Source organism: Cavia porcellus, unplaced genomic scaffold (assembly GCF_034190915.1).
Source record: "Cavia porcellus strain 051 isolate PalLab524CR breed Dunkin Hartley unplaced genomic scaffold, mCavPor4.1 scaffold_33, whole genome shotgun sequence".
In the NCBI taxonomy this organism is placed as follows: domain Eukaryota; kingdom Metazoa; phylum Chordata; class Mammalia; order Rodentia; family Caviidae; genus Cavia; species Cavia porcellus.
Genome location: NW_026947516.1, coordinates 24,701,908 through 24,846,086, shown reverse-complemented (window position 1 = coordinate 24,846,086; position 144,179 = coordinate 24,701,908).

The following is a 144,179-nucleotide window of genomic DNA, read 5'->3' as shown; positions in this document are numbered from 1 at the left end:
GTTGTGATGAGGAGCTCAAACCTAGCAGGAAACATTTTTGTAGATAAAAATGTTCATAATTCAATGTGTTAAATACAACTACCATGGCTTCTACACTTAAAAAAGCAAAATAAGCAAAAGCTGTATTTAAAGCTTCTATTTTACTTTAAGCCCTACTTTAGACTGGCTTTCCAGATCCTTCTTCTGTACTTACCTCCTCTGAGTTTCTCTTCCAGCACTCCACCTTTTCTCCAGTGGTCTCCTTGTTTCTGTTCCCTCCTGTTTAACATGCATTGCTTTAGTCATAGTAATCCTCTCTTCATTCCCTGTGAACTTCATGTTCTTTCACACAGATGGGGCATTCACATGCCTTTTCTCTCCACCCAACCCCCATATTTGTCTCCAGAAAATGCTTGTAGTACTTTTTGGACTTAGCTCAAACCACTACCCATATCTTTCATCTCTGTTATAGCAGTGAATTGCTTGAATTACAACTTTTTTCTTTGCATGTCTTCTTCTGTCACTAGGTTTTAAATCCAAGAGGGTAGAAATCATATCAATTTTCTATTTCTTCTTACTCAACCCAGTGTTTGGTATTTAGTTGGTTGACTGAATTCTTGCTGAATGAAAGAACAAGTGGAAAAACAGAGTGCACAGTGAGGTTGGGATGAATTCTATTGAGCTTCATGCCTAAGAGCATGCAGATGTACCTGTATTCCCTGTAAGTTTTTTTCAGAGCATCCCTCTGTAGAGCCGGAAGTCAAGAACTCTGAAGGATCTGAGATTTTTTTCTTGCTTGCAAGCCATAAAAGGAAGCATCCATGGTTTCATGGATTCTCCAAGAAGATATGAGACTGTTCAGTTAGAGACAAAGAACTTATTGGCTGTAAGCATAAGCTTCATGTTTTCATCAGTTCCCACAAGTCCCATAGTGGTGACAGTAAAGTGGGTCTGGGTGGATGCTGCAACACTCTGGGTTTACACCCAAGGCGAATAGCCTTGGAAATCTAGAAGGGCACTGTGAGTAAACCTGCACAGTCTTTGTCCTGGAGGAAGAGATTGCCATTGTCATCTCAACAGCAAACACATTTGCCTCTCGGGGCATACGATATCTGTTAAAGCTAGCTGTTTGCCACAAGGACCCAAGACTAGAGTGAGGCAAATGTGAAGTGCATATAGTTCAGCACTGAAAGAGACACTCACTCACTGGTGCTATCACCATTTTCATAACTCTTTAAACTTGAAATCCTCCATACCTTGCTGTGCTTGCCTTAGTCCAATTCTGGCTTTGTGATGTACAAATATCTCCGAAAAGATGTCTGGAACCAAAATCATCAATGCCTTTGCTCAGAACACTTGCTAGATTGTGACATACAAAAAACTGTTTCCTTAGCAGAGGCAATTCTTTGATTATAAACACATGGTGTTTAAATATGTCTCATCCCTGCACTTAACAGGGTTTTGATGTTAGTAATTTTTGAAAGACAGAGAAATATTTTTCTTAAAATTATTTTGCGCTTTCAAAGATATTAGACACTTTTGCATGACACAGCCATTCTGCTCCTGGATATTTGCTCAAGAAAAATTACAGCATATGTCCACATAAAGACTTTAATTAAATATTTAAGGCAACTTTCTTTTTAAATTTTATTTTAAATTGATAAATAATGCATACCTTTTGGGGTGCTGTGTGATTATTTGTTACACAGATATATTGTGGCATGATCTAATTAGGCCAATTTACATATCTATCATCACAATATTCATCACTTATTTGTGATAAGGACATTCAAAAGGACATTCCTGTTTAAGCTACTTTGAAATATGGAATGTGTATAATTTCCATGTTGTGTATAATTTCCATGTTGTGCAATACATGACTGTAACTTATTTTTCTCTTCTCACTTAAACTGTATATGCCTGAGCTATCTCTCCCATTTCCTTGTCCACACCCCCATTCTACTCTCCTATGAGTTTGTCTTTTATTTTTGGGTACCACATACAAGTGAGATCATATAGCATCTATCTGTGCCTAGTTTATTTCACTTATCTATTGCTTCATTTGTGTTAACACAACTGACGGAATTTTCTACTGTTTATTTATTTATTTGGTACAGAGATCGAACTCATGACCTTGTGTTTGTCAGGCAGGCACTTATGCTACTGAGCTAAATCCTCAGTCTTCCTCCTGTTTAAAGGTGGAATAGTATTCTGTTGTGTGTATATGCCATATTTTGTTTCTCTAGTCCTCTGTGAATGAGTACTTTTGCTGTTTCTGTATCTTTGTTTTTTATTTTGAAGATAGTAAAATACAACAGAACAAGAGAGAACAAAGCCAATCGAGACAATGCAGTGAAATTGGTAAGGAACTTTAGAGCAGGATACTGGGATAACAGTAATAGGTATCATAGTATATCATCTTATCTTCACAATAGTTGTCTATGCGATCAGGTATAGAAAAATCAAACCAAAAACAGAACATTATAAAATTTATCAAATTTTATATCACAGAATATTGAGTAGAGCGAGACAACAGAACAAAACAAAACAGTGAAAACAATATTTGCCTTCAAAGAGAAGATAGAAGGAAATCCCCCATATTTGCTGTATTGCATATGGTCATCCTCCCCAGACATGCTCAAATCTTTGGCTCCCTGTTGCTAACGGGGGCGGTGTGTGGGGGGGGCGAGATGGGATGTTTGATTCTCAGCCTGCACATGGGTAGGCTTACAGGAGATGCTGATCAGTGCTCTTTCTGGTTCGCCTGCTGTTCACTCGCGCCACAGCCGCTTTCCAGAAAGGCGGGTAGGTTGCGTTCTTCCTCAGTGCCCTATGTTCTGATATGACTCGATCTTGGGAGATGCTGACTGGTCCTCTTCCTGGCTTGCCTGTTTCTGTATCTTGACTATTGAAAATAATGCTAAATTGAGGAGGGGAGTATAAATATGTGTGACATACTGATGTCGTGTGGAGTCATGTAGTAGCTCCATTTTAAGTTTTCTGAGGACCCTTCATACTGTTTTCCAAAATGGTTGTATTAAATTTCAGTAAGACCAAGAGTGTACAAGGGTTCCCTTTCTTCTACATACTTGCAAAAATTTGTTCTTTTTTTCTTTTTTTGAAAATATTTTAACAACTATGAGGTAATAGCTCACTGTATTCTTGATTTGTATATTTTTATTAGAGATACAGAGCATTTTATCAAGTACTTGTCCATTTCTATTTTCAGAAATGTCTATGCAAGGCCTTTGTACATTTTAACAGGGATGTTTGTTTCCTTATTATTTAGGAGTTTGAGTTCTGTATGTGTTTTGTGTATTAGCTTCTTTTTTGTGGGGAGTACCAGGGATCGAACTCACCACCTCACGCTTGCCAGGCAAGTATGTATGTCACTGAGCTAAATCCTCAGCGTATATTAGCCTTTTATCTGATGTATAATTTGTAAATATTTTCTCCCAGTCTGTTGATTGTCTCTTCACTCTATAATTGTTTACCATTATTGTGCAGAAGCTTTTTTAGTTTGACACAATCACATTTGTCAATTTTTGCTTTTGTTGTTTGAACTTTTGGAGTCATAGCCAAGAAACCATACCTAGACAAAGGTCAAAGAGCTTGTTCTTATATTTCCTTCCAGTAGCTTTAATCTATCTGAAACTTTAAGTCTTTACTCCATCTTGAGTCGGTTCTTGTATAAGAAGTGAGATAAGGGTCCATTTTCATTCTTATGCATGTGAATATCTAGCTTGCCAGCATTATTGATGAACGAGACTGCTTTTTCCATTGTATGTTCTTGGAAAGTTTACTGAAAACCAGTTAACCATAAATATGTAGGTTTGATTTTGGGATATCTATCCTATTTCATTGGTTAATGTGTCTGATTTTATGACAGTTCTTTCTTTCTGTCTGTATTTCTTTCTTCTTTTTTCTTTGAACTTTTGAGACAAGTATTCACTATATAGTTTAGGTTGGCCTCAAACTCATTCTGTAACCTAGGCTGTCCTCAAACTCACAACAATCCTCCTGCCTCTGCCTCCCAAGTGCTGGGGTTATAGGTGTGCACTTTCTGCTCAGTACTGTGCTATTTTTTCTACTGTAGCTTTCTAAAAGCTTGAAATGTGGTAATGTGATACCTGTAGCTTTTTTTTCTTTTTGGAGGGGTTCAAGATTTTCTTTTTGGGGGGATACAAAATGAGTATCTGGAGTCTTTTGTGGCTATATACATTTTAGGATTTATTTTTATATTTTTGTGTGGAATGACACTGGCATTTTGGTACAGGTTGTGTTAAATTTGTTAGATTGATTTGCAAATTATAGACATTTTAACAGTGTTCTTCCAATCATTGAACACATGACCTCATAACATTTATTTGTGTCATAGTCACTTTCTTTTCTACTTTACTTATAATAGGTCCAAGCTGGTAAAAACCAAAGGATGTGTGAACAAGTGAATAAATAAGACAAATTATGGTATAGGTATCTGCATATACAATACTAATTGGGGAAAAGGAATGAACTATTGCTTCACTCAAAACATAGTGAGTAAATATAAAAATTATTATGGTGATTAAAAGAAGCCAAAGACTGTATCCATTCATTCTTCCATCTATCTATATTGTATGAATTCATTTATATAAAAAACTAGGAAATCCAGGCTAATCTTTGTTTACAGAAAGCAAATCAGTGGATTACAAAGTGGTACAAGGAAACTTTTATAGATGATAGAAATGTTTATTTTATCTCAATACTTTCACGAATATGTATATATATAATATAAAAATTATCAATTTGTATTCTTCAAATATATGTAGACTATTGTATGTCAATTATACATCGACAAAGTTGTTTGAAAGAGGAATTTTTAGGTGCAGAAGTAGAAGAAAGGGTGCTTAACTAGCTTCTGGGTTTAAAGGAGAAATAAATTACCTGAAGACTTCTTCCACATTGTAAGATTTTTCAATTTATATTTGGAGTGAAATTTTACAAAGTTGTAAGACTAGTTTGCACAAACAACAATAACAACAAATAATATTACAAGCATATGATATCCATATGGGGTGCTCAGTGATTAAGGTATTGTGTGAATTAGCATGATCATATTGTTCTTCATATGATTTATATCACTTGAAAAACCAGGCTTTATGATGGTATGTGGTGTGTGTTGTGTTATGTGAGGTATGTAGATCATTATGGTAGAATGGAAAATTTCAAGGAAAAGAGCAAGCTGGATTTTAGGAAGGCAGAATCATGCTGGTGTCCTGTAGTCGAGAAAAGAGAAATTTTCTTTTCTTTTTAAGACAGAGTCTCACTGTGCTATTCCAGGATGATCTCAAACTCACCCTGTAGTCTAGGCTAGCCTTGAACTCAGACTGCTCCTGCTGCCTCAGCCTTTTGAGTGCTGGGATTATAGGCACCATGCCTGCCGGGTGACAGAGATTTGTTAATTGCACATCATCAAAATGAATGCTCCATGACATACATATGAGATGCATAGTTCCTTGTTGGATGAGTGAACAAATGGATGAATATTTCCTGTGGCTGACCAAGGACAAAGGGGGAAATAAATAGATTTCCTTCTTTTCACATCTCCAGAAAACTGGATTATTTGGATCTTCTGTGGAAGATATATTCTAACTTTCAAACAACTGACTAACCAAAAATTGCTTGGACACTTACCTATTTGTAAGCTAGAGAATCATTTAAAACAATAAAAAATATTTCTTATAGTATAATAAGATCTATACCACTCAGAACAATGGAGCATCCATTAGAATATTTCTTAAGGGTTTAGAGATAGCAAATTTTAAAGCAACTTTGAAAACACAAATGATAAAGCTAGGTTCCTTTTAGGTCAACCTTTAACTGGGTTTCACAAAAGGGAAGAGTTTCTCTGCATGTTGATGTGCATGGGAAAGTTGGATATAAAATGGGTGTTTAGAGATGAATTAAACCTAGATTATCAAATTGGAAGAAAGGGCATTCCAGGAGCAAAGACATACAAAGAGAGCAGTATGATTGAACTTGAAAGTGCACATTTGTGAAGGTTGGGTAGCCAGATGGGAACCAATTTAATAAGAATGTGACATATCAGGAAGAAAATTTAGAGTTTTACCCAACAGAAAAAAAAAAGGTTTTAGGGTACATTCATCTTAGGTAATACAAAAGTTTTAATAAATTTGGTTTTACTTTGTTGACATGTTATATTGCCCAGGGAGGCTTACCATGAAACCAATCTAGAGAATGTTGGCTTTCTGTACTCATACTTGTTACTTTATAGTAAGAAAATGGTTGCTACAGCACCAGGCACGACTCGATGTTTATTTTTGGAAGATAAGGAAAATGATGATGTCAACCGGCCGTCCTCTCACACCAGAACATTTTTGAACAGAACAAAGACCTTTTCAAAAGCCTCTGTGAAATTTCTGATTTTGTTTCATTGATCTATACTGAGGTACACATGCCCATCTCTAGGCTGGGTGCAAAGGAGACTGGAAAAGTGATTATTGGGCTTTCCAGTCTGTATAATTGATATTTCAAAGAAAAGGAGGTTTTATTAATGGCTGCTGGATTGGTTAATAAACATGTGCAATAGAACTATTGTGTGGTTTTTGAACAGGAATATGGCGTGTTGAGAGCATGCAACCTACCCAAGATACTTCTTAGAAAAACCTTAGCTGGAGAAAAGGAGACTTGAGATGACTGAGTTTATTACGCAGAAAACATTTACTCCCTTCTTCTTGCCACTGTGGGCATATATTTCTCTACCTCACTGATATTAGGTTTGGCCAGTTTTCTTTGACCAATAGATGGAAATGACCTTGTACTAGATATGAACCTAGACCCTAAGAAACCTCTTGTGTTTCTGTCTTTGCTCTGTGTTTTGGCACTGCTTTGATAGAAGCAACGTTCTTCCCTCGAAGCTTGTTGGTTTCCATAGAGTAAGCGAGGCAAGGAGCAGAGTTAACTCAGTAGACTTGCAGCCCTGCAGCTTGAAGTAGAGCTACCCTAGATGACCTTCAAATCTACACATGGTTATTGTGTGTTCTACTTTTGGCTTCTTATTGCATGGCAATAATGATGAATACAATGTTTCTTACATTAAAATGATGTTACTCTGGTGATATTCTGTTATTATTGAAATCCAGAAATAATACCAGTGTGATACATTTGTACTGTGCTTCCACATAAATGATGATTGATGCAGGTTTTTGTTGATAAAAAGATAAAATACATATCATTATCTGTATTTTACAGATGAAAGAATTAGTTTTAGTAGAGTAAAATCCTGTCAAGCTCACTTGGTTGGTATTTGGATGACCACTGCTATTTCTGGCTAAAGATCCATTTTTTTTTCTACCATACCAATTATCATGGTAATACACCTATAAAAGTGTCTATTTTGATGGATAATATGTTTTTAGAACCTAGTATTGTTCCTGGATCATTGTAAGCATTCCTGGATCATTGTAATTAATATGTTGAATGAATGAACTCATGAATGAATAAGTACTCAAGAAATCTATGTGTAGTTATAGAGTTAAAACTTTCCCAATATTTTCAGCTCTAAAATGGGTAGACACTTCCTTGTTATGTCTTTCTCCATTTCACTCTGAGTCAAAATCCATTTTATGAAGGATAAACCTTTGCAAGCTGGCTCTCATGACAAGCTGGCTCTCATCCATGCCCTTATGACAGTTTCAGGAAAGGGAAGATGTTATACTCATCATAATAGGAAAAAGTACAGTCCCATCAGAAGAGAGAGAGGGAGGGAGTAAGGGAAGCAAGAGAGGAGAGACACACAGAGAGATCATATGTACATAGTGTCTAGTCCTTTATAATTCATATCATGTATATTATTATAGCTTATAAGTGGATAAGAACAATGGAATCAATGGAATTAAATGTCTGGTAGTCGGGGGCTGGAAGTTTTCTGAATAGTATACTTGGGCTTGCTCTATAACAGTCAGTAGTAAAACAAGAAAGGGAATAAAGATAAGTAACATCGGGTCAAAAAGAAACAGGTAATAAAAGAAAAAGTAAAAGCCTTCTTCTTCACAAGTACCTGCCTTGCAAGCGTGAGATCATGAGTTTGATACCCAGTACAAAAAAAAAAAAAAGTCTTCTTTGAAGTAGAACCTTGGGAAACAGGGAAGACATTGTTTGAAATATCATTTCCCCCAACATTTTAAAATCAGTAAACTTTATTGTGTAAGTACTAACTTTCCATTATGGTTGTTATCTAAATATTCCCCCAAACCTTATGTGCTTAAAGATAGAGATTCTCAGAGTTGGCTGGATGTAGGATGTGTAAGTATAGATTATGGGTATGATAACTGAACTAGCCCACTAGTTGGATTAGCATAGTTCTGGGTGTGGCTGAATGGATTTCCTGAAGACAAAAGATTCATCCTGAATGTGTCACCAACCAATAGGCTTGTCACCTTAATGGAATAAAGAGAGAAAGGGAGGCTTGCTGATGCTGCTTCCTGCCTGCCATGCCATGAACTGTTTCTTTTCCATCACCCCTTCTGCCACTCCACTCTGTTTTGGAGCCAACTGACTATAGACTCAAATCTGTATCAATTGTGAGTCAAAATAAACCTATTCACCTTTGACTGGTGGGTCTTGAGTATTTTGTCCCAGCTATGAGAAAGTAGCAAAGATAATGGTGAAAGCCCTATTAGGCATAGGTAAGGAGAGTAAAACAAATTAGGCTGGCATGTACCCTAATTTGCAACGCTGTAGGAAAAAAAGGGGGGGATGGTATTGGGGGTCTTTGAATAAAAAATTATTCCGTAGTTCCTCATTGGGTATATTCAAGTCCAGGCTATACTTCTTGACATGGCTGTCATGATCTTTCATATTCCTACTTTTATTAACCTAATTTTTAGGTATTCTGTTACACTCCACACCAACATACTAACAAACTTTGAAATATTGTGAATTATTTTTAAAATCATGATTTTGGTTTAATGTGACTTTGAGCTAAGACAAATATCCCAAATTATAGATGGAATTAATTTGTATAACTCTTCAATATCTCCTTGCACTAAAATTATACATTCATGTACTTACTAGAAGAGACAGTTTATTTCCCCTTTCCATTGAAATAAAATGTGGCCTTGTACTTTGCTTTGGACAATAGCTGTTGGTTGATAGATGAGTAGAAGGTTTAAATTTGCTGACATGGTATGATTGGATCTCTTGGAGTTCTGCCATCCATCAAGACAAAAATATTTCTCAAGTAGCTTATCAGCTCAGAAGGTTAAAGACATGTATCACACACATGGACCTAAAGCCTGGGGTCTTGTCTGGCTCAGTCAAGCTTAGTCAAATTCAGCTGAACTGCAGCACACCCACAAATCCATTAACAAGAAAAAATTATGGTATGTTACTGAAATAAAGAGTTTTCCTCTCATCATTATTAGCAAAAATTTGTCTAACGTATACTGGTTAGTTTCACTTCCATTTAGTCCTGGCATTTTAAACTATAGGAATTTTGCCTACTAGTAAAGTTAGTACAGATCAAAGTTTGCCTAGCTGTAATGAAATTCATATGCAGGTCTTTTTTAAAATAGTAGGAACTCTCAATGGATACATTTACTGGGTACTTACTACATAGTATTTTATTTGACCTAATAATACACAAGTAGAGCACTATATTCTGAGATGCAGTGAAATATTTTCACCACTTCATTATCAACCCTTGATACTTTATTTTGAACTGTGATTCTGTAATAGGCTTTGACAGAGATTTATCTTTTAGAAATCAACTTGAATTCTAATTTAATGCCAAATTCTTTTGGGCATAAACTGACCTTAGTTCATGGGTAATTTGTCTTATGAGATTTGTGATTTTCATTTTTCTCATCTATTTTTGCAATATTTGCTTCCTTTTGTCTCAAAGCAGGAAGGCAAAGCAGTGTGTTTGTGGTAGTAAGTACAGACCTAAGATTAGACACTTTGTTATTGAGTGTCATGACAACCATGGCTTATGTGCTTCAGTAATGTTATGGTTTAAATCTAAAAGGTACCCCGAGAAGGCTAACATGTTCAAAGGCTGGGCTTTTGGGTGATGATTGAATCATAGAAGTGCTGTACTGATTTGTAGATTAACCCCAGATGGTGCCAGGCTGGAAAATATATGTTCTGGAAACATGACCTGAAAGGGTTTATTTTTGTTCTCAACTTTTCCCTTCTCTCTTTGCTTTCTGGCTGTCAGCGGTTGAGTCGCTTACTTCCACTATGCCTTTCCAGCCTTGGGGCCAGCCAACCATGAAACAAAGGCACTGAAAATTTTGAGCCAAGTAAACCTCTCCTTTAATTTGTGGGTGTGGGGTATTTTGCTTTGGAGATGGGAAAGGGATTAATACAAGAAAGTTGCTCAGCCACTCTGAAGTCAGTCTCCCCATGAATCAAATGGGAACATTAGTAAATTCTACCACCTAGAGTATTTGTGAAGACCAAATGCAGTAATGTACATGAAAATACACTATAAAGTACTTTAAAATTATAAAAGTATTGCATTTCTGGCCTAAGCATCTTTTTCCAAGAGAAAGAGGGGAAAAAAGGAGAGAAATAAAGCACCCAAATGTAACTGGTACTTTATCTTAAAAGGCCATACATATCATATCTGTAATTAAGCTCGTTCCAATTGTACAAAAACTAGCTTTTGTTTTGTTTTTGCACTTTGGTTTAATACTGTTTTTTCTTGCCCATGTACTTGATTGAAAGGAGATGCTGAGTTTGTTCTATTTTTTTTTTTTTATCTTCCCATGATTAACGGTGTCTCCTGCTAGAAACAATAATGATGTTACCTTTTCTTGTTAGTTTAGTCGCGGAGTTCAGTTACCTTTGAGTTCCATCAAAGGTAAAGTACAGAATGTACTATTTCAACAGAATGTAGTATTTTAATAGTCAAGTCAAACATAAAATGGTTTAATCAGTGGTACTGTATTGTTGACAAAGAATAGTTTTGAAACCAGCAGTCTTATAGTTCAGTGTTGGCTATTTCACTTAAAACCTTTCCCTAAACCTGTGTAAGCTCTGGTTTCTTCACTTAGAAAATAGTGATGATTCCTGTTTTATGGGAAGTTATTCAAAGTTTTAATTGAAATCCATAAATTTACTATTCATTTTAAACTTTGAGGCACAGAAATCCTATGAACACTATAAATTACCATCTATAGGCTGCAAAAACATGGATTTGTTGATTTACATTTGCTTATGGTCAAAAGTAAGTTTTAGAAGTGTTTGAAAATGTTGCATTGGCTTCTTTTCAAAAGTCACCTTGAAATTTACTTTCTATCAGGCGTTAATGGCAAAATGCACTTTCTTGGCTTTCACATTCAACCCACAAATTGAAGGAACACACTTGAGAAAATATGTAGCATTTGTGTCCACTCATTAGCCAGTAGTAAGTTTCCTTGACCTTTCTTCTCAAGAACAAAAAAGAAATGAAATATATTCACACTGAAGAACAAAATACTTTGGGTTAAAAGTATGTCTGTTTAGATGCCTTGGTATAATATAAGATCCTTGAAGTGACAATATCCATGGGAAAAACACATCTTGTTTTGTTTTATCAACATATTTTTTTTCAAATTAAACTATTATCTTATTTTTGGAGAGCAAAACTGAAATCTAAAGTACACTTCATTGTTCTAGTTAGATACAGAAAGACTGCTAAATCTATCATTATAAATCTCAGATTTCACATGAATTAAAGAACTATAACCAAGGTTTTGCACCCCTTTTAAACAAATAAGACACCATGCTCAGCATAAATGTTCCACAATATTTCAATATAATGATGACTCATGCTAAAACTTTTGGACATTCATATTCACGTAACCACAGTTCTACAAAATTTGAGATTTTAGAGCTAATTAGTGGAGGTCCAAGGACAATCTGGGGATTGGTGATTAGACATCTGAGACAAGCAAGACCCACTTACTGTATCTTTGTGATGTGAACTTTTCATTATTTTGCTCATGTTTGTGGACTCTTTAATAAGTGATTTGCCCCCTTCTGCATCATGAATCCTCCCGATGTCCACTTAAGTGGATTTGGTTGCTCCTACCCTAACAAGTCTACACACTGCCCACTGTGACACCACCACCGTGCTGTATTGTAAGGATTTTCATGCCTCTCATTAGAATAGCGCTCCCTGTAGGGAGTTTGTGGAGGAGCTTTACTCATCAGTGTTTCCACACCCACACAACAGGCACATAGTAAGCACCAAGTGTTTGAATTGACATTTTCTAGTGGTGGATGGATGGACAAATGAACAGTTTGAAGCTTCTTTACTTTTCATTGGACTTTTTCATTGATTTTCTCACCTCTGAACTATCTGTCTGGCATCTGGATACCACTATAAACGGGGGAAGAAATAAAAGACTCAACAAACCAGAATGGGCTATGTTTCTGCCCCTCAAAATTAAGAAAGTTCTTGAAAATCCAATGTTATCCTCTCTTTCGTCTACCATCCATTTAAGAGAGGTGTGAGAAAGAGTGGGGTTCCCCCCACAAAAAGACTGGGATTCCAACTTCTGAAGAGAGGTGGCAGTGATGTTTGTCATGCTGTGGGAATCGCATATGAATTGGATAAGGATCAGAACACAAAACAAAAATTGTTCAGAGTCTCCCGAGGTGTTTTTTTTTTTTTTTTTTTAATCTTTCTTTCCAGTTACTGTCAATCAAAAGATGCTTTCCAGGTCATAACAAAATGATTCAAAGATTGTTCATGCCACTGTTCCCTAACTACTGCAGTCAATCAAGAATCCATTTTACATTATTTCAACATGATGCTACTCACTTGGCTCAGCATATACCTTACAGGGTCTTTTATTAAGCACATTATTTGAGATCCATAGGATACTGTCTCTTTCACTTAGTAAACAGATATCCTCTTGCAAATGGCCCCCTAAATATCCCCCTCAAACAAGTCTCATTTGAAAGGGAATGTAAGTCTGCTTTGTAAGAAAAGAAATATTTCTATCCTAATTGCCTGTATTGTCTTCTTTCCAGTAATGTTTTTCTTTCTACAGTACAGTTTACAGAAGGCAAGTGCAGTGTTCATCCACATACATCTTCAAGATATTTTTTTTTGTTCAAATGACAATTCATTTGTTATTTTTATGGTAAGCTAGGGAATGTGCTGTTGATAGCGGCTGTTACCCTCCATTCTTATTGTTGGCAGCATATATCCATCAGGGATCACCTACCCCATTTACCCTCAAACTTGCATTGGAGAAAACTGTTTTTATTGTTAAAGCTGTTCAGCTGCAATTAAGAGAGCACCTGAGAATTTGCAAACTCTTTGGTCCAATAGTTGATGCAATGTTAGTGAATATGGATAAAGGTTGCTTGTGTCCTTTTAATTACTTAAATTCAACTTGTTCTAAAACAAGATTGGCTGGATTTCCTCCAAATTTTCTGTCGTGCAATTTTAATGAGCTTATTTTGGAGAATATCTTGGGTTTACTTTGGTAATTAACATAATCTAATATGTTCAAATGTTTGCATATATAGCATCTATTTTTGAATCATCCTTTATTCTATGGACTTTGGATACTTATTTATAAGATTATATGGTAGAAAGTGTTAATATAGTGGAGTATAAAGAACATTCTTAACAGGTTATGCATCTGTATTGGTTATCTATGGCCCCAGTAAAGCTGTGTAATACATTTTCTTAGTGATGTACAGCAGTATACATTTATTTAGTGAATCCAAGGAGGGCTCACTCCTGTGTCTGTGGTCAACTTCTACTTGACCAGGAAGCTTCTTTGATACTGGTTTGATATTTGCTCAGACAACTTTGGGTGTGCAATCTGCTGCTCTAAGATGGTTTTGGCCTGCCTCAACTTAGCTCCATGTATCTTTCATTTTTTCAAGGAGCCTAGCTTAGAAATGTTGTCATAACTGTGAGGAAGGGCAGGAGAAAACAAAACTACTTTCACAAGCACTTGTCAAGCCTCTCCCACCTACCTTATGTTTGGTAGCATTGCCTAAAGTAAGTCACATGATCGAGTCCAAATTTCTGAATGGAAGGGCACTGCAGAGTTACAGGGCAAAGAGCGTAGAAATAGAGAAGCGTGAACTAGAGCCAGTTCCTGCAAGTGCTTGACTACAAAATATTCTAAGCCTGTATGAAACCTTTTCCTACTATGCACATACCTCCCCCCTTGCTTGCTTCCTCAAAGATTTAAATAGCTTCCTCTCTTTTTTGATCTTGGGCTCATTTTCCTTATTTTCTTCACACGTTTTCCTTTTCTACTTCCTTTCTCTTTAGTTCTTTTCTTAGTATTCCTTCTCCAACACCCTCTCCTTTCTTTTTACAGAGAAACTGAAAACAAACCTAAAATTCTCGTGCACATAGATAATTGTTTGAAAGGAGTATGGGGAGGGTCTCTGGAGCGCTCATTACTGATTAACTCTTAGAAAATGAAATCTGAAACCTCTATTTCTTCAGAAATTTAGCAGTGTGGGTGGTTCTGAGTCAGATTTAAGTTGTCCTGAAAGAAAAGAAAAGAAAAGAAAGAAAGAAAGAAAGCCGAAAACCACTATGAATCTAACACAGAAGCAAAACCTAAATAGATTTCCCAGCATTTTAAAAAGTTTTCTCCCAAATTTACCAACTGGATATTTGAACTGGGCTTTTCTTTTTAATTAAGGGTTTAGAATAGATGTGGGTGCAGGTGGTATTTTTGTTGGTAGTATGTTGTGATAATCATTGTTGCCATAGCTACTTGCAAAGTATTCAACAGAATATCACTTTATGTTGGAACTTCAAATAAAAGCTGTAAAAGTTGAATGTTCTGCATACTGACAGAATTAAAGGGAAAAAGGGCTTCTTTATTCCAGTTGAATTGTGTTTCTTAATCTACCACTGAAAATATAATACAGTGTTCAAAGCAGGTCAGTTCAGGGTTAAATTTCTTTAAATGGTTTATACTGAGTTCAGCTAGCTTCTTGCACAGACATAGCTTACATTATGCCAGTTGGATGACAACTTAGCAAAGTGAGATATATTAGAGTGATTTATTATGGTAAACATATAATGAGATTTCAGGCTTTGGACTGCTTTCAGAAAAAGGAATCCTGGCACCATATAAAGCTGATACAATGTGCCAATCTTTGATTCAGAAAACATAGATCTGTAAAGACCTCACGTACAATAACACGTACTTTAAGAAGACATATTTCAAGATATTTTCTCAAATTCCACTTCCAATAATATGCCTTGGGACAGCCTGGGTTGGGTTCTGTGCGGTTAATTCAACGTGAAATAGCAATTCTGCGTCTCAGAGTATATTATGTATTATGTTTAAGACAATGGCAAGTTTGATACGATTCTGCAGCTCCCTGACTCAAACCTCCTTCTCTGCAAATTCAATTTAGATTTCCTTTCTGTTTGTCTTTCTGTTTCAGCAGATCTTTCCCTATCAATTAGACCCTCTCAGCTGAAATGTTCTCATCTATAAAACTTAGGCCATAATGTTCACTTTGCAGTGCTGTGATGTTAGAAGGTCAGTGTAAATTAAAGTGATTCAATAAGCTTTTAAAGGACATGCAAACATAGATTTCTTTTTAAACATAGATATTACACATTGTGAAAATCCAGATTTTCTACCAGGAAACTTTGGTCAATGTTATTAATCCTTGATAGGAATAGAATTGTTGGACAAAAATTAAATATAGAAAGTAAGATTTGATATACTTTCCATTTTATTTCATGGCATAGATTTTTGGTTTCTAACAAGAGTTAATTTTCACATTTTCTCAACCAGCTTAAAACTTTAGGATTAGAAGGATTTGAAGATGCTTGACTAAGAATTGGAGGCTGCACTATTTGAAGGATTTTTTAAATGAGGGGCTGTGCAATAATTCCATGGTTCTGTTGATATTATGACACTCTCTCATTTCACTTAATCTTCATACTAACTTTGAGAAGGGCTGCATGACATGTATTTATTTACCTTGAAATTAGACTGAGTTCAAAGCAACTCTGGTTTGAGATGTTTTTAGAATTTCTGAGATCCCTTGAGAACTCAAGTTGCCACTATAAACAGGTGTTGAGATAATTTGTGCTGGAGACTGCAACGAGACTTGCTTCTTGCTTAGTGACCAGTAGGATGCAGAGTGATTGGCTGTGTCTACTAATGAATGACTGGATTGTTCGTGCTTCTGCTTCCCAGGGCCTGTTCAAATGGAGCAAACATACCTGATTCAACTGATATACACAAATGGTTATGTTAGCCCTGGAGAGAAGCTTTTCAGGTCCTAGGTGTCTGGTAGAAAAAAAATCTCTTCATTGTTTGACCTGACTTTATTTACAGTTTTGTTATTTGTGTGTAAAAAAGCATAACACCTTGAGCAGTTGTGATGTCAGATATGTGAAAGAGGAAAATAGAGACATTTTCCTTTTGATGACAAGGTGATCTAGCATAGGTGGAGAGATTTAAAAATGTATTTGTTTCTTGTATATCTACTTTATATAATGTTCAAGGTAGATAATACAGAGCTTCATTAGTCATTATTGTAGCTACTAGTTATAAATAGCTATTTAAATTTAAAATCACTTAAAATAATTTCACTTTCACAGTCACACTAGCTATGTTTTAAGTGCTAGAGAATGGCCAGTAGCTAATGAGTCAAACAATGCAGAATCAAAATATTTCTGCCTTTACCAAAAGTTCTATTTCATAGTGCTGGTATACAGAAGCATGGGAAAATTTTCCTCCATTAGCCAAGATATGAGTCGTCCTAGGAAAAATATCAAGAGGCTTTAGTATTTTATATCCTTAGGGAAAAATTATAAAATATTCCATTTACCTGCTTCAAAATTAAGCATATGAGTCATAAAACTTAATTGGATTGTTACAACAAATTGCAAAACGCAAATATAGTTTTCTATTATAATAGCATGCAGAGGGAAAGAAATTGGGGACAACAAGTGAAATAGATGCGGTGATCTAAATGCCCACACATATGCAACACACAGACAAATAGGAGAAGAAAAAAGATGCATTAACATTGAGACTGTGGGATGGAAAGGGATAAAGAAAGGTGGGTCCAGTAAGAGGGGAAGGAGAAACATGAATCCCAGAAATACAAAGAGGATTTCCCCAGTTCCGAGGTGAATGTTCATTGAAGGTCAAAGCTCAAAGCTCAGTGTTTTAGCACCTTTTTATCTTCTATATTACTACTTATTGATGGGCTCTGTTCCTAGTATTTGGAATGCTCTGGAGTGGGCTCCTTGGAGCAGACATTTTTCACCTGGTTCATAGTCCTGGATGATGGTTTTTAGGGAGGAGTTACCAGATCTACCAGAATCAGCATGACTTAGAACCTGTTAGAGATGCAAATCCTAATGTCCCAACATCTAGAATAATGGAGTCAGAAACCTTGGGGCCCTGTTTTATAATTTTCATGTGTTCCAAAGTGTGAAAACAACTGTTCAGAGTTACAGGTGGAATGAGATGGCTTATACACTGTTTGAAATGTTATGCGAGTTTTATGTGTTTTTTCCTATACAGAGAATACCTAGCTTTCATCAAGCTCTCAAAAATATGTGACTCTGTCATTGCCTATAAATTTAAAAACTTTCCCCTATATTTCCTATGATGAACAAAGTCCTGTGACAGTAAAATGTTTTGTGTTTTATGCTTTGAACTTAGTGATCAGTGTTACCAGGACTGACCTTCTACTCTCTTGTTTTACAATTTGACCTATTTCCATTCTATAAAATTGACCTTACAGTCTAGTAATAAAGAGGTTCTAGTACATAATCAAAGTGTGCAAGTGTCCAACTTAGGAGTTAGAATAAGGCAGGCTTCAAAAAAGCAAAAAGCATCTATATTTTCTGTACCCTTCTTCAAGGAGACACAGAGGCATTCTGAAGGATCTAAATAAGCAATTCCATTTTCCCTACCTGATATATTGCAAAACTTGCCTTGGATTGATGGCAGTTATCTAGGTGTAGTTAGTTAACACTCATTAAGTAAGGCCACTTATAAAGTACTGCACTCTGTGAGACCTTAATACAATGTAATCAATGATAACGGGGGAGGTAGCATCCTTTCCAGTCAGTGCAGTCCCCAGGTAGGCTGCTGTACTCTTGGCCCCATGGTGGTGTGAAGTATATGGGAGTTTTGTATAATGCCTAATATGTTCCTCAGGGTTTTCAATTTGGAGAGCTACTGGGTACACTTGGGTAGTTCAGGCAGCTGTTATAATCTGGCTTAACCAGCTCAACATTAATCCCAGCCTAGTGGGATTCCAGATCTTCAAAGAAGTACTTAATCAGAATATAAAGTATTAGTACTGTCCAAATGTAATGCCTGGGTTCAGGCCAAGTGTAGGGTGATATTACTAAGCAACAACCTATTTTCTGACAATTTATCAAATATTTTAAGTGTTCAAACACATCTAGAACCATTTTAGTAAGCAATATTTATTGATTGCTTTTGTGTACCAAGCATTGTGCTCAGTAATTTACATTTTCTTATTAAATCTCGTGCCACCGTTCTCATTAGATACACTGTTATTCTCAAGTTATTTATAAGCATGTCCAGTTTTAGGATACTCAGTAACTTTAACACTGTCACACTGTATTTGTCAGTATAGGCCAGCAGTGGTAACAACCCTAATATGCTTGTGGTTTTAAAACTTCTTTCTTGTTCACATTCAGTCCCTTTCAGATTAGTGAGAATGGAGATTGTGGGGCAAACGGAGTTCTGCCCAATGCTATTATCTGAATTGCTACCTTTCTTCCTGCGTCCTTGTGTTGTTACCCTCGTCTGAATCCTCAAAATTATGTCTTCATAAATGGCAGATGGAGAAAGAACATGGAGAGTTACATACGGGCAGTTTCAACAAATTGGAACTGGAAATGGTACACAGCATTTTCCCCTAGAAATCAGTCACAAGACTACACAGAATTATGACAGATACTGGGAAATGTAGTTGAAATGTGGAGCTCTGAAGAAAGAGGGAGCAAGGAGATCTTTGAACACCAAAAGTTTAAAAGAGCAGATCTGAGACCCAGCTGAAGCCTTGTTCACTATAGAAGTCAAACTGACATTTTGCAGTGTTTCCCTTGTGAATTAAGTGCAAATTGACTTTTTCATTTAGGAAGAAAATTATTTCATGTGTATCCTTCAATAAACCCAAAGTAATAGATAATCCTATTTCAGTTCTCTAGTTCTGATCCTACAATGAACAATATATTCCATGTTTCCTATATACCTAGACTCCTCTATCTAAAATGATAACTCTGACTTTAGCAGTGCTGAGGTCTGAAGAAATGGCATGGTCTTTGTGGATTTGGTAATCACATGAGTTATTGGATTTTTTTTTGTCTTTTTCATTTTTTATCGGTACCGGGGATCAAACTCACAACTGCCTGCTTGCAAGGCAGGTGCTTATTCTGCTGAGCTAAATCCCCAGCCCCGGTAATCACATGAGAAAGCTACTGTTTTTCTACATAAACAGATTAATGGGAATCTTATGTTTTTTTCCATTAAACACACACACACACACACACACACACACACACACACACAGTTTTCAAACTATTCCCTTTGAAGCTTGATTCCCTTGTATTTTACTGAAAGTGACTTATTTTCTATAGGAAGTTTTTCATGTCACATTAATTATAACTCTCAAGCTTATTTCTTCTCTTCATAAATTTCTCAAGTATATCGCTTCATATGATACTCGTGTTTCTAAAAAGTTCAGCATAAAACAAGTTGTTTTCAAATCGAATTCATTCCTAATGCAGCAGAGGACTTGCTGTTTAAAGAAAACTTCTTTTCATGTTTTCCCCAGCTGAGTAAATGGCACCAGCATTTTAATCAAGTCTATAGTTACTATATCAGTTGCATGTTATTATGAATAGCAATGACTTCGTATTCAAGGCCTTCACGGGTCATGCAGGTACTGAATGTAAAGTGTAGATGTCTAAAGCAATAGGGAACTGTGGGAAACTGGAAAGTTAATGCCCCATCTAAAGGTGTACAAAGTTAAAGTTATAAATACTGTTCTAGTGAGGAGAAGGCGTGCATATGGGCTGAACTATATCGATAAGTTTACATGTGATACAGCATGATGTAATTTCAGCTATTTTCTAAAGCCAAGTATAATAATCAAAACTACTAAGCATAATAATCAAAACTACCAATAGGATAACTAAATTAATATTGAGAATATCTAGTTACAATTTTGTAACCCTTCCATGAAATCTAGTTGATGGAAACTATCTGTGTTTCCTTATTTTTTTAAAAAATATCCTTTTCCAATATTTAACTTTTTTAAAAGAAATATTTAAAACCTGGGCCCAGGACCAAGGGCATCACTTTAAGCCATACTTTTACTCAGGAACTTAATTCATTTTTGTAATACAGCAAAATTTGGATTGTAACTTGTTCTGCAAGACAAGAAAATATTTCTAATAAAAATTTAATTTGATAAATGAGCGATATCTTGCAACCTGAGTAGCATGTGGTGCCCAGTGTCACATGATCACAACTGAGTCAGTGGTTGTTCTTGTCCCTCATCTCTCTGTCTCTGTTGCTGTCTCTGTCTGACTGTCTGTCTGTCAGTCTCCCTCAGATTGTGGGTGATAGTTTCTCAATGGAAAAAGGCTGTGGAGGAGATCTTATCTGCAAAGGAGGCAGAGAAATAGGTAGAGGCTTCCCTCACTTCAAATGAGATTAGGGACATGTGTAAATTATGAGGAAAAAGTGCAAAAGTTCATAGACAAGTGCTATCTGAATAATGCTGTGTGAGTGATGAATCTGTTTAATGACAATGCAATGTCACTTTTCCATAAAATCCACAAAAGCAGGTGTCCTTGGACATGTTCCTTGTTGAATTTGCATCAAAAGAAAGAATATTCCACTGAACCAATAGATACCAGTGATTCTGTTAGTGATAGTGAAATTTATCCTGCATGATGACTCTCCCATCTCTTGACTCTCTCACATTAGCCTTGAAGGTTTTTAAAGGTCACTGCACGCTAATTTGTTCATTTTTCTTTATATTTTGCATTTTATTTATTATTTTATATTATATAGCAGTGGGTATTTTTTTTTTTTTTTGTACTGGAAATCAAACTCACAACCTTGCACTTGCCAGGCAGGCACTATCCTGTTGAGTCATATCCCCAGCCCTATATTGCACTACTATAATCATTTTTATACCAATATTTTTATATTGTAGGCCAAATGATCTGAGTTTCCATTATTTCTTATGGGGAAATTCACTTTGATGTCAGGTGCTTTGAATTACAAGCATGTTTCCAGAATGAATAATGCTCGTAAACCAAGGTTTTTCTGTACATTGTTGCATGTTGTGTAGACTAGTTTAACCATGTGCAGTTGCCAATATTCAAATGTTGAAAATCTATAAAATCAGCAATTTCATGTGGTTCATTAAGAGTCCAATATTCGGGGCTGGGGATTTAGCTCAGCGGCATAAGCGCCTGCCTTGCAAGCAGGCAGTCGTGAGTTCGATCCCCGGTACCAATAAAAATGAAAAAGACAAAAATAAAAGAGTCCAATATTCACAGAAAACTTTGAAAATGAACACTCTTCTCTCTTTCTGGGAGTTAACTGCCTTAAAATTCCTTAGCCTAAATTTAGGAAGGACAACTGGTTTGGGTTTTAGTAAATTGATCCATAAGTTAGAAAGAAAGAACATGTTGCTATTCTTATCTTTGCATGGAGTTTTGTTTACTGCAGTAACAACATCATAGCTGAGAAAAGCATCACTCAGGAGGGCGACATGGCATGACGTAATTGACTTAGCAAATGATATGTTCTGTACATCAATTGCAGAGGTCAGATAGATTCATTTTACTTATAATAGGGAAAGTTCACAGTACACATTCATAGTAGTATCACAGGATTATGAAAACTTGGTTGCTAATAGCAGTGCATTCTTTGATACTGAATGTATTACTTCTCTCCACTAGATAAGTCCATCACCACATATTGGATTTCTAATTAATGGAAAAATGAAGACAATGGTACTACATACTTTAATCATTATGTATAGAATATGAAATTTTTAAAAATTACGGACTGACAAGCTGAATTACATTTTTTGTAATTTAGTAGGCTAAGAAGCATAAATTATGCCATATATGGTGGCACACACCTGCAATCCCAGCACTGGGGAGGCTGAGGCAGGGGGACTGTTGCAAGTTCTAAACTAGGCTGGACTGCAAAGTGAGCTCAAGGACAGCCTGAACTGCTTAGCAGGACCTTGTCTCAAAAAGAAAAAAACAAAGCAACCAAACAAAACCCGTATAAATTATTGCTCATTGGAATAGGTTGATGGCTTTAACACTATGTACATTAAAACATGTTTGATTCTAGTAGTGAAGAATACAGATATCCCACTTGGGCAAACCTGGCTGCTGCTTTTGAGCCATACTGAAAATACATGAATTTTCATGGATAGTGGAATAGGTTGCTTCTCTAGAAAAAAGGAATTAAAAAAAACACTATACATGCACATCTATCATGACTTTTGGGTTCTAAGTGGATAACAATCATATCTACTTGAGTTTGCGGAAAAGCAATAAAAAGATGAAATACATGATCCCTAAAGATCTGAACTGGATGCTTTGTAGATGCTCAGATTTTGAGGAATATCTGTTGGCTTGGGGCTGGACATGGGAATCATAAGAAGGAATAGTAACAGTATGGCATAAATTTTCAGTTAAGCAATGCAGGACTTGTCCTCACACAACACTGGCCAGGCTCAAATGGTTTCTGTGGCCAAGAAGAAATGGTATATGTAGGATATTTGGACTGTCATGATGGATTTCACATAATAGTTGGATCATTCAGGGATAAATTCTTAGGCAATGTATTAGTTACCTTTTCAGTTTCTGAAATTGACACCCATAACTTAGACAGGAGATTTATTTGTCTTCAGTTTCAGAGATTTCAGGTCATGTTAAGTTGGCTCCAAAGCAGAAACATCATGGTGGAGCAATGCTGCTCCTGTCATTCTGGCAGGGAGCAGAGCATAGGCGAGAGATGCAGAAAGGACCAAGGATCAGGTAGACACAAGGCCATACCTCTATGACCTGCCCAGATCCACCCAACGAGTGCTTTACTAATCCCTCTGTAGCTCCAAAGCTAAACAAGTTGGCAATTGAGCTTAACTATCACAGGCAAGGACTATGGCAAAACCTCAAAAAGCTAACTGACGTGTTGAAATTATAAGATGGCAAATTACTGCGTTCCAAAGTAAGGCCACCCCTTTGGCTCACAGGAAAGTTTATGTGCCCTTGCTTATGTGACTGCTCCTGAACAACAGCAAGTGTCCAGACTTTTAAATTGCCTGGACCACAATGAGTGAAGAGGAATTGTCTTGGGATGCATATAAAATATATCATTTAGTCCACATATATGAGTAAAAAAAAGTCATTTTTTAATATTTGTTGCAACATTTTAAAAAAGAGAGCAAATGGCCTATGGGATGTACGTTGGACATACCCAAGGGAGAATGTGTCATGATGTTCTGGGTTCAGAATCACATGGTCCTAATATTGAAATATGAATAGCTACATGACTAGAATATGTCTTGCATGCCAACAGTTACAACTTAATGTGAAAGCATCAGTACGGTCATATATTGACTTGAGAGCAATAGAATTTTCAGGTGCGTACAGGCCCTATGTGGTTAGTAGTATGGTCTAATCACAGTACACATATTTTTTCAGATGAAAACTATAGCTCATTTGTAACAGTGGAAGTCAGGAAGTCCAGTATCAACTTACTCTATCCTCTTTGCATTCCTTTCCCTCAATGACAATATATACACTTCTCTGTCTTGCTCTGTGTCTCTTTGGACTATGCCACCTAACCTTCCTTGAGAGCTTGTTTTGGCCAAAATAAGGCCCCTCCAAAAGGTCTGAGAGTGTAAAAAGTAAGTAATATAGCCTAATTCACTTGATTCTTTGAAATCTTTGAAAAGGGTGCTTGTATATCTAAGTCTTTTACTTAGTGAAACAGTTTCTTTCTTTATTTTTTTCTTTCTGTCTGTCTTTCTTTTGTTTTCTTTCTTTCTTTTCTTTCTATTGTTTTCTTTCTTTCTTTCTTTCTTTCTTTCTTTCTTGTTAAGACAGATTCAGGCAGTATTGCTTTAAATGCTTCTTCCTAATGGTCTCCATGGCATACTGTGAATTAACATAATAACACTCTTCAATGAAATGCAGTCAGAAATTGTGTGAATTTTCATATTTACAATGGTGCACATATACTTTATCTCAGAGTTTTAATATTTCTCTGGGTGTAGTTAACCAGAATCAAGACTGATGGTTCATGGCTTATAGCTGGGGCAATTTTAATATTCACTCATTAAGTCAACAAGAGTTTACAGAGATTCTTTATGAGGAAGACACCACACTACACACAGTGTAAAAGATAGATGAATAAGGCAAGTCCTGCACTTGTAAAAGTGGTAATCCATTAAGATAGAGATGGGGGAGTGAGCATAGGAAGAATTTGACACTTTGGTTGTCAAGGCAGCCAATTCATATTTCGCAGACATAATAATATATCTCTCTTATGGCCTATGATTAGAATAAAATGATGAAATTCAGAAAAAAGTTTAAAAGATAATGGGACTTATGAGAGAAAGAAAGACTCCGATAAGAGAGAGCAGGAGGGAAAAATAATTAGACATTTCCTGGTGCCTTGGGAGTCAGGTAAGCATCTACAAGGTTTAGATTGATATAGAGGAGAGAATATTTGAACTCCTGGGAAATTTGTAAAGTAGTAGTTAGGAAAACAATGCCTTGAGGAATGGCAAAGGAAGACAGTGTATGTCTTAGGACAAAAAGTTGGAAGCTTTAATTAGGTCTTAAAAATTCAAATCAAATATAGTAATGTCTACCAACATATGTCTCAACAATGTAAAAATACCTGGAGAGAAAATAAGCCAAAACATTAACACTAGTTACTTTACTTGTGTAGAGATTTTAAGTATGTATTTTACATCATTTTTTTACTTTCTAATTTGATTTTATCTTCAGCCTGATATAGTTAAATGGAATACTAACAATCGACAGGAATAGTTATGGAAGACTTTAAATTCAACTTTGATAAGTTGTGACTTGTACTTTTTTTATCACAGAGGTACCATTGCTGATACTGTTTTAAAGAAAGAAAGGCAATGTATATAAAATAATAGTATGTTATCTACCTTTCTTACTTTATTTGAAACATGAGTGAATTTACTTTGTAATTGAAGCATTTCCATTTTGAAGTCTTTTGTACACAACATCAGTAAAAAGGAAATCAAAGTCAAAAGAATATGAAAGGATACTCTTAGAGATCATTGAGTCTCAAACTTTTTGCACCCTAGAATCATAAGAGGAAAATCCTGATGCTGGTGTCCTCCAGGGATTGTGATTTAGTTTGTCTGACCTGCACATGTCTGTCTTTGTATGACCTGCACATGAAACATTTAAAACATCCCCGAGGCCTAGACAATTCTATGCACAAAGTTTGAGAGTGCCTGCTCTAGATCAGAGATGGGAAAACTATGGCTTCTGGGCCACATATCACCCATGTTCTGCATGTTTTTATGTACCTCACTAGCCAATAATGGTTTTTACAGTTCTAAATGGTTGACAAAACATATCACTGCACTTCAAGAAAACTCTCCATAATCAATGTCCCTACAAAGTTGTAGCGCCTAGCAAAAGGGAGAGTGCATTTTCTGGATTGTTTGGCTCTTGATTGTGTTTGAGAGCATCAGGTCAGGCATGTAGTCTTAAAGATTAGTAAAAGTAACTCACCCATATATTCATGTTCTGCATCCATGCTTTCTTTCAGCAAAATCAAAAACATAAATTAATATGATAAAAACAACCTTGCAAAGGTATAAAAGGTATAAAAAGAGGAAGGAACTTTTCAGCCTGTGCCTTTTTCAGGGATGATATGTGTGTATATGTAGTTTTAATTTCAGCAGAGTCAGAATTCATATTTCTTGATGAGGAAAACATTAATATGGCAGAATGCATAGTCTTTCAAAAGCTAAATTCATGGTGGTTTTATATTTATTATTTCCTTTCCTCTGTATGAATGCATTACAGAAGCAGGCATATAAATTTTGGCTTTGAACTGCTTAGAGAATGAAGTCACCAAAGCTGGTTGATTACCAGTAATGAAATAAACTCAAATCTATTCAATCAGTAGTGTGAACTAAGTGGATTCCATTATTGCTCAAAATCCACTAGAAACCATTGCTCAGTATAAACAAGTTCAGAACCTCTCTTCTCCACTCCATGACACCCCTGTCTATTTTTATCACTGTTTATAAAGAATCTGGAAATAGAGATGTGACCCAGCTACAATAAATGATAATTATCTATTCTGTTTTTAATCCATACCTGTAGGGCTAATTGGATGTAATATGTGCTTGTGCAGCAGTTCAGATGAAAATACTGAAATGCAAAGGGGTTTAAGGATTTGGTCAGAAAAGCAACGTCAAAGGAAAAACCCCCCAAAAAGTTCTCCCATATGTGAATAAGTAGACAGCATCTCTTTTCTCAGATTTTTCAGTATTTTGACACCAAAGTTCTCAGAGTCCTTACAACTAAATAAAGCCCTCAAATCCAAATTGAGTGATCAGGGACAATACAATGAGCACACGACAGGAAATTTGTCTCTAAATAAATGGCTGGCAATAGTTGATGTGATAAAACTAGTAGGTTCAAATCTGATGTTGAAAAACATAATCAAATGTGGTCTCTGAATTTCGTGTACAAATTATTCCCTTGGAAAAATCACGCTATCTCAATTTGATACTTCAGCCTGCTGGGAAAGCTGCCTTAACTTTAGAGAAGAGTTTTTTGGCTAAAAATAATCAAGCTTTACATTTTAAAATTCTTCTTCTTTTCTGAAAAGGGTGAATGTTTCAACGTGGTAAAAAAATTAAAAATATTCCATTGCTCTTGAGATGTGAAATGGTTGCCCTAGTTCACCCATAAGATTTTGAAAGATGGGGAGGAGGGGTGCTGCAAGGAAAGATTCCTCTCTGTTAAAACAGAATCAAAGTCTCTAAGGTTTAGCTCTAGAAAGTCAGGGGATGTCTAGTGGCCTGATTTGTTCACCTAAACTTTAGCTTCCTCTTGGGCTCCTCAACTTAGCTTCCTGTTTAAATGATCACAATTATTTTATGTGTGTACAGTGCTTCCGCCCTAAACTTTTTGACTTTGTCAATGATTAGGTGGTGTTTACAATCCATTTCCTACTAGAGAATAGCAGGACCATACGAGATACAAGGAATGTAAAGAGTCTGACTTACAAAGTTCTTATCCTGCCATAGTGAACCTTCTGTCACAGGTTCCTAGACCTAACCCATATAGGCCTCAGGGACCTAACCTCTTTTTTTCCTTATAATCGCTTGGCCCCTTGTCCTTCTGCCTCTGCACCATGTTCCTTCCTTTAGATATTGACTATAATGGATGCTGTGATATTTCTTTAGATTCCTCCTTTGGGGTGGGAGAAGCCCTTAACTCCCCAGCTGATGGAGCTCTTTTTGACATTTATCCTACTTCCTCTCAAGGCATTCTCCTTAACTGAGTAGACTGCCTCACTCAAGGTTATGCCTTCTTCCAGGGGGCAGGCTTCATTTATTTATTTAGATGTTAATGTAGAGGTCAAACATTTGGCCCCGTAACTTTTTTACAGGGTAACTCTAAATGACCGTCTCTGCTTCAGTGTTCCTCCCAGGATTGGCTGGAGTCCTCTGTTAAACTGCAGCATGGCTCAACTTCTCACTCTGCCCAGTGTGGCTTTCTTTACCTCATCATTAGTGCTGTGCCCGAGAGCACACACCAAAAAAAGTCCTGTATCAATCGATGTTTCCAGCATAATCTGACCTAAGACATATAAACTGACGTCTTTTCAACAAATAACACATGATATTCACTTTTCAGTGGGGAGCCAGTTCATGATTTCCTTATTTTATTAAAATGAGAGTTCATCAAGGTCATGGGACTGGCAAACAGCAGCACCAGCTCCTCAAACTAAATCTAATTCTTGTCTACCCTGATATATTGCTTGCAAAGCTTGTGATTTTTTTCAATCATTTAGAAATAATGAAATAGACATACATACACCCACCAGGCAGGTTTGATGGATGTTATTATTTTGTCATCCTTTTTTCAGATGCTTTTCTTTTAAGAAATGAAACAGTGTAGGCAGAGCTAAGTCTTTCTCTCTCAAGTCTTTCACTTTTACTTTTTCCTTTTGTGGAAAAAGGAATTATAAGTCAAATAATAAATTCAGAAAGTACTCAGCTTACAAGCATTCAAGTTGTGAACTCTCACAGATATGAATGAACCTCGAAATACAAATATTTGTAGATGCACATAAATTGTGATAGCAGCCTGTGTGTCTACCTTACCATTTGAAGGTAACTGTAAAAGTAAAAATAATTTATTTATAGTACTTTGTGTGTGTGTGTTTGGTGTTTTTATACTTTACCTTGTATATTTGTGTCAGAGGTGTTCAAGTCTCACTTTGTCAGACTTATGAATGAATCCAACTTACAAACCTTCTCTTGGAACAGAACTTATTTGTAAGTTGGGGGCTTAATGTGTGTATAAATAAATTAAAATTATATTCTTACTGATACATGCTTTATTGTTGGGTTGGCCCACTTACAAGAAACCAAGGAAGTAACTACATTTCAAACTTAAGTAAAAGTGTCTTCCTTAATAAATGTACATCAGCATGACTCAAAATATTTTGCTAAATATTTTTCTATCTCAAGTTTCACAACTACATTTAATTTGAAGGAAATCAGTTGCCCTATGTTTCTAAGTAATATATACTTTAATCATCAGCCTGTTATTTTATATACGCAATTGACATCTGAAAAGCATTTTCAGCTTTTATTCTTAGGTTGAAGAGGCAGAATTTGTCAGCAAGAAATAAAATTTAATGAAGTGTTTTATTTGAATCACAAATGTGAAAACTGTAGCTCATTACGAACTTGAGAAAGCATTCTTGTGTTTCTCATTCATGCATGTTTTCCTTTGATGTTTCTTTTTATCTTTTCTTCCTTATGATTGTACTATTAAGTATTTGAATGTGGGGATATAGGTATGGCTAGTGGCTTTAGGCTAAGGTAACCTAATGTTGCATTTAATTTTAGTAATATGTTTAGCACCAGACATGAGAAGAATTTCAGGATGAGGGGCCAGGGCTGTAGCTCAGTGGCACAGTGACTGCCTAGAAAACACAAAACCCTGAGTTTGATACCTGGTAGCAACAAAAACAACAACAACAAGAACAACAAGGAATTTCAGAATGAAAGCCCATTTATGCTAAATAAAGCAGGTGGGGCTGAATGGTACCAAGTACAAATTAGAATTCATAGCCTATGTCTCAAATGATCATGACAGGAACGGTCAAGGGAGGTTGTTCAAACTGGGATAGAATTAGTAGGAATGGTATCTTGGAATAACATCTCCTGTCCAATGCCCTTGAAGCACTAATGTTATCCATTTGACTAGCATAAGGACAGTTAAGCAAAAGAGAGCAACAGGAGCCTACAGAGTCATGTAGAAGGGCTTTCACAAATTAGGAAATGGAAGAAATGTTTTAGTGATGTATGGAAGTAGACTTTGAAATTAGTGCCTATGGGCACATCTTTAGACTCAGTGACATTACTCAGTCCAGTAATTGTGGGTGTGAATTTTATTATGTAGATTTAACAGCAGCCAGGAAATGAGACCTAAAGAACAATTATTTGATTGATGTGTTGGTGAAATTGGAGTTTGGAAGTGATGGTGGTACTGGAAATGAATTCTAGATTCAGCTGTTCATTTAACACATACTTATGACACCAACAGTGAGCCAGGCAATTGTGAAGTCTCTGATCCCATGTAGTTTAAATTATAAAGCACTTTGCAAGGTGGGGAGGTGATATGATGGTAGGTTGTTGTGGGAACACATAGTGTTATGGTTTACATCTAGATGTTCTCCTAGTCTCATATTCATACCTGAAGCTTATGGTAGATGATTGTATCATGGGAGTTGATTAGTCCATTGATGAGTTTATAGCTCAGTGGATTAGTGGATTAGTCCATTGATGAGTTTATAGCTAAATGTCATGTAAAAGGTGAACTCTGGTCAAAGGTTACTAGGGGGTGAAGCTTGGAAGAATCTATCTTTCTCCCTCCTCCTTTGATTTCTTTCTCTACTTTCTGTTCCCTTGCCATGAGATGTTTGTCCTCTGTGATGCTCTTTTCCCATGCCACCCTGCCAGCTCACTATGGACTAAAACCTCTACAAACTGTAAGCCAAAGTAAATCTCTCCTCCTTTGACTTGTGGTTGTTGGCTGTTGTATCTCAGCAATGAGAAAGAAACTAAAGCACTGATGTTGGGAATTTAATCTAGCCTTGGGGACAGGAGGAGGTGTTCCGATCAATAGTATCTTATAGGCAAAGACTCAAACAGTGAGAAGTGATATACCAGAAGATAGGAATAGAGAAGGGCAAAGGTATTCCATGAAGGTAGCAAAAAAGTAAGAAAAGCCTGGAAGTGAGAGTGAGAATGTGGCTTATTTGGAAAATTTCAAGTATGGTAATTGGCTGTTATACTCCTCCCAGATGAGGTTTTTTTTTTTTTCTTTTTTCTTTTTTTCTTTTTTTTTGAATACTGAGAACTGAACCAGGGACCACCGAACTACATTGCAATTTTTATTTTCGTTTTTTAAATTTTAAAACAGGATCTTGCTAAGTCATCCAGGATAGTATCACATTTATTTCACTTCCCAAGTGGCTGTAATTACAAGCTTGTACCACCACACCTGGAAAAACTTCTTTTTTTCCAGAAAAACTTATTTTTAAAAGGAGAATATAAATACAATTCCAAAGTTAAGTATTTAAGTATTCCAAAGTTAAGTATTTGTTTAGTACCCTAAATTTAAATTTATTAGTAACTTATTAAGACTACAGCAAGTGAGATCAAAGAAGACATCAGAAAATGGAACTATTCCCTGTTCTTGGATAGGCAGAACCAACACAAATATTCCTCATTTAACAACTTTTTAGACTTTCATTCAAGGTGCACTGCTTAGACTTATGACTCCCTGTACTGAATTTAGGAATTGTCTTTTTTTTGGTATGTTGTGTTTATTTTGTTTATAGAGCCTCAATGTCTTTTTTGTATAGTACACTTTGTTTTTACAGTACCATAATTTTTGCTGATTGTACTGTATAGTAAAGTACTGTAGCTTTGTGTTCTGTTATATATCACAGTACTGCATGTAAGAGTTATTCAAATAAAAGTAAAACAATCAAGTCAGAGTTTCCTTTGAGCATTTCTTTCTTCTAAATATCATGATGTATGTACTATATACAATTCCTCACCTAGTGACCAATTCATTTAACGACCTAGTTGCAGGAACATAGCTCAACAGAAGAATGTCTGCAGCCTATTGTATTTTAGCCATATTCACTAAGAATGTTGTACAAATAAAGACAACAGTCTTGGGAAGATACATGTCTTAAAATATATTATTTGTATAATGTCTGACATTGGGGAAAATAAGCTACTTGACACTTTTTGGATATTGAGGCAAAATAATCCATATAATGTTGTTTGTTTTTCCTCAATATCCAAAAAACATATGGTTTGCCTATTTTGATGCAGAAGGGAGTGATATAGAACATGGTCTTATGAGACCCATTGATCACATAGGATGCAGGCATAACAGCTGTGCCAAAAGGCCAGAAAAATTTATCAGTGCCCTCTTTTTACTGGGCTCACTTCTAAGGATTATTTGCTTCCAACAGCTCCTCAGGTGATAATAAAACTGATTCATTTGGAAGTAAATATAAATTTTCAGACATAAACACTTTAAAAGTGATGTTACCTTTGGAAATTTTGGTATGTAGAAATGTTCCATATCATATTTTCTCAATGATTATATATATACTTCTGAACTACAGGAAACAATTGAATGATTAATTATCACTGTTATTGAATCTGTGATTGTTTTATTAGTTTAATTTTTGTCTTGCACTTCTGGCTAGTAAGCTCCTTTACTATACACTACTTATCTTTCTATTCTCCAAGGTATCACTGCCGAGGTGGAGACAGTAGTGGCTCTATTAATGCCACTTTCACTGCCAAGGATATTGGGCACTTATAATGACTTCTACAGAACCAAGCAGGTTCATGGTTCACTAACACCTTATTAATAACATTTTAGTTTTGTTGGTCTCTTGCAATGACTTGCAGAAGTTGCTTCATTAATGAGCTAAAATTATGCATTCAAAACTCAAGTTCCAGCAATATCAACTGTGTGATAAATGTAACTTTCAAGAATTCATGGAAGCTGCTAAGATGCCAGGAAAGGGCATGTGAAGAAATATAGGAATAGATGCTTTTCTGATTTGCTAAAGATCATATTTGCATTGCATATGTTTTGCAATTGTGATTATTGATTATCACTTTCCGTATCATTGCTATAGTATATCCTGCATTTTCTGAATAATTTTCATCCCTGACTCTTCTGATATGTGAGAGGTCAATATTGCCTGAACCCAGCTGATGTGATGATTTGTTGTTGGCTGCTATGTGTTATTTTAAAGGTTATTGGAGAACATGTGTTCTAAAGAAAAACAAATAATTTCATAATATGATTTCTAACACAGATATTCCTCGATTAAAAGTTCACTTGTTTAATGACTGTTTGGACTTACAACTGGTGTATACTGTTCAGACTCCCCAGGGAATTATGACCCATCTTTTTTTGTGCAGTTCTATACAACTTGATTATAGTGCTTCGATGTCTTTTTTTGGTATGGTACACCTTGTTTATAAAGTTCTGTAATTTTTGCTGATTATATTATACAGTATAGTACTATAGTTTTAAGTTCTTTTATACATTATAGTACTGTGTGTAAGAGTTATGGAAATGAAAATCATCAAGTCAAAGTTTTTTTGACCATTTTTTTGTTCTGAATATTGTAATAAACATATTACATGCAATTCTTCACTTTGTGACCAATTCATTTAATAACCTACTTGCAAGAATGGGACTCATTCATTAAACAAAGGATGTCTGTATTGTCAAAATGGTCATATTACCAAAACTGAAACTTTTAATGTAACCAAAATTCCAATAGCATTCTTCACATAACTAGAAAAAAACAATCCTAAAATTTATATGAAACCAGAAGAAACTCAATAGCAGAGGCCATCCTGGGCAACAAGAGCAAAGCAAGGAGCATCACAATCCTGCATTTTAAGTTATATTACAAAGTTATAGCAATAAAAACTGCATGATACTGGCAAAAAGACCAAAAAATTAGATTAAAAAGAGGGTTTTTAACCAGTCATGCTGAGAAAACTGGTTATACACATACAAAAGAGTGAAACTAGACCAATATTCTTCACCATGTACTGAAATGAATTCAAAATAGATCAAAGACATATATTAAGGCAGAAACACTGAATCTGCTAAAAGATACAACAGGTAAAACTCTTGAAGACATAGATTATAGGCAAGGATTTTCTCAACAGAACCCCAGTTGTACAAGAGATAGCACAAAGAATCAACAAGATAGGATCATATCAAATTAAAAGCTTCAGCCTGTCAAAGGAAACAACAGAGTGAAGATAAAAATCTACAGACTGCAAAAAAAAAAAATTTGCCACCTCTCCCTTGGACAGAGGACTAATCTCTAAAATACTTAAAAAAAAACTCAGAAAATATACCTCCTAAAATAAAAGACCTAATAAAAAATGAGCACTTGAAATGAATAGTTTTCCCGGAGAAGTACAAGTGGGCAATAGGTCCATGAAAAAATGACCAGGAGTTTTGGACTTTATAGAGGCAAAAGCCAAAACAATCCTGAGATTCCATTTCACTGCAGAAAGAATGGCTACCATCAAGAACAAAAACAAAATAAAACAAAACAAGCAATAAAACATGCTTGTGAGCTTGTCAGAAAAAAGGACCACCTCTGCTTTGTGAATGGGCATGTAAACTAGCACAACCTCTATGGAAGACAGAGATTCCTGTAAAAAACTAAGGCTAGAGATTCCATTGGATAGAGCTATACCACACTGAGTACTATACTGAAAGAATTAAAGATATCATACTACAGTGGCACATGCATACCCATGCTTATAGCAGCAAAATTCACAGTAGCTAAACATTGGAAATGGCCTATATGGCCATTCAGAGACAAATGGATAAAGAAGGATAAATTTGATTCATTTGTAGGAAATGGATACACTTTGAGCCCATAATGATTTAGTGAAATAAATCAGACACTTATGGTTAAATATTAAAGATTTTTCTTCTATGAGAACCTCAAAGTATAAATAAAGAGCAAAAGAAAAGATTATTATAAAATGGAGGTAGACCTTACAGAGATGAGGAAGGATCTAGGGATAGAAGGAGAGGGAAAGGAGCCTGGGCTATATAGTGAATTCAAAGCCAGCCTGAGCTACACAGTGAGACTTTTTCTCAAATGAATTGAAACGAAATAAAATAAAGGATAGAAAAAACTACAAACAAAACCCTTTGATATATTTATTCATATGTAATTGAAACTCCTCATAATTTTAAACACATCTCACAGTAAGTCTCCTGGTCATTTGTTTCCTGTTGGAATATTTTCTGCTTTTTACTACCTAGTTTCACTGAATACACGTATCTCTCAAGCCAGTATTTTTTCAGCCAGTGTTTCTTATGGTAGACTTTCTATCTTATCCTCCATACCCAATTAGAACACTGTTAACCAAAAGCTATGCAGGAACCACCAAGAGATGCATTCCAAATTCATCTGGCATAGTGGTGTTCAGCCTTGGCTGAACATTGGAATACTTTAATACGGATACCTGAGACCCTGTCTAGAGACTGACTTGATTGATCTGGGATGTGTCCCAGGCTTAGGAATTGTTAAGTTCAACGTAGTGCTGAGAATTTCTGTCCCGGCTAGACTGCTTACTGAGACTTCTACGGCCTACAGGCCTCATGGAAGGACTCTTACAGACCGGAAAGACACACAGTGATCTTTTAATATATTATGGAGGATGTCAAAGATGTAAGATCTAGCCAATTGCTCAGTACACACAATTAAGTTGCCATTTGACTCTTCCGGGAGAACATGGCGGACAGATAACAGCAACTACCGGCGGCTCTCTGAAAGACTCGGCTCAGAAACCAGGAATGGTGCGGACTAAGGAGACATAAGCAGGTGGAGATATGCTCTGCTGACTCAGGAACGAACTGGGCTGAGAGAAGCCAACTTGGAATGCAGTCCTGGTGCTAAAACAGGAACAGAAAAGACTCGGTGTGGAGGCTGGAACCGCGCCATTGTAAGCCGCGATTTGGGTTTCCCGCCGCGCAGCGGCTGGCTGCCTCTACAGTGGCTCGGCAAGGGGAGAGACGTGCAGAAGCTCTGAGAACGGCAATCTGCGAACAGCAGGGAAGCGTGCACTGACTTGTGGTGAGGTGAGTGAGAGAAACTGACACTCTACCACAGTTTGACTCCAGCAGAGGACTTTCTGGGCCCGAGCAGTCCTGCGGGAGCAGGGCGCGGTGGCGACTCCAGCCACACATCCCCCTCTCGGGCGGGATTGGTGAAAAGTGCCTGGCCTGCGTGACGCTGCCGGCGGACCTGGTAGACTGTCCCAACCCAGATCCCAGAGCCTGACGGTGGCCGGGAGGGGAGACGCGTAGGCTGCCTGGTCCGTAACTCCCTGGTGCGCAGCGGTGAGCGGGAACACCTAACTGGCGCAATTCGATCAGGCTGTGGCTGACTGGGAGAGAAGCTGGGCCTCTTATATAAGCTTGCATATATAAGGAACAGAGAAGAAGAGGCAGCATGGGAAGAGGCAGCAACAAGAAAGTCTCCTCGGCCCCCAATTCTGAGAAACAGGCAATAGCAGACACCGCACCAATACACATAAGGCACCATATAGAGAGCCTCATAGACCAATTCAGGAATGAAGTTATCAACGACCTGAAGCTAGAAGTATGCAGAATAGTTAGAGAAATGCTAAGCACCACCCAAGAAAAAACAGGTGATGGAATGGAAGAACAGAAAAAAAGGGGAGAATTGTTTGATGGAGAAAACAGAGAAAGCATAGAATACGTGAAGCAGGTTCAAAGGGACTACCAAGATACTAAGAAGTCTATCGAAGACTGGCATAACAGCTTGAAAGAAACTAAGGACAGACTATCTGAACTGGAGGGCAGACTTGTAATATGGGAGAATGAAATGAAAAACTTCTTAAAAATAACAAAGAAACAAACAGCAATAATACAAAGACAAGAAGATGATAAGAGGATCCATAACTTAAGGATTAAGAACATAAAAGAAGAAGTAGGGATGCAAACAAGTGAACTACAAAAGCTACTCACAGAAATAATCCAGGAGAATTTTCCTAATTTAGCAAAAGGTAAAGATACTCAGATGTATGAGGCATACAGGACCCCAGCTACCTACAACCCAAACAGAGCAACACCCAGGCATATAATAATAAAAATTCCAGAAATTCAATACAAGAACAGAATATTAAAAGCTGTAAGAGACAAGAAACAGACCACTTACAAGGGAACACCCATCAGAATTACAGCAGATTTCTCTGCACAAACCATCAAATCACGAAGAGCATGGGGGGAAGTAATTCAAGCATTGAAAGATAATAATCTCCAGCCAAGATTGAGATATCCTGCACAACTGTCCCTGGAAATTGATGGAAAAACAAGGTGCTTCCAGGATAAAGAGGAACTGGGGGAATTTGCAACCACCAATTCAACTCTACAGAAAGTATTGCAGGATATTCTAAAAAAAGAAAAATACAAAGAACCCAGAAATAGTGGCGGGGAGGCCACAACAAATGGAGCAGAGAACAAAATGAAGAAGACAAACTGACAGCTACTGACAGAAAAAGAGCTTAACAGAAATGAGGCAGAGAAGATTGGATGATAGGAACAGCTATTTTGGAGAAAATGACATCTTAATAGGTAATACTGATTTAGTATCATCTTGTTTTGAAGTCTCATCTAGCTTTTGTCCTTCTGTCTCCAATGGTCTAAATAGGCTGTATCTTATTGGATTTTATTATGTACGATAGTATAAGCAAAAACCTTTTAAAGACAAGGAGATTATACAGAAACCATTGTTCATTTTCTGTTAGTCGATTCTAAATACTCTGTAATGCTGTCATTCTCTTGAATGGTTTTACATTGTTTTGATATACTTAATGCTACAGTATACGAAGTTGTACTCAAGGATTTCAAAGAAAGAAACAATATGGTAACTACTTTTAGGTTAGGATTATCTGGTGGTGAAACACTATTCTGCTTAAATGGTTATGTTTTGATCTGCGCTGTTTCGTTGTTATGCCCTCTTTTATCTCAATCTCCACTCCATTATTTACTTTTTTATCTTTATCCTTTTAATTAAAGGAAAAAAATAGCAGGATATATTATAGTAACCCATTTTGACTTTTCATTACCTTGATTCAAAGCCCTGTATTACTCTCACCATCTGGTTTTTAACTGATGTTCCCCTATTCTGTTTTGCTGGATAGTATCAGGTTCGAAAGTTTAGGCATCAGCTGTGAAGATAATGAGATTCATTATGACGCCCATTCTTGTTGACTTTTAGCTACTTTTGAAGACCTACAATGTCTCCAATGTTTTGGTTTTGTTGGTTTTATTCTTTACTGTTTTGTTCAATTGTATTATAACTAATGATATAGGCAATTCTATTAGAGATAGCGGGAGACATTATGGTAACCATTGTTGATCACCTATATTATGTTTTTACATTATCTATTATGTCCACCCTTTTGACTTGACCGATTCTGTTCTGTTATGTCACATTTGGTTTTACTCTCTTCCAAAAAAGTAATAAGAACCGTGGGAGCAATGAAACCCAAAATGTGTAATAGTCATGGTACAAAAGAGAGGAAAAGAAAGTGCTCTAAACTATATAACTGCATGTATATTTAAGTGTATAAGATAGAAAATGATATCACAGAGTTTTATTGGATCAATGAACAGAACTGTTTGCAGTATCATTGATGGAATGTCCACTTTACAAGCTTTAATTTTGTGACTTGAACAATTATTTCTAAGATGACAATATGTAATCCATTAACTAGTGATTTCCTACTGTTCATTTTTTTTCTGTAAATCTGTATAACTTGTACCCTTTCCCTGCTTTTTTTTTTCTTTTCTCCTTAAATAAAATTTAAAAAAAAAAGGAATTGTTAAGTTCCCTACTTGATTCAGTTGTGCATCTCAGGTTGAGCACACATTTCCTCACATTTTTTATGATTGGTAGAATATCAGAATCATGTTTAAAAGTTTGTCTAGTTTCAGCTAGAGTGATATTTTTGCTTTATGTTGTCTCTAGTAAGAGAGATATTACTATTGGAAATAGAGAGTTTCTAACAACTGTGTGAATTAGTGATCACATGATTTAAGCCCTGTTCATCTGTCATGTATCACTCTGTGTATATGTTTTATGTATTAGGTGTGTTTTAAGAAAGTGAAGCTTTCATTTCCACATTTTCCCATTGAAAATACAGATGTGCATCACTTAATGACAGGGACGTATTCAAAGAAAAGTGACATTAGGCAAGTGCATTGTTGCACAAACATCATAGAGTGTACTTGCTTAAGCCTAGGTGCTATATATGGAGCCTGTCATTCCTAGAGCCATGACAAAGCGTGAAATTAAACAAAGCACAAGATAAAATAATGCAATCATAGGAATTAGTAAACACAAGACTTACAAAGCCACTTCTAGTATAATGTAGCAGACTATTTTACAGGTAGACTCTTTAATAACTGGAAGGAGTACACTCTAAAATAATAATAAAAGCATAATCAATAGATAACTCAATAATCATTTAACAGTATCAAGTATTATGTACTATGCATAACTTTTTATGTGCTATGACACTAGATTTATTTACACTAGCACCAACCACAAACACATAAATAATGTCTTACACTATAATGTTATGTCTAGGATGTCACTAGGTGATAGGAATTGTTCAGTTTCATTGTAATCTTACAGAATCATGGTTGTGTACAGCTTGTCATTGACAAAAATGTCATTATGTGACACATGACTGTCATAAGAAAGAAGATGATAATAGGAAATTCAGGAATGGATTACTGATGATAACTTGTAGATGCTTTAAAAATTCCTATAATGATAGAAAATTCCATTTGATTTCTTGATCTGTTCTGTCTTGTCAGTGAAGGTCGGTGATGTATACAGGCTACTTTTCAACTCCAGAGCTGGTGAGATCTTAGGAGGGTGCATCTGCCCAGTGGAGGACTGGGCTCAGTATAGTACTTGGCCTGTGTTGTGAATGTAGCCACAGCAGGCCTAACACACATGTAAAATGAAGGAAGTGACCTATAATAGTTTGAATTATCAAAATGTAAGGGACTCGTATTGGCCACTTTGGTTGGAGTAGCAACATTGCTGTGGCTCCATCTGTTCCTTGCCTCCCCTTTGCTTTGTAAAGTCATCCTAGCTCACACCATGAAGAAAGAAGCCAGGAAAAGGTACATCGATGAGCAAGAATACTGCAATGTAAAATATGGTTATTTAAAATAGAGTGCCACTGGGGAACTCTATGGAACACACCTGAGAATTATCATGCTAAAAGGTGAGAAAGCTGGAGTGTTTGCCCTTTACTTCCTGTCCCGCATTTATTGAAAATGGTTCCAGGGGCATGTGTCATGTGTTACCCAGCGCTCCAAGGCTATCCCAGGTGTACAAGAAGCATGTTGATGAAGCAGGAGATGCTCCCAGGCAGAGAGATGTAGAAAGCCATTGCACACAAGGAACTGCCTGAAAACTCTACAGTGTGGCAGAGGGGATGTGGGTAGCCATTGCCAGTATCTATTCCACTCCCCATTTCAAGCATAAGAACCTGCTTGACTTATTTCATACCTTGATCTCAAAGGTAAATTCCTTTAAAAATTAGTACATGTTTGTGATACATAATGAATACACTCATTTTGGGGAATTGCTACATGTATATATCCCATGTCCTATCTGCTCTCTCCCTCCTTAAGTACTTTGGGGTTTTAAAACTTTTTTTTTTTGAAAAATCACATTTCTCTAGGAATTTTGACTTTGGGAAACTGACAGAGGTTGAATTTATTTTTAAGTCACCATTAGATGGAACATGTTTTTTTTTTTTTTAAAAAAAAAAGAAATTGACCAGGTTGATTTTAGTTAGCTCAAAAATAGTAACAACAATCAAAATTTCAAATGCTAGATGTGTAGTAGAATGTTTAAAGTTTTTTCTGTCTTGGATTTTCAGTTGATAAATATAGTTATAGACACTAATAATTCAGGTTTTGATTTTTCTATTAAACTGTATATAAGTGTAAAATAGTATATGTGAATGATTAACTAATATACCTTTCAAGAATTAATTGATTATCATGAAGGATGAGGATCAACAATTAGAATTCTGTTCACAAAATGGGCAAAGTATTTTTGCTTATAGATAAAAATGGGAGGATTAATGATATTTAAATTGCTGGTACATTTTTCCAATTCTTTGCATCCTTTTTCTCACACCTTTATCTTTACTTCATTAATAATTTTTAACAAAGATTTTGCATTTGACAATAAATAGATTTCAGTCAGCTCATGGTCTTTATTTAAACTATGGTTGAGTCGAGAAAAAGCTTAAGAAAAAATGCAATGAAATTTTAATAGCTAAACTTCTCAGTGTCTCCACATGATGCCTTCTAAATTACTTTCCAGCATTTTGTCTAGAGCTGCCTTTTGGAATCTGGAATAAAGTAGCAAGGGAACATAATGCCTGAAATGATCACCTCTTTTAAGTAAAACCAGAATATCATCCACTTCACATGAATTGTCAGCACCACACAGTTCAGAACCAGAACACATACTTCAGAAGAATCTATGACTGTATAATATATTCATTTCATGCTCAAATTCTCAAATTGCCTCCTTTTGTCTGCCATTGTTCTTCATCATAATAGGCAAAATATGAGAGAAAAGAGACCAATTTGAAGATTGATTCGTATTTTACAAGGGAGAGATATTTCATTGCTACTTGTCATTTTTAAAGTAAATAAATTTTAAAACCCAAGTCAGAAAGACATTGACTCAATTACGGACATCCCTTAATATAATAAATTGGTGGTGTTTGGCATTTTTGTTGGCTGATCTTTTTTTTTTTTTTTTTTTTGTCGTTTTCATTTTTACCGGTACCGGGGATCGAACTCATGACCGCCTGCTTGCAAGGCAGGTACTTATGCCGCTGAGCTAAATCCCCAGCCCCTGTTGGCTGATCTTTTGAACAGCTGATGAGATGGTCACCATTTCCCAATTAGTTACAAAGTTGAGATAACTAGATTAACAAATCCACTGCCTCATGATCTTGATTGCCATTAAGGAAGTGTTAGGACTGATGAGATGTCCTCTAAAGATCTGTGTATTAAGGGTTTGACCCACAATTTAGTAATGTTCACAGGTGGGACTTAGAAAGGTAGTTGGTTCGTGAGGTCACTAACTTCATCAATAGATTAATCCATTGATGATTTTATTAGCTGAATGTGTTGTTAGAAGCTGGGGCCTAGTTGGAGGAAGTAGGCTACTGGGTACAGGCCTTTGAAAGGCATATTTTGTCATTGGCTCCTTCACTGGGGCATTTTCTCTTTGTCACTGTTTCCTCATGGCAGTGAGGTGAGCAACTTTCCTCTACCACATCCTTCTACTGTTATGTTTCTGCTTCATATAGGCCTAAAAACAATGGAGGTAGTTTACCATGGACCAAAACATCTAAAACTGTGGGCCAAAATATATCTTTCCTCCTTTAAATTGTTTATGTTATGTTTCTTGTCAAAGTGATGGATAGCTGACCAATGCCAAAACACACAATGATAATTTTAGTGTTGCAGCTCGAGCTATATGAGTTGGATAATTGTTAGTATTTAGGAAATTGACCATGTGTTAAAGTATCACTATCAATCTTACTGTGAAACTGGTTGCTTCTCTTTATAAATGAAAATGATTCTTACCATGATCCCATTGGCCTTTCTTTGCCCATTATTTTTAGTTTCCAAATATTACTTAGGAATGGAATAATCTTGGGTCTGGAGTGTTAATGTGAGAACAATTCAATGGAAAATATTTCTCTGGCTTCCCTGATTCACTTTCCTCTCATGGATCCCTTATACAAACAGTTCTTTTTGGGCCAATTTAAATGTGAAAGGCAAAGTCTTTTAAAGAGAACTGGTAAAATAATATGTATAAAAGTATAGAGTGACAAAACTAAACACTGGAAACATCTGCAAGTCTACTACTTATGTAGTAGTAAAGCTTTTGTTTGGAGTTTTGAGTATTTTAATTGGCCAGCTGGAGTCCTAAGCAATTTTTCAGAGCTTAAGCTGTGAGGTCTCAGGATGATGGGGTGACACTTTGAATGTTCCTTGCCTGAGGGCCACCAGTAGAATATTGAGAGGATTTAATTAGAACCAGATTCAGATGGGTCCACATGAGTTGGTTGCTGCAGTCTCACTGAGTAACCTCCTTACACCAGGTTCAGCAAAGATTTTCCTTCTGTTGCTAGTGTGTGTGTGTGTGTGTGTGTGTGTGTTGTGAACATGCAGCAGGGCTGGTAAGTATTATCAGGGTTTTAACATTTTCATGCTAGTGATGAGCACAGTGCTGGCTCCTTTTGGAATCACATGGCCCTGTCTGCACCTATGCTCCTGGATGGGAAATGACTATGGGATGAATGCAGCAGTTGGAAACTAACTCTGGTCATGATGGCTGATAACATTTGTCCAATCAAAATCAGGATGCCTAAGTTTAAAATTCAGATAAATAAAGAATTGTTCCAAGTATTACATGAAAAATACCTACAGGAAAAATGCAAATTATTTATCTGAAATTCAAATTTAGATGTTTTCTATGTTTTTGTTCACTAAACCTAGCAAACATCTGTATAGGAGCATATATTAGGTAAAGAGAATTATCATGAGACTTCAGTGGCCAACAGGTGGCTGAGGACCAGAGCTTGAAAGAGCTCCACTGAAGCAGAAGGAAAAATGAACATAATGGATACCATCACAGTGAGTGAAATTTCTGTGCCTTTTTTTTCCTTTCTTGACTCCACATAAGGCTCAGTGTAATTCACAGTTAACTATTTGGGTGGGGATTTAGAATAGATTTTAATGTGTCATGGGCATGATCAAAGTATTTTATATGCATATGTAAAAATTTCACAAAGAAACGCATTAGTCTGTGTAATTAATGTGCACTAATAACAGCATAAATGACACTGTTGCACTTATGTGTCATGGAGAAAGCTCTGACTCAATTTCTTAACACAGAAAAATAAAAATTACCTACTTAATAGGCTCGTTTCAAGAGCTAAGTGAGATAATGTAACTGAAACCATGGACACAATATAAGTTCCTTAATACTTATTAAGGGTTCAGATATGTCTGTCATCATCATCATTGTCATTATCACCATCATTATAATCATTACTAGAATGAAGGAAGGCTAAAGAGAAATTTCACAATATTCATAAAATACAATAGCAGTATTGAGGCGTTTCATTTCATAGCTTAGATATTTTCTAGCTCTATATTCCTAGCCCTTGTATGCTTTGCCCTGTGCTGTGGTAAATTAAAAATTTACATACTTTGCTGCAAGAAGAAATGCAACTTTGACTGTAGTGTTAGATAAACATAAACCCATTGAGAATTTCCTTTGAAATATGGTCGTATCTACCAAGAGCAAAAAGGAAAAAAAAATTCTGTGTAAGGTTGTTCTAGATATTGTCCTGAGCCTCTGAAACAAAAATCTTCCCTGCTGCTTGTTGGAGGAGAAACCTGGTGAATATAGTTGAGAGTTGAGCTATTGTTAAAATAAGCAATTTCAGAGAGTTTGCTCTATGATGATGTCTGAAAGGTTGGTTTATAATACAAATGAGAATATATTGAGAGTGATAACCACAGATAAATTTCTATGTTGTTAAGACAATGAAAATACATAAATTTTAATTTGAGAAAATCTTCTTAATTTCCTACTAACTTCTTTAGTCTCACACTAAATAAAAATCTCAGGCTTGGTAAACAGTGCATGATTGTGAAGATCTTTAACTTTTTAAAATAGATTTAGATTCATAGAGGAGTTGCAAGACAGCACAGCAAACTTCCATGGATAATTCAACCCAATTTGTGAAATTGTTTTTTACCCTTTAGTTATTTCTATTCCTAGAATTACCCTGGATGCCGATCACAATAAATTAGGCATACTTGTTCTAAAAAGACTTCTTTAGAAGGAAACTTCCATGAATGCTAACATATTTACTACAACACATTGGGCCTCCAACCATCCTTTCTTTTCCTTTATGGCAAATTAAACAAAGATCTGGAAGTGAAGGCCATAGTGTTTCATGTTGAATGTGACCAAATTCCAAGTACATCCTTTGGCAGTGATGAACAAGGGAAAATATTTGATGTTTTAACAATCTACAATGATCCATTAAGCCCTGAAAATCAGAATTCTCTACTTACTACATTTAAATAAATTTAATGAAGAGTGACTTAAAAGAAATAAATCAGATTGGTAATTATCAACTGACAAGTTTGCAAACCACCTGATAACATTTGCTTAACTGCCTCTTAATTTTGTATCCCAATTTGTGGGTAGTTTTGGAATTTCAATCATAATTTCCAAGGCATATCATACTTCTGTAGTGCAGTCCCTAGTCAGCTCTCAGGTTCTGCCCAAATAATTCTGAAAGAGTTCACGATGTGTCTTTTGTGAATATCAGGTGCAAACCCATTGCTGATGCTGCTCCATCTTCTTGTAATTTTCTTCTTCCTGTTTGGGGTGGTTGCTGACAGTGTCAATAGTTACTGTGGACAATGTCCACCAAAGACTTTACAGCTTTTGGTGACAATAAAGAGTTTGTCTCATTTTAGTTCTGGCTAATTGTATCCCAGTGATGTCCCCAATAATTGTGAAAGTACTGCCATCTCTACTGAGGACATTAGCCTTTGAGTTCTGGAGATTAGCTCCTTTAGAGGCCACTATCTTCTCAGAGCCTTCCACCTCCCCCCCTTCCTCCATGTGCCTTTTAGATTTTGGTAATGAGAACACAATTATATTAATATTCAATTATTTTGCAGAAAATCTTAATGCCACTTACATCATCATGTCATTCTTCCATTTTTGCTTGAAAATTTTAAAAATGAATTTTATATTTGCTCATAGTAGCATCTGGTGGTATCAAAGGACTTTTGTAACTCTTGAAGAAATCAGTGTATATTTTATCTTACTGTTAAGAAAGGAGAACATGTATAGAGAAAAAAAGAATACATTTTATTTCTCTGGAAAATATATTGAAAACTCATTATAAATAAGCGAATCTTTGTTAAAAATTCTCATTGTAATTAAAATGTTACAGAGAAGCCACATGACCAGGCTTCGCCACCATTGGGGACGCATTCGTGAGCTACTGCCTTGCACCTTTACATCACCCTAGGAACCTTGGATTGAAGGAACTCAGGTGCCTACCTTAAACCCCTGCATCGCATGACAGGTAGCCATTGCAGGAAGTACCTAGGAATCAGCAAGTGCTTAAATCAGAGGAACACAGGAAAATATCAAGATGAAAGAGCAAGGTGCTATCTCAGACCTCCAGCCCACCTAGAATGAGACCAGGGAACATAGGCACAAAAGAATTTAGAAGTCACATACATGAAATTTCTGAAATGATAGCGATTGAAGTAAAGAAATAAATTAGTGTTTATATTGTTTAATTTTGCATGCCTATATCTGATAGTCTGAGCAACTATTTAGAGAATAATAATGTGCAATATAGTAACTCGTATTGATTTCCTACTGACTTGTTTTTGAAATTCAATATTTCTCTCACTTTTGCTTTGCTTTATTGTTTTGTTTTTTCTCTTTAAAATAAAAAAGTTACAATTAGAATAGTTGAAACTGTTTTAAATTGCTTTAAAGTTATTTATGGCAAAAATCTAGGTGCTGAGATGAATGCGGGGATGATTCAACATACACAAACCAGTAAATGTAAAAAACCACATCAACAGAGCCCAAGACAAAAATTACATGATCATCTCAATTGATGCAGAAAAACATTTGATAAAGTCCAATATTTATTCATGATAAAAGCCCTAGATAAAATCAGAGTAGATGGTCTCTACCACAATATGATAAAAGCCATCTATGACAAACCAATAGCAACATCACTCTAAATGGACAAAAACTGAAAGCTTTCACTCTAAAATCAGGAACAATAAAAGGATGTGTACTATCACCACTCTTTTTCAATATAGTTCTGTAAACTCTATCCAGAACAATTAGACAAGAAAAAGAAATAAAAGGGATAAGAACAGGAAAGGAAGAAGTTAATATTACTTGCAAATGACATAATACTGTACATAGAAGACCACAAAAACTCCACTGAAAGACTATTAGAGTTAATTAGCAAATTCAGGAGTGTAGCTGGATACAAAGTCAGCACTCAAAAATCAATGGCATTCCTGTACACAAACAAAAGACTCACTGATAGAGAAATTATGGAAACAACACCTTTTACAATAGTCTCCAAAAAACTCAAATGCTAATAAAGCTAACAAACGCTAATTAAGCTAACAAAGAATGAAAAAGATCTGTATATTAAAAATTACAGAAAAAAGATATTGAAGACGATAGTAGAAAATGGAAAGATATCCTTTCCTCTTGGATAGGAAGAACCAACATTGTGAAAATGACCATACTCCCAAAACTGTTACATAGAATTATTTCAACGCTAATCAAAATACCATTAGTGTACCTTGCAGATATAAAGAAAACACTCCTAAAATTTACTTGGAAAGAAGAGAGACCTAAAATAGCAAATGCAATCCTGAGAAACAAAGGCAAGTAGAAGACATCACAATTCCTAACTTGAAGTTGTACTACAAAGCTACTGTGATAAAATCAGCATGGTACTAGAAAAAAAAAAAAAAAAAAAAAAACAAAAGAAAGTAAAACCAAACCTGAGGATTAGTAGAATAGATTACAAGATGCAGACACAATTACAAAGGCACTCAGCCACTTTATCTTTGACAAAGGGGCTAGACAGGATGAAGAATAGCCTCTTTAATAAATGGTGCTGGAAAATTTGGCTTTCCACATGTCGAAGACTAAAGCTAGACACATGTTTACCACCATGCACTAAACTAAAGTCCAAATGGTTCAAAGACCTAAATATTAAAATGGAAACACTAAGTATAATGGAAGACAAGGTAGGTAGAAATCTTGAAAACATAGGTGTAGGCAAAGAGTTCATGAACAAAATGCAAACTGCATGGGAAATACTTCAAAGAATCAACAAGTGAGATCTCATTTATTAATAAGTTTTTGCAGATCCAAAGAAATCACCAACAGAGCAAAAAGAAAATCCACAGAACAGGAAAATAATTTATCCAATTTTCCCTCAAAGGACTTCTATCTAGAACATGTAAAGAACTGAAATAAAATCAGACGTCCCAAATTTAAAGACTCACTTCAAAAATGGGCACCTGAGACGAACATGCACATTTTAGATGAAGAAATACAAACAGCAAATAAGTATATGAAGAAATATTCAACATAACTGGTCATTCAAGAAACACAAATTGAAATGACACTGAGTTTTCATCTCTCTCCAGAAACAATGGCTGTCGTCAATAAATCAACAAATAACAAATGCTATCAGGTTGTGGGGAAAAAGAAACCCTCCACTTTTGTACACTGGTACCACCACTGTGGAAATCAGTGTGGAGATTCCTCAAAAAACTAGGGTTGGAGGTCTTATTAATCTAGCTATTTCTCTTCTGGGTATTTTCCCAGAAGAACTGAAAATATCATACCACAGCAATATATATGCACACATGTTTATAGCAGCACAATTTGTAATAGCTAAATCTTGGAAACAACACAAATGCCTATCAATTGTAACATGGATTTAAAAAGATGTGGTAGTTTTATACAATGGAGTAATACTCAGCTATAAAGAATGATGAACTTGAGGCTTTTATAGGTAAATGGATGCAATTTGAGATCATACTCATAAGTGAAATAAATCTAGCTTGCTGGTGCAAATATCATATTGTCTCCCAAGTATAAGTAACAAAAAGAGTAACTAAGAACCAAAATTTGCACTAGATATTATGAAAGGAAAGGGAAGGAAACAGCTCAAAAGGAAAAAACAACTGGGATAAGGGAAAGGAGAAAAGCTAGAAAGGAAAATATCATACATACACACACACACACACACACACACACACACACACACACACACACATATATATATGCACAAGGTAGATAACTATACTACTTATCCTGAGTTCATCAAAAAGAATAGTTTGTACTTTCACTAACTGATCATTTTTTTTCATACCTGCCTTATAATGTGAACAATTACTTTGAAGATGACAATATGCAATACATTAAACCATTGTTAATCTATTATTTTGTTTTGAAAATCTGTTTCATGATTTTTATTCTTTTTGTTTGTTTGAAAATAAAAAAAAAAAACATCTGGGTGCTGAGGATTTTGAAGGCACATTTGCTTTTAAGTTTTGCTTTTAAGTGTACCCTTTCGTTTCTTTAAACAAAGGGGAAAGCATGATTTATATACATACCAGGAGGGCGAAGGAATGGGCAGGCTGACTTCTCTCTTGTTTTCCAGCTCAATCATTCTCTATGTATTTCTCCTTTCAAAATCTTGCCTTTATTCCTTTCTCTCTTGATTTCACCAGTAAATCATATTCTCTCAAACTCTTTGCAGAACTTTATGCAGACAAATCATAATATACAGAGAAACTTCCATAAAGTGACCTGAAAATGGTATAGATTTTTAAAAATGATAAAAACTAGCCCTAAGGAAACAGTATAAATGATAAAAATTGCAGAAGGACAGCATTTCTTAGAATTATATTTTGTTCATTGTTAGGCTTACTAGAACAAGCTGCACTTTTCATAGTGTTCATTACTTGATGTTGCAGATCTTTTTGTTACTCAAGGTAGGGTCTATGGACCAGCAGCTGTAGTGTCTTATCTAACAGCTTGTTAGAAATGCAGTCTCAGACCCTAGTTTAGACCTATGGAATCACAACCCAAATTTTAACAAGATCCCAAGATGATTCAGGTACACATTAAAGTTTGAGAAGCTCTGCTTTTTCTATTTTGCCCAAATGTCTTTTTCATTCCTGCATTTCCACCACCAAATGTGAAGTCTCGTGGATAGTTGGAGCTTTATGAATATTTATTGACTGTTATGTTGGTTCTCAGTACTTAGAGATCTAGTTTAAAGCTCTCATTTGGAAATGCTAGGAAGCTCATGCAACACAGTTAACTGAAAGTAAAACTTGATCTACTCAAGGAGTCCTCAGTTTTCTTTATACATTGTAAACCTAAAAAAATTTAAATACAACACTTGGATATCACCTATGTATAGAAATTTAACTTAATTAGTATAGGCTGTGACCTGGCATCAGAATTTTCAAATTTCTCCAGGTGACTCTAACGTGCAGCTAATGTTGAGAACTGGTGCAGCAGTAAGTTTCAGAAAAGCATTTTGTATAATCAAATGACTAGGTCCCAGGTAAAGCAAAATATTGAAATCAATAATGAGTATATACTTGAGTCTTTAGCAGTATGTTGTAAGCCAGAACATGGTGTTACAAGTATTGAATTTATGTGTCCTGATATTTTTTGAATATTTGATATTTGCAGTAAGAAAAACTGTTCCACATATATTTCTAATTTAATCATATGGGGTAAGAGTAGGGGAATATAAAAGAGAGTGATACTTGCAAACAACTATAACTTTAGTTATAAAGTTATAAAGTTTACATAAAAATGTAAACTGTAGTTTGTGTATTTCATCTAATTGTTTTGATTATTTTATTGTATTGGAAGAAGTATCATTTTATGAATTGTCTTAAATAAACCAGTTCTAAACTGTAACTTCCTTTATAGAAAAGCACTATACAACCTTCTAGATATATTTCTTGAGTCATTTCTTATTTGAAGAACTCTTTTTGGGAAATCAAACGTCACCTTGTTAAGATTACAAAACAATTTTGTGTACCTTTTGCCTTGGCCAATCCATCTTGGTGAGTGCAGCCTCTCCAATGCAGGTTTTCAATGCGGAAAGTCACAAAATTTCAATTGATGTCAATATAGCACATGGCTAATTTGGTGCAACTCATATTTTGAGCAAACTGGAGGCATAGCTTGTCCAAATTAAAGTTTATTTCCATATTGTCCTCTTGCCATTGTTAGTTTCTTAGGGGATTTTAAGCAAGTTTGTGATCTCTACTCAGTGACTAAAGTTCCAGCAAAGAAATTTTTGCATCTGTCAACATTTCAAAGCTCATAAAAATTGGAGAGGACATTGAAAATTGAAGACATGAAATCAGGAGTTCAGGGTCTCAGAGCTGATTCAATTATCACTGTGCAGCTCTAGAATTTGCTTAGAGGTTCACCCTGTGGTGATGTCATGTCCTGACATGCTAGCATGTAGATGATTGTTTCTTTTGCCTTTCTTTGACTATCATATTAAAGTAAGATGAGATAATAAAGAACGAAATACAGTGAAAGGGCATTCTAGTTATATCTTCTCATTCAGGGACCTTCTGTATCATTGATATTCCATTATCTAAGACATGACCTCCACCTGCATGGTTGAAGGTCAACCTTCATAGGATGCATGTTCCTATGTTGAGAAACAAAGAGAGGAAAGAAAATGATTACTTTGCAGTAAGTAAAGTGGAAGGAATATATTTTCTTTATGCTCATAGCTTATTGATGAGAATTTGTCACATAGCCATAGTCCATTTATAAGGGAGGCTGGAAAATGCAGCCTTTTTTCTGTGTGGGTTAATGGAGGAAAGCAGTGTAGGATATGCCTTCACCTTGAGGCATCTCAAAGACAAGGAAACTAGGAGTATGTATGTACCAACTCCTGACAGTGGTTGGTTGAGAGCTGTTCCCTGTGTGTGTTAATTTCTTGGCACTTTTGACCTGCTGTCTACTTAAGAGTAGGCTTTAGAGATGTGAGGAAGTCCTTAGGTAAAGGAATACAGCTGTTGGTGGTTTTTGGCTTTTAGGAACTGATGAGGTTAGAGAGGATATGGATAGAACCCTGAAAAAATCTGTATGGAGTTTACTATTGATTTTGCAACTTTACCTCTATTGGCTACCAGCCACTTATGTACTGATCTTCAATGTAAAACATTGAAGAAACATGTATGTTCTGCCTTTCAGCAACCTAGGGCCATAGCAAATCTTATTTCTAAAATGGAGGTGACCAGTTGTGTAACCATAATTATAATTTAGAAAATTTGGATCTGGGTTGACATGTTTTATATAACTTAAGTGAAGATGGGTGCAAAATAATTCAGAGTGAGTGCCTTAGTTCTGACAGACTTCATTATGAGTTATTTAGGAGGAATTTTGAGAGGATTGAGTGGTTAACAACTATCCTACATTTATTTTGATAGTTCTATTGTTGCTTCTTTAAAGTATTTAATTGCTGACTCACAGCTTCAGATCATTAAAAATGTAGCTTGTTAAAGCTAAAGTTGCTTTAAACTTACAGTTATATCTAAACAGTTTTCAGTAGGACCAAAATTGATCCTTATATTCTTTGTAAGAATAACAGGCAATAGAAACACTTACTCAATTACACAATATGTATGGACTGGCTTAAAGCTAAAATGTGCTGTATATGAGCTTGTTTAAAAACTAAAATGTGCAGTTATAAATACGTCCATGTGAAGGTTGCTCTCTTCATATCTTGCTTTTTTTCAGTGTTGCAGAATAGAATTTGATGTCTCTTTTTAATTACTCCAGTATAATTAAAAAGTAATTTTTAAATTTTTTAATGGAAAGTAGCCATAAACAGTCATTGCAAGGAAAGGAACCAGAAAGGTCAAAATACGAGCTGTTCTGATTTAAACTTACATGCCAAAAGAAGCAAAACATAAATCAATTATTAAACTATGAGGTCATTTGAGAATATTTTTTCTTTTTATATAATTGGGGGAAACGAACATTTCCCCCAAGGATTCTTTATCTATAATAACTAAAGCAAGTTCAAAGATTTATCTATTTTCCTACTTAAATTCAAATGAATTCTGTCAACAGCCTGGTTAGATTGAAAGCTCTTTGAAAAGTGAATTTAATTCTAATTTCAAATAGACTGACATGCAAATCTAGCTTATTCATAGATTTCTGAAATTTACTCAACAGAACCTTTAAATAGAAGTCTTATAATGTGAAGGAACTTTACCATAGTGGTGCAAAACATTTTAGACAGAGGCAACCTTAATGTTCACTAAGTTATAGCATGACTTTACCAAATTCTGAAAGATCCTTGTAGAAGGAAATACCAAAACATGGCTTATAACCCTTTGTTCAAGCTCCCAGCAGAGTTCTTACTGCCAATGTATTTTAAGCTCAAAGCTTGATGCTGTCATCTCCCCCCACCACATTTTTTGATCAGCCCTCTTGGGAAGAAACAGTTATTGTGAGAAGGTTGGAGAATTGAATAGGATCAGTTCCAAAAGTTTGGGGATTGGAGATGATCAATTTCCAAACTTCACAGGTAACTAATACCTTGTACTTGTGTCAGGTCGAAATGCTATGGTTTTGATTTTTCCCTCAGCTATCCTAATTTGTAGACAAAGAATCTGGTTCCTTAGGAAGTTTTTGTATCCTGAGTAATTGTTTATAAACTAAGATTACCCGGATTAGCTTACTTGCTTTTTTAAGTTTAGTAAAACAATGCAATATAAAAATGATCATTTAGCTACTTTAAAGTACACAATTTAGTGGATTTTAGTGCATTCAAAATGTTATGCAAAAATTACCTCTGCATAGTTCCAATGCATTCTCATCACTCCAAAAGGAGAGTATGTGACCATTAAGCAGTTATTCCTCATCCTGTGCCCAGCCCCTAGCAGCCATTAATCTACTGTCCCTATGGATCAACACATTCTGGATCTTTTACACAAATGGAGACCTATAATATATGTCTGGCTTCTTTCACTTAGCATGATGTTTTTTGGGGTTCATCCACACTGAATGAATTCCAATTACTTTGAGATCTATCTATATAATTTTATTTATCTGGTAATGGAAATTTTGTTTGTTTTTCACATTTTGGTTATTGTGAATGTTACTAGGGTTTTAGAATGAAGCCTCTGGCTCTAGAATACCCAGCCGATTAGGTTTTTTGACCTGCTGCAAGATACTAACGGAAGAGACAAAGAGTTGTGTAGGTAGGAAAAGAACTTTAATCAGTATAGTTCTACTAGGAAGCATCATTATTCTCAGCCCTATCTTTGGGAGACACTGACATGACTTCTCAGAATAGGAAGGGAAGTAAGGGAGAAATAAGTCCAGTCAAACACTCTTTGTCAAATTGTGGTCTGGTGGACCAATATCTCAGGATGGGTCACGTGAGACCTTGTTCATGATGAGAAATTTGCTATTGAGTAGGGATCAATTTTGAGTCATAATGTTCACTGACTATACCTTTTGTTCCTGGAAACCAATGTGACTGCAGGAGAGAATGACTAGAAACAAAAGAGACAGACTCAAAATAAAGGCAGAGATGTCAAATTTCTGAGTGGTTTTAGTAGCCCATTGGGCATCTTTCCATGAAGAGTCAATGTTTTCAGCAAAAGCAGCCTCTGAGATCTTGTTATACAATAGTGCTGCTATAAACATTTGTATACAGGTACAGTACTTGCTTGAATACTTGTTTTCAATTATTTGAGGGTATATTTAAGTTTTTGAGGAACCAGGCTTGTTGCTTTTAACTCAGAAAGCAGTGATATAATAACTTTGTTAACAATGCTTTGCCTGGTAGCACCTTAAAGTGTTCATAATTATTGATCTTTCCTGGTAGTGAAAATATTAAATAAAGGAAACCTGAATTTAACAATGCAAACATTTTGCTTAACATTCACTCTAGTTCTTACAACTGACAGCAATAATAAAGATAAAATAATCTTGGTTTTAAGAATTATTGCATTGTATACCAGGAATTATATTTGACTGCCAAAAATACAGTCTTGAAATAACAGAGGTTTTAATTCTTGAATATAAGGCTTCTTAAACTCAGAATTATGCAATATAATGCATATGATTAGGATGATTAGGGCTAGGGTTATTGATTTAGGATGATTCATGGAAGGCTGTCTTATGCATTAAACATAGATTGAATGTTTCATCTCAACCCTGATCCTCACCCACTAGATGCCAGTGACCGGACCCCCACTAGTGATGTTCGAAACAGGCTCTGACATTTCCAGATATCTCTAAGGGAAATGTAGCTGGGGATTGATTGAACTGAAGGCCTTATATCTGCTAAGTGTGCGCTGTACCACTAAGCTATGCCCTCACCCCCTCTTCTTTTTTAACTTTTCCATTCATAATGTGTGGCTGTTTATCTCTACGGTCTTTTTGTGGTGGGAAGATGGCTACAGCAGCTTCAGCTGTATGTTCCAGATAAGAAAAAAGAAGGATATGAAGGGATAAAAATCCCTATAAGGAGAATTCCTAAAAGCTCTGCTGAAAGACTTCTGTCTATATTTCATTGGGTACCAATTGCTACTCGGACAAATTTATTATTGCTGGGCCCATTACCACACCCAACAAAATACTTGTTCTGTTATTATATAACCAACCAGTAGTCTCAATCATGAAATAGAAGATTTGTCTTTGATTGTTCAGATAGAAGATCACATCTTGATGAGAGGTGACATTTTCATTCTTGAAGGCAATATATGTTCAGTGTTCTCTCTTTAAAAGAGGTTTAATGTGAAATACGAAAGGAGGTAGGCTACCATCCAAGCTACAAAAAACCTTAAATTGGTTTACATTCTAAAGCTTAAAGGAGATTGGTATAATTTTAGTGATATATGTTCAGAGCCCATGGACATAGGAAGAGAGACCTAGGTTTGATATCTCTGTGCTATCATTTGTTCTGAAGGCAAAGGTAGCAGTCATGGCAACTTTCCTTTACGAATTTAGCCAGGCAGAAAGTTTTCAGCCTCTTGCCTAAAGGAGGTGTGTCTCAACTCCAAGCTCCATCAACAGTACTCCAAAAACCAGGGTTTAGTATGGGAATTAGTAGTAGTCAGCATCGTATGTAGTTGTGTGAGACAGAGTGGTTTTCTCACAAAGACAAAGATCATCTGAGCCCAGGTAGCCATGTGGCAAATAGGATGGCAAGGCCAGGATAGAAGTAAATAGAGGACTCTTCATAGCTTTTCTGAGAAAATGATTGCTGGGACACTTGAGGCCAATGCATTAGAAGTAGGTCTAGGGTGAGCAGGGATTATAACATTGGAATGTAAAAAAGGCAGAGTAACTTTATTGTCATTGGTTAGTAAGGCTGTTGTGGTTTGAATTGTGTCTTCCCTCCATGTTTAAGTCCTAAACCAGAATGCCTGAGATTGCAACTTTATTAGGAAATAATCTTTACAGATTTAATCGAGTTAAAAAGAGGTCATTTTCTGCTTGGATCCTAATCTGACATGTGTCCTTATAAGAGGGAAACACACACACACACACACACATTCGCAAGGACATAGGAGAAAATGCCCCATGAAGACAGACACAGAGATTGGAGTGACTAATTTGTTTGCTGATGAAAGCTATGAATTTCTAGCAACCACCTGAAGCTAAGAGAGGGCAATAGAATCGACTCTTCCCTGAGTGCCTCCACAATGAACTGATACTTACAACACCTTCTTTTTGGATTTATAGCCTATACAATCATGAGAATACTTTTTATAATATCTCCCATGCCACTCACTTTGTGGTACTTGGTTATGGTAGCCTTAGAAAACTAACAAGCTGGATCTTATATGTAAACCACATAAAGCAAAAAGCTGCCTTTACTCAGAATTTGTCTGGTTGCCTCTGCTTTTTATGTTATTTAATGTGAATCATTGTGGTAGGTCATGCAAATTCCATGTTTTTAACTTTTTCCTAAAATTTTCTAAATTATTTCAATTGTGGGACAAATAGGTTTTTTCATATTATTTACTCAATAAGCTTTTATCCCAGGACTTTTTCATGAGATGATGTAAGTGAAAGAACTTTATCAATAATAAAATACGATGGTTAGTTATTTTTTTTTCAGAATAGTGGTATTATAATTGTGTACCTGAAAACAAATGGTCAGAAAAATGTCAACAAATGTAATTAGATTTTTAGCCTGTGATTTCAGGAATGAAACAGATAATGGTGAGTAATGAGCGCTTAAGAAAAACCTCTCAAGAAAGAGCCCTTTTGTTGCATCTTGTTATAAAATTCATCAGTAAGACAAAATGGGCAGAGAAGAGTCTGCAAGACGAAAACGCCAGCCAGGGTACACTGGAGCTTCATTGTTCTGTAATGTTGAGACTGTCAATACCTAGCATTCTGTGTGCTTGACAGATCATTTCAGTGCCACCTCGGGCTACCAGCAATGCATGACCTGTCCTTCTGTAATGGAGAGGCACCAGGGAGATGCTTCTTGTACCTCTCCTAGAAATAACCAAAACGTGTTTAGGCACCCTAAGCCTTGAGCAATTATTCTCCTTAACAATGTTGTTACATACAAATAAAAATTTTAAAAAATTAAATTAAATGATAGTCGAGCTTTAAGTTTTTCAATTCAGACTTAGATATATTTATGCCCTGAGCTATATAAGGGCTGGAGTGGCAACAGCTCTAATAATATGGTCTAATGAGTCGGAAAAATGATGGCTTGGTGGCTGCATTGCTGAACCCTATGGCTGACAGCCTAGACATAGCCTGTGGAGTATCCCAGAAAGATGTATAAAATAGGAAAAAGAGAGTCAGGATGGAAGAGCTCCTTGAGTGACAAGAAATATTGATTGATGTTTTATTTTTTATGGTTCAATTACTTCCTAGGCATGGCCTCAATCTATCCTAATCTTTCTAGGGTCCTTTAAAAAGTAGAAAAAGGCCTCTGCAAATGTATTAGCAGGTTCTTTGAGAGGTAGGCCATAAATGTTTGTTTATATTTTATTGATCAGGAAACTAAGGTACAAATATTAAAAGCAAAACTGTCTCCTTCACAATATCTGTCCTCTGCTTCATTACTTGTAGGAAAATCACAACTCACTTGGAAGGACTTACAGATGCCTCTGATTAACTGTTACATAAATCTTCCTTACATTGTTTGGAAATGAGTTATCCTGTAAACAATGGCTTCTATTTTCCTATTTTTCTTTCCATATGCTGAGTCTTTCAAAGTGTTTGAAGACTTCTCTCGTGCCTATACTAAAATATTATATTTTCTGTATTAGCTGTCTTTGGATGATTCAAGTATTTGGCATGTAAAACTGTTTTCTGACCTTTCAGCATCCTGGCACCCTCAGCTCTCAGTGGGCTCTAACTGATCAGGTCCCCATTCGCCTTAAAATGTAGTACCTGGAATACTGTGGAAATCTCTACATCAGGGCAGTTTTCTCCTTACTCTAGATATTGAATTTTTATCAATGTAAGTTAATGTTGGGCATTGCTGGTAAATTCGATCACCTTTTTATAAGTAATATGTAGTTGAAATCACAGTTAACACACATTTGGGAACTTTGTACATGAATTTCTATAGAAATAATATAATTTAATTTTTTACATAAAGTTTTATTCTACAATATTTATTTCAGTTATGGTTGCCCACTTGGTTGTTATCTTTAGATTTATTTGTCAAAGTTTTCTCTCCTTTGCAGGTGCTTATTTTCTTAAGCATGGTCCACTTAGCTTTGTGTTGACTCCTGGTGAGAGTTAAATAGAATGACACTAAATAGAGAGTAATGTGGTCCAGATCCAGGAAGTTTTCTGCAGGGCAATAGCTTATCAATCTAGAATCTTATTATGAAATAGGTAATCAGGTGTATTTAACTCTATTATATAGTATTAAATTTTCTATTTTGTTGCAATGAATTTTATTCTAGTCCAGAAACTGTTTACTGAATAGAGCAGGGGTAGAACACAACTGCCAGGTCCAGCCAGCTTCTTATTTTTGAAATCACAGTGGTACTGGAACACAACCATGCGTATTTATTTACATATTGGCTATGGATGCTTGCAGTGAACAACGAAGTGTCGATTAGTATATTCCACAAAACCTAACATAGTTACTATTGACCCTTTACTAAAAAAGTTTTAATGACCTTTGGAAGAGAATCACTTCTCCAATTACCAGTTTTCTTTCTGTACAATCACTTGTCCTATCATTATCAGTAGTGTAATACTGCACCATTGCTATAATATCTTCTATTACAAAAACAGACCATACCTATCTAGACCCCTCTCTGTCCATATATTACTGTCCTCATTTTCTAGGTCCTGATTAAAACAAACAAACAAAAAACCCTTCAGTTTTCTCAGGTTACTGTCTGTCCTTTCTCTCCTCATTCTCACTTGAATGCACTCCAGTGTGGCCTTCATCCCTCGCCACTCTTCTGAAATGACTTTATTCAAGTTCCCGAAGTGACTTTCACATTGCCAGCCTGAGAATGAAACATTCTCGGTTCTCATCTTACTTGATCTATCATCTCTCTTCAGAGGCCATGCAGTTTCTCTTTCGTAAATCACTTTCCCCCACCTAGCCTTCAGGACCTCGTGCTCTCTCTTTCCTTTGTGTTCTTTTCATCTTCTTACTTTTAAACATTCGCGTGCCCTAGGGCTTCATCCTTAGATCTCTTCTTTTCTCTGTCTTTATTCTCTCCTTAGATGCTCTTATCACGTTTCACAGTTTTAAACACTGTCTCTGTATGTGATGGTTTTCATACTTACCTTGTTAACTTGTTCTCTTTACTGTGTCCAACTAGACATCTCCACTTTACATGACGAACAAACATCTTAACCTTAGCAATTTAGACAACAAAGTCTCAGTTTATCTTATGCAGAGCAAATTCTTTTGCAGCCATCCTCATTTTAGTCAATACAAACTCCCAACTTTCATTGTTTCGGTGTGCAAATCTCATTCTTGATTCCTTTATTCTCTAATACTCCACAGAAGTCCCTCAAGTCTAGTCAGTTTCAAGTTCTGAAATATAACTCAAATTAATCTACTTTATACTTCCTCTACTGCTGCCATGTGGATTAAGCTCCTGTCATCTCACATTCATATTATTTCTAATGTTTCTCAACTAATTTCAGTGTCTTCCCTTGATCCATACTTCATTCTGGCCCCTTAATCCTTTGTAAATCTATTAATTATATTAATATTGTTAAAATATAGGTCAGGTCATGCCTTCTTTGCCCCGAACCATCCAATAGCTTTCCCTCATATTCTGAATAAGTTCTTAATTCTTTTGTGGCCCGTACATCCTTACATAGCTAGAGCTCATTTTCCTCTCTGATCTCCTTTGCAATAGTCTTCACATTGCTAATTCCTTTGCAGCCACACTGCCTTCTTTGTTGTTTTGCAAGCAAAAGAAGCATGTTCTAGCATGGATCACATTATTTATGCTGTTCCTTCTACCTAAAACCCTTTTCTCCCAGACATTTCCATGGTTTCTTTTTTTATCTCGTTCATATTTTTTTTGCTCAAAACTTAGCCGGATATCTGACCAGAGCACCCCTCTATAATTGTATATCTCTTCCCCTTGTTTATTATAAAATAAATAGTTTTGTGTATCGTAAAAGAAATAAGCAAAAGTAACTCTTCAGGCCACAAACTAATATTAGATCAAAGAATTTGCAACAAAAGTCCTGTCAGTGTAAAGACAATTACATAAAGATAAAATGTTCATTTCACCAGGAAAATGTTACAAACTGCATATAGAGTTAACAAACAGCATCTGTTAATTGTACAGGCACTACTGCAAAAGTGGGTAGAAATGAAATGACAACTTGAAAAATTGACAAATTCAACTCTTTTAATAATTCATATATCAAACAGACAATAATTGATAAGCTTAAAGGTTTGGACATCATAATTAACTGTCTCAAGAAAACAGGCATCTAAAATCTTGAATTCAATAATTGCAGAATGTAGATGTGCAGAACACAATTTAACCAAAATAAGACCACCTGCTAATCTATAAAGCAAGCCTGACTTCCATGCCATTAAGAATTAATAAAATGATAATTGAAAAATGTATACATCAAATTTTAAATATAGCCTTCTAAATAATTCATGCATCAAAGAATCACAAACAAAATTAGGCAATATTTAAAGATGAGCTATAATAAAAACTGAATGCATCATGTCACACGGGATGCGGCTGAAAAGACATCTAGAAGCAAGTTTATGTCTTTAAATATTTATATTAGAGAAACAGGCTGAGACTCAGTGAGCTTAGAATCTATTTTAAGACAGTAAGAATTTAAAAAGAAAGTAATTTTAGAGAAAGACGAGGGAGGGATATGCTACCTGTATTAAAGATTTGTAATTGTAATTTCACTTGTAAATTGACAAGTGAAAATTTTCTATATAAATTTATCGAGTCCAACATGAATTTTTCGTTTGTCTTGCTCTGGGATTCTATTTTAATAAGGGTTCAAGAATATTTGGATATAAGTAGACTTCATCTTACATAAGGGGTTAATATTATGTTTGTAGTTTTTTTTTCATTTTTAAGAATTACAGTGAGTGTTAGTTATACAAATAAATTAATTTTATAGTGACATTTCTATACACGGATATATTACGCATTGGGTATATCCATGATCCCTGCTACTCTCTTATTCCTTTTTCATCCTGGTCTCCTTCCCCTTCTCTAACAGACCCCTTCTACTTTCACATCACCTTTAAAAATTACTGTAGCTTTTGCGCATGAGAGAAAAGAGCATTTCTCTTTCTGAGACTGACTCTTTTGCTTAAGGTGATTACTTTTAGTTTCATCCATTTTCTTCCAAATTACATGATCCCATTCTACTTTGTGGTTGTATAATACTCCATCTTGTATGCATGCCATATTTTCTTTATCTATTCTGGCATTCTTTTGTTGATGTGCAACTATCCTTATTATAGAACTTGATTGATTTGAATAGTTCCAGGATAAATATGAATATACAGTTGTGTATTTCATAAGCTTACTTTCTTTCCGTTGAGTATTGTCATATTTTATGTCAGTGGCCCACAGGCCTCATGCATTTGCATTATACATTTGTGATTGGTTCATTGTCTAGCGCTTGGATTGGGACTGTGAGTGCTACATCGGCCTAGGGGTGGAGCCAGAATGTAATGTAATGGCAGGAAGAAGGTGTGTTTCTCTCTTTTGCCAGTTTCTGCCTTGCTGTTTGCAGCTGCCATGAACTGCGGCCCGGCCGTGCCACCCCGCCTTGGAGCCAACTGAGTATGGACTGAAACCTCCAAAAACTGTAAGCAATAAACCTTTCCTTTCCCAACTTTGGGTTTCAGGTATTTTGTCTCAGCGACCAGTAAAAAGTAACTAAGACAGTATATATCCAGGAGATGTAGAGTGGGTCATATGATAAGTTCTATTTTTAGTGTTTTGAGGAATACTTATACAGTTTTCCATAATAGCTGTCCTAATTTACATTCTAGCCAACAATGCTTATAAAGATTCCTGTTCCCCATCTCATCATCAGAAATTTTTGATAATAGCTATTCTGACTGGCGTGAGATCAAATCTCAGTATAGTTTAATTTTCATTTCCCTGATACCTAAAGCAATTTAATGTTGTTTCATGTATTTGTTGACCATTTTGCATTTCCCTTTTGAGAAGTATCTGTTGAACTCATTTTCCCATTTGTTTATTATATTACTTATTTTGGCATTAAATTATTGAGTTCTTTATATCACTATGAATATTAATCCCCTGTTAGATGAATACTGGTAAAATATTTTCTTCCTCTTCTATAGGCTGTCTCTTCATTCTTTTGATTGTGTCATTGGCTGTGTACTTTTTAATTTGACTTAATGCGATGTATCAATTTTTGCTTTTATTTCCTGAGTTATTGAATTGTTGCTTTTACCAATATTTTAAAGTGATCCCTCTGTGTTTTCCTATGGTAGTTTTCCAAGTTTTATGCATTGCTTTTAGGTGTTTTATTCACTTTGAATTGATTTTTGTGCAGGGTGAGAGATGAGGTGAAATTTAAAGTGAATAGTTTCAGTTTTCTATAGATAGATGTCCAGTTTTTAGAGCAACATTTATTGAAGGAGTTGTCTTTCCTCCAACATTTTGTTTTGGATCCTTTGTTGAGAATCATATGGCTACAGATGTATTGATTTATTCTTGGGTCCTGTATTGTATTCTTTTGGTCTACTGCTCTCTTCCTATGCCAATTCCATGCTATTTTTGTTACAATGCCTTATAATACATTTTGAAATCAGGCATTGTGATGCCTCCAGCTTATTTTCCCACCGCAGAATTGCTTTGGCTTTTCAGGTTCTTTTGTGTTTTCATATGAATTTATAGTATTTTTTTCTAGCCCAATGAAAAATGTATTGGTATTTTGATGTGGATTGCATTGAATGCATAGGTCACTTTCAGTGATATAGCCATTTTAAAAATGTTGATTCTTTTAATACTTAAACTTAGGAAGCCTTTCTGTTTTGTAGAATCTTCTTCAATTTCGTTTATCAGTAATTTATAATTTTCATTTTGAATGTCTTTCACTTCCTTGAATAAGTTTATTCCAAGGTATTTTTTGAGGCTATTTTGAATGAGATTATTTTCCTGATTTTTTTTCTCCTCAAGTTCATTATTAGCGTATAAAAAAGCTACTGTGTTCTTAATATTGATGTTTTTATGTCTTTTGCTTTTTTTCTCTTGCTTGATTACTTTGGCTACAGATCCTAATCCTGTATTGAATAAGAATAATGAGAGTGTGCAGCCTTGTCTCTTTCCTGATTTTAGAGGAAATGCTTTTAGATTTTCCCACTCAGTGTGATATTACTTGTGAGTTTGTCATATGTATAATTCTTCTATACCTACTTTATTTAGAGTTTTTGTCATCAAGTATGTTGAATGTTATGAAAGTCTTTTTCTGTATCTTTTGAAATTATCATGTGAATTATCCTTGATTTTATTTATGTATGGTTACTGTATTTATTAATTTGATATATGAAACACACCATGAACCTCTGGAATGAAATCAACTTAATCATAGTATATGATCTTTTAAATTTCATTTGCATTGTATTATTGATTTTTGCATCTATGTTCATCAAGGATATTGTTTTGTAAACTTTTTGTTTTGCTATATTCTTATCAGGCTTTGGGAGCAGGATAAAGTGGCTTCATAGAATGAGTTTTTAAGGGGTCTTTCCTTTTTTAAAAATCCATACTTGTTTGCTATACATAATGATTCCATTCCTCATATGGAGTTGGTGCATGTGCATGACACATCTTAATTTTTTAATTTATCTCATTTCCTTTCTTTCCCCCCTCTCTCCTTCCACCTCTTGGTATCCTTCCCTTTTGCAAAAGATTTATGTCTCTATTTCTCACTGTCAGTCTCTTATTTTGCTCTTTATGTATATTTTGGGTTTTTCATGTAAGGGAAACCATGGCATCAAGGTATATCTATTTTTCTTATAAATGGCTCCTTATTCCTTCTTTCTGTCCAAGTAGCTCTCCATTGCGTACGAATGCCACATTTATCAGTTTGTCTGTTGATAAAGTTCAAGGAGTATTGGTGGTAGTTCTGTAAAGCCTACTGCAGTCCAACCATTAATCTCTCTAGTTCAAGACTTTTCTTTGCTGGGATTTTTTTTTTTTTTATTATTTTCAGTCTCAGTGCTTGTTAGTGATCTATTTAGGTTTTAAATATCCTCTTGGTTCAATTTTAGGATATTCTCCAGTGATGTTTTGGATTTCACTCATAATTGTACATCTCCACTTTCACCTCAGTTTTTTTATTTGTGTTTTCTCTTTCTTTTGGCTAGCTTGACTTTGTTTTTTTTTGTAAATTCTTTTTACTTTTTCATGATATAAATTTTAATTTCACTGATCTTTTATATTATTTTAGTATCTATCCATTTTTTCTCTCATTTTTGTTACTTATTTTCTCTACTGATTCAATATTTAGTTTGTTCTTGTTTTCTAAGACCTTGGGTTTTATCTTTGGGTTATTTATTTGCAATCTGTCATTCTAATGGATATATTCTCACTCATAGTATGAACTTCCATCTTAAGACGGCTTTTTCTGTGTCCACATGTTCTAGCAGTTTTTGTTTTCATTTTTATTTCATTCTAGGAATTTTAAAATATTCTTTCTGACTTCTTCAGTGATGTACTACTCCTTTGAAAATGTATTGTTTATTCTCCATGTGTTGTATGATTTCTGCAGTATTGCTTACTGTTGATTTCTATTTTCACTCTGGAGGATAAAATAATATGTTATGGCTGATAAGGTGCAATAAATTATTTTAATTGCATTTGTTCAGACTAGCTCTACGGCCTAAAAGGTAATCTATTTTGGAAAAAGTTATGCATGCTTTTTGAAAGAATGTGCATTCTGCAGTTATTGAGTGGAATATTATATACATATCTATTAGGCCCATTTGATCTATACTGTTAATTAACTTTGTAGAATTTTTCGAGGTCTTCATGACTGGTGAGAATAGGATTTTGAAGGCATGCACTATAATTGCATTGGGATGTATCTGCCCTTTTATATCCTATAATGTTCATATTATGAAGTTGTGTGATCCAATGTTTGATTATCAATCTATCTATCTATCTATCTATCTATCTATCTATCTAGTCATCTGTTTAAATTCTTAGATTTTCTTGATGAATTTTTTTCCCTTTATCAGTATTTAGCAACCTTTTCTGTCTTTTCTGACCAATTTTGCTTTGAAGTCTATGTTGCTGGATATAATGATAGATACTCTTGGTTACTTTTGAGTTCCATTGGACTGGAATATCATTAATCATCTTTTTGCTTTAATTCTGTGTATGTCTTTGCCAGTGAGATGAGTTCCATGCAGACAACAAAAAATTGGGTCTCATTTTTTAATTAAGTGTACTAAGTTGATTCTTTTAATTGCAGAATGTTTGCATTCAAAGTTTTACTGAAAATATATTCTAATCCCTGCCATTTTGCTGTCTTCGTTTTGAAATATATATGCTCATTTCTTTCTCCCTTATTCCTCTTAGAGGTTTTTCTTTCTTAGAACAGAATATATTTATTGAGAGAAAGAAAACTCCTGTCTGGGAGAGAGACAGAAGGAGTCCCAAGTGGGTTGCCAAAGACACTGTCTTTTCTAGGGACTTTTATAGAGCAAAATCACTAGGTGAGCTAGGTCCATAGTTGAGAAAAATGGGAACTCACAAAGCAGGCAGGCATGAAGTGGGACAGAACTATGGTCAACCAATAAGATTACAAGTGTAATTGTTCCTGCTCTTCAAGGTTTGATGGCTTACTAATTATTTTCTATGGTACATGAAGGAGCCACTGTCTTACAGGACTCATATTTGATTCTTTTCTACTTCTCAATAGTTTATCTATTCTTTTGTGCAATTTATTGTTTCCTGTGATTTTGTGGTTGTGTTTTTCTTGCTCCATCCTCTGGGTGTAGGATTCTTTTGATTATCTCCAGTGATGCTGGTTTAGTGGTCACGAACCCTTCTAGTTTCTGTTTATCTTGAAAAATCTTTATTTGTTCTTTGACTCTGAAAGATAACTTTGCTGGGATATAGTATTCTTGATTGGCAGTTACTTTCTTTTAGAGCTTGAAATACGTCGTTCCATGCCCTCATGGCCTTTAGATTTTCTCCTGATAAATTTGATGGTTTTTAATAGATGCTTTTATATGTGTCTTGGTGCTACTCTTTTGCAGATTTACATATTTTTCTTTTTCCTTTATTTTTAGCAGCTTAAATATAAAATGTCATGGAGAGTTTCTTTTCCAGTCATGTCAATTTGGCCCTGTAAATGCCTTCAATACTTGGATGTCCATATATTTTCCAAAATTTGGGGAAGTTTCTATTATCTATTTTCACTGAAAGGTTTTTTATGCTATCAGCCTGTAGCTTGATACGTCATTCTGTGATTCATAATTTTGGTCTTTTAATATTGCTCCCAAGTTCTTGAGTATTTTGTTCCTATTTTCTATTTTTTTCCCTTTCTTACTGTTATTACTATTGGAATGTGCCAGTTCATCCATCTTGTCTTCAAGTCCTGGTATGTTTCTCTTCTGCTTCATCTAGTCTATTGGAATTTTATTTTTTGAGGGAGGATCTTGGTATGTAGTTCAGGTTGACTTTGAACTCACTATGAACTGAGTTTTTTTATTTGACTTGTCAATCTTTTTATTTCCAAACTTGCTTGGTTTTTTTTTCAGAATCTCTCTCTCTCTCTCTCTCTCTCTCTCTCTCTCTCTCTCTCTCTTTCTGTTTGCTCTTTTATATCTTGCATTACCTTTCATTAATTTTCTTATCTGAATATTTCTATCTTCTTTGAATTCATTGATCATTTAAAAATTCAACCTTGTGAATTTTTTCCTGGCATTTCATTCATTTCAATATTTTTGGGTTCAGTGAGTAGAGAGTTTTAGAGAAGTCATGTTTCCTTGATTTATTTTGTGTGTGCCTGTGTATGTTGAGATTTGTACACCCATTGGAATGAATATCTCCTCTACTTTTACATGAGAGTCATATTAGTAAGCAGATTTATTTTGATGTTGTGTCCTTGCATGATGGCTTCTTGTGCAGTGCTGAATTTCATTTCAAATGGACTTTTTATTGTAGTTTGTCTGAGGATTTTTTTGGCTTTTATTAGTGGGTTTTGACATTGCTTTCTCTTTTGGTTCATGAAAGACCTTCTGTCTCTGTAGGACTCATGAGGGTATGAACCTCTGGTAGTTAAGATGGTGGTGGGGTAGACAGTGGAATATAAAAGATAAGTCTTCAGTGCGTATCACTCTTGTCTTATCTGCAATATGTAATTTGAAAGGATATGAGAGTGACTGACAGTGTCATTTCTACAGTGTTCACAATCTTTATGTTGCTTCTTTCTGCTGATTCTATGAGAGTGAATGTTTAGGAGTTGGTCTCCAGAACTCTCATACCCCATTCCTACCAGGAGCTGGCTAGGTCATTGTTTGGGGCTTTTATCTCTTTTCTGTTCTTTTCAGCACTTGTAATTGAATTCAAGAACTGTGCACCAAACTACATTCACAGCCCTTTTTATTTTTCTCTTGAGACGGGGTCTTATTAAGTCTCTACATTGCCCAGGCTATTCTTAAAATTGTGATCCTTCTGGGTGTGCCGGAATTACAGATGAGCCTATCTTTTCTTCCTTATTATTTATATTGAAGTATCCAGGTTATAGCATGACATAATGCATATGTTAATAGGACTGATTTAACCATTCCACAGTGGGTGGAGTAAAAGTTTGATTTCTCCTATCAGTGCTGGGATTGTTGCTCAGAAGCAGGGTCTCTACCTCTTGTTGTCCAAGTGTCTGATTCAATCATCAGCATTGTATAGAAAGAATACATATAGTAATGAAAACCATAAATATAAGCAAACTAGATAAGGAATAAAGTGCAAACCAAATTAAAACTATAACATCCAAAACACCATCACCAACAGAAATCGCATGGGTGTTTATAAAAGTATTATAGAATAAATTAAATGGGTAAAAAATTAGAAACCTAAATTAATTGAAAGAAAAGGGAAAAATATGGGAAATGGCAAGTTACAAAATTCAAATAGAAAACAGAAATAAAGCAGGAAAAATGTAAGAAGTAAAAGCAATTGTATCAAAAATAAAATAAAAATTCAAACATAACTTTTAAAGAGGAAAAAATGAAAGAGTAAAGAAAAATTATACATAAACCAAATAGTAACTATATTATGTGTGTGTGTGTTGCATGTATGTGTGCATGTTTCAATATGTATGTATGTATGTGTAGTAAATACATGTAAGTTTTAGTAAAGCATAAAAATTTTGTCTCTGCTGAGATATCAACAGTGTGGTCAAGAATGGATGTTTGGTATCTATGTCAATCAACCTTTCTTTCCAAATCATTTTTGGCTATGCACCCTTTGAAGAGAACAAGGGCTGGTGTTAATTGCTGCTTATTTTTTACATTTATCTTGCTTGCCAGATCTCCAGGGGGAGAGGGTTAGGAGAGGAGCCAATTAGAGTAGTTCTTAGCTGCTTTGCTTACCAGTACAATCTATTGCAGAACTCAACAATTTCATGGCATAAACTGAGTTGAGAGAGATTTATTTAATGCACTCTCGCGGAGGGACTGACACGTGCTACAGATTGTCTGGATCTCCAGAGTTTTTTGTGAAATGTGCTCAGTAGGTATGCTTTGTACAATCCTTTGCCACAGCTCTAGCTTTCCGAAACCCATTCCTGTGTGCCTAGACATGTGTGCATACCCCCTATTTTTCAGCTGGCCACAGAGTCCTTAATCCCCCTGAAGGAAGCAACTTCTGCTTTCTTTTATGTCTGATTTCCCACCACTGCAGATTTTCACTGAGATTGCTTCAGTGGCATGCTTCTCCATGGCCAAACTGGTTCATATGGTGCAGGCTGGGAGATACAATGCAATAATATTTACTATGGTTTCCTGGAACAAGAAATATATGATCTTTCATCTTGCAAAACAATAAACTCAAATGTGACCCTTTCAAGAGGGCTCCCCTTTAAAGTCACCAGTGTATTGTGGAAAATGCTGAGAATTGCTGCAGTGCTATACTGCTTTGCAGATCCCAAACAGCTGTATTCTGACTGTTCTTCTGCACAATGTCCATTTCTGTATTAGCTGTACTTACTGGATCTCTCCTTCTTTCTTCATTATCTTGACCTCTGCCATGCCTCCATGCACTTGGCGGAGGGGTGCCCTCTCCCTCTCTGCTCCACTGTTGAGAAACTCTGGCTTTTTCTGAGTCTCTGTCAACTATTGAACTTCAGCATGTTTCCACAGTAACCCATCACAATGAGTAACTGATCTTTAGTTGTTCTACTTCAAACTTATGAAGGAGCAGATGAGTTCTGGTTGCTTCTGATCCTCTGTCTTCTCCCTTACATATACTAGATGATGTTTTGATATGTATATTCAATACTAAATAAATCTCATTAACATATGCGTTACCTCACATACATTACATGGTGACAATGTTTAAATAGTATGCTCTTAGCATTTTTCAAGTATTCATGGTCCTTGCATTACAATTTTTTTTAACTTTACATTGGTGAGAAAGCATATACATTCAGTGAGAACTGTACTTTGAATTTTAAATTTTGATCTTTTCCTTTGCTAGTGATATGTGGTATGTTACTATAATACTGGCAATCCTGGGTGTTGACAATGAGCTGCTGTCATGAGGGTCAACACTTACTCTCTATAATATACCATGTTGCTAAACTGGGAAATAGGTGTATTGAACATGCTTCCTTTTTAAGTTTATTTTAAATTGATAAATAAAAACATAAACATTATACATATTAATGGATAAACTATGTACATTGTATAATGTTTAAATCACATTATACTCTGTCATTAAACATTCATCATTTCTGTATGGTAAAATTTTTCAAAAATCCCTTTTTGTAGCTTTCTAAAACATACTGTACATTTTTGTTATCTTTCCTCATCCCAATATGCAATAATTCAACAGAATTTCTTAGCCCTACACGAAAGTAACTTAATACCCACTGATCAACATTTTCCCATACCCCTTTATTCTGACTCTTCCCCTCTAGTAACCACCATTAGACTCTCAATTTCTATGAGAGCAACATTTTTAGATTCCACATATGAGTGGCATCTTGTAGCACATCCCTTTGTTCCTGGCTTATTTCACTTAACTTAATGATTCTTCGCTCCATCCATGTGTTTTCTATGATGGGAATAGTACACTGGCATATTATATGCACTATCTTCTCTTTGATCATGTATCAGTTGAAGGGCATCTAGGGTGCTTCTATTTTTTGGGTATGCATAGTGCTGCAGTAGCTCTGGGAGTTCAGATATGTCTTTCATATACAGTACTGATTTCATTTCCTTTGGATATATATCCTGTAGTGGAATTGCTGGATCATATGGCAGTTACTTTTTCAGGAATCTCCCTACTATTTTGCTTGATGGCTGTACTAACTTACATTCCACCAACATTATACTTTGGTTATCTTTTCTCCATATATTTGCTAGCCCTTTTTATTTTTAGGGACTTTCTGTTAAATGTCTTTTTACTGGGGTGAGGTGATATTATGCTTTTGATTTACATTTCTTTGATGATTATTAACATTGAAAATTTTTGTATGTCATCTTTTGAGATATCTCTATTTAGATCTATTGCCCATTTTTTAAAAAAAATGATTATTTGGAGAGTTTTTGGCTGTTAAATTTTTGCACTTCATTATATATCAATCACTTGTGAGATGTGTAGTATTCAAATATTTTCTCCTATTTTATAAATTGTCTCTCTACAATGTTCTTGGCAGCTATGTTGCAAATCAGTTTGCTACAGATTTGTGAGTGTACTTCTAGACTTTCATTTCTATTGCATTAATAATGCTTTTTTATTTGGATACCATACTGTTTTGATTATTCCTGTTTTGTAGTATGTTTTGAAGTCAGATAGTGTTACATTTTGTCCTTTGGTTTTAGCTGTATTTTGTGCTCCCATTTACATTTTAGAATTGTATTTCTAGTTTGATGAAGATTGTCGATATTTTGATAGGGATTTAATTGAATCTGTAAATGTTTTTTGAGTACTATGGTCATTTAAAAAAGTGTATTTTCCACCTACAGTGTTTTCAATTTAAGGTAGTTTGTTGAGATGCAAAGCTCAGAAGCATCTGTGCATGATATATTATTAAGTGTAGTCAGCACGATCTACAGTTTAGCCCTTGAATTTGTTTCTCTTGTCTAAATGGAATATTGTGTCCACTGACCAACATCTCCCCAGTGCTCCAACCCTTGTCTTTGAACTCCCATTATGCTTTCTGTTTCTGTGATATTTACTCTTTTTAGATCTTGCCTATAAGTGAAGTTGTGTACTTTTTATCTTTCTGAAACTGGATTATTTCACTTACCAGATGTCCCCTAGTTTCATTCATGCTGTCACACGTGAAAGGTTTTTGCTTTTTAAATCAATGAATGTATACGTACCATGTTTTCTTTATCCATTCAGTTAATAGATACTTAAATGTTTCAGTTTTGGGGGCTATTTTGAATAGTACTGTGATTAACATGGGGCTTCAGCCATCTCTTCAACATACCGATTGAATTTCCTTTAGATATATACCCAGTAGTGGCATTGTTAGACCTTACCATTTTAAAATTTTAGGAATCTCCATACTGCTTTCCATATGGCTATACTAATTTACATCAACATGGTACATGAGTTCCCTTTTATTCACATTCTCACCATTACTTGTTATCTTTTTTTATAATACCCATTTTAACAGGAGTGGGGTGTTATTTCCTTGTTCCCTAATACAACTTCCAAAGGAACTGTAGGTGTATGCATTAGAACTTATATGTGTATACAATTTGTGTATTTTTGAATATTGAATTTCATTTCTATCCATTATCTAGTTCATATCTTGCTTTATTTTTATGAAAAACTTCCAGTTTTACTACCAGGAGTAGAAATCCTAAAAATTAGCGAGGAAGTTGTTCTATTACTTGATTAAAATATCTTCTCATTTAGATAGATAAAAAGAACAAAATCAGTGGCCCAGAATGTTTGTTTTTTTAATCTAGATATTTTATAGAAAAAAATGAGTACAAAACATTTCTAGTTAATAATTGCATAAAATTTAGAATGAAAGTTTAGCACTATAATCTAGAAATTTTAATGGATAAATGTCATTTTGCTTCACATTTAAAATCTTCAGTTCAATATTCTGAACTATTTGAAGTTATTTAGGAGAAAGTACTAACCCTTGTCCCTTTTCCTCTTGAATATCTGTTGGTGACAAGATATTTAACTGCTAATGTTTGTTGGGAAATGTTGTTTGTACCTGGATCATAGTGGTGATTTCTTCTTCTCAGCCTGAATCTGGACTTGTCTATGAAGATACCTGGTTTTATAGAATAGTTTAGAGAATACTCCATACCTTGGAGCCAGAAGCAGAGTGAATGACAAGGGTGGACTGCTTTCTTTACCCACAAACACACACTTCCTGTGATAAAAAATTAGGACATAAGGAAAAAGGGAGCTTGTTCCATTTCTGAGCAGTTTGGTAAGATCAGGAGAGCAGGCTAAAAACTAAAACTTCCCCTCGGTCCTCTACCTTTATATGTATACAATGTATAAGGATCAGTGAGTCCTCAGTCTAATGCCCAGAGTTATTGTCACACCATGAGAAAGAAAATGAGCAAGACACAAAAATTACAAGGAAATAGGGCTCTGGGATGATCAGTGTTCACGGGGAACAAAGACCAAGAATCTCTAGTTATTAGCTGATGAAGTAGGTAGGGTGCTTTTCATGGAACAGCGAAGAGGTAACTGTTGAATGGGCAAGTTTATCATCATAAAAGTCCCATACCTAGGTACTAGTTTTCTCTGTATTGTCCTCAGCAGACTGCATTCTTCTCTGTGAGCTTTACAGCCTCACTGACCATCAAGATCTCAGCGGTGATCCAGAGGACATGAGACTTTCACATTCTAAAACCAGCCCACAGGCAGGGCAAGGAGGATTGCTATGTCAATTTATAATTCACGGTTCCGAATACACCAGACCAAATTGCATTGGTCTCTACTGAGTTTTCTTTTTGTGTCTGTGGTTGGGCCTATTAGGTACTTGCTGGTGTGGGGTAACCTTAGCTGGGAGAGCTTGTCTCTGAGGGTGAGTCTCTCAGTCTTTGTCATTCTGTCTGGTCGTTGATTGCTCAAATGGTGGCTTATTTCAAATGATGAAGATCCTGGCTCGGAATATACGCTTATATCTAACATAGATAACTATACTACTAATCTGTGTTAGTTCATCAAAAAGAACAGTTTGTATTTTCAATGTTTGTTTGATCGATTTTTAAACTTAAATCTTGTAATATGAACAACTATTTTGAAGGTATGCAATATATTGTTTAGTGTTAATTTCCTATTATTTTGTTTTGAAATGCTGTATCATTTTTATCCTTTTAAAAAAAAGTCTGCCAAATAAAGTCACAGTCCAGAGTCAAAGGGTAGAAAAATAATTAATATTTCTGGAGCAGAGGGGCTTCTGTAGCATATTGTAAAGGACTTATTGCACTATACACACATAGTAAAATTAAAAGAATTGGGTTTATTTCTATGAGGCATCTTCTATACCTAAACAGCTCTACTCTCACCATCAAATTATGCTACTATCCTGAACTTCTCATCAGAAATTTGTATGGACGTCAGTTAAATAAGTGTTTACTAAATAGTTGTTGTATACTTTGGTTTCTATTAGAAGCTACAGATTTTTCCAAAAGACATATAGAAACTGGCCATGGCCTTGGCAAATGACATTTTATGCCCCTGCTATAAAATGAAAACATTTCCTTTCACCAAGAGTTGACTGCAAACAAATCTGAACATGGGTGTCAATCTTCTTGAGGTCTCAGAGGTGAACAATCTCATTCAATTCTTCTATCATTTATCCTGAGTCACATCTTGTCAGGTAAAGAACAAGAGATTCTAAATAAACCTTACCCTATGACATGAGAGAAACACTGCACTTAAAAACCCAGAAAAGGGTCTGGAGTTATTGGCCAGTGGTAGTGTGCCTATTTAGTATGTGTAGTACCTTGGGTTTAAGCCCAAGTGCCTAAATAAATAAATAAATAAAATAAAACAAACTGTAGAAATTTCAACAGTCTTTAGGGATCCCCCGGTGTACAATTTAGACGTAGAGAGAACAAAAGAAAATGAATCTCCTTTGGTGTGGATTATTATTTTTCCAGCATATGCAGTATTTGTTTACTATAAATAGAAGAAATAAGGAAATATATTCATTATCATTTTATATATAGAAGATATTTTAGAACAGAGGCAAAAACAGTAACTCAATTATTTCAAACATTTTGCATTCTAAGGCAACCTTTTCATTGTGTAACTGAAACCACTTTATCTTACCACTTGTTTTAATGACAGCAGTAAAATATTGTGTGAGATCATAAATCTTTCTTGAGGGGGTTACAGATTAACACCAAGTTTTTAAAGGGCAACATCTTGTTCTATTTGAGGCAAGTAAATACAATTTAATAGAAATGAAATTCAAATGGAGCTAAAAATCAACTACTATTGGACTCTTCATGCAAAGTAAGAATATATTACATTATAAAAGGCTATTGTGAAACCAAATATTTCATTCTGGCAGAAAGTCTGTGATGTTCGGTTAAGAAAAAAAATCCTAATGCATTTGGAGTTAGGAAGTCATAATTCTCATTTTAATTCCAGCACTGAAATTTCTATATGGACTTTAAGAACACCAGATCACCTCCCATTTCTGTAATGAAAATGGTTATCTCAGAGTGGTGCCATCAGTGGAGAATAGTGATGCTCAAATAATCAATTGTAGAAACAATTTGAATTATACCATGCATATACATGATATAATTACACGTAGATTTTCCATGAAGATTTCTCTTTCAAATATGAACTTAAAATGGAGCTAAAAATCAACTTAATTAAAAACAAGTCAAGCTAGACATTTATGTGATATGAACTTTTAAAATTATAAATGAGTTCATCTCTTTGTAGGTTTTATAATAAAAGTTATGAAACAGACTATTGGAGTGTAAAATTGTGACTCTTTAAACATAAGGAGAAATATATACATAACTCCTTTTTGTTACTTTTTCATTTAAGTTGATATTGCTTTGTTTATTGAAATACATATGACAGTTGGACATCTTTACAGACTATGACAATTCAATATATGTATACAATGTATAAGGATCAAATCAGGGTAGGAAGTACTTTTAATTCTTTATTCCACCCAGTGGATTGCTAGGACACCTCCTTCTTAGAACTCATTTGTTTTCAATGGGGATGATTCACAAATACGTCATGTTTTATTTCTTGTCTAGTAACATGTGTCCCCGAAGAGGAAAGGAAAAAAGTACTTCCCCTTTTATCTATTTTGCGTTTCATGTATCACATTCCAAACTTCTTGTAAGAGTTTTTAGCATTGCCACCTCCACCTCATAAACACCTCCATTCCTAGTAATTTGTTGTTTTACAGTTTTTATTTTTATGAGTATATGTTTGTATTACATAATGATTACATTTGTTGTGGGGAGTTACATCTCAATTTTTCACATCCTCTTTTCCTCCTCCCTCTATCTCTTTGCCACAACAAAATACTAAGCAGCTGTGACACAGCCAGTTATAACACAATTTAAAATAGAAGCATTGAAACTCAGTATAGTGTGTTTGATGTTCAAATGTTTGAAACAAATAAAATCTCACCATCTCCAAAAATTCATGATTGCCTTTTCTAAAATTTCACTTTTTCAAAATTGTTAGGTTATTTTTAAGAGTCACAGTTTTGAAAACTTAGGTTTGTCTTTGATTTCTAGTTTCCCACAAGCCTCCCTAAGTCCTGGTGTGCCTTCTTTCCAAGTTTTCTTCCTCATTTCACCAACATTAAATGAGAATTATCTTTCATCAATACTATGAGATCTTCCTATTTTCTCACATTTCAAAAACACCTTTGCCTCTTGCAGAACTGCCACATGCCTAGTCCAGAACAATGCTTTCTTTAGGGCAGAGATCATTAATTGACCATGAAGGTATTTCTTACTGATATTGAGTATAGCTTAAGAATCTTTTTCAACCTGGTACATATGTAGCCCTCCTTAGCAATTCCCACTAGCTTAAAAAAAAAAAATTGTCATATGGATCCTGCATGAGGAGGTTCGGTTACCCTTGGGCTAATATTGTGACACTGTTTTAAGGATTTCTTCTTAATTTCATATTTACAATGCTTAGTACCAGGAAAAACGGTTCAAATATGCATTTTTGCTCTTTTAACTTTATATATGCTTTCATTTCCCTAAATAGCATCTAAAGTCTTTGAAAAGGGATGGAAGCTTATCTTAATCACTGAAGGTTATCTGCTGATAACAAGGCTAAAATCTCTGAGGCTAAAGTTAGTAAGTGTTAATTTCTGTTTATATCACAGTCCAGCTAAGAGGGAAGAGATAAAGCCGAGGTTCTAATCAAGCAGTTTTTCTATGAATTTAATGATTTGAAAGATATTTTTGTTTGCGTTACTGATTAAAATGAGGAAATTGTTTTCATTTACTAAATTTGCATTCAAATGAAAATGTGTTTTCTTATTGCAAATAGAATTTTTTAATATTGTATAAATAAAATTCATTTGGAAAAGACTATATTTCATGTCCACATCCTAAGATGTAGCCATTGGCAGTTTAATTTGCATGCCTATAGAATACATTTTTAATAAAAAATGTGTGGACATTTGTATGTTCAGAAGGAAAATTAATTTCAAACAAGATTGTTACATATACCTTAGAACAGGTAGTCCTATGCATTGTTGGTATTATTCTGTAAAGAGGAACTTTCCTCTTTTAAAAAGTTATACAATATTCTATTACACAGATAGGTTTTATTTGATTTCATCTATACCCTACTGATAGTCATTTGGATTGCAGCATTTATTTTTTAAAAATAATGTTGTTGGTAATTTCCTGTGAGTTGGGAAAAATACAAAGTTAAATCCTTAGCTCATACCATCTCACAATGAATTCCAGATAGATTGAAAATTTGAACACTATTTTAAAGAGCCAAATTTTCAGTAGATAACGCCCACTAATTTAAGGAGTGCAAACTTGCAAGAGTTATCAAAGTTGCCAAAGTTTAAAAGCTAATAAAATGATTTAATTTCATAAAAGTAGAAATGATTTGAATTATAGAAGCACTATAATTTATATTAACAGATACATAATAAAGGAGTCAATTTAGCAATTTGTATTGTAGACAATTTATAGAAAATCTAGAGGAAACACACGTGTTGTACACTATTTGCAACATGCAGCGCATTTGAATGCTTTCAATAACTCATGTTGGTGGATTGCATACCCTAATTTGGCCTATTACTTTATCACCAACTCTAGACATAAGCTGTTTTGTTACATGTTGTTTACAGGGTCCCCAAAAACAAACATACCATACTTCAAACTTGTTCCTTGTTTTTAGGCAAAGCACTTTAAAATTTGACAATAAAATTGGAGAAGACAAATTTTTATTAAATTGTTATCAGTTGTTAGTACTTGGGTTTGTTAATACTTTGGTTACTGAAAGTAGTTATTGAAGACCTTGACTCTAAGAAAATGGGACACAGAAAGAGTAACTTTAGAAGAGAAGATGTGGAAAATAAGTGATTAGAGTTCATTCTGGAAAATGTTGGCCTAAATGGGGCATTAGGTTGAAGGACCCTGGAGAGCTTTAGGGGATATGTTTCTTGAAAGTGAGTTAAAATTTTGAAATAAGCACCATTTCTCAGAAGAATTCCCTTGCTTCGTAGCTATTCCTGGAGTTGATATTGCATTCTTTGACAGAAAGTCCGTTTCAATACTCCAAGAAATAGTTAAAATGAAATAACTAATTTTCTTGATATAAAATTAAATGCTTGAGTAAAACTTGAGAAATTGTGGTGACAGTGGGCTAGTACTTTATTTTCTAAATTATATGATAGAATAGCAACTCTGTACTTTAAATGCCTGCATGCTTACAAGTGTTGTACCAAATTAATCCTTTTCATGCATTTCATAATATACGTTATAAAAATTATTTTCAATATTTGTTCCAAGGATTTATTCAAAGAATGATTAATACCTTGGAATTATCTGTAACTAATTATGCTATTTGGCAGTTTGAATGTCCCATCGGTGTGAAATCATTGGAACTGTTAATAGCATGACCCACATCAGAATGTCCTGATTTATTATCTGTCACTGATAAGTTTAGATTCACATCATCTGGGATGATTAGCAATTATTTACTATCTCACAAGGAAGCCTATGAGAATGTCCTTTGTGTGGAAATAGATTACATCAGAGATTCACAGGGCTAGCTCCCTGACTACCCTATGGATATGAGTATGTTTCCCTTATAGCTGGATATAACTTTATCTATAAGGTATAAGCAAGCATTCTTCTGTCTTAGAGAGGAATTCTTTTGGTTTTAGAATGATTTACATGCTTACTTTTCAACTTGACAGAACAGTGATTTATAACTTCTCTAACTTCTTTCTCTACTGGCTAATTTCATGCCAGACTTGAGGCAAATGGAAAGGACTTTAGTTTCAGGAGAGTGGCATATGGTGTGTTTTTTAAGGTTTTAACACATTTCGGTGGCACTGAATTTCATTAAAAACAAAAAATACCTGCACAGTTAGATATTTGAAAATTCATCTATATCATAGAGTTGGCAAGTGTCCAACGTTTGTCTTAAAGCATGAGTTTTGTAGTTGTACTTTAAATAGAAATAATTTTTTTTACAATCCCTGGCATCTTTTACAAGACACTTCCTTCTAAAGCTTATCTGTCTAAAGAACATAATTTGATTTTTCTCAGGACTCTGAAAACACTTGGTTTTGTTAATGCTAATGGTTTGTGCCAAGGCAGGCTCTTCAATAGAAATGCAAAAATTGTATGTTCAGCAAACTATCCAAATTGTTTTTCATTCTCTTCCCAATTTTCAAAGGGCAGGTGCCATTTTCTTTTCAAATCCCCATAATCTTATGTGCTGCTAGAGTTCTACCTTGATACCTATAAACATTCTTTTAATTATTTTATTTTTAATTAAGTTTATTGTTACATTTTAGATATCCATAGTGATCAGATTCATCATAGATCATTTGCACCCATACATGTTATGTTTTGAGACCTCTTTTTTTGTAATCTTTCCTTTCTTCAACCGCTTTTCCCATCCTTATTTATAAAGTTTTGTTTCTATTTTATCTCTTTTACAAATTCTTGTTTCCTTTTCTTTTCCTTCCTTTCTACCTTCCCCCACCCTAGTTCATCACTTTTTTGAACAATTCCCATTTTGTTCTAAATTTCGTTCCTTATTTACTTTTCCAATTTCTCACACCAGGGAAACAATGCAATATTTACACATGTGAGTCCAATTTATTTCACTTAAGAGTATGTTCTCAAGTTGCATCCATTTACCTAGAAATGTCCAAGTTAATCCTTCTTTGTGGCAGAGTAGTATTCCTCTGTATAAAGAATCTTTTTATCCATTCCTCACTTGATGAGCATTTTTGTTGTTTCAAAGATTTAGCTATTACAAGTTGTTCTGCTATAAACATGGATGTACGTATATAGTTGTAGTATGATGTTTTAATTTTTTCTAGGAAGATACCCAGAAAGAGAATAGCTGGGTCACACACAACCTGTAATCTTAGCTTTTTGGTGAATCTCCATATTGATTTCCACAGTGACTGCACCAGTCTAAACTCCCAGTAAGAGAAGAGAGGAGTTCCTTTGTCTCCACAGCCCCATCAGCATTTGTTGTTGGTTGATTTCATGATGAAAGCCTTTCTTTCTGGGGCAAGATAGGTTCTTGGCATTGTTTTAATTTGCATCTGTCTAATAACCAGTGATGGTGAATGTTTTTTTCATATATTTATTTTCCATTTGTATTTCTTCGTCTAAGAAGTGTGTATCCATCTCAGATGCCCAATTTTGTGTTGGGTCTTTAAATTTGGTGTGTTTGATTGTTTCCAATTCTTTATATTGTCTAGAAATAAACTTCCAAAATGATTTCTGGAAGCAAGTATTACCTTAATACCAAAACCATAGAAGGACTCAACCAAAAATGAGAACTACAGGCCAATCTCCCTAATGAACATAGACGAAAAAATCCTCAACAAGATACTGGCATGCAGAATGCAGCTAAGCATCAAGAAGATTATACCCCATGACCAGATAGGTTTATCCTAGGGTTTTAGGAATGATTCAACAGATGCAAATCAATAAATGTAATGCATCAGATTAATGGAGTCAAAAACAATAATCACATGATTATCTCAAAAGACGTTTGGAAAAAGTCCAGCACTCATTCATGATAAAAATCCTACAGCAAATTGGAATAGTTGGCTTTCCTTCAATCAGATAGAAGCCATCTATGGCAAAGGCAAACCAACAGCCAGCATTATACTAGATGGCCAAAAACTAAAAGCTTTTATTCTAAAATCAGGGGCAAGGAAAGGTTTCCACTATCACCTTGTCTAATTAATGTATTTCTGGAAACATTATCCAGAGCAATTAGACAAGAGAAAGAAATAAAAGGAATAAAAGTAGCATTCTTTTTTAAAAGGTTTTATTTTTTGCTTTTGACCGGTAGTGATTTAAGGTCTTTCTTGATTATTATTTTATTTATCTTTTACTATATTGGACTTAGAGCATGAGTAGTTTTATAGTCTTATCTTTAAAGTTCTTTAGAAACGCCTTTAGTTTTTAAAATTCAAGTCAATGGGACTTTTTAAAATATCCAATTCCATACCCTTCTTATTTTAGATTAATTAAATTTGTTACACCAATGTTTTCATCAAAGTCATTGTGATGGTGGTAATTAGGAGACAGAGAGATCACTAGCAATCAATGTTACATATCTCTTGAGGTTAAACTTTTATTTCTCTATATAAGAAGATACCCTTTACAAGATATTTTTTCTACCTTAAATATTTTGCTTAAACCAAAATCATGATAACTTGAGGCTTTGTCCAAGAACATTTGCTTAGAGCATTCTTCATTGCAAACCATATTTTTTCTTGTACTTCATAAAAATGAAAATTTTTATTTGTACATGTTTGTAGTACACTATGATTACATTCATCATGAGGACTTGGTACATGTACATTTATCAATTGCATTCTTTTTAGCCTCCTCCCCTTCCCCTCCCTCCCCCTCCAGGAATTTCTTAGGCATATACATATATACATATACATATATATATATATATATATATATATACATACATATATATGATGTTTGTATCATATGATGATCATATTACTTGTAAAAACTTGGTGCGTGTATGCAGCAATTTGTAATCCATTTCCCCTTTTTAATTAATCTCACTTCTTTGGTTCGTTTCCCATATGCCAAAGATCTATCTCACTATTTCCTATTGTCTATTCTGTGTTTTGTACTTTACTTATATATTGGGTTCTCATATAAGACAGACCATGTAATATTTGACATTGTATAACTGATTTGCTTCACTTAATGTTATGTTTTTAAGAACAATCCTTTTTTTTATGAATGACTTAATTTTATCTTTCTTTATGGCAGAGTAGTACTCCATTGCATATAAATGATGCATTTTAAATCTATTCATTTGTTTATGGTTGTTATTATGAATTGTGCTACTATAACTTGAGTATTTATGCATTACTGTGATATTATGTCTTTAAATATTTAGGAAGATACTTAGTAAGGAAATAGCAAGGTCAAGTGGAATTTCTATTTTTAGGTTTTTGAGGAATCTCCATACTGACTTCCATAGAGGTTATACCTGTTTAGACTCTCATGATGAAAAAGGGGTCCTTTTTTCCCCTGCACTCTCTCTAGCATTTGTTATTATTTAATTTATTGAATATAGCTATTCTTTCTGTAGTGAGATGGACTCTCAATTTTGTTTTACTTTTCATTTCTTCAATGATCAGCAATGTTGAAAATTTCTTTAGGTACTTATTATGTTTTTGCTTTCTTTTTTCCTTCTTTCCTCCTTTTTTTTTTTTTGAAACAGGATCTCACTATGCAGTTTAGGTTGGTCTTAAATCTACTGCAGAGCCTAGGCTGGTCTCGAGCTCATGGAGATGCTCCTGCCTCATCATCCAAGTGCTGGGATTATAGGAATGGGCCACCATACCCAGACTTTTGTATTTCTTATGAGAAGTGTCTGTTTATTTCAGACACCCATTTTTATTGGGTCCCTAAATTGGGGAGTGTCTAAGTTTGAGTTATTCATCTATTCTAAATATTAGCCTTTAGTCTGAGAAGTAACTGGCAATGCTTCCCATTTGGTCTTTTTACTCTGTTGGTGATTTCCTTTGCTGGACAGGAGATTTTTAACTTGATTTTATTTCATTTTTTGATTCCTGGTACTATTAATTATGCAACTGCTGTTATGTTCAGAAAGTCTTTGCCTATACTTATGTCTTTGAGAGTTTTATCTGTGTTGTATTGTCTTCCAGGATACTATTTCTGCTATAATATTTACTTATTTGATCCATTTTGATTTTAGTCTAGTATATGGTGAGAGATATGGGCCTAGATTCAATCTTCAGCATGTAAATTGCTGCTTTTCCCAGGACCGTTTGTTAAAGAGGCTATCTTTTCTCCAGGAAAAGTGTTTGGAATCTTTGTCAAAGGTAAGGTAGCTGAATGTGTCTGGAGTTGTTTATATAACCTCAATCCTATTCCACTGTTCAAAAATCAACACTAAGAAATCAACAACATTTCTGTACACTGATAATAAGCTTACTGAGAGAGATATCAGGGAAATGATACCTTTCACAATAGCATCAAAAAATGAAATATATGGGAATCAGTCTAACCAAGAGAAAGACTTCTGCAATGAAAAGTACAGTATTCAGGAAAAGGGAGATTGAAGGGATATCAGAAAATGGAAAGATGTCCCCTATTCTCAGATAGGCAGAATTACTATAGTCAAAATGACCATTCTTTCAAAATTGTTATAAAGATTTCCAACAAAATGCTCACAACATTCTTCACAAAACTAGAGAAAACAATCCTAAACTTCATATGCAACCAGAAGAGATCTAGAATAGTTAAATCAATTCTGAACAAAAAAAGAAAGGTAAGGGTCATCACAATTCCAAACTTCAAGTTATACTACAAAGCTACAGTGATAAACACAGACTAGTATTCTCTTGTACTTTCATGAGTCAACCTCATCCTCTAATGAAGTCACTCCCATGGTTGATTCAGTGTGTCTACCTCAGCAGGGGAAAGAGTAATACGAACAATCGTAACCACAATGAAAGTAGTCATATTTGGCACACATGTATTAATATCTATGTTTTTAATACCCAACCATTTTTAAGAACTGTAGTTATATATTGAAACATTAATATAACATTTTGCTAAATGGTTTTTATTGGCCACAGAGTGCTATATACTCAGAAATTCTGTCTTATAGTTAGTTTAAATGGGTTAGTAATTAAAATCCATTATATACTGGCCAAGATAAAATGCTGCATATTTATTATAATTCTTCTAACTTATTGTACTGTTTATTTGGACTGCAGAATATTCAATACACTCATTAATAGCACTGTTTTACTATAAACACAATGTTGCATATATACAACAAAGAGTCATAAGAAAGAGATTATACAATGTAGCTGTGTCTAAGGTTGTCCCTGTTAATGATCCAATTTATCCTGTAGGATGGGTTGAATAGATAACTTGTGGACCAAAATAACCTTAATTCATTGTTTTGTTATTAGGGTGAACACAAATATTGTGCATTAAGTAGGAATAATATATTCAGTTTTATATTTCTATTTGGAATAGCTTTCTACTTCACTTTTGTTTTATTAAGATCTTGAAGGCCTAAGTGCCAAGTTGGACAAGTCAGCTGTCAAATGTGATTGGAGAGATACCTTTATGAGAATCACTCTAGAAAGCATTAATTATGATCCTGTCAATTTATATTATAGATTTTTAGAATGAAATCACTTTATGTATTCAATAATTAATTTTCTAAAATGAATTATTTTTATTAGTTGATTGAATAATAATTTATTCAAATTATGGCAAAATAAATCTTTACAGAATATTTCCCTATAGATGATATTAATGATGAAAAACTGCAATTTAAGGCAAGGAAGCTGTCAAAATATGAGAGCTAGGAATATTTCAACCGAGTTTTTATCATTTTTACAGTGATGCTTTGGGCAGTCAAGTGTCTTTTCTTTTTGTAGCTTTTACTTATATATATATATATATATATATATATATATCAAGTAAATGGTGTAGATGTTGTGATTTTAAAAAATGTCTTCTCTGAGCATAATGGCTGTGTGATCCACACAAAACAACATTTGTATTTGACTTTTATCATTTGAAATGAGTTGGCAATAAGTCAGAGAAATTCTGATTATACCTGGCCCATGCAGTGAAGTAATGTAACAGTTCACACTGGGAGACATCCAGTGGCGAGGTAGGCTTCAGGGACACTTCACTTCATCCAATAATTTTGGCTTCAATTTCTATGATTTTCTTCACTTTGCTTCCCTCTGGTTGTTGACTTCTTAAGGCTAAACCTCATATTGGTGCATGACAGCAATCAAAAGGAAGGGAAGGAAGACTGCCTCCAAAAGCTCTCCTCCACAAAGGAAGAATGATTGCCTGGGACCCCTCTACCCAAAGGCCTCTCACTGGAATTATAATAAGCCCTTAGTAAATCGTGTGTCTATCTTATTATTCTTTCTTTTTAGTTTTCAAACTTGATACTAGGAATTGAATTTAGGGCCTTTACACTGAGCTACGTCCCCAGCCCCTTTTTATTTTCATTTGTCTTTTGAGACAAGGTCTTGGCAAGTTGCTAAATTGCCCAGGCAGAGCTTGAAGTTAGGATTCTCATTCCCCAAACTCTTGTTTATTTCTGAATCATAATTTACAAGAAGGCAAACTAGATCACCCTTAGTTCAGTCAGAACTACCTCAGAAGTTGTAGGGGGCAGGGAGTAGAGTCAGTTTCCCCTGAGATACTCAGGCTACATGGGCGAAGGCACTGAGTTGAGATTTTGTTTGAAAGGTAGATTGCAGATGCCATGTAGGAAACAAATTCTATAAATAATGAGACTTTCTAATCTCCTCTTTTTTTTTTTTTGCCTTGTCACTGTATTATCTATATATACCCACTCTTACAAGTGTCTTACATTCCAGACCTAATTCCCTTAATCTTCCAACTTTCAGACATATTGATCTGTGTCCTCTCTTCACAAGACATTAATTTTAGTTACATTTTAATTTTAGAGAAAACCATGTGATTTAAGGGTAAGGTATGACAACAGATAATATTCTCAAGGAATATTCGCATAGTTAGGTAGCTGCTAATGAGAAACTTAATGTTTATCCTAGGTTATTAGATTTTAGCTGGTCATGAGAAGGAAGGAATTAGATTATAGGATAAACCATCTTGGGTTCTCAATGCTACACTGCACAGTCAGATGACTTTGTAGCATATAAATAAGAAGGTAATGATTTAAGATGGTTTGTCAGCTATGTACCTTAAGGTCTGTTGCAACATGATAATTATTGAAGTAAATGAGATTGGATTAATAAAGTTGATTGATTTGTGCTTTAAAAGTTTGATATGTATGTGATGCATATACATGAGAGCTACTTGGATCTATCTAAACCTATAGCGGTGTGTGTTACTGTAAATGTTTTAGATGCCATATTTGTGATTAGGAAATGCCAAAACCAGAAAAACCGTATTTTTCACACTTTGAAATTATGCTAGTTCTTGACCTTCTGGATAATTCTCAAAGCTATTAACACATGTTTTTATAACATTCATTCTGTTAGATGAGCTTCTCTTTCTGCGTAATGCTAAGAGTAAATTGTAAAATTTATGAAGCTGCTTCTTGGAAGAATGTTGGTAAAGGAAGTAACTTGATTTTGGAAGATAAAAATCTCTAGAAACAACCAGTTGAAAATATTAAGAATAATGATCATCTCTTTCCTGAAATAAAGTTTTATCTCATTTTGTCTTCACTCCCACGCTGTAAAACAGACTCTCATTCTTTAGATGAGGAAATGGAGTCTCAGAGTTATTCGATCTTGTTTATTCTGGACCACATAGCTTGTACACGGTCTAAAGCCCATTCTGTACTTTACCCTAGCTGGCATCACAAATTGGTAAGAATGCTGCGCAGGATTAGCCTATGAGTAAGAAAAATAAATGATCCTGAAAAGGCATGTTTTGAAGGTCCTCAAGATACCTTTTCTGTTTCTGGCAATTCTAAAAATTCTCACAGCAGCTCATTTCATTGTTTTTAAGAATGCTCTATGTACCAAGTCCTCATAGTGTGCATATTCAGAATATACTGCAAACATGTACTAAGAAAGAATGTTCTTTCCTAGCGTTCTTAATGCAAAAACAAACCAGAACATAGTCAGTACCTTTCTATTGTATCAGAATAAATGAATTTTCTTTCCTCAGAGAGGCAGGCGACAAACTGAGAGCAAAGGAAGTCTTTGTAGAGAGTTGAGAGCCAGAGTATGTTTAAAATTTAAATTTTGAAGAAGCTACCTTGTTTTAATGGCTTTGGCACTATTTGTGGGGGGTGGTTTGGAGTCTAGTTTCTTAAATTTAATTTTGGATTCTGATACTCCCTAACTAAATGAAAGTTAGTTAAATTATTTTACTCTCATGTGTAAAATGTGAATAGCAATGCGTACCTTATCTCCGCAAAGTGTTCATACAACAATTATGTGGTATAAAATAAATAAATATATTTTGAACACTATGAAATGTTCTGTCAAAATTAGTTATCAGAATTATTCTGAAATATAAGTTTTGTGAATGCTAATCTATGATTTTGAATGCTTTTTCAAAATAAAATAAAATATGAAATGTGAAGAGTGATGTGTGCTATTGATTTATCACATCTATAGTTGTGTTAATTCTACAAAATGTAATTTTGGATTTATTTTTCTATTTTCTGTCTTACTATAAGAACCTACAATTATCATCCTCACTGCTGTTCTCCATGCAGCCATTCATTTAAAAGATTTCTTACTATTGAGGCATTAGTGTTCCCTCGATACCCCCTATAGCTAAAGCCAATAAAGCCCAGGCATCTGATTATAAGCCATTACCAACGCTTCAGCCGTTTTGGCAATAGAAGTAGAAATTCTCCAGTACATCTATGTGCTCCTGTGAGACACACTGCATGTAGGAACCAAAATGACAGTTCATTTAATAATGTTATTAGTCCCTGAATTAGCCTAATTCATCATTGGCCTCTAGTCTGAGCACTTTTCACAGGTGCTGAGCTGACAGTTTCTGGGTTTTAGACTGTCATAGTATTACTCTTCTTTTTTAATTAAAACAAAGTTTAGAAGGCAGAATGATAACATTACTTCCCTTGATGATAACAAAATACAGTCTATTGTATATAAAGTTATTGCTCCTGAAGCCCCAATTAAGTTTGACATACTATTACTTATTTTTATACAACATAAAGATGTTTTACAATTACAGAAAAATATAATCACTCGTAAGTCCCCCAACAACTGTAGTTTATATTTTCATATTTGTAGATGTTTTCAATTTTTATCGGAATAAATACTTTTAAAGTAGTTGAAATAATGCTATATGTTCAATATTTTTGTTGTTTCTTTGTTTTAGCACAATAAGCCTTTTCTATGTTGGGTATATACTTCTGGTTATTACCATTTTTTGTGCTGATGTAAAAGGATCATCTCATATATGGGTGTCTCACCCTTTAATTTGTTTTCATTGTCTCTTATAAATTATACTTGATTAAGAAGTATATACTTTATAAAATGTATTCAGCCCAGTGAAGGTGATTTGAATTTAGATCATTCAAACAGTGCCATCCAGTATTTTTTATGATTGAGGTTATGCAATTAAGACGGCTGGGTCATTTTTCAAAAAGTAGTACATAGTTGTTAAACTGAGTTTAAGTCTCAGAAAAATAATTATGACCTTGACCATAATAGAATCTGTTCTAACTAATTAATCAGCCTTAAATTTTTAATAAAGTATTGTTGGTTTTTTTAGAGAACCAGAGATTAAAGGAAGATAAACTTGAATTTCACGCACTCTTGGCATTTGTCTGTAAACAAATTCCTTTATTTAGAAGTGTTGTTTCCTCTTATTTCTATATTCTCGCATATACAGAAAAGACACATTGTCACTCTCCCTTTTCATAAATTATATGTGGTTGACAATTTTCTTGTTGTTGCCATTTCCTTTCAAGTTGTTCACTTAATATGCTGGGAGGAAGAGCTCTCTATGAGCAAGTTCTATAAGTTCAGGTCTACAGTCACTTCATTTTTAAACAACTTCAAGAAGACAAAATGTCAAAATCATCTAGAAATTAAATTTATTTAAATCCCGGAGGTCCAGATGGTAACATATAGGCTATGGATTCTAAATATGAAAAAAATAATGTTATTTTTGTTATATTTCTTGTATCTCATTTAATCTGATGTTTCAGGGCTTCACAAACAACCATAAGACAAATAACCTTTTCTGATATATGATAGTAACTTTTAAAAAAATATTAGCATGAAACTAGTTCTTTGCTTTGCTTGTAATTTTATCCATTGTTGGCATGATGAAGTAATAGTATTTATGATAAAGATTTCAACTGTTGATACAACGTAATTGAAAACTAGTGAATGTAGAAGTGGTGAGGGGCATTTAGGAGGACCAAGGTATTTTGAATTTAACTGACACTATCAAGACTGGTGGAGATGGAGAGAGTGATTATCCATATGAAGTTATTGTTGAGTTCACTGAAAGATTACACAGGAAATTGTGAACTGCTGCTGTTACGTGGATATACAAGTAGTCACAGTATCTTTCCAATGGAGAAATTCATTCATTTCTAATTCTCATAAAAACCCAAGAAATTCAGAAATCTCAGAAGACAACGTCATATATGCACATGTGATGCAACACAGAGATAGATAATCAGTGCAGTTTTGCAAAGAGAGGAAAAACTTTAGCACCCAGGCAAATAACAAGACATTTACTATGCTGGAATCAACAAATCTTCATTAAAATTAAAATGAACTTTGAGCAATTAAAATGGCAAATGATCAGATTAAATGATATGAAAAAAAGAAAATATTAGGTGAACTCATGGAAAAGATCACTAGAATTTAGACAAAGCAAGGAAAAGAGAAACCCAGATTGTGTCAGCAAAAAACCAAAATACTATGTACATACTCTCTCTCTCTCTCTCTCTCTCTCTCTCTCTCTCTCTCTCTCACACACACACACACACACACACACACACACACACACACACGCAATGTTGTACCTCAGTATCTGTGGCAGCTTGGTTCCAAGACACCCTCTAGATGCCAGTATCTGTGATGCTCAAAACCCATGTATAAAATGGTGTATATTTGCGTATACCCTATATGCATCCTGCTCTATATTTGAAATCATTTCTATATTATGTATGATATCTAATACAATATAAATGCTATATAAATAGTTGTTAGAGTACATTGCTTAGGAAATAAGTATAAGAAAAAAGTCTATTGTATATTTATTACAGATGTGAGTTCTTCCTGAGCATTTTTTATGGTCAACTTGTTGAATCTATGTATGAAGACCCTATGGATATGGAAGATCCACTCTATGTATGTGTTTTATATATAAATATATGAGATAAACATTTTACCAGTTCCCAATGAGGACAACTGACTGTACATCATATCCTTTGTGCATGATTTTCTGGTGTGCTATGTATAACTTGAAGTAGGTAGACAGTATCGTTCTTATGTATTATTGTATATACCAAACATCTAAGAATGTTTGTCACAAAGGAAGGGCTCGAAATGTTTATTGACTCAACCCAGTGTAACCTAGCCTGATCCCACAGCACCCATGGCACAGATTGTAGCTGCCCAAGGCCCAGTAGCACTCATGGCACAAGTGGGAGACACTCCAGCCTGACATGGCCAAATAGCACTTAGGGAGTAGATGGGAGTGGCCCAGCAGTGACAGGACAGTTTCCCAAGGGCCTCATTGAGCCAGCATGTAAAAAAAAAAAATCTAACAAGGGGAAACTCACTGCATGAAAGCTCCTGATAAATGTTGAACTTCATTATATAACTATAGAGCTTGCTTCTATAGTTAACAGTGCCAAATTAATAATTACCATAGTTGGTCAGTGGATAGACTGTGATGGATACTACTGTTATTGCCAATTGTACTACTTTAATCAAGATATCATATATGTAGTAATTTCTCTCCTACCAATGACAACACTGTGATTGGCTGGGGTGATAAATATCAACATAGTACAACAAAAGGGAAGTGAAGAGCTAAATAGATAGCAGCTTCCCATCTTTACTAATTTGGGAAAGTAGATTCTTAGGATTGACACAAAGACCATGAACCACTCACACCTAGAAGACATCTTTAAGGAGTAGATATTTTCTAGAGAAACCCTGATACTTGTGATAAAAATATCTACCAAAAGAAGTCTACAAGTACCAACATAGAAAGGAAAATGAAATAAAAAGTAGAAAACAGAAAATGTCAAGACACAGAGCAAAATCTGTCCCCAAACCTCCAGCCAACCCAGGCCAAGTTCAGAGCACAATGAGAAGAAACTGGAGAACACACTGGAATTTCTGAAAATGATAGCAGCAGAAGTTAAAAAAACACATGGAGGTGACTAAAGAAAAAAATCTCTCACATAAAAAAGAAAATACAATCAAAATGAAGAATATTCCCCAATGAATCTAGAGGTTAGGAAAATAGAAGAGTTTAGGAAAATGATGGGAACCGTGAATGCCCACCCAACATAGGAAAGAAATGGAAGTCATGAAATAAATCCAACAGATATCCGGGAGATCAAAATTTCCATCAAAAGTATATGAAACAAATTGTATAAAGATGAAGATAGAGCATCATATTTAGAAGACAGGCTTGTGATTAGTTACCATGAAAGGAAAGATATCATAAAAATAGCAAAGGACCATGAAAAATCAAAAAGCTGCAAGATGAAGCAAAGATGATAAAACATAAGATTGCTAGTGAGAAATCTGGAGATAGTGCAAGTGCCGTAGACACAAGTCATGATCACAAACTTCTCGGATGTGGAAAAAGAATTTGAAATACAAATGTACAAGTCATATAAAACTCCAGTTAGCCATGATCAAAATAAATCTATACCAAGGCATATAATAATCACGATTCCAGAAATTCAGCAGAAGAACAGAATATTAAAAGTGGTTAGAGAAAACAAACAAGTCACCTATACAGTAAAAACCAGTTGGAATAACAGCAGACTGCTCAGCTTAGACCTTCGAGTGAAGGGGATCTTAGAATGAAGTTTTTCAAGCCTTTAAAAACAATCTCCAATTCAGATTGATGTACTCTGTAAAACTATCAGAATTAATGGAGAAATAAAATATTTTTATGAAAAAAAAACAATTGAAGAGATTCATGATCACAAAACCAGCTTTCCAAAATTCTCAGATGGGCATTCTAGAAAGAGATAAGGAAGAACAGACTTCCAACAACACCAATTCAAGGAAGGCACAAGGCAGTGCAAGCAATTAAAGAGAGGGAAAACACAGGATATCAACAACAGCAAAATAATATGGCAAGGATAAACCAATATGTATCAGGTATAATCATCAATGTAAATGGTGTTAATTCACGAATAAAAAAAATAGAATGGCAAAATGGATCAAGAAGCAAGAAACATACAAGAAATGCATTTAACTAAAAAAGAAATTAATAGACTGAAAGTCAAAGGATGGAAAACAATACTCCATGGGAAAGGAACTCAGAAAAAGGCAAGGGTAGCTATTGTATTTGCAGGCAGTGTGAACTTCAAGCTAAGACTGATCAAAAGAGACAAAAAAGGTCATGCATACTTGTTAAGGGAAAACTCAAAGAAGAAGAGATAACAATGATAAATGTGTATGCACCAAATGCCAGTGCACCCAGCTTTATAAAACAAGTATAAATGGGCCTGAAAAATCAAATACACACTAACACAATTATAATGGGGGACATCAATATGCCACTTTTACAAATAGTCATATCAACTAGACAAAAACAAAAACAGAAATATCAGAATGAAGCAAAACCCATGAACAAATGGACTTAGTAATTGTATAAGTGCTCCACCTCAAAACATAAAAAATATACATTATTTTCACCTACAGGTGCAAAGTTCTCCAAAATAGATCATATAGTCAAAGAACGTGCTCAAGAAGATGCCAAAGAATTGGAATTTTCCATATATATTATTCTATCATAGTGCAATGAAATTGGAAATTAATGTCAAAACAACCCTACAAAGGCTTAAGCACTTGGAAATCAAAGAACATCCTCCTGAACAACCAATGAATCACAAATAAAAGAAAATTAAAATACAATAAAATTTAAAAGTATGTAAAATTAAATGATAATGCCAGTACAACATACCAGAACTTATGGGACAAAATGAAAGCACTCATAAGAGGGAAATATATAGCAGTAAATTCTCACATCAAGAAAACCCAATGAGCTCAAGTAAAGAAACCAATGATGAACCTCAAAATTCTAGAAAAAGAATAACAAATTGAACACAAAGCTTGAACAATGGAGGATATTTTTCAATTATTTATATGTTCTAGATATAAATCTTCCATTTGAGGAACAACTGGGCATAATTTATTCATACAAAGAATTGAAAAATATCAGGCTCCCAAAATTCAAAGATTCAATCCAAAAATGAGCATCTGAGATGAATACACACTCTGATAAAGAAAGAAAAACAGTAAATAAATATGTGAAAAAAAGTTCAACATCATTTGGCACTTGAGAGATGCCAATAAAAACAGCATTAAGATTCCATCTCACTCCAGAAAGAATGACTATCATCAAGAAAACAACCAATAACAAATGCTGGTGGGGCTGTGGGGCAAAAGGAACTCTTCCTCCACTGTTGGTGGTAGCATTGACTGATCCAACCACTATGGAAATGAGCTTGGAGATTTCTTAAAAACCTAGGATTAATGCTTTCATTGGACCCTATTCCTCTTCTGGGTATTTTCCCAGAAGAACTAAAAACATTATGCCACATCAATATATGCACACCCATGTTTATAGCAGCACAATTTGTAATAGCTAGATCTTAGAAACAACACAAATGTCCATCAGTCAAGTTATGATTAAAAAGATGTGATTTTTTAATATAATGGAATAATTCTCAGCCATAAAAAGGATGGACTTGAGACTTTTATACATAAATGAATGCAACTTGAGATCATACTTGTAGGTGAAATTAACCAGACCCACATGTATACACATCATGTTGTCTCACTAGTATAAAAATCAGAAAGAGAAAACAAGCTCCAAAATGTACAATAGATATTGTGAATAGGCAAGAAACTGTTCAAAATAGAAGAAAAACTTTGATGGGAGAAAGGGGAAAGGTAAGAATGGAAAAGAAAAATTATATATAAAAACAAGACAGTTAATATATTTATATGCCTGCTTTCTCTTGTTCTTTGAGGGGAAAGTTTTATTCCAGTAATTTTCTGAAATATGTTTCATGCCTGTATCTTGTACTCAGAATAACTACTGCTTATATAATAATACACAATGTGTTCATTATTGTTATTCTACTACTAGCCTGTTTTGAAACAATGTTTTGTTGTTATTTTTTCCTTTTAAAATAAAAAAAAATACCTACTACGCAACTACAATTATGGCCACAAAAAAATTTACAAATTTTTTTGGAAAGGAAGTTAATATTTATTTAACATCCAGTATTGGTTAGAGACAGCACCAGGAGCTTTCACACAGGTTATATTGATAGCTCATGACAGTCTTCTTAAGTGGCCAATACTATTCATATTTTGTTTTCGTGAATACTGATGTCAAATTCTCAAACAGAAAGAAAAAATCCCCAAAGAAGCAATTATTACTGCAAGTTTTGGTATCTTTAATGCTAAGTAAGCATGGCTATGCCCTGAAAAATGGGAATAAATTATAAACATAAGAGTAGAAATTAATGTAATTGAGACTAAAAAAGCAATAAAAAGAATCAATGAATTAAAGTGTTGATTTTTTGAAAGACCAAAGAAACCTGAAAAAACTTAGTAAACATGATCAAAAAGAGGAAAGAAAAGAATCAAATTCATGCAATTAGGAACACAAAGGGTGAAATCACAACAGAGCCTGTGGAAATCCAGAAGATCATCAGTTCCTACTTTGCAAACTCTAATAAGATGGAACTCCTGTACTCTAATAAGATGGAAAACAGAGAATAAATGGATAGATTCCTACATACATATGAGTTACTAAAACTGACTCAAGAAGATATAAATATTTAAATAACCCAATATTAGTTAATGAAATTGAAAATGAAATTAGAAGCTTACCAAAAAAGAAAAGCGCAGGTCCTGATGGATGCACTGCTGAATTCCATAAGAAATTTAGAGATGATCTGATGCCACTACTGATGAAACTCTTTAATGAAATTGAAAGGAACAGAATGCTCCAAAATTGATCCTTGGATGCAATATTTACCCTGATACCAAAGTGTGAGAAGGACCCAACCAAAAAAGAGAACTAAAGTTCATTCTCCCTAATGACCCTAGATGCAAAATTGCTTAATAAGATTGGCAAACAGAATGCAGTAAATCATCAAATAAATTTTACACCATTTCCAAGGAGGATTCACCTAAGTGTTGTAGGGGTGGTTCAACATATGCAAATCAATAAATGTAACACACCATATCAACAGAGCCAAAGACAAAAGTCACATGATTCTCTCAATAATAAACAAAAACATTTGAAATATTCCAGTATCCATTCATGACATAAAAACCTACAGAAAGCTGAAATACATGGTCTTTATCTCAATCTGATAAAAAGCCATTTTTGACAAGTCAGCAACCAAGATCATACTCAATGGTCAAAAACTGAAAGCTTTCATTCTAAAATCAGAAACAAGACAGGGACGGCCAGTATCACCACTTATCATTCAATTTAGTTCTGGAAACATTAGCCAGATTAGTTAGACAATAGAAAAAAGCAATAAGCATCAGAATAGGAGAATTTAAATTATCATTATTTGTAAATGTCATGCTACTCTACATAGGAGACCCCAAAAACTCCTCCAAAAGTTTTGTAAATTTAGTAACTGAATTTCATAGTGTAGCTTGATATAAAATCAACACTCAAAAACTGATAGGATTCCTGTACACAAACAACAAATGCACTGAGAGGGAAATTAGGGAAACAACACCCTTCACAGTATCATTGAGAAAAAGAAATACTTAGGAATCAATCTAACAAAGGTAGTAAAGGATCTATATACTGAAAATTACAATACTCTGAAAAAGAATATCAACCAGGGTATCAGAGAACAGAAAGACGTCCATTGATCATGGGTTGGATGAACCAATATAGCAAAAATGGCCATACTCCCAAAATTGCTGTACAGATATTTTTTTAAAAAAATAATTTTTCCCTAATCAAAATTCCATTAGCATACCTCATAAAACTACAGAAAACACTCCTAAAATTCATTTGGAAGCAGTGGAGACCTAAAATAGCAAAAACAATCCTAGGCAACAAAGATAAATTAAGTTGCATCACAATTTCTGAGTTGAAATTAGACTACAAAGCCACTGTCATAAAAACAGCATAGTACTAGTGAAAACAAATAGACCTGAAGATTAATAGAATATATTACAAGATCCAAAAGTGACTCCAAACACATTAAAATACCTTATCTTTTATGAAGGGGCCAAGCATGTTCACTGGAGGAAAGATAGCCTGTTTAATAAATGGTATTGTAAAAACTGGCATTCAATATGCCAGACTAAAACTAGAGCCAAGGATATCACCATGTGCTAAGTTACAATCAAAATAGGTGAAATATACAAATACTAAAATATAAGCACTAAATCTGCTCTGAAAGAGAATAGAAAAATACTTGAGTATGTATTTGTCAGCAATGATTTCATGAACTAATCTCTGTATAAGAAATACTACACAAAATCAACAACTTTGATCTCATCCTATTAAAAAGCTTTTATACAGTAAAAGAAATTACCAGTAGAATGAAAGGGAAACCCACAGAGTAGAAAAATGTTTTTCCTGTTTTCCCTTAATAAAGGACTTAATCTAGAGAATATTAAAAATTGAAAAAAAATTAGACTCCCCAAATTAAAAAACCCAATTCAAAAATGGGCATCTGAGATGAACACACACTTTTAAGAGGAAAACACACAAATGACAAATGAATATATGAAAAAATTATTCAACATCACTGGTAATTCAAGAAATGCAATTTTAAAGCAACACTGAGATTCTGTCTCACCCAAGAAAGAATGGCTATTATCAAGAAATCAACCAATAATAAATGCTGGCAGGGCTGTGGGGAAAAAAAGAACCATTCTTCACTGTTAGGAGAGTATACTGGTGCAACCACTGGAAATTTGTGTGGAGATTCCTCAAAGAGCTAGGATTACAGGTCTCATTTGACCCAGGTATCCCTTTTCTGAGTATCTTCCCATAAGAATTAAAAATATCATACCTCAGAGACATACGTGCACTATGTTTATAGTAGCACAATTTGTACTAGCTAAATCTTGGAAACAATGCAAATGCCCATCAAGTGAAGAATGGATATAGAATATATGTTTTTTAGCACAGTGGAGTATTAGTCATAAATAAGGATAAATTTGAGACACTCTTAAGTAAATGGGTGCACCTTTAACCATACTGATAAGTGAAATAAATCGTATGGACATTTCTAAATATCACTTTGTTTCTTTGGAATAAGAAACCAAACCAAAGAATGAATAAATAAGAATGAAAGAATATGTTAGGTATAGTGGAATAGGAAAATGTGGTTCAAAACAAAGGGGAAGTAGGGGGGCATGAGGGGAAAAGGAAGGAAGAATAAAATGATAAAAGAATGAAATGAAAACAAAGTGTTGTAAAAGAGAGGAATAAGGATTGAAGGTATAGGAGGATATTAGAAAAAATAAGTGGGAACAAGATATGTCATGTATAGATAGATACAAATCCCTATGATGAATGAGATCACTGTGTATATGTAAATTGTATCAATAAACTTAATAAAAATGTTTATTGAATGGGAAAAAGAAGCACTCTCTTGAGGACAGAGAGGAATTTTTCTAGTCCAAGATGTCAAAAGGTATTTGGGAAGAAATATCATTATGAAGCAGATATAGACATGAGCCAACATGGACTGTTAAAATAGACAGCTTTGAGGTTTGTGTAGTTGCAGACAAAATGTGTATGTAACATTATACTGGAGATCATGGAGGAGCCAAATGAAGCTAGATGATAAAAGGCCCTGAACTCCATGTTTAGGATCTTAGATTTTATCCTGTAGGTCAGAGGAAAGGTAGTGTGAAAAACCTAGCTATGTTTTAGAGAAAATACAATAGTGATACCTGGATATTAAAGATACTTCTTGATTCTGTCATAATTTTGCATAAGACCAGCCTTGATTATTGCAGTGAACTGACATATGGTAAAAAGAGGTCTGATAAAGAGCATTTCTTCTTCCTTCACCCATCTGCTTTCATCAATTGGACACTGATTACCTCAGTCCTTATTTTGAGATTCATTTAAGCAAAGAGGCAACTACAAATATACCTGTCTTTCTAGTCCATATCTTCTGGGATCTTGGTCTTTTTAACCAACTATCTACTTTATATCTGGCCTAGATTGTTTAACAAGCATCTTGTCATTGTTGATACATTGTGTCATCTTGAGAAGTTCAGAAGTTTAACTAATTGACTCAATAGGGAGGCAAGATTCTTACTTTGTAAATAGACTCAGCTTGTGCAAGAGGAGGGCACAGAGGGGGTGTGAGTGCTACACCCACCCTGGGTGGTGGGGGTAGCCTGCCTACAATATAAAGGAGGAGAAGAGTCTTCCCCACTTTTGCTCTGGCTGCTTTTGCTGGCTGCTGCCTTGAAGTGTTCTTTCTGTGCCATTCCACATTGCCTTGGAGCCAGTTGATTATGGACTGAAATCTCCGCAAACTGTAAGCTAAATAAATCTTTCCTTCTTTAATTTTTGGCACCAAGAATTTTGTCTCAGCAATTAGAGAAAAATAATCAAGACACATCTTTAATGTAACATGTCCAAATCTGAATTCAACACCTTCCTTTCCCAAAATGACTCCTCTTAAAGATTCTATGATTAAATGCTACCCATCCCTTCAAGTTGCATGATTTCTAAATCCAAGTGCTTATTACCTGTTCCTCTTAGGCCAGTATTAATGAATCACAAATATTATTAAATAGCTACTGAATATGTTCCCTTACCCTATGGAAATCTCTTATCCTGTTTCTGTTGTTGTACGTACCTGGGGTGGAAATATTCATTTTTGGAAGAACTTGATTCTTCTTGTTTTTCTATAAATAATTGCTTTTCATAAAAGCATCCTCAACAATTATACCTACTTTCTGCAATCATCTCACACCTTCCCTGTACTCTTCACAAAAACCATTGTTTGCCTTTCTCTACAAACTTTTCCCTGACATGTCATTCCCACCCCATTTTCAAACCATATCTTGCCTTTTATTTTAGAGAAAAAAAAAGATCATAAGATTGTAACTTTCTTATTTTTGCAGTTCAAAGTATGGCCTCAGGTCCTGCTTATACTATTTCTCTTCTTTCCTGGATTCTGGGAGATGTTCTTTTATTTAAGGGTTAGACTTCCCCTTGTTATTAGGATTTCATTTAGGATCACTGCTTTTCAGAAACTATACACTATTTGATATTTATGACTTTTCTTGAATTCTTTTCTTTTTATCAGTTGACTATATTCCACTGACTTTTAAAGCTAGCTCTTGATATCTTAATTCAGTGGTATCATATGTAATAAAGCAAAGCATCTTGCCTGACTATTCAGCTGCTCTCAGCTATAGCTTTATCCCTCTCCAGCTAAGCAATGTTTTTCTCCAGTTTTTCACCAACATTTTACTAAGCCAACGTCTATCTGGTTTCAGTCTTATTGGTAAACGGAAGTGTCTGTTTCAGAGATCAACAATGTCTATAAGTATCATAGACATTTCTTATCCAAGTCTACCTGTCAATAATCTTTTAATAAATGTAACAGTTTTCTTGCCATTTGAAACATTCATGGTTTGTTTTTCATACTAATGTCCCATTTGTTTTATCCCTACCACTCTCCTTACTCCCACTCTGTCTCGGTTAATATCTTTTTTTCTCCTAAATGACTGGTAAAGTTTGAAGTTTTTCCCAATTCACTCTTAGTCCATTTACTCTTCTGCTTATGCAGTGTTTGCTCCACAGTAGTTTCCCATTTTGTATGATTATTAAAACTATGGAAAAGTGTGTAAATAGTTGTAATCGGATAAATGTCTGGTCCCAGGCATCCACTTTTGTATAAACAACTCCCCCAGATGGTTACAATGGTCAGGAAATGCTAAGAAGTAGTGATCTAGGTGATCTCAAAATTCATGTTTTCTACTACTATGTTTAATCAGATGCCAAGCAAATCAGTGTTGTACCTGATATGTGTTCAACAACCTATTTGATTTCCTTTATGAAATGCTTTAAATCCCATATTCCCATATCTGATTTTTTCCTTGGTTATCTTTTCAGTTAATAGACTCATCATGTATGTACTGTGTGAACTAGCTTGTGAACACCATTAGCTTGTGTGCTTTACTTAGATTTCTTGTGTATCACATGTCCCTATCTTCATAAAATATATCCTACTCTGTAGTATCATCTCTTACTAAGTAGACTGCCACAGTAGATCTTAACTAAATTTCTTGTTTATAATCCCATACCTTAAATTTTCTTTGCACTATTACAACTAATCAACTGTTTTGAAATGTGCATTTAATTTCTCCCCTTACCTGAATGCACTTAAGACCTTTCTATAAATTTACATTGCTATTAGCATAAAATTCACCATATATGATTTATCATTTTAGTATTCTTTGGTTACAAGCAAGAGAACTTCATTTGTTCTAACTCAAGCAAATATAAATTTATTGGATGAATATTGGATATAAGAATCAATGGAAATGCTAATGAGGATTCGAGAAAAAAGGAACCCTTCTACACTGCTGATGGGAATATAACTAGTATAGAATATGGAGGTTCTTCAAAAAGCTAAAAATAAACTACTATATGACTCAAGCTATACCACTCCCTGTTATATATTAAAAGAAATTAAAGTCAAACTAGTACGTATATACCTATTTCTATCATGGCATAATTCACCATAGACAAGATACAGAGCCAGCGCATGTGCCCATCTGTGGATAAATGGATAAAGATAATGTAATATATGTACATGATACAGTATTATTCAGTCATAAAGAAGAATGAGATTATGTCATCTGCTAGAAAATCAATTATCATGTTAAGAAAAAAGAAGCCAGACTCAGAAAGATAAATATCAACTATTTTCCCTAACATATGAAACCTTAAATGTCATAAAAGTAGAAGAGAGGGAAGAGGGTTTAAGAGAGGGTAATGGATGATAGATGTGATCAAAATATGTTATATGAATGTATTAGAATGTCACACTGAAATGCAATAGTTGGTAAAATATTATGTGCTAATAAAAATGAAAATTAAGACATCTCAATAATCTATATTGGTTACACATCAAAACTTCTTTTGATAAAGTATAGTAAATAAAATGTTATTAAAGTTTAAAAACTAATTGATAGATCAGATTATTTGGAAACAGAAGGGAAGAAAAACCACCCTGTAAATATTAGGGGTTTGGAGAGATTAGAAACTATAGAATTGAATCAACATATATATTGTTTTTCCATATTAGGAGTACCCTGTACAGGATATGACTTATTAATTAGTTCAGTGATGAATGCATTGAGTAATCCAAGAGAGATCTGAAAATGAAAGGAATGCTAATTATATTTGTGCCAGGTAAAGGGTCATAACCAGGACTCAGGCAGAGCACAATTTTAGTTCAGTGTAATAAATGAAGACCATGCTGGTTGATATTTTGACACAATCCTCTTTTTTTAAAAAAAATTTATTTAAAGAAAGAAAACAGATAAAAATGGTAGAAACAATACAGAATTTCAGAAAAATAAACAGTAAGAAATCACCAGTCGATAAGTTACATACTGTCATCTTAGAAATAGTTGCTCAAGTTACAAAATTAAAGCGTACAAAGTGATAGTCAAACAATGACACTGCAAACAGTTCTGCTCAACGATCCAACAAGAACTTAGTAATATGGTTATCAGTCCAACACATTTGTTTTTTATCTTAAAGAGGATATGATTAAACATAGCAAAACAGAACAAAACAGTTTATAAGGAAACAATTTAAAGAAACATAGATTTCAAAGCAAGTCCACTGGAGATCTTCACTGTCTGTCTTATTGTCTCTAGTTTTCTTCCAAATAGTTGTCCCCATCTTCACACACATTGAATATATACTGGACATTATAGAACTAATCAGATTACTTGGGATGGGAGCCCAATCCTTTTGAGAGACTGAATCAGAATCTAGTTGAGCGATTCCTGACCTGCAGGAGGTGTAAAACAGTAAATACTTCTTTTTGTTTTAAGTTATTAGGTTTTAAGGTAATTTTCTACATTATGAACATACTAGAATTTTTATTCATGTGAATGATGGAAAAAAATTCCTCATTAGGTTGTTGCCTCTCCAAGGGCACAGTGTTTTTTTTTTTTTTTTCTCATCATTATAGTTCTTGAATTTTTGTGAATGAATAAATGAAAGAATTGCTGTAATTTGATTGTATCTTGAAAGTCACTTGCTTGGAATAGCTAACTGGTTTTGTTAGCATTACTTGCACAGTTTTTTAGAAATTCATAAGCCCATGGGTGTTTGAAAAACAAAATTCGGTAATTATGAAGAGAAGAATCCCAGATTTTCACCTGCTTAATTGTAGAGTTAGATTCAAACTTTATTTTAAAGAGGAATACTGTATTTTCAATGACTGAATAAATAAATCATACAGAGGCTGTCATTTTTAAGTGCAAAGATTTTGGAAAGGAAAACAGTTGCAAACAGGCGGTGTGCTCTGAATAATACAATTTAAAATAATCTCAAGGAGAAAGCCTGGTCCAGTTAAACTAGATAGTAACCTTTCACTTCCAAAATCATTTTCTGTGAATGACTTTTGCAGCTTTGGCTCCTTGATCTTCATGCAAAATTAACTTAACTGTCATCAAAATTTCATGGTCTATTAAACTAAGGCACTTCAGCTTTGTATCACCCATATGACACATTGAAGTGTGACTAGAGATGAGACAATAAGCCATGACAGAAATGAGAAAATGGTGGTGGTGGAACTATGACATAACTGATAAACAAACAATGTGTGTAAAGACATAAACAAGGCATTTGCAAATTGGCAAAGATTATTGTTCCTCACTGAGGGAGGAAAGATGAGTTGGATTAAGGGGAAAAATAGAGTGTGAGGTTACTTATTTATGACAGGTAATCCTATTAATGAATAGAGGCACAGTATCAATTAGATTCCTGATATGTTGCTTAGAAAAATGGATCATCAAGTACTATTATCATAAAAAAGGAAGAAATGCTCTGAATTAGGCAGGACCATTGAATATATTAAGGATATTTGTAAGGTTTCTTTCCATTTACTATTCATAGCACAGCAAAGCAAATTTCAAAATGCAATGAACCGTGAGGTGGCATGTTAGAATTTAGTGAAACATCATTAAAAGGATTGATTTCATATACCAGCATGCCTTATGGGTTTGCTATCTCATGTGACACTGACTTTAAGGTAAACTGGCCTACCTCTGTGATTTGTAGTCCACAGGAAAAAAATCAATATTTAATGCTACAAAAAGACTTTTTAAACCCTACATGATATACTATTAGTGTTACATGATCTTATTAGTATTTATTAGTCAGTGTCCTACTGTAAAAACCCTAGAGAATTAGTTTGTCTTTGTTTAAAAATAAAATGGCACTGAACAGTATGAAAAACTTATAATTTCAAAACCTGATTGTATATACTGTTCATTTGGATATCTACAAAATCAGGACTTAGTTGATCCAGTTTTTAGTTTTAGACCAAATTACTATTCTAAAATTTAAAATTTAAATGTTGTATAGTCCACTTATAAAACTATAACCATTGTATGATTGTATTATGCCTTCTTTAGTGAAAAAGCAATTATGAATGATTTTAGTGTTTTTATTAAAAATTAATGGAGGAACCTTGAAACTAATATTAAAATAAGCTTAGATTTCACATATTTTCTTTTATATAAAAAGCTCAAAATATAAATGAAGATCAAAACTGGTGAATTCTTACTGTATATTTTTTCTCTTGAAATTCTGTATTACAACTAGCCTTTTACTGTTTTGCTTCATTTAGTTTTGTTTTTCTCTTTAAATAAAAAAAATAAATTATAGATAGCAGGAAGATAGATCTTTTCTTAGGGGGAAATGACCAGTGGATACAGAGAGCAAGAAAGATAGAGAGGGATAGCAGATGAAAAAAGGATTAGAACATGTTATCTATAAGTATGAACTGCCACAAGGAATACAATAATTATGTACTCCAACCATGTACCTGTAAAAATAACAGTTAAAAAATGAAACAATAAAGCTATTTATCAATAATAAGGTTCTTGACTATCTGAGCTACTTAAACATTTTCTATGGAAATCATATTCTGTAATAATTTGAAACTTTTACAGTTATTTTTTCCAGCAATCTGGAACAGGTGGTAGAAATATGACTGGATGAGATATTTTATGCCCTGGTTTATTAACTCAGTAAATGTTGAAACTAGTTAGTGTTATCTTAGAGACAAAGTAATTTCCCCCCTACATACCCTTGCATCCAAGGATACTTTATTAGGGTTCCCTAAAACCATATTTTTTCTTCTTGTATTTTACCAATTTTCATACTTTGGGTAATTTAATGACCTGAGGAAAGGATTGTAGGTGAGTGAAATGTTATTGGGATACGAAGGAGGAGCACTTGGCCCTGAGTGGAAAGAGTAGGCAGCTTCAGAGAAAGCGCTACACATAAGATGCTACAGGAAGACAAAGGAGAACAGGTGAGGGCGCTTTTAAATAAGGTCAGGTTGGAGCAAATGAATTGGCAGAATAAAAAATATTCAGAGTATTGGAAATTTTGTGCTAAGGATTAGGGACCAATTATATTTTCAATAAGGGGAAAAACAAACTACTAAGAACTTGGAACTACTTTTTGGAGAGAATCTCACACATCCTTTCTGAAAAAAAATCTGTAATTCAAACAGCAGATGTGAAAGACAAGGAAAAATTAGGAACATTAATGACCAGCCAAACTTACTGCAGAGCTGTAGATATAGCTCAGAGGTAGAGTACTTGCCATCCTTATGTGAGACTCTGGGTTCAAGCTCCCCCCTCCCCCCGTACACACACACCCCAAAGCTACCACCATACATAAAAAGACCTACTTTAGCCAATGATTTTAGTTTTCTGTTAATTTTTTATGGAGTAATATTTATTGAGTACTACTGAATTGTAATTAGAGTATAGCTTGTGGAGATCAACTGCCTTTGCTTGAATTTTAGTTTTACCACTTATTAGCTAACTGGTTTTGGTAAATTCCTTCATCTCTCAGTTTCTAACTTTCTAAATAAAGTGGAGTACATTGGCACCAACCTCATAGGGCTGTTGTGAGGCTTACATAGGTTAATACATGTGGCACAGTTATATACGTATGAAAGTTATTACATAGTATTTTAGTATTACTGAAATTATTAGTGAATTTCCCTATCTAAATTGTAGCTACCAACCACAAGAAAAATGTATCTTACTGAAGTTCACTTTGCCTATCTTTTGATGCCTGTTTTCTAAAGCAAATTTTAGTGTATACATTATAATGTTAAATTCAAGTGAGGGCTACAGAATGAGGGTTTGATTATTCATGTTGGAAAAGAAATTTGTGGAAGTCTTATTTTTTTTTAAAAATTGGAAACCTTTTCTTAGAATTTTTTTTTTCCTTTGTGCACTTTAATCAATGCAAATTATCTTGTTATTTGGGAAAACAATTGTTAAATGTTAGTACCTCTTGAAAGGAAAAAATCTAGTATAAGGTTACTCACAAGAAGTTCAGTAGTAATTGAGAATGGAAGATGAATTTCTGGCTTGCTTTCTGTTTGTGTTCAATGAGTGTCTTCACAAATGTTCAAATGTCAGTGGACTCCAGTGGCATCATTTTAGAATTTCACTACTGTGGCTAACTCAGATCTATTTTTCAAATCTCTTACCCCATTCAAAGTCCTTGAAAGTGCTAACCAGCAAATAATTTTCTGTTAGTGACTTTTAGAAGGAGATTAAATTTTTTTCCAGTTCCGAAATGGGAGTGAGTGAGGCCTATAGGGTGGTTTTTCTCTCTTCTAGTTTTATTAGGATATTTTTTGGAGGTTGGAAATAAAAGTACCCCTTTAATTATTTGTAAAAGAATTATGGTGTGGGAATGTAGAATCATGGTTTTTTTTTAATATTTTTCCTCTGACAGGGCTAAGATTCTCATAGTATTTTAGTTCAGCTACAGCCCTTTCTCTGTGTGTTGTGACAGTATCTCAATTCTTATAACTGTGACTACATTATTAAATGAGAATGCTAAGCAGAGGAAGGCACTCACCAGTCAACCAAGACCAACTCAGTTGTCAAAGTTCCATCAAGAAGATGAAATTGTGTCTTTGACTATTTCCCAGCATTCTGCCATTGGACCGTTCATTGTCTTATTATTGTATTAAAATAGATTCAATCCCTGAGAAATCATAGAGGTGAAGCTATTTTAATAAATAGGTAGAATCAAGTTATTAAAATATTTCTTTTCTCTTGGAAGTTCAAGTATTTTTGTTCAATATGTATACTACCTAATTTAAAATTGAAACATAGATTTAAAAATTTAATTCATTTTTTTCTTTTAGTTGCTTATTCCATTCTCATTACCCACAGGCAGCCAATTTGATGTCATTTTATTGTAGAATGTATATTATTGCTTTTGCAAGAGTTTCTCTTAATTTACTTTAAAAGCTGGTGTTTAAAATCTCATTCTTTTTTCCTCAAATTATCATATTTAGGAACTTTTGTGTAAAAACACATTCTTTTCAAATACCTGTGTTCTATCTAGTACTATAAAGTGACACCCATGTGATGTATAAATTGAAGACTTCTGAGAAGGCTTTTCTGCCTAAACATTTATTATTATTCTAATTCATCCAAATTACTCACTATATTTCCAAATATATTTACTCTAAATCTCTAGGTTTTGTCTAGAATTTTGCCCACTACCATCTGTCTTGATGTGTTTTTAGAGCTTACTGTTAAATCAGATTCAAAGGTAGAATTACTCCCCTTGGTTCAAAGGGCATCACTAGTCAATGCAATATCTATATTTGTTTCTTTTTGCTTTATTTTTCTCATTTCCCCTTATTTCCTATTCCAGTATTCTTCCATACCCACAGGCAAACATTTAATGCATTGAACTCGACTTTTCATTTCCATATGCTCTCGAAAATATATGTTGTTTTGTGTGCATGAATTTTTAATAAACAGAAATATTAATCATTCTCCTGGTAATGAAGCATAGGTTATCTCTAACGCCCTGCTACCTCAGAGAATGTTGTGATAACATCCATATACATGTCCTCTTACAGGGAAACTTTTTTCAGAGGTACATATCAAGCTATAAAATCTTGTGACCAAATGGTATAAATAAATTTTAACCCGTTGAAGATTATTTTCCAGAATATCTGTTCCAGGCTGTATCCTATTTTAATCATAATACTCCTTCATAACTGTAATTACATAGCTGCAACATAGAATTTTCCAGAGATGATTGTGATGTTCTGATCCACATGTTCTTGAAGAAACTTGTTACTCACTATTAATAAATGGAATCCAAGCATTGTAACTCCTTTTTAATATTGTTCATTCAAGGTTTCTATCATTTTCCTGTGCTTCTCTTTTTCTGTGTCTTCTTTAGTTATACTGAGCAATTCTTTCATTATGTTCGTGATTTCTTCTTTTACCCGAGACACTATTTCTGATTTGATTGCTTTTACAATTTCATGAAGTTGTTTCTTTACTTCAGTTGCTATCCTCTCAGAGATTTCAGGTGTGTGACTTCCATTGTCTTTCATTATTGTATCGTACAGATTTGTTCTGTGCGGCCTGGAGTGCTGGGATTGCTTTTTGCTTCTTTATCTTGATATTTTCCTGAGTTCCTCCCAACAAGCTTGTTGTGGGACTTCCTACTTTGGATGCCGCTCCATGGTGTAGGGAAATGGGATAGGCACCAGGGGTTCTCTGGCCCCAGATTTACAGGGAGGTAGCAGGGTGTGGGGTGGGCTCCTCCAGACCTGTGAAGCTACCCCGGGGCTTCCCAGATGACCAGTTGTCGGTGGAGGTGGGGCTGCTTCTCTCAGTCTGTGTGTCTGGAGATCATATTCATGGGAGAAACAGTTTGAACTCATACAAGTGAACCCTGACATAAAAGCAGAAGGAGTTAATGGGATCCAAAAAGCAAAATAGTAAAAATAATGAAAGTGACAGGGGAGGAAACTCTTAGGAGGGAAAGGTGGTAACTATTGCAACTTTCTTATTGTGTTGTCCTAAACTCTTGTACTGTTTTCACAATTTTGTTAGATTTGGCATTGTTCTGTCTTATTTCATTAGATTTTACTTTGATGGTATGGGCAGCTATTTTAAACATAATGGGATGTATTATGGTAATTATAGTTGGTTTCCTATTATCCTGTTTTGAAGTCTTATAATGCTTTCATTCATTTGTTTAATTGGCTTTATTCTGTTTTGTTTTGTTTGATTTTACTATGTGTGATGGTATGAACAGCTATTTAGAAGAAAATGAGATATTATGGTAGCCATTGCTGATTTACCATCATCTTACTGAGTCCTATCATGATTTTATTATTTTGTTTTGATTGGTTTTATTCTGTTGTGTTTTATTTAATTTTATTATGTGAGTTAGTTTGGACAACTTTTTTGATGCAAATGAGATATTACAGTAGCCATTGTTCATTTCCTGTTATCGGGTTTTGAAGTCCTGTAATGTTTTCATTCTTTTGATTGGTTTTATACTATTTTGTTATGTTTGATTTTATTGTGTGTGAAGGTATGGTCAACTATTTAGAAGAAAACAGTAGTTGTCTTGTTTTGAAGTCCTGTGTTGCTTGCATTGTTCTTTTCTGTTTTGTCTTGTTTTATTCTCTTTAAAATAAAAAAATCACATTTTATAGAATAAAAAAATGCTTTAAAAAAAGAAATGGAATCCAGTTCCTTGTAGTGGGCAGGCTCTTGTCATTGACTTGGCCAAAGAAACATGGCAAAAGTAACACACACTTTTGGGACAAGATTATTTAGCTTCCACCTTCTTGCTGGAACACTTTTCTTGAAGTCAGGTAAAATGTTGAATTTCCCTGGAGTCACCATGCTGTGAGAAATCCCAAAGTAGTCAATGTGATAAATCATGAAGTATATAATACTTGAGAGAGATGCCTGATCAGTCCTGATTTCTTTGGTTCCAAATGTTTTTGACTCTGGGCCAGAACTTCCCAGAGAAAACTTCCTATCATATAGACCATGATAAATAATAAAATAATTATTTCTATTTTAAGAAGTAAAGTTTTGTGATGATTTTGTAATATAACCCTGGTAATAGGAATGCCAGTTTTCCAATTTTTGCTAATCGCGTGCATTATTAGTGCTACATTGAAGTGTTATACATGTCTCTAAATATTAGTGACTTTCAACATTTTTCTTAAATATGCTTGGGGTTATTTTTTAATTAATTCCCTATTCATTCCTTTTTACCATTTTGGGGGAAGTTTTTGTTACATACGTATTTTTTTATACTCTAGATACTTATTCTGTGTCAGTTTTGGGCACTGCAAATTGCTTCTCTTGTTCTGTTGCCTATTTGTTGATTTTGTCATTAAACCAATTCTTTCATTTCAACCTAATGCTCATTTTTATTACTTTATAGATTGTGGTTTTTGTATTTTGCCTTTTCACATTCCAAGGTTATAAGGCAGTTTTCTTGCATTACCATTTAATACTCTCTAACTTTACATGTTTAGGCTTTTGATTTTCTTGTATTCCAAGCTTTATAAGATACCTAGAAATTCAGTGTTTTTTTCAAAAAGAATTTTCTAAGAGCTCACAATTTTAATTTGAGTATGGTGCCATCTTTAGCACATGTGGAAAACACATTGATTATGACTTGCTCTTTTGTTGCATTGGTCTATTTGTGCATTCTTACACCAAAACTATTACATGGTGTGTTGTTATGACTTTAGTATGTTTAATATCTCATGGAGTAATTACTTATTCCTGAATCTTCTTTTTAAAAATTTACTTAGCAATTTGTAAACTTCTAGACATTTTAGAAGAAGTCTATCCAAAATAAATTTGGCTAGAATATTTATTACAATCACTTTGAGTTTATAAATCAATTTGTGAAATACTGACAAACTTAAGTAATTCTTTCAAGTATAAGGAATATTCTTCATTTATTTTAATTTTCTCAAATATTTTATAGAATTAAATTATATGTATATATATATATATATATATATATATCAGTTCTGTATATTTTAATGATGTTAATACCTAGAAATTTTATGAAATTTGTCGATCTCATTAATGATCCTATGTTTGGTTATATTTTTTAGTCAGTTGTTTCTAGTATAGAGAAAGAAATACTATTGAATTATAATTTTGACATGTCCAGTGAACTTCCTAAACTATTTTACTGAGCTTTTCTGTCAGGTTTTGGGTATACTTTTATGAAGTGGATCATATTACCTGAAAATAATGATACCTTAAATTATTCTCTTTATAGGAAGGTGAAATTAAATTAATTTCATGTATTGAACTCCAAGTTTAATGCTAATTTAACACTACAATTTTAGAAGTTGAAGAATGAAAAACTTTTAAAAATTCTCCATGTTAAAATCATTTCAAGAGTGGGATAAAGATGGGAAAAATAGATAACCGCTTAACATTATGAAAAATGCTATAGAATGTCACCTGAGGAAGGAAATGTGAGCACTAGACTTTCTAGCTATTTGGAGATCGTTTTAGTAATTTTCATCCTTTATTAAATTTTTCTTTGGTTTGACCATGAAAGTGACAAGGAATCAGTAATAAATCTTCTTAATTACTTTTTTGTTAATTTTCTAGATGACATTTATTAAAATTCTAAATGGTCCCTTCATGCCTACAAACATACTATATTGATTAATAACCTCTCATTAGGAACACAGGAAATTTGGTGAAAGTTTATATAAAGTTTTGAAGATACTGTGAAAAATTTCAAATAAAGCTACTGATTCTTCCAGACTGGAGCACACATAGAAACCAAAAATAAATACTCAACTGTTTGTGCTTGAGTTAGGTATGAATGAAAGACCTTCACTTAATCCTACTTTTTGTGCATTCTTGTACCAAGTGTGCTCTGGTGGCGAGTTATTAGTCTTAAAAATGTGCAGGCAGAAAACGTGAATTAGATTGGTATAATCCCCCAGTTACATCTAAGAGCATAGGCTTAAACCTTACACAAATAGAAAATAATGTTGAACAATATGTCTGTGGTTGTAAAATACAGACAATAGCTCTCTAGAATAATTGCTTTCAAGTTGGGTTCACTAACACATACCTGTTAATCCCACCATTCTGGCTGACTAAGGCAGGAGAATCACAAGTTTGAGCCCACTCTGGACAATTTAGCAACTTAGACTCTGTCTCAAAATAGAAAATTTAAAAAAAGGTGTGATGGTCTTGGGTTTAAACCTCAGTACTGTAAAAAGAAAAATAAAAGAGTGGTAGTGTTTTCAAAGTGATCTGTTGAGTCTATTCAATTATCTTCTGGGGATAGGAGAGATGTAGCTTGGTGATGTTACATAAGGATTGAACTTGAAGCCCTTCCCTGCTGAATGGTCTCGTGTAACATTAAATTTTCCTTGTAAGAAGCCTAAGCATTCCACCACTTGGAGATCTTGGCATGCACTCCTCATTCTTTTCTTTTCTCAGTGTACTATAAAATAGCATATTTGTGTGTCTTAAATTTTAGTAATGATTGTTTATTGCTTAAAACTATATATGTTATACATAAAAAACTCATCAGTATAATTCAGCTTGGAAACATCTTTAAAAATATTCAAAGATTTCAGTGAATTTTTATTCATTTATTCAGGCAGTAAACAAATGTTCATTTACCTTCCAATATTTACCTTCCAATTACTTGGCAGCAACAACCTATTTACAGTAAGGAGGCTGTAAACATATGAGTTAAAATGTAATGAAACTTTTTGCATAATTGGAGAATGAGATTTAAAAATGGTAATCATAGTTTAATAAGCATAGCCTATAATGCAACTTTTCCATTTGGGGCTATACATTTTTTGTGAGGTGAATTTTCCACTATGACAGCCATCAAAGAAAAATCTCTAGGTCAGGAAGATGACAAAATTAAGGCATCCAGAACTACTCCACTGGATTGAAACAAAACAAGTGTATAGCTGCTTGAGCAGGTGAGTGGCCATGGCTGACTACTAGAAATTGGCAGCAAAGAAATGAAACCTTATGAAATCCAGAGGCTAACGAGACTAGCAAAGCAAGGGAAGCAGAATGCTTCAGCAATGTGGGTGCTCAGCTCCTCAGTCTGAAGAAGGGGATTCTGTCCTGCAAGGGGGCAAATAAAAGATTCACAGTATGGCCAGAAGGCTGTATTCTGCAGGAAAACAGCTTACGTAAGTGACCTATAGTACATGCACAGCAAGCTCTGCTTAGAGAGCTTGCACTTGTCAGGTTTCACTTCACTTGTCAGCACACTCTTGCAGTGCTCTAGCAAGGAGCCAATTTAAGGAGTAGATCTCCTTAAGGTCCTGTTGTCCAAGACTATACTGCTTTTCAAAGAGAGGTGTCAGAAAATCCAGCATAATTCAGTCTCTGGTTCCTTTTTGCATACCCTGCTGCTTTGACTAAGCAGGTGGTGGCCACTGGAGACGTGCTTGATCTGGGGAAATATCTCTAACACAAACCTACTGACAGTATTATGCTGCAGTGAGCTCTGACTGCAACAGGGACAGGACTGGAGGATACTGTTCTTTGGCATCACTGGTTTTAGAACACTTGTCTTTATTGACTTGGAGCAAGACAAGTTATGTGTGGTTTTGCGTGAGTAGATAAATTGGAAGGCTCTGAGATCCAGGATAGTAAACTGTGTGATTTTTATAATCCCCCTACCAGCACAGAATTTGGTGGTTAAATTTCTTCCCCTGCCTAGAGGGATGTAGGAAAGTAATTGTCATGCCCATGATGCACAGACTAAAAACTTCTAATAAATGTATTTCTGGAATGGGCCACATTCTACCTGAACTTTGCCAGTGAGGTCTTGCCTACTGTGTCCCCAGAATTTGCCATGGCCCCAGGTGTACAGACTAAAAGACCCCAAAAAGTATATGCCTCCAAAATTTCCTAATTTTCACCTTAACCCATTGGGTAAGCAGTATCTCTTACTGCCTGCATTCAATTCCAACTAGCTTGCTGAGTGATGAGAATTTTAATAAGCTTCAGCTGCAACCCATTACCACTTCTCCATACCTGAAAGATTCCAACCTTAGAAGACCCAGAAGATTACATTGGCACAGACTGTGAACATGCACCCCCGTTTGTATTTCTGAGCACTTTGGGTAGGAGAAAATTCTAACTTGATTCTGTATCCATCTATTTTATCATTTTATTATTTAATTTTTATTTCATTTCACTTTTTTCTATAGTTTTTCTTCTCACCTATTTTTCCTATGCTCTCTTAATTCTAGTTTTTTTTTGTATTTCTTTTAAAAATTAATTTTTCTTCTAGCATTGGGCATCAATCCGAGTGGCCCACGTACTTTGGGCAGTACTCTGACTCTGAACCATAGTTCCAGCATGACTCAGTGGAATTAACAACAAAATCAACCACAATCCAGTCCCACTTGAACCCTGATGGATACTTAAAGAGAAGGATATAAGTGCCCAACTGCTCAGCTTCTGCACAGCTAATGGGAAGCCGAGGTTCAGGTCTTAGCTAGATAAACCCATAGTAGCTGCAGAGAGATTAAATACAATGGTTTCTAGCACCCTATCTGTGCAGTTTCTGTAGATTAATTGCAATCACGTGTTGTCAGATCACGTAGGTTTGATAAGACTGTAGGCTGAGTCCCACAAAAGGGAACCTGTGACTCCAGCAGTCACCTCTCCCTATGAAACATCTGGGTCTGCACTCTGGCTTCAGTTCCTGGGAAGTGAGGAAACTTGGAGGTACCCTGTTGTCTTTTTTTCTTCTCATATTTCTATGTTGCTATTTATGTATCTGTTGGAATGACTGCCTCTCCAAATATTATATAAGGGTCTTTTTAGTACATAGCTTTCTCTTTATAATGTGCCCTGGCCTATGGGTGTATTTCAGTATCGAATTACCCACTCAGCTTGGTCAAAGTGTTATGTTCAGTTCCCAGCACTGTTCAGAGAGGAGAGAAGTCACATAGACAGTTTAAATACAAAACATGTATCAACATAAAACAAAAAGTTGCTTAAAAAGCTCTCAATTCCACTAACTCATGAAAATAAAGGGGAATTATTGTATAAAATAAATGAAAAAATGACATTATTGATACTAATATTAATACTAAAAAAGAGGCAAGAGAAGGTATGAGAAGAGAATGAAAGTAGGGATGGAATGCAGGACCTTTCCCTTGAGCTACATCCCCAATCTTTTTTATTTTTATTTTTTATTTCGAGACAGCTGGAATTCATGATCCTCCTGGCTCAGTCTTCCAGAGTGCTGGAGTTGCAGGTGTGCAATACCATGCTTGGCATAATTTTGTTTTGTTTTTGTTTTTTAATGATGGATTTTAACAAATGTGAGCTAATAGTTTATTCTCATTTTAACTTGCACTTCCCTGATGACAGTAATGTTTAGCAATTTTTATACATCTATTGACCATTTGTATGCCTTCTTGTGAGAAATACATATTGAGGTCCTTTTTGATTGAGCTATTTGTTACTTGTGTGTGTGTGTGTGTGTGTGTGTGTGTGTGTGTGTGTGTGTTAGTCTCATGAGTTTAAGATGGATGTTAATCCTTCTTCAGATATGTGATTTGTAGATACATTATCTCATTCTGTGGTTTGACTTTTCATTCTGTTTATTATCTCCTTTGCTGTGCAGAAGCTTTTTCATTTGATATAAACCCATTTGGTGTTGCTCCTATTGCTTTAGGCTTTGGTATTATAATGAAATATCATGGCTCAGACCAGTATTAAAAACATTTTCCCCTACATTTTCTTCTACTAATTGTATCATTTCAGTCTTAAATTTATGTATTTAACCCATTTTTGATTTTTGTTTATAGTCTAAGAGCCCACTTTCATTCTGCATTCAGTTTTCCCATCAACATTTATTAAGGAGACTATCTATTCCCCTGTTTTGTATTTGGGTGTCTTTGATGAATATCAACTGATCATAATATACAAAAATCCATATCTTTGTCTATGTACCAATAATGAACCTTGCTGAGAAGGCAAGAAAACGATTCCATTCACAATACATTAAAAATACCTAAGAGCAGACCTAACTAAGGAGGTGAAAATACCTCTGCCATGAACATTACAGAACACTAAAGGAAAAATTGAAGTAGATAGTAGAAGATAGGAAATCTAGATTTCCATATGTAAAAGACTGAAAATACAATCGCGTAGCCCATCCTGTACAAAAGAAAATTGACTCAGAATGCTTCAATGATTGCTAAATGTAAGACCAGAAATAGTGAAACTGCTGTAAGAAAGCACAAGGGAAATATTTGCAACCACATGCACAGCCAAAGACTTCCTACATAGGACCCTGATAGCATAAGAAATAATAGCAACAATTGACAAATCAGATTACATGAAATTAAAATTAAAAGGTTTCTGCATGGCAAAGGAAACAACAGAGCAAAGCACAACAGTTAAGCTATGGAATCAGAGTAGGTGACTGTCAATAGATGAATGATAAAGAGTGATACATAGACATACAATGGAGTGCTATTCCGCCATAAAATTTAAATCCTGTTGTTTAGAGGAAAACTGATAGAATTGTGCATTATCATGTTAAAAAAGTATATCAGACTCAGAAAGTCAAATACTGCATGCCTTTTTCCATGTGTGGAATCTAAACTAAATAAATGTAAAATGATATAAGTAGAAGGGAGAATATTAGTGTAAGGAAAGAAATCAAGATATGTGGGAAAGAAATGGAAAGTGATGATAATGGAGGTGAAATTAATCTCAGTATATTAAATGCATTTATGAATGTGACAAAATTAAACCCACTCTTTTGGAAAACATGAAGTAATGAAAAAAGATCAGTTGACCATAGATGTGACTTATTTCTAGGCTCTCTGTTCCATTGGTTTATATGTCTGTTGTTATGCCATAATTATAGTGCAGTGGGGGTGAACCTGCCAGATGCATGCTACAGTTGTTATCACTGAAAGTTGTAAAAAGTTTGGCGTCACTGCTATAGTGTTTCAGTGTTGGTCATTTTGTGACATATTTTGAAATAAAAGAATATGTTGCCTCCAGTTTATTTTTTTACTCAAAATTGCTCTGGATATTGGTGGGACTTTAGTGGTGCCATATGAATTATAGGATCTCTTTTTCTATTTCTTTGAAGAATATTCGAGAAATTTGATTGCGATGGCATTGAATTTGTAGATGTTTTGTGACAGTGAAAACATTATAATAATCCACAAATACAAAATATCCTTCCATTTGTCTGTATCTTAAATTTTCCTCACCAGTGTTTTATAATTTTAATGTAAAAAAGCATATTGTATCTTTTTTCTTTTCCTTCAAGGCTTCTAAAATATGTTTATTGTTTTACACTGGTGTTGTCCCATAAGCCTCATTAATTTTAACTTCTACTTTGTTTCTTTTTTCCTTTTGTCTTTTTGAGAAGATAATTTCAAGTGAACTGTATTTGTTATTTATTTATTTGGGTACCAGACTGAATTCAGGCCTTGCAATTACTATACAGGCACTATGCCACTGAACTATATCTCTGGCCCGAATTATGTTTAAATTTGCTGATTCTCTGCTCTGCTTGATCAAATATAGTTTTTAAGATTTTTATTGACTTTTTCACTTCAGTCATTGCAATTTTTAACACTGGAATTTTGTTTGGTCCTTGTTTAACAATTTCTATGTCTTTGGTCAATGTCTAAATTTGATCTTTATGATTTTTCTGATTTTATTTAGTCATCTGTGTTCTCTAGTCACTAAGTTTCTTTAAGATAATTATTTTGAATTCGTTGTCAGGAAATTAATAGATCTTCATGCCTTTGGAGGACCACTAGAAAAAATGTTAGAGAATTACAAGCAGTTTATTGGTATAGAGAACACTTTGGTGGTGATGTGTTTCCTGTAGCCTTATGTTGATGTCTGGTTATTTGAGTAACTAATCACTTTTTCCAGACTTAAGGGCTTATTTTGGTCAGGGCAGGACCTTCTCCATAGGTGGATGTAAAGGTGTGATCAGATGGAGTAAATAGTGTTGGTTGAGGGGTGATTGCTGCAGTATAGTCTCCTTATAGCTCTATCAATTGAAGCTAACATCAGTAAATACTATTTTTTTTCTTTCAGACAATATTACAGACATCTTCAGTGGGAATTCTTAGTAATGAGGACTACTTGGGTCATGTCCTTTTCCCTGTAAGGAGGGGACTATAGCCAAGAAAATCTCTCTTGGAACTTGATCTAGCATATGTGGATGCTTATGGTTACAGTGTTGATGGTTTGATTTGTGTTCACATACCTTGTGAAACTGTTATGCCCATTAGTTAATTTTGGAATAAACATGAAAAGTTGAGTGTATAATGTAATGCTTCTGTGTTTTGCTGGTTATATTTTACTGTTTTATAAGTTCTCAAGTTCTTTTTTCACTTTTATAAAGAAGATTTCAAAGTACTTGCACTGTACTTTGATGCAGTATTGCCTTTCTTAAAGAAGTTAGGGGCAAAGAGACATTGACTCTGTCTTTCCAAACTTTTCTAGAGGGAGAAGTGATTATCATTTCTCAGCAATAACTGTGGACTTTAGGTGCTGAACAATTTGTGTAAAACTCTATAAATGCTCCTTTTCCTTTTCATTCATACTTACACATACCATATTTTTAATCAATGTATAGAGGTAATGTGAGGCATGTTAGCAAAGCTAGGTGTTTCATAATGAGCCATTAGATGTCACAGAATCTTTTACTCAGTGTAAAACTCTATACCGTAATATCTACCGAAAATGGTCATTACACTAGGTTTGTGTTTCTTTTATGACAGAGGAGTTTAATTCATGAAAAATCCCATTCTATCATTGGCAGTTCTGGTTATTATGATTTTCCCTCTTAGATTGAGCCAAAGTAAAAAATAATTTTTCTGTCTTTATTTAAGATTCCAAACTAGTGACATGGAAAGATAATTTTTCCTTTCTTTCTTAAGTTGGTTGGAGTTATAATTTGTTTTGATTTGGGGGAGGTATTTTTTTAAAACCTAAATGGCATTTTTAGTACTATCATATTTCAAATTGTATTATGAAAAGCAGAATTCAGTATAACAAATTGTGGAATATTAGCAGAAAAAAGGAAAATATATAGCCCTCTTAACCAATCTTTCAATAGAATTAAAAAGTATATTTTAGATGTTGATCCTAAACAATGAGAGAATGTTTGTTATTTTAGCTGTGAGACTGGGACATGCAGCATAAGTAGACATTAGGTTTCAAGATCCATACTGTCTTTTGATCTGCTTTTTAATGTCTTAGAGTTGAAGGTAAAAAATATTATCAACACACTTAATCCCTTAATCTTGGCAAACAGAAGCCCAGGATCATATATTATTAAAATTATCTGACAAGGGCTTGGAATATAGCTCAGCAGCACAGCACCTACCTGGCAAGCAGTAGATCATGAGTTCAATACCCAGTCATTCATATATATATATATATATATATATATATATATATATATATATATATCTGCAGACCATCTGCAGATATATGTATCTGCTAGCCAGAGAATAAAGAAGGTTGCAACTTGTCTATATGAGAGCAGTTTATCATTATATCTCCTATAAATTAGCTTTAAAAAAATATAAAGTTTGGGATAATTTTCCTTTTTTTCTTGCATGTGTTTTCTCAATCTTTTAACTTATTTTTTAAACTTGCATTTTGTGAATATTATCCAAGGAGCATAACAATTGGAAAACTCTTGTTATAAGATAACAAGGACTTAGAGGACTCCCATAACCTCATTCACCCTAAAACAAAATAGAGAATTTACCAAAAGATATGAGGATAAAAAAGATTTCAGTGAGAAATGTTTATTCCTCTGGAAGTAAAAATTTGTTTTCATGCCTTTGGAATACTATAAACTATGGTAGTTACTTTTAAATTTTGCATATTTCATTTTTTTTTATTTAAGAGGAAAAAGAGAAAAACACAAAACAAACCAAAGCGGCGTAAGGGTACACGCAATACAGAACTACAAAACAAAACAAAACAAAACAAAACAAAAAACCATAACAGTAAGAAATTACCTGCTAGTAGATTACACACTATTTTCTTGAAAATAGTTCCTCAAATCACAGTATCAAAGAACACAAGGTGGACATTCAAACAGGGAGACTGCAAACAGCTGTGTTCAATGTTCCAAAAACATTGATAAAGTCAGCTATTTAACACCCCCAAACACACTTGCTGTTATATCCGTTAGAGCTCCTTTTCTTTTTTTTTTTCCCTCTCTTTTTTACAACAAAATTTACACATCTTGGATTTTATTACTCCTTAGTGCTTATTACTTTCTTTGGGGGGGGGGGGAAGAATACAGTCAAATATGGCAAAACAAAGCTGTCAGTCAATACCAAGGATAGACGTAGCACATGGTGTAGAACAGAGTACAAGTTTATCAACAATGGTTATCAACGTTGCATATTTCATTTTGATATACTCTTGTTTCCCATCTGTCCCAAGCAAAGGCAAGATTGAAGGTAATATATTTGTTTCCTGCTTCATCACAAAGAAAGAAAAGTTGAACAGCGATTCCAGAGTCCTTTCGTGTTCCTAGCCAATGTTTACTGGTGGAGTTTCAGGCCAACCTGAGCTGTGTAGTGCAACCCTGTATCAAAAAAGACCAAAAAAGTAGAGAAAGAAAGAAAACTCCAGAAAGGTCTTTTATTTTTAAATAAACGTGGTATCATTTGGTTTGTTTCTTTTACCAAGGTACAATTCCCAAAACTAATATTCATCAAATTTTTCATAAATATATTGAATCAGATCTACTTAAATATAGAAACAAATGGAGAACTTTTGAAACTATAGACTCTCTTTGCTTCTGGATATACTCAATCTGACAGATGTTTCCCATCCTGTTACAAAGGGAGATGTCTCCCATCCTCTGAAAAAAAATGTATAGGGCACTACTGATTACTTTTTTAAATTTTGTTTGTTAGCTCTCCACATCATTAGAAGTACTTAATCAGTCAGGTTTTCCTTTATAGACTCAGAAACAAGGTTTTGAAAGTTGATTTAACCTTTCTACATTCTTACATAGAATATACATGTCGTTATAGCACTATACAGTACAGATTGGAAGCCAGTTGCCATTAAGTTTGGGAGAATCTGGAGCAATAATTGCCATGCATGCACTGATGACTTCTAGAGAGGGTTGGAAACCACTACTTAGATCCAAGAGTTGTAGTAAATGTGTAGTTGGTCTGAGCTGCTGACAATATATGAGAGATTAGAAGAATTAGCACATAGTACTAATATAGGAAACTGTTGTTGTCTTCAAGAGGACATCTAACCTGTTTATAAGGAACATCAGTTTATCTTAATGAAGAGTTTTGTTTTTCCCAAAATGTGGATCTGATAAGATTTTAGGTAGGCTGTAGACAGCATATGATATAACATTGTTATATAGTGAGGAAGTCCTTCTACAGTTTTCTCTAGGTCCAGCTAACTACCTCAAGGAGAAAGTGTCTGTTGGATGCCAGTGAACATTTACAGCCTGTCTTGCACTTGCTAACTCCCCTATTTAGCAGAGAGAAAGCAGACTTTAAATAAAGGGCTTTCACCAGACCAAAGAGTACAGCTAACATTTAAGCTTATTGTTTTGTTTTCATTGTAACTATTTTTAAGATTAGCTTCTAAATAGGGCAAATAATACCGGATTTTCATCCATTTATTTATTCACTTATTTATTTATTTATATTTTTGATTCAAGATAACATGCAAATGAAAAGTAGGCATTTTTTTCAAAGGGAATCTAACTTTATGGCCAGCAACCAAATCTAGAAACAGAACATTTCCTATATTCTAGACATCTTCTAATTGTTAATTACCTTTTTACCAAAGTTATTAATATCTTGATTTCTAGAATTATGTCTCATGTTCCATATTTTAATGTCTATATAAAAAGGATCATGTTGTATAATAGGCATTATTTTGTGTCTGACTTATTTTGTTTAATATTATTTTTGTAAAATTCATCCACATTGTTGTCCGCCTCATTATTAACTTTTCAATTTTATTTATCCAAAGGAACTAAAGTGCTCTTTCCCACCCTTCTCAGCTCAATGGAAGGAAAACCCTGATTGAAATAATACACCAATAGCCAGCGTATTAAAAATACTTTCAGAAAGCTTTGCAGAGGAAATGGTGGGTAGGGAGAAAGACTGAGATAGGAGAGAGATATCCACTTTGTGAACTAACGAGTCATTCAACAGGAACAGTAAGGACTGTCTTGGCTGAGATTAGATAATATTTTATTTTGGATTGTACAGTGTGCCTCACTCTTTCCATTTGTTGTTACAAACTTTATGGGCATGATAAAGATTATATATATATATATATTTTTTTCACTTTCAGTGACATAGGAGGAAAGGAAAGGAATGTGAGTAAAGAGAAAAGGAGAATGGACAAGGAGAGAGGTATTCTTATTGCTATAGAATAATTCCTGGGCTCTCAATTGAGCTGTTTTGAGACTTAGACATTCAACTTATCTTTCTGAGTATCCAGAAATATTGCTGAATGTTTTCTTGTTAGTTCTATGCAATATCCATACTTGGATCTTTGGCTCATCTACTTCATCTGGAAGGAGGGACCCAAGAGTTTGGTACATTATTTATCTTGAAGTGAAGTCATCACCCTCCCTTCAAGATAAATAATTTTCTGATAGACTGATTTGTACAGTACTATAATTTTTTCTGCCTTGTCTGTATACTGTGCTTTTATTTCCACCTTCTCCTAGAATGAGGGGAAAAAAACTACATTCCGAAAAAATGCCACCTCAAATTATGTGAGCTGCATTATAATGAAATAAAAAGTAAAACAGTTCTAAGTAAGTAGTTTCTATGCCTCCCAAACCTTCCCCATTATTCAACAGGAGAAAGTGTCTGATATCCATTATTTATATTGTTGTAGAAATGAATGATCTTATAAAGCCAACCTTTAGGGGGGCCCATTTTCATTTTTACTTGTAGTTATCTTATTTACGGTTTATAAGAAGTTCCAAATCTTAAATAAATGATGACTAGATATTTGGAGGGGCACAAGAGCTTTCACTTTACCTATTCAACATTGAGAATATATTGAATACCTATTATGTGCTAGAATGTGTGCTGGCTGATGAGGTATTTTTCCTGAAATTATATTATAATTAAGATTTACTCAAAAGATAACGGTAAAGAAGAGGAAAAATAGGTCCATGTTTTTAGTGTTTGTTCTCTCCTTTACCTACACTTTCTTGCTCCAATGAGGTACACTGATTGAAAAAGTCTCCTCCTCAACCCTAGTGATTGCTTGTCCAGTTCCCTGGGTATTCCAGGTAGGTGATGTAGTTACAAGCTATTTGAAGCAAGATAAATTGGATTATAAGACCCAATAGTCCTCTGAACCTGAGACTCTAGTTATAAAGTGAGTGCCAGTTCTCCAAAGGGTAGGCAGCTAATTTGTTATATCATAGAGAAAGCATGTGTGGTGTTTTATCACTTTAACATAATTTCTACATCATTTCAGTCTCAATGTAAACCTGGAAGAAGCACTCGTAATCTTCACTCCCTTTCAGAGTTGAGAAAATCCAAACTACTAAATGCTCATTGACTTTAGATCAATAAGATTTTAACTCTCAGATGTGATTTCTTTTTGGTGTGGTATTTTTTATAAGTACGTGTTTGTAGTATGTAATGTTTACATTCCTTGTGGGGAGTTGACAAACGGAGATAATACATTTTAATTCCTTTTTTAATCTTCTTTCCCTTTCCTTCTTCCTGCTTCCATCCAGTTCTTTGGCCCATTCTTTTTTTTTTTTTACTGCAATTGGCTAGTTAAGAAATTCAAAAATGCCAAGTCTCATAATGGTACCATATTTTAAAATTCTAGAGGAAGTTAGAGAAAAATGGTAGTAGCAATATAGAAATTTCCTGTTTCTTTTGGACAAAAGTTATGATGTCTTCTGTGAGAGAATTCTTTGAACCTCAGAAATCTTAGGTATGTTTGTGTAAGTGTATATAAGTGACAGGATTTTAGAACTTTTGATTCTATCTTACAAAACACTGTAACAATATCCATAACTGAAAAGAAAGCAAGTTCTTGGATGACAAGGGACTCATTTTGTAGGTCTTGTGCTTTCTAGGAAGTTCAGTGCTTCATACATATTCTTACAAATAATTGTGCATATGGACACGCTGTTTTTTAGTCACTTTTGTTATACAGATAAATGTACCAAACTTAACTTAGTGAAATCTCTCAAACAGTATATCCAAGTAGATATGGTTGAAGTCCATTAACATTTTCAAAAGCTATATTATATTGGTTATTGATTTGTTTCAAAATGGAAGAGTAGGCTGAAAAAAATGAGGGTGTATGTTATTAAATAAATATGTTAGAGTTAAGGAAAATTCCAGCTGGCACTTACGTTTATCACGGATGGAATAGACAAACATCAAAAATTGAGTGATGGAGTTAAAACAGAGTTCTTACTTCAGTAAATAAATTCTATCAGAAAGAATCCAGTTAAGTTAGCTATAGTCTACTAAAACTACTGGAATAACATATTTTAGAAAGAAAGTCACGATGACAGATTGAAGGGTTTCATAGAGTTGGTCTTTTATAGCTTTGAAACTGATTTTCTTGTAGCTACCCTCTTGGAATAACAGCATACTGTGCTCATAATACTACAGAGGAATATAAAGAAGTAGTGATTTATTCCTTTTATGTGAAAATTCCTTTAGTAGGTCTTTATTTGAGTGCACGGCAATGGATTTAATGCAGTAATAGTATTTTTAAAAATATGATGATATTGAAATTATGTTCTAATTTGATGTTAGTAGTGAAAATTATGATTATATTTTGAGTCAATTCTGAATTTTTCTCTTTATAAATTAACAATATAATTTTCTTCAAATGACAAATCTATGGTGTGAAAATTGCTTAAGAAAGTACACTCAATTTCCAGGTCTATATCTTTTGGTTAGCAACACTAATCCAAATTACATTGGACAGAAATGTAGATGAGTCACTATTTGCTTTTTTATTTTTCATCTGTAATTTGTTGAAAAAGTGCCTAGATTTTACTGCTCAGCTGAGAATAGTCTGATGAAAAGCAAAACATTAAAGTCTATAATTAGCTATACGTATTTTCTTCTCCTCTGCCTTAGGAATGTCCTTTAAGTTTTCTTCTGGTCTGAAATTGGCAAAAGTACCCAAAATGATGGGTAGGATTTAGAATGCCAGAGTGGAGAACAGAAAAAATAATGATTGAAGCACAATCATTCAATATTGCTTTAAATTCAGTTTTAGTATCTATTACATAAGAAGAATTGTGAACAGTGTTAATACCATCTTCCTTTCTTACAGATATTGGGGATTCTATATTTCAGACAGAAAATATTTACTTGACTAAAAGAGCAAGTAAGGAAGTAGAGTAGATATGGTATGGGCCATGAGTGGCCAATTCAGGTTCACAATTCACTTAACAATATTAACTATTTTAATGACCTTCAATGATGTCTTAGTTTGGAGTTCTTTACAAAATAGAACCTAAGAGAAGAATTTGGGTATGGTCCAACTCTGGACCTAGTGTAGAGTTAGCAAACCACTCCAAATGTTAGTGTCTTAAAACAATAACAGCACATATTTTTGTCACAAATCTGAAATTTTGGCATGGCTCAATGGGGATATCTGGTATCTATTTCTTTTGGATCTTAACTGGGAGCTAGAGTCATCTGAAGACTCATTAGCATATATAACATTGATGTTGGATGCTGGTTGAAACCTTAGCTGGAGGATATTGACTAGAGAACTCACATCTGACCTTTCTCAGTAGCTGTTTGTCTTCCTTGACAGAGCAGCTGGCTTCCAACTGTAAGCCTCTTACAAAGGCCAGGTAGAAGTTATACTACCTGTTATGACCTAGTCAGAGCAGTTGCATTGTAGCTTTTCTACTTTAATCACATCCTAGTTCAGAGTAAAAGGGAAGGGATATATACTTAACTTCTTCATGGAAGACTGTCAATGTCACATTATAAGAAAGGTATGATGTGAGATGGGATCTTTGAAAAATATGCTCTCCTATAGAATTCAAGTAGCTTATTCAGGAGTTGATCCAAGAAAGCCAAGCAAAAGCTGTGAGGAAGTAAAATAAGAGAGGGAAAAAGCCACTAAAAGACACATTAGTGAGAAAGTGATGGCTATAAATGACTAATGCTTAATTCAACCAAGAAACTTTTATACTCTCCGTGGAATACAAAAAACCCCAAGTTTCATAAACAAATAATAAGAGAATAACAACAATTGTTATGCTGTGTATCATCATCTTCCAAGTAGTCACTTAGAGTGCAAAACATGCACCAAAATATTCTTACAGAAAGGAAACAAACAGATTGTCAACGCTTGCCCTTGAAGTGCTAATTCCTTGACTTTTCAGACTTGCCTTGCAGAAGGTTGGGCATGCTCGATGGACAGAAAAATTCCTTGGACTGAATGATTCACATAACCTTTTGCTGTAAGAAGGTTTTGGCATATTCAGGAAGGATCTACAAGGTAATAGGTAACATGTAAGGTGGACTCCAGGGTGAATGGATGAGACATTGACAGCTTCTGCCATTTGATATATTTCCTAGGCTTCTTAAAACACTATTTTATGACAGAGTTTATTTTGTGTCATGTATCAGAAAATTTATAGATAACTCAATTTTTTGCCTTTGTAACCAATGTTTTTTTCATATTTAACTTCTTGGAAAAGTAATGCTATAATTATCAGAAGGACTAGTTCTTTTTAGTAGGGAGGGTTCTTTATAATAGTAAAGTTACTTAAAGTGGTTAAAAACTGAGTTTTCCTTTCTGTAAATAATGCACATCTTTTGTAGTTTGAGATACAAATCTAGGTAGAACTGGACTGGAGTGTGGGAATATAAAAGAAAGTGAGCATAATTGCTAGGGTTTGAATGTATCACCCCGATTTGGTAGTCATCAGTGTGACAGTATTAAGAGGTGGGGCCTTTAGGAAGTGGTTGTCATGAGAATGATTGTCATTGATGGAATTAGTGCCCTTAATAAGGGATGTGAGAAGGATACCTGCAATCCATTTTGTTCTTTCACCTTCCTTCTCGTGAGGAAAAGCATTTGTTTCATCTACAAGATGCAGCAGCAAGGTGCCATCTTGGAGGCAGAGACTAACTCCTAACCAAATACCAGACTTATTGGAGTCTTGATTTTGGACATCTAGTCTCTAGTACTGTGAAAAATAAATGCTGGGTTTTTTTTTTTTTGTAAATTACCCAGTTTCATATACTTTGTTTAGCAGCATAAATGGACTAAAATAGTCAGAGTGATGCCCTTGATTACTGTTTGATGATATTTGTGTGAATGTGTTTAAATTACTTACTTTCTTGAAGCTTCTATTTCCTCACCTGAAAAATGGATAAATTAATGCTTATTTACAGAGCTACTGTGAGCAGCTCAGACAACATGAAAATTCAAATTCAATCATCTAATATTAGAGGGAGAAATGACTGGATAATTTATTTAGTAAGTAGCATTTATAAAGTATGTGTGGTTTTTGATATTCATATTCAATTTGATGTCTAGTGTGCTTGATTTTAATACTCAAATATATCAAATATATCTTTAATGAATGGAGATGGTATCTTGGTACTGAAACGTTTTATTTTTTATTTCTTTTGGTCTTTTTGAGACAGGGTCTCACTATGCAGTTCAGGCTGGCCTTGAACTCACTTTGTAGCCCCGAATTGCCTCAAACTTATGGCGATTCTCCTGCCTCCACCTTTCAAAATCTGGGATTATGGGAATGTGCCACCACTCCCAGTTTGAGCTAAAGGTTTTAAGTGATCCTAAAAGATATAATCCCAAATGCCATAACTCTGAATATTAAAATCATGAACTATCTCAATGCCAAAAGCCTCAAGTTTCCAAAAGATTTAAATCTCAAATCTTGAAGAATAAAAATTCCAAAACTACAATTCCTACTTTTGTAAAGTAACTACAGAAGAGGAATAGAAAGCTGAGTTCTGGGGAAGGGATTAGAAATTTTCAGTTTTGTATTTGCAAGAGAGCTGCATCATGTTAGGTGGATTGAATATTTGTCAAAACATTGCTTTTGGGTATGTCAGCGAATTTCCAGAGAATATTAGTGTCTATTAGGGGACTAGTAGATCTGACACCTAGAAGATTAATGTGAAGTTACTCTCTAAGGAGAGCTGTGCCCTAAAAGAAAAAAAAATGGCTAACCATCATGATGTAAGATTGTAACACATAGTTTATAATCATGAAAGTCAACAAGCTCTTGTGTCCTACCTCCATACAATTGTCCACAAATTTTTCCTGTAATATACTTTCTCATATGTAATCTTTTTAGCTTTTAATTAGTATTTTTCTTTTTTCAGTGTTTCTCCACCATTCTAAAATATCGGATTTTTTTTCAGTATAAATTCTATAAAGCCTTTTAGGGAGTCCTCATTTCTTTTATGCATTTTTTTTTGCAAATTTCACTCCATGGAAGTACATTATCACAGGGTTAACTTTGTGTGTAAGCATTATGTGTGTATATGCAAAAAATATTGAAAATTTAGGAAGTGAAGAGGTTTTTCTCCATCTGCAGGAAAGTAATAGATCTTTTCTCATTGAGAAGCTTCAGTGCGATGGTCAACCATCATGGCTTTTGATCAGTCTCATCCAGTGACTTTTCCATTATGGAATATCAGCTGACTTAAGTTGTAAAACTGAATATGTCTTTTCGCTAACTACAGTGATGTGCATTATGCATTTTGTTTTTTGATCTATGACCTTTTGAATGACTTATCAGTTTATAGTTTTTATTCCTATATGATTGTCGTTAATGTACTTCAGTGTTTACACTTGCAAAATTATGTATGTTTTTAACATTGAGACAAAACCCACAGCTCTCATCCAGAGAAATTTAGACATATATTTATTTTGAGGTATTTAGTATAGCATACATGTGGCTAATATTAATATAACTGCATTAATTTAAATGTAATTTGGTGTAATTTAAAACACTCACAGAGTTTTCCTTTGAAATCACAAGCATATGACTTTCAGTCCCCCACTGTTTGTGATTTGGACTATTGCAAATTTACCTTTGAAGTATCCTTTAATAACTCTTAGGCTTTTGACTATTATTACCTTTTAAGACAAAAGTATATTATTCATTTTTTTAAAAAAAGTTTTTATTTTAAAGAGAATTTAAAAAACAGAAAAATGATACAGAATTTCAAAACAAGATGATAGGAAATTAAGTGTTTATTATATTGTATATTGTTATCTTCAAAACGGTTGTTCAGATTATGTGATCTAGGCATGCAAATTTGATCAAACAATATAAGCACTAACTGTAACAGTGAACTAATAGAATTAGTAGGACAATCGATTTAGCTATCTTGCATATATATATATATATATATATATATATATATATATATATTTCTTTTTTCTTTCCTTCTTTTCTTCTTTCCCCAAGCTCAGTTTTCTTCTTTCCCCAAGCTCCGTTGATCTTTCCTTTGGAGCAGTTTTTTCCCGGTCACAGTTATCTATTGTACGTTTTGGATCTTATTATTCTTTCATTCACTTACACTAGGGAGATAATATATTGTTCACACATTTGAGTCTGATTTATTTTACTTATGAGTATGGTCTCTAGTTGCATTCATTTACCTATAAACGCCTCAAGTTTATCTTTCTTTGTAGCTGAGTAGTACTCCATTGTATAAAAATACCACATTCTTTTTATCCATTCCTCTGTTGATGGGTATTTGTGTTGTTTTCAAGATTTAGCTATTACAAATTGTGATGCTATAAACATGAGTGCACATATATCACTGTGACATGATTTTAATTCTTCTGGGAAGATACCCACAAGGGAAATAGCTGGGTCAAATGGGACCACTAATCTTAGTTTTTTGAGGAATCTCCAAACTGATTTCCACAGTGGTTGCGCCAGTCTACATTGTCACCAACAATGGAGAAATGTACTTCAAAGAATCAAAAACTGGGATCTCATCTTATTAAAAAAAATTTGTATGTCAAAAGCAATCACTGACAGAATAGAAAGAAAACTCACAAATTGGGAAACCATTTTATCCAACTGTTCCTAAGACAAAGGACATATCTAGAACATATAAATATTTTTTTAAAAAAATCAGTCCCCCAGCATATAATTTATTAAATATAATTTTCAATGTTTACTTTTGTTATTAAAAAACACAAAATTTGCATTTAATACTTTTTAAAAAAGACAACCTTTCTCTTTTCCTAGTAGTGTAGCATTTTCTACTATTCGAGGGATTCCTTTTCCATGACCCAGATGCACTCTGGAAAATGGGAGGCACTGTTTTTCTGTGTTCTATGACTTTGGAAGTCAGGAAGTAGCAGGATCAGCTGAGTGAATGATCTGTTCCATGAGTTGTGGACTGATGCCACTCAGTGATATTCAGTTGTTAGCTACTCTGATCTTAAGGGTTCAAGAGTACATGTATATCTAGCATATTAGCAAAAATTGATGCAAAGTAAGGCTCAGCCAGTTTACTTTCCCTCTTCATTCCTTCTCCACATGGTTATCACAACAGTCAGGCTTCTTCCATGATAACTGAGCGCACCAAGGTGAAAACTTCCGTGCTTCTTAAAAACTTGACCCAGTACTGGTATAGTGCCACTCCCACCATTGTACTCTTTGGTGAAACACATGAAGCTTGCTGAGTTAGAGAAATAGACCCCCACCTCTCATTGGGAGTGTTATGAAATCATAAGTGAATTAAATATGAAGTGTCCTTCAAACACTCATGCAGAGATGGCTTGATTCCTACTGCAGCAGTGTTCAGAAGTGTGATAGAGAGATGTAACTGCATTGTAAGGACACAAACCTCATACTTGGATTAATCTACTGATGATTTCATAGCCTTTAGGAGGTGGGGAACAGTTGGAGTAAGCAAGTCATGAGCTATGCCTTTGAAGGCTCTTTCTTATACTTGCCCTCTCTCTTGGCTCTTTCACCCTTTTTCTTCTTCTTCTAATGCCATTAGATGGGGAGCTTTGTTCCACTATTTCCTTGATATTTCCTATGATATTTTTCCCTTGCCATAGGCAATGGAACCAGCTGACTATGAACTGAAGCCACTGAAACCACGAGCAACAATAAACATTTTCTCCTTTAAACTGTATATATTCCAACAACAGAAAGGTTACTAATACATGGACGACTATAACATAGTTTTCAACTTTTTTATTCCTGTGCATAGTACAATATAAATCTCAAAAGAAACCTCACAGAAAGATCTATAATATAAAAGTGAACCATATCATGCCTGAGAACAGAGTCTGAGACCAGTGTGATAGAACTGAAATTTTTCTTCTGTCACATTCTAGCTTTGGGCCTTCTAGAAAATTGCAGAATCTTTTCCTGTCTGAATTTTTCATTTGGAAAATGGAATGATAATAACTACCTGACAGAGTTGTGAGAATTCTCATTATATCTGAGAAATAATACATGTAATGAATTTAGGAATATTTCTTCTACCATGATGATTATTCAGAAGACAAGAGTTCAACTGCTGGTATATAATTTATTTATCTCTTGTTCCTGGGAAAACATTCTGAGAAAAACAAAAAAAAGGTGACTTGGCTTTATCTCCTTATGAACATACTAATAAGCGATCTGGTAAGTAGGCTAGTGTTGTTTATAAGGAATAGAATGTCTATTGACTGTTGTCTATTGACATGTCTATTGACTGCTTTAGCAGAGTGTCTTTGGTTTTGGATTGCTTATGGTAAATATATGCTGAGTTAGAGAAATAGGGTTGATGGAACATGATTTCCTGGAAAATTTCACATGAATATTGTACCCATCTAGTTGTCAGTGAAGATATTTCATAAGCTAAAACATTCCCTGCAGCATGACGTAATTGCATACTTGTTTTGGACAGCTCATCTCTGACTATAGGCCAAAGAGTGTATTTCTAATGTAGGAAGACAGGGGCTAGAAATCCTATCATTAATGTTCAGAATCTCTCAGTTTCAGTCATGCTTCTTGAGTATTTGTATCCTTGAAATTATTAACAAAGCATTTTATTGCATAGTATTTCTGACTCATGTGTTTCTGCTTTGGTAATCTCATCTTTAACATTAACTCATTATATTCTAATTATAGTAGTTATTAAAATGACATATTTTTAATGTCTGGCTTTTCCTCGTGGAAAAATGAGGGAGAAGAAGCAGTCTTAAGTATTTTCTGGCTTGTGTAATTTTATTTTAATTGTATTACTGGAGGCTCCACTCAATTATATTTTCTTGAGAGTATGTTATTATTTTATGGGTATCTATAGTTTAGAACCATACATTTTGTACATTGCTGATGTCCTTCAGTTTGTTCTTGAGCTAGGTAATATATTTCAAATGTTTCAGAAATATCAGTTGTGATATTGAAAACATTCTGATGTTTTTCTGAATCATATGTTTATCTATTGCTGCAGCCAGAATTTTGAAATAAGGTGCTGATTTATAATATGGGCTAGTACAGTGTCCATGTTTTCTAAGCTGTTGATAATTCCAAATTATTTCTAATCCAAATACAAGTTCTTTTTTTGGTTTTGAAATTTGTATTCACATTTACATATGGGTATGCCAGAGGTCTGAAACTCTCTACTCTTCAAACAAAGGCACACTGATTAAATCCCTCCTGTGAAGAAAACTCCAGCTGCTCAAGATATGCAGTTTACAGAGTGCATTTACATCCATTTACAAAAAGATCATGTGAAAGAGCCAGGGAACCTAAGGAGGTCCTCTGTCCAGATTTTTTCCCTTTCCTTATGACCCTGAAATATTATTAAATGCCAAGGACCTCTGCAGAAAATGTAGAAAATGTCCCCATTTTCTTTCTGAGCTTACATTATATATAATAGAAGTAATTATATAAGAAGGAAACCTAAAATCTTGTCTTCTTCTAGAAGGACACAGCTTGATAAATGACAAAAATTTCGCGTGCCTGGAATACATGCAGCAACCTTGCTGTAAGGCAGTTTTTATTTGGAGGATGTAATTTTACAAATCAAAGATTCACTGGGGATAAATACAGGAAAAAACAATGTCACAAATAACATCAAAATGAAACAAAAAAGTATAGGATATACTGCACTGCATCTCCACATAACAAGAATAATAATATGCTACAAAAGGTACTTTAGAGATCTACACAATTTGCCACCTAGTGACACAAAAAGATAGACTGGACAAAAAACGTTATTCTTTTTTATTAATGAGAAACCAGGGCTTGGTAAGATTGATTGACCCCAGCTCATATCCAACAGAGTGGTATAACTAAAGATCTGTGTACACTTAAAAACCATGTCTGTCTGAAATCTCCAGATAAATATACTGAACAATCACCTGAATTCAATCAAACCAATTTTGCTGAAGCACAGTGCTAGGTGAGATGTTTATTATGTGTTTAGAAATGTAAATTTGAAAAGAAAACATATAACATTCACTCAAATCATCTCAATGAAATGCAGAATGGTAAAGCTTTTTTATTTTTATTTTATTTATTTATTTATTTATTTATTTTGGTCTTTTTCCTTTTTATCAGTATCAGAGATCCAACTCACAGCAGCCTGCTTGCAAGGCAGGAGCTTATGCCGCTGAGCTAAATCCCATGCCCCAGCTTTTTTAGTTTTAAAGCTTTTATTAGTACGTGTTTGTAGTACATGTAGTTTATATATATCTTGTTGAGTGGTTATATGTGCATACTACAACTTGTTTCTCTTTCTTTTCCTTTGTGAGTCCTCTTCCCTGTCTCCTTCCTCCTTCCTCCTCCAGTTCCCCACCTTGTATTTCATTCTTGTTGCTATTGACCTAGCTCATGTTATGGCATATAATGTTTACATTTATTGACGTTATTAGGTCACTATATGTGGCATATCTTACTCTACCTATTTGCTCTTCCCTTTCTTCTTACCTCTTGCTCTTGATCCCTTGCACTGCTTCCTTTTTACAAGAGTTCCATCCCCTTCCATCCATCCTTTATTTTTCTCTCACTCAAATGAAAGATATAATATTGTATTTAAGCTTGTGTGTCTGTTATATTTCACTCAGTGTTTTATTTTCAAGGTGCATCCATTTTATTGCTAAAGAATTTGTCATTCATTATAACCTAGTAATATTCCATTATATGTGGATTCCACAATTTCTTTATCCAATCATCTGTTGACAGGTATACAGGCTGTTTTTCCAGGGTTTAGCAGTTACTAACTACACTGCTGTAAACGATAAGCATATATTCCTGCAATGAGAAGTCTTAATTTCTTTGGGGAAGATATGTAGAAGGGGGTTTCCTGGGTCATATGGAATTTCTAATTTCAGTTTTTTGAGAAATCTCCATGCTGCTTTACATAGTGGTTGTGCCAGTTTACATTCCCATCAGTAATGATGGAGGGTTCCTTTTTCACTACAGTCTCACCTTGATTTGTTGCTTGATTTCTTAATGATTAATAATGGCAAAATTTTATAGAACTGACTTGATTTGTCCAATTTTTACATAATATAAAAACCCTATGTAGCTTGCTCATATCTCTTAGGGTGTAAAATTTGGGATGACTTGTATTCTGTCCTCATAGATGCCAACTCAGCACAGTAAGAATGATCTTACATCTCACGTGTACAAACATTGTAGTGTCTCCCTGGTGTGAGAAACTGAAAGAGTAAATAATATTTAAAACATAAAATAGATATTATGGAATGGGAAGACATTGTTCAAAAGGAAAAAGGAACTAGGATGGGTGAAAGGGGAAAAGACAGTAGGCAAAAGGGGAAAAATAAAAGTTAGCTATACTATTAGTGTCTCAGTTCATTAAAAAGGAAGGTTTGTGCTAACATGGATTGGAAACATTTTCATAGCCATATCTTGTACACTGAGAAACTGCTTTAAAGATAATGACATGTAATGTATTAACTATTGTTATTCTATTATTTTGTCATGAAATTTTATGTTTCCTTACTGATCAGTAAGAACGATCTTATATCTAAAAATGGCTTAGTTCACTGTTGCATTTAAATTACTTCTAACCCCAAATGATGAGTGACTTCCCATTCGAATCTGTAGTAAATATTTAGAGGAGAAGTTGGACACCATTATTACAGCAGGAAGACTGAACTAAGTGTGGTTTTGAAATGCAAGTCTGCCCTTATGTAAATCAGGCCTCAGAGTTCTCAGCTGTTTTTCCTCAGTACACACAAAGCTTTACCGCAAGGTCCAATAAGCATTCATAGTGTTTTCCAGCTATCTTGGCAACATTAATTCTTGTAGGAGCCAATAGCATACATTCTGGCTTTGCACAGAATATTAAAAAAGAAAAGAAAAGAAAAACTAACCTTATGGATGTTAATCAAGATAATGGGACAAGGAATTTGACATGAAACATCTTTGATATTGTTATTTGACCCGTGTTTAGTTTTATAAAATATGAACTTCTTTAGTGAGTTTTGTATCTTCTTATCTAATTAAATTAATTGGTACATTTTAGACATACATAATGATCATTTCTTCATAGGGCATTTGAACCTGTACAGGATGGATTTTGATTTCTCTATTATATAATAATATCTGAATAGTATCACTTTAGAAAGAGTAAACATAGAAATAGAGACTTTTGTAATACAGTAGTGTATGTAATATATGGATCAGTATTATGTATAGAGAATGAAAACATAAAAAAAACAAAAAGTAGTTATGCAAATAGAAGTTTATTTTCCTCTCCTATAAGGTAGCATGGGGTGGTAGTTCAACTGACTTCATTCTGCCTTCATGTCATTCTTGTTATCTTAGTTCGTGGTGTTTATTTGTGAAACATGGCTGCTGCAGCTCTAATTTATTTTTTATAGTAATGAAGATGGAACCCAGAGCCTTTGCAATGAGCTATATCTAGCTCTTTTGTATTTTTTTTTTTTTTTTTACTTTAAGACAGCTTCCTGAGTTACTAAGTTGTGTAGGCTGGGCTGGAACTTTTTAGTTTTCCTTTAATGTGTTTATTTTTTAATCAACAATAGTTCCATGATCTACTTCAAGATAAAATGTATTCATTTGTATAACAACCCAGTATTGAACATAAGCCTTCCCAGAATAAACACTTAGATTGCTTTTATTTTTAGGTACCAAGTGGAAATCCGTGTGTAAATTCACATACAGAATTCTATTGATCATATCAGATTGCCAAAAACACAGTAAATGGAGTGGTATGCCATCTTTCCCTTTCATATTATTTTATTCTGGAAACTTAATAAGTTACTGATGTTAACTTGATTGAACTCTTGAAAAATTATAATTCAACTTAGAAATTTTATTTGCAATAACATTCTTTTCAGAAACCAGAAATTCATTCTTTCAGAAATCAGATAGATTGCCAATCTATCACTTTCATTTAATAAATTATACATAATATGAATCAAGAAATATTTTAATCCATAACACTCATTATAATATTAATTGGTCTAGAAATGGGGGCCCTGTTATCACACTTTATCTGTTAATGGCTCTGCTGAGTGTTGCTGTTAAGGTACAAAAGGGCCCTTTATCCATTAAACTACATGCCATAGAATCAGAAATTGCGTTTATTTTGATCTTATTTTTATTGATATAATGAGTAATAAAGTATGCATTAAACACCAAGCCACCTCTGCAATTTGGGGGCCAGGGAAGGAGGGCATGTCAAGTGGAAGAAACACGCTGCTCACGATTTGGTAGATTGTGGGAAGTCTTCAAATTATTAAGGGGCTTCTTTTCTTCTCCCACATCCATTCTCACTCATAGCAAGGTAATTGCTTTTTATTATTTGCCACACACTCTTTGGATTCCTACTAAAGCTGCTACAGATGGAACATGCTGGCTTCTACCAAAGCTAGTCAGAGAAAATCTCAGGAGGGAGGCCAAAGTGTCATTTCCTGGGACTGAAAGGTCAGTGCTCCCCTTATTTATTCTTCCCCAGCAAGCTGCTCTGTAGGTCACCTGGCAAATGCACTTTTCTTCCTTAGATCCACAAGCAGTGTACTCACAAATGGCACTCTAAAAATGGCATGTCACACGTAATTGCCTGTGTCAGTTGCCAATCGATTTTGTGGGTGACCAGTCAGCTTCTTTGATTAGGGTGCAGAGTAAGTGCTACCAAGGTTACTGGTTGATTTCTCCTTTGTGGTTACATATTGGATCACCACCAGGCCTGAGTTTTCAGACCCAAGGACCAGTGTCAATAGAAGATGCAATACCGTGCAGCAAGAAAACACAGTACCTGAGGTTTTCTGATAAGTGGGCAGAATATCCCAATAAGAAGAATTTGAAAAGATTGATAAAGTAGACACTTTCCCAGACATTTTGTTAAATTTTATGTCAGAAATAAAGCCTCAGTGGGAGCTAGAAGGACAGGCTTCTGGCTGCTCTGGGATAGTAGAATGATTATCAAAATAGAAATGAAGCAAATGTCCATTTATAAGACAGGGGGTATTAATATGGGGACCAACAGGGGAATCAAAAGGCTCCAAACGTGGTTCCATCATCCCAGTCAAATCTGTGATGAGTAATACTTTTAGCATCTTGGCCTTGGTCTTTATGTGGGAATCAATAGACTTTAGCTAAAAAAGGATAAGTAATAAAACTGTTGGGAATTAGGCTGGATCTAAGAAACCCTGGCCAATGATGCTGCGTATACATAGTGTTAAGCCATAGGGAGGTGGATTCTCAAGTGTGAACGTGTAGCAGATCATCTGGAGGCCTTGTTAAACATGAAATATTGAGCCCCTTCCTACAAAGTTTCTGCTTTAGGGGCCCTGGAAAATTTATATTTCTAATATATTCCTAGATTATTCTGATATTCTTGTTCCAGTGCTTGTACATTGATTATCACTGGGGTGGATCAATTGTATTTCTTCGTTACTGGAGATTATATCCTGGCTTCTGGTTAAAAAAATACAGATCATATGCCTATGTTTTTGCCTCTTCTACGTGAGATGACCATAAAATGATAGCAAAAGAATAAATCCCAAATCAGAAAAGAATCTCAAATTTCCAGAAGATATACATGTCGTCAAGGAAAGAAGATGTGTACATCTTTTATTGAATGAAATGAAGTAGAAAATAGCAGGCTTGGCAAATCAGGAGGGCTCTGCACCAGAAAGAGAATTTATTTTCCAAGATAATTCCATGGAATGTTCCAGGCTCAAACTTATCATGAACAATGGAAATTGGAAGAGTACTTAAAAGGAGGCAAGGGTGTTTTCAGGAGTTGAGTATGTGGAATATTATCTGAAGAAGGATTATACTGGTTCTCATAATTCAGCACCTGTCCATTGCTGTGCTTGGTCAGTGGGATAAAATGAACGTGTAGATATGCAACTGATTTTAATGGTGAAAGTATGACCAAAGATCACTCTATAGTCTACAAAATTAGCAACAGATATAAGAGATAACAGGAGGTAGGAAAAATAGTGTTCTGGAAATAGAATAATGCAAAGAAATCTGTAGTTGGTACTCTCAGAGTGATGAAATAATATTGATTACAACACAAAAGCAGAAAAAAACATGGAAAAGCAAATAAAAATTGAAGAACCAGAAAGATCTCTTGGGGGTTAAAATAGTGATTGCCAATGGATAGTTTCAAATACAAGTTTTAGCAAAAATCTTGTAATAAAGAAAAAAATTGTAGACAATGTGAGAAAAGATAAATAACACAACACGGTTATCTACGTGGCTAGTAGGAGTTCTGGAAAGAGAACAGAAAATAAAGGGGGATAAAGATATATTGGAAGTACATTTCCTAAAGGTGAAAAAAAGAAATTTTCACTGTATTGAAAGAATCTGATGAATATTGAGTCAGTGAATGGTCAAAGACAAAACCAGTCCCAAAAAATTTCAGGATACAGTAGATAAAAGAAGAATTTAAAGTCTTTTCAGGGTGGATAATGAGTTTATCTGCAAAAATATGGAAGAAGATTCCTCTTTGGTGATCTGGAATATAAGAGACAATCGAGGTGTATATAAAAGGGGAAATTGTTTTGTATGCAAAAGTTTTTACCCTGCCAAGTAAACTAAAATTAGTACTACACAAAATTGGAAGGACTATAGGGTCCTCCTATTTTTCTAGAGAGCTGAGGAGATAATTTTCAGAAAATATTAAATTGATAACAAATAGTTTGTTTCTGGAGAATAGAACTGATTGATGTATGCATGTGGCAAAAGATAGGAAGAAGTTTTTGTTTTTTTATTATGTGGCCTTCAGATTATTTTATTTTTACTAAGTTCATACATTACTTCTTCAAAATTAACAAGGAAGAAACAAAATCCAAAAGTCCTTTGTCACTGAAAGGGTGCTGCAGCGTTAAGATAACATGCATGATGAACACACAATTTTTATGAATTCTTCCATTAAGGAAACATTGGCTGAAATAGCTGCCTGTTGTAGAGAAATAGCTTAGGAATTACAGTGCAGAACTAGCTGTATATATCAGCAACAACAGTCTTCTTCCTAGCTCTATTAAACTGAGCTGCTTAGCAGTATGGGAAATCAGAATTTGAATTAAAGAGAAGTACTTTCTTTTCATACTATAAAATGTAGTTTCAAGGGTTAGTATAATTTTGAGAACTCAAAAAAGTTATAAATACACATGTGAAAATATTCCAATGTTGAGTATCAGTACCTAAAGGAAAATCACAAATCAATAAATTAGGTTTTTAAAATATGGCAAATAAGTAAATGCCTCACTATAAGATCAAATTGTATATATCAAGAGAGACAGAGCATTCTTGCACCGTAACTCGTATAGTTTCAGAACAGGCAAGAACACTCGAGTTTAATTTTCTCCTGTAAGACAGACAGATTTGACAAATGAAAGAAAGATGATAACAATCTCCATTGACTGATAGAAAACTCATAGAAATGGAGAATACTTTATCTGCTACATGGTTATGAACTGGTACTCATTTTTCTGAAGCATATAACTCAGATGTAGCAATGAACAGTCATCAACTCTAGATAATTTCGGTGCGATCCTTTAATGGCAAGTTTAGGAATGAAGTGAAGAATGCTCCTTAAAAGAGAACCTGAAAATAAGGTGATGATGAGGATATCTTTGACAAGATATATAAGTAACTATCGTTATTGGCTATTTCTGTTCTAACTGACCAGTTTAACTCAATTGGGTTGTTTACATGTTAAATGGATAACTGTTTTGTTCAGTAGCACATATAAAGGCATGGATATCAAGATATAAAGACAAGTGGTATGGTGGAGGAAAGGATAATTAAGGAAGGAAAAAAAATGGGTCCAAAGAGGCAGATCAGGAGTACATTTTTGTAGATATAAGAAAAAAAGGAGATGATTTCTGGATTGTAACAAGTAACAAACTGGGAGGTAGCCTTAGCACACTTATCACACAGTTGAGTTGTTTCCTGGGTTATTTTTGATTTAGAATGCATAAAGGATGGGAAGTATAGTAGTATGGTGTCCTGTGAGGAGAGGATGAAGAAAGGAAATTCTATAGAAAAAATAAAACAATTCCTAAAGAATTTGCTGGTTTTCAGCAAAGATGAAATTTTCCATAGATCTTAGAGCTTCTTTTCATCTGAGTCCAAAAGAGAAGGAAATAGTTAAGGTTGAGGAAGAACACTTTTTATTTTATTTTATTTTTAATGAAAAACACTTATTATTGAAGCTATTATGATTACTGCTGACATATAATAGATACCAGTTGAGCCTCTTCTGGTGTTCTAACAATATAGCAGACGACAGTATGATTGGCTGAAAATAAATTGGTAATTTTGTTTGTGATTATAGCAGAGTTCTCCACAGAAACAGTAAAAAGGAACATATATATATATATATATATATATATATATAATACACACACACACACACACACACATACACACATACATTATATATATGGTGTATGGAATGGTATCATGAAATTATAGAGGATAGCATGTCCCAAGATCAGAAACCACTAATCTGAAGACCCAAGGGAGTCAGTGGTATAGTTCAGTCCAAATGCTGGGTGGCTTGAGACCCAGAGGGTTGATGTTTCCCTTTTTTATTTTTTTGTACCAGGAATCTAACTCAGAACCGCTGAGCTATATTCCTGGTGAGATGTTTCTGTTTTGAATTTGAAAGCAGGAAAATAACCAGCATGCTAGCTTGAAGCAGCCAGGCAGCAGGAGTTTCCACTTAGATGTTTTGTTCTATTTAGATCTTCAATTGATTGAACGGGGCTTACACATTAATATTTCCTGATTACTCAGATGCAACATTAAGACAGGGTGATTATTGAAAATTCAGTGGATATTTGTATTAGAAAATATTGAAAATAATTAAATTTACACCCACACAATAATGCTTCATAAAACATTTTATGAAACATAAAGCTTCAGAAAAATGTTAGTGTCATATAATGATGTAATGAAATTAGATCAACTTACTGTCTGGCTCAGAATAAAGATTTTGAAGTCATCTATCAAAACATTAATACAAATAGCAAGTAAGTAACAATAAAATGTACACAGAGTGATAGAGAATGATGCAAAACCAATCATAATATTAAACGTGAATAAGGTAGGTTAACAGCTATATTAAAACACAAACTCAAAGCAAGAGAAAAAACAATGTGCGTTTATGCACAAAATAATTGAAATATCTAAGTTCTATATATTGAAGCAGAATATGAGGCTGAGTTGTCACTTTGTTTTTATCAGAGCAAGAATATTGAACTCATGTGTAATAATTACAGTATCACAAATATGTAAAAATCAAACCAATATATCCAGCTACTATACAGACAGAATTCTGATTGTCATTAGAGAATTTGACTCTGCTCACATTTCACTTTTTCTGATTTTCATATTTTTTTAGCTGCTTTCTTGTAACTTGACATTACTTCCACAAATTTACATCAGCATGCTATTACTCCTTTAGTCTAATCCAAGAACCTTTCTTCATAATTTGTGTCCATGTTTACTCTCATACGAAGACAAACTAAGAAACCAAATACTTGACCTAAGAATCACACTATTTTACAATGCAAAAAAGAAGGAAATCTTAGGCAACAGAATAAGCTATTTTTAATTATACATATTTTCATATAGAAAATTTCAGTGGTGGACACAAAGACACTAAGGTAATCTCTTTTTCAAGACTAGTTAGCATTTTAAAAGTTGTAATAATCTATATCCATATCGCTATCTATCTATCTATCTATCTATCTACCTATATATATTGAACAAACAGGTCTGCAGCTTGTGTTGAATACCGAGAAAAAGTTGTGGAAATAGAATATTCTGTAAATAATTCCTGGATAAGAAAGGAAACTTATTATAATAATGGGCACAAAAATAAAAATATAATGTCAAAATTAATGTCTTTTGGCTAAAACAATGAGTTAATTTCTTTCTCACTGAACATGCATAGCAATGTAATAAGGAATTTTTTAAAAAAACAGCGTATGTCATTGGAAAAAAAACAATGAAATAAGACAATTAAGAGGAAAATTGAGATCATAAATTAAGTTTTAATACACCAAAGTCAAAACACTTGTTGGACATCCTGTTTGTAGATGTCTAGTGGGAAGTTGGATATTAATTTATGAGCTATTTTTGAAAACTTCTTTGTGTCAAGGACTGAGTGCAAAATGTTTTGTAACCTCAAAAATGTTATGTAATGAGTGATGCAAACAATGGGCAGGTATAAAAATGCAATTCTAAAAATTGTATTATATGTATAAAGGTCTGTAGTTTGTGTGGTGAATAGTGAGAAAAACTTGCAATTGTCTTGATGTCTGTTAATCATTAATCTAGTGAACAGTGGCCACATAACCTGTGGCTAATGAGTCTATTAGAAATGCTCAAATTAGCAAATGTATTCAGAAAAAGGCGATGTTACAATTCATCTGATTGAAAATTAGCAGATCTCTGCCTGTTGTCTAAGGGTCTGAGGTGAGTTATAGGCCTGGGGAAAGGTGACTGTTACAGCTCAGAAAGTTTAAAAAATTCTTATGGTCTTAGTTGGGATTCTCCCAAATCAGACCTCCAAAATGGGGTTGTACATAAAAAAGCTTATTTGCAAAATAGATGCTATGACATGGGAATTATGTATTAATAATTTGATAGGGCTTCAACACACACAATCTGGAGGTGCTGGATGTTTCAAGGGTACTCATTTGATAAATTTAATTTTTTTCTTATTGGTTGTAAAGAATCAAAGTAGGATTATATTATTTTCATATTTCTCTAATTTGAGATTTTATTTATATTTTAAATCAATTGAGCCAATGATGTAAATATATTGTCAACTATATCCTAGGAAACCCAAAGCAAATAATTGACTCCCTTTAAAATTTTTTCCCTTTTATAAATATAATTTACTTTTTTTCTTTGCAAAAGGCTGTTGCCAGAATTTCTGTTATATCTGAGGATTTAAATGTCCAGTCTTTTAAAAAATTAGCTTTTTGTCATTTGTTAATTTTATATGCAATACATGGATAGTTGATTTTTAGTTTATGATATTTTGTTGGATATTAGTTAGGTTTCTATTGAGATAATTACATGATACTTTATATTTTAGTGTATGACAAACTATATCGATTAACCATAAAGAATGACTGAGTTCATTAATATATCCACTCAACAAATGTTTTTTAAGGTCTGTTGTCAGCACTAGTGGAGATGCATGAGTAAACAAAACAGATGAGTCATTACTCTCATTTGGCTTCATGTTCACTGAGATGATAAAGTGGAAAATGATTCTAATACATTCTACGTATTTAACAATTCTAGATCCATGGAAGGGAAGAAAAGGGCTAACAGTGCATCTATACTTTGGCTCCTTCCACTTTAGGAAATATTTGAATCAGTGGTGATCTCAGCCAGACTTCTTTTTTTAAAATCGGTACCAGGGATCAAACTGACAACCATGAGATTGCAAGGCAGGCGCTTAGGAGCTAAATCCCCAGCCCCAGCCAGACTTCTTTGTACTAGAAGAACTCACTATTTAAAAGACAAAAAGATTCAGTACATATTTAAGAGTTCTTTACTCCTGATAAACTCTATCTTTTGGGGCTATTGTAAATAACCTTTCAGTTGATGAAAGGTTAATGAGCTAACTGAAGAATGGTAGTTTGTCACTTAGTCTTGGGTCTAGATGGCCAACAAAATATTAAAATGAGAGAGCCCAAACTAATGTATTTCCTAGACTAACATTTACAATTCCCAACTAGGCTTAATTCCCATCTGCAATGGACATGGGGGTTAGAAAGCTACAGTTTAGAGCATACCACGTATAAATGTGGTATTTGTTGAGGCTCATGTTGGGTAACTTTTGCTAATCATTGGCGAACTATGAGTAGGAGTATTCTGGTATAGGGAATTTATGGGCTATAAGGTGAATTAACAAATATTAATTTCATACTGATGTATTTATGAAAGACATTCTGAAGATGCAATGAGTAAAGAATCTATTCACAATAGTTTTGAAATGATTTTGGTATGTAACTCAGTACCTATGGAGTTTATTACAGGATGGAGTAAAACACTATGAAAGAATGAAGAAAAACACTTACAAATAAGGTATGCCATTAACTAAAGGAGAGATGAAAATACTCTAAGCTGTTTTGTGAACACTGTAGCCTAATAATTTCACAAGGTAATTCCTGAATTTTAAAATGGATGGTAACAATTTCTGCATGGAAGGACATATGGATAATAATACAAACATTTTATAAAACAAGAATGTAATGTTGATGAATGGCCCCATCAGATTTAATAAATGTGGTCAAACTTCAAAATATATTCTGAATAGGCAGTTGTAAGAACTAAACAGTACTGAGTTAGATGTAAACCACTGAGGGGCATGCACAGCAGAATAGAGCTTCCTGAAATGAGAGATATTCAAATTATGATTTTCCCAGGAAAAGGAAAGATTCTGAACTGGGACGAGATTTGGGGTTCTTGTCATGCCTCTGCTGTGCATTGATGTAACTTTGGGCATTTTATTTCATTTCTCTAAATCACTTAAGTTTCTTTATTTGCAAAATGCACTATTTTGCTCTATCTATCACAAGGAGCTATCAATATTATATGACATTGTGTGATCCTTAATAAAGTATATGTAAACCATATTATTTATATACATATATACATATATGCATATATAACATATGCATATATAACTTAGAATTATATATGTGAAAACTAAAAGCAACTGAATCATTGGAAAGAGAACACAAATTCAATACGTCTGGTTGGAGAAACTGGAAGCCAATATTGAGGTTTATCTAACATAAGCTCAAGACAAATCTCAAGCCATAAATTACAATTGCAACAAAATCTTAACAGGAAAAAAATAGTAGAAACTTGCATATTTCCATGGTATTCAGAGGAGAAATTAATTTCAGATTATTGAAGAGATGTAGAGATTGATTACAGATCAACTTAATCATTGCAATTTAAAGTGTAGTACAGCAAACACAAAATGGAAGAAACAGAACAGAGTAGAAAGGTATGTGCACAATACATTACCAAATTGCCTTACTGTTTATATATATATATATGATCTACCAAAATAGCCTTACTATTCATAAATATATATATATGATCTACCAAAATAGCCTTACTGTTCATATATATATATATATATATATATATATATAATATATATATATTTGAATTTCATTTCATTCTTCCTTAATAAATAGAAGGGTGTGAATAGCCAATTTACATATGAAAACTTCACCCCATTTAATAAATGT